This window comes from Miscanthus floridulus, chromosome 10 (genome assembly GCF_019320115.1).
Source record: "Miscanthus floridulus cultivar M001 chromosome 10, ASM1932011v1, whole genome shotgun sequence".
Taxonomy (NCBI): domain Eukaryota; kingdom Viridiplantae; phylum Streptophyta; class Magnoliopsida; order Poales; family Poaceae; genus Miscanthus; species Miscanthus floridulus.
Window position 1 is genome coordinate 23018184 of NC_089589.1, and position 142483 is coordinate 23160666.

The following is a 142483-nucleotide window of genomic DNA, read 5'->3' on the forward strand; positions in this document are numbered from 1 at the left end:
TTTCAACGATTTCAAAGACCAAGGTGAGCATCACCGTCCAGTTTCACTGCAAAATCGCAAAACTGACGGTGATGGCGGTTTCTAAACTGATGGGGATAATGTTTCTGTAGTAGTGTCTTCAAAGTAGTTTGTAGCCTAGATTCATAATATTAGTGCTAAAATAAATAACCATCTAGGTTAATTTGCATATCCGTGTGCATAAGAAACCTAATAAAAACTACTGAAAATGCATAGATGTTATAAATTATAAATATTACATAGGGGCACTTTGTTCTTGAGCCAATTTAAGCTCAGTCAGTAATAACAAATGGTGATGATAACGATTATAATTGTTAGAACATTCTGGATGGCCAAAGAATTCCTTGCATGAATATATTTGTTTCCATAAATAAACTACCCTCAACTAACGTTTACAATTAAATGGAAGTTACAACAAATCTTAAAGATTTTGTAGATAACTTACTAGCCCAAATGTGCATCGGGCAGTAGTGTCATGCTAAACAAATTTGTTTCTGAAGAAAAGCTACCACAATAGAAGGTGAAGCTTAGGGGCACGGCATGTAGAGACTGACTAGCTAGATAGACTATGAAGCAAATGTACAAGACTACCAACTATCTAGATAGATTGTGAAGCAAATGTGCACACATGAATACATAACATATTAAATCCTTAAATTAACTTATACGAACCTGCTTTTTGAGCAAAGACCAGGCATCTTCTTGCTCTAGTTTGTCGACATGGTGGTAGGGAACCTCTGCCATCATGCCTCGAGCAACTTCATCTTGTCTCGTTGTAACGAGAACACGGCTTCCTCGAGCAAGTGATTTTATCAATGGAGGCTTGAGCACCTTCTCCCATGCACGGTGGTCCCAAACATCATCCATCACCAATAAGGTCTTGCACCCCTCCAGGGCTTCCTTAAGGGTGCGCTCTAGTGCAGCCTTTGTGTTTCTAGCTGCTTGATGATCTCCTTGTGCTTCAGTGATAGCTCTCTCTAGTAGACCACTGTCGCTAAATTCTTGATTGACGCTCAACCATAGTCTCTTTTCGAACTCTAATTTGATGATGTCATGGTTGAAGATCTTCTTGGCAAGGGTGGTTTTGCCAATCCCTCCAACTCCCACAATAGCATAAACCATAACTTTTTTGTGTTCATGTATGTTTTTCTCCTTCTTTGTGAGTAAATTCACTAGATTTCTTGTGTCCTCCTCAATCTTGTCACCAACCACACCTAGCTCATCCTCCCCCGTCGTCTCACGCCTAGCGCGAAGGGAGGATTCTACCTTTTTCTCGTCGTCCTCATAAGAAGCAAGGTTGATGAAGTTGAAGGTTTTGCTACGCTTCTCAATGTCATCTAGCCTCTCATTGAGATTCTTTATGCGATTACCAATGTCATGAGCATGGAGAGGATTTCTCAAACAAAAGAGCAAGGGATTGAAGCAGCCCATATCCTTGGATGGACCCTGTTCCATGGCCTTGAGCTGGCACAAATCAAGAATGTTGGTTGCATCATACATGGCATTCCTAAGCTCTCTAACCCATGATTGCACACTCTCGTCGCTGATGTTCCTCTTGTCAGCATCGGCAATGAACCTCTTAAGGTCCCCGAGCTTGATGCCCATCTTTTTTATCTCATCAGGAACACCTAAGAGTAGATGCACCTCTTCTTTAGCCATCTCCGACAGCATGTGTTGTAGGTAGGATGCTAAAGCGTCCAATACCACCGCCATTGCTGCTTCGGTGTCTACAGAGTCAAAATTAGATAAAAATATCACGTGATTTGTTTCAAGCAAAGGTAATATTTATGGTAAAGGAACCGAGGTCCCTGTAACCATAACACTAATTATTGAAAAGTAGGCCCCTGCAACAATAGATATATAGGTAGATCTACAATGAGAAACACAGCTATAGAAAAAGATTACAGGGGCGCCCGGCAGACGGATGAAACCCTAGCAGCGCACCTGGCGGACGCCCTCAACCCGCCGCCGCCGACCGCCCCACACCGGTGGCCCCGGCCTTCACCCCCCTCCTCCTCCCCGCTCCCCTCCCCTCCCTACAGCCTCCCATCCCGCACATCCAACCCCTCCCACAGCCTTCGGCGTCGTGGGATGCGCCTCCACCAGGGAGCCGCTGCTAGAGCTCGCCCAGCCGTGCGCCGTGGCTGAGCCCGCCCCCGCCAGATCCGGCGCTGGGGCGCCGTCACTGACGCCGGGAGCCGCAGTCATGGCCGCCTTCGACACCACCCACGCCGGATCTGGAGTTGGGGCGCCATCGCTAGCTCAATCAGCACCCGCGCCGCCGCCAACGCCGGGTGCCACCACCGTGGCTGCCACCGAGTTCGCCACTGCTGGATCTGGCACGGGGGTGCTGCTGCGACCTCCCTCAATGCCCATGATGCCATCGACGGCGGACGCCACTGTGCACACCCCCACAGGGCCCAAATCCATCGTCGACCTGTCGGTGCCGGCCACGGACGCAAGGATGGAGGACGAGTCGTTGGTCATCGTCGAGGACATCCTGGAAGTCGAGGATGAGGAGGAGGATGCCACATGCTCGGGCAGGTCATCGTCGTCCTCCCTCTCCGTGCATGTCGCCCCCTTTTTCCCCAACCGTCGGTCGGCTAGCAGCTCCGACGACGAACTTGCTTCTTCTGCCATGCGCTTGTCATACCTGGATGCCGCTCGCAAGGCTCTTCGGGCCACGTCTCCAGCTGGGGCTCCGGGCGCAGCACATAGCACAGCCGCCGTGGAGGAAACCCGTCCAGCGCCTACAAGGGGGAAGCGGCTTCATCGGCGCAGGACTAGTGCGTCCGACGGACTCCGCCGCGGGACTTCACCATTGCACGCTGCGCGGGTACTCATGCAGCGTGGCCTAGGTCTACTGCCGGTGGCAAGAGTGCCGGTGCACCAGCGCCTCGGACCGCGACGTAGGGCGTCAGTGCCTGCGACATCCCGGCAGCCCCATCGAGGGCCCAACATCGACGCTGATGGATTCCAGATTGTCAAGAGTCGTTGTCACCGGGGATGTCCGGGGAGAATGACACCCAAACGACGCCACCGTCACGTCCCACTGGAGCTTGTAGGTCTCTGCTTCAATTGCCTCGTGCACGACCACATCGCCGCTCAGTGTCGCTCCCCGTCCCGTTGCCTCCACTGCTGGGGTACCGGGCATCGGGCCAGTGCGTGGGGGCGTGGTCGTTGGCTAGAGTGCAAGCAAGGCCCTTTGCCGGCTCGCAAGCCTTCGCCCTCGGAGGTTGGAATCAGCAGGGCAAAGGCGCATCACTTTGCTGGTCCTAGGTGGCCCAGCTTGTCGCCGGGATGTCGCGCCGCGACAAACCTGGCGCCAGCACCGTCATCGCACGGTTGTGTGCAGCAGTGACCGCCATCGTCGCCGCAACAGCTCCACAACAGCAGGTTGCCACTATCACCACCCCTAGGCGACACTGATAGCCATCCCAAGGTCCAGGTCTTCGTCGTCCCAAGGAACGTGGAGCTCGCCGTGTCTGGTGCGGACCTCTCCCTTGTTCTCGTTGCACTAGCCAGTGGAAATCAGCCAGCTGTCACGCCCGCAGAGTTCTTGGCGCACCTTTCCTCGAAGTTCCATGTGTCTGAGGGGGCGGCTAAGGCCTGTGCTTGGCTCGGGAGCCCTTCTGCATGCGAGCATCTGCAGGACGGCCACTCTAGCTCGTCGTGCGATAGAGCTAGACTTGAGGACGGGGCAGACTTGATGTTATGGAGTCGGCCGAGGCAGCTGCCAACGGCAGTAGACACAATGTTGGTTCCAATGCTGGTTTAAGCGGCAATCCAAGGTCCGCCCCCAACCGTCGCTCCGCTTCGGAACCAGGCCATGTTGCGGTGACGACCACGGACTTGGTCGACAACCCTCCTGGCGACGTCCAGCCGACATTCGACAACGAGGACAGCAGCGTGCAGAACGTGCTTTCCACCCCTCCCCGACCGGCGCAGTCGAGGTCGATTGAAGAAGCGATCGAGTCGCGGATCTGCATCCCTCTACAGTCCCCCATCATCCGAGCCGGCCCCAAGCTCAGGAGGCCCAAGACGCCGAAGTCGGGGTTCACGATGAGGCGTAGCGAACGCATCGCTAGGAACCTGCGCGCAGCAAACTCCACGCTACAGGCGCAGAATGTTCTGAAGCAGAAGCTCGGTATCGCCGTCGGCTACAACGAGGTGGACGATGGGATCGTCGAAAAGTTTCGGGCGACCTTTGCGGTCCCTTTGTCGGCCAACTAGTAGGAGGCATTGGAGGCGCTGTTTGGGGATGGATTCGATCTGGTGGCCATGAACCTGGATATGGTCGGGTTTGATGCCGAGGATATTTAGGCCTTTGTGCTTAGCTTATTTGTCGCAAAATGCAACTGTGTAAATCACAACCACGTGTGTTCGGTCGCTGGTCTCTGTAATCAGTGGATTACCATGGCCAGCTTAGATTTGTAACGAACTCTACTTCTGCTTAATGAGAAACATGCCACGGCATGATCTCGAAAAAAAAAAGATATATAGGTATTAGAATAATCACATTTAACGATAACTGAAGGGCCAGGCTGGGTACTTTTGGTACCAGACCTGGCACCTTGATTTGCATTAAGGTACCAATCTCAACCCGCCACCCGTGTGTGAGTATATTTGTGAGTGCAAGACGAATAACACCTCCAATAAAAATAAGAAAGAAAGAGGATGGAAAGAAAAAAACAGAAAGAGCTGGGAGAGACTAGGCATATGCACCTTGATTTGCAGCGGCGAGAGAGAATGCTGTGTCCTTCAGTTCCTTGATCTGTTGTGGAGTGGAGCAAGAGGACTGGCCGGGCCAGGCTGGGGGTACATTTGTCACAGAGATGCCAAATTGTTAGATTTGTGGTTGATGTATAATAGTGTATATAAGCGAGTACACAAGTTTGAAGTAGATCTTGGACGCAGAGCTAGCTACGCATGAAAAATTGAATGCAGAGAAATAAGGCGTCGAGGAAACGGACCTGTTGAGCGATGGCTGGAACTGGAAGTACGTTGGACCAAGTGCAGGCGTGGTTTGTGGAACGGCACCTGCTGCCTAGCAGTTGCAAAGGTTGGAGATTGGCCGGATCCGCGACCAGGCGTGGAACGCCACCTGCTGCCTAGGCGTGGTTTGCAGCCGGTAGAGAGAGGATAATCTGTGTGCTTCAGTTCCTTGGTCTGTTGTAGAGTAACGCAAGAGGACTGGCCAGGCCGCGCTGGGGTTTACAGTCATCGATCACCATAGAGATGCCGAATTGTAAGATTTGTGGTTGGTGTATATATATAGTAGTATATATAAACGAGTACACAAGTTTGTAGTAGATCTCGGACGCAGAGCTAGTTACGCATAAAAAAAATAATTGCAGAGAAATACAACGTCAAGGAAACGAACCTGTTGAGCGATGCCTGGAAGCCTGGAACAGGAACGAATCCCGGCGTGGTTTGTGGCAACTGCTCTGCTTGACGGACGCTGGCGGAGGTGGTGGTGAATGGGCTGATGGCCAGGGTTGCTGCTAGCCGGCGCCGGAGGGGGCGGACAAGCTGAAATGGACTTAAGCGAAGAACAGAGGAGATGTGAGGTGGTTAGCGACGACTAGAACTGCCGTTGCTTCTCTAGGCAGCTTGAGATGAGGAACGAAGGCAACTTTATAGTTGGCCATGGTCGCCCAGTTAACTGAGCTGGTAGTGGCAGGCAGAGTCTGAACATCTTCAAATACTTCAAATAAGTTATAGTCTTACAGATGGTATCAGGGTCAATAATTTTGGTATAAATTTATCTTCATGCAAATTCGTATTAAAAAAATTATGAATTAGTTTTTTGACCACACTTCTTTTCAGAAACGGGCTTGCCACCTCTGTTAATTGTTATGTCTAGGTCCTAGTTTTCTCTTTAACCATTCGTATGAACGCCTTCTTTTATTTGTTCATGTCACTAAAAAAGAGCTTAGGTCCTAGTAGTATTGCTTTCCACAAGTTGATTAAGTTGAAACACAGCTTGCACGCCAGCGCTCAATACGTTGAATTTATTATAACACAGGATTATATTTGTAGTATTGTTTTATATAACGTAGAATGGTAAAAAATAAGTTACTAATATTGATATTACATAATTTTTTATTCAAAATGTATAAGCTTATTCGGAATACCAAATTATGAAATCTATTATCATGGAGTGTTAATATAAATTAAAATTAATAATTGGTGATATTGCTATTGATTTGGTAGGTGAACATTTTTCCATGTTTCATAATCTATTAAAATAAATATTTATCCTATGTATACATGTGAAAGATAATATTATGCTTAATTTTAACTTCATGGTTGTTGAATGTTAAATTATTTTTTTTGTAATAGCATATATTAGTATTTAATGTAGATTTGAGAATTTTTATTTGTTTCTTTATAATAGCCGTGGTAGAAAAAATATAGAGCTGTTACATTATATGCAATTTCATAATAGCGTATATGGGTATTGTAACAACCCAAAAATCCATACACTAAAAAATACCAACTATAAAATTTTTCTTAGAACTCCCATGTGTTGATGAGTGTCATGTATAGAAACCCAACCTAAGAGATGCATTAGGTCTAACCGCAACCCAAGTCAACACATAAGCATGGCATGTCATTAGTTAATTGTGTCTATTTAAATTCTAACAAATAAAGTATTGCATACATTGTTAATTCAAATTGTGATTTGGATTTCCATTTGCTTTATGATATGCTTAACAACTCCATTAATGTAATAAACCATAAAGTAATTATTAATCAAATCAAAAGAATAAATGCTTAAAGAGAAAACTATTTCTATTTTTGTATAACCAAAACTACACCTATTTTGTTATACAAAATAGCTAAATAAATTCCTAATATATATATAAAAGAATGTTGTGGGCCTCATATCTACAACTCCAATAAGGTACACCAATTTTTGAATTCAAATTCCAAATCAAATTGGAATTCAAATAAAGAAGAAGGGAAACAAAATAGAAAAAAAAAAGCTAAACCAGCCCAGTCGGCCCAGCCTGCCTTCTACCACCAGCCGGCCCAGCTCGCCGTCACCGGCTTCGCTGGCCCACGCAGCCACCAGCAGGCCTGGCCCGACCGCGCGCGGCCCACGCAGCCAACCGCACGCCACCACGCTGTCGCCTTCTCCCCACACTGGCTGACGAGTGGACCCCCGGCGTCATCCCCTTCCTTGGTCCCCTCCTCTGTTTCTGGCAAAAACAGAACGCAGATGTCGTGGGAGGGAATCCGACGCCACCTCAGCCCTTCTCCGCCGTCCGTGCCTCACAACCGACTGCGAAGCCATTGGATAGGTGCCACGTAGGCACCGGCTGCCCGACAGGGTCACGCACAATGCATGACCACTGCCGCCCGCCTGCCATGGCCATGGCCGAGCCATGCTCTTGCCCCCTCCCTGTCCCCCACCTTCTCGACCACAGAGCGCGGATTCGATTTCGCCATTGCACCCACGATCACGTCGCGACCCCGTAGCCCTAGCCTCGATGCGATCACAGCCCTCCGCGCGCACCTGGCCATCTCCAACCGCTCGTCCATGCCGTGGCCGAAGCTCCGGCTACAAAAGCCTCGGCTCGGGAGCCCCTAGCGCCCTTCCATCGCCCCGCCGCCACTTGTGGCCATCCACCAGACCACCCAGCATGAGGGCCGAGGGGAGGAGAAGAACAAAGAGGGCGGAGCCGCTGCCGGAAGGAGGACCGGGAGATCACCGAAGCCAGAGCGGGCGACACTGCACTGCACTGCCTCTGGAGCTACATGGCCGTGACCCGCCACCGCACCGCCATCCTATCGTCTACGACACCTACGATGAGCCTCTCGCTGCTGAGACCCCTCCTAGCCCCATGGACGCCGTAGCCGAGCACACGCACGCCGCGCTCACGACGCCGCCGCCACGGCGCAGCCACCACCGGCGCACCCGACCACCTCGCTAGACTAGAACGTAGTCGTAGAGCATCACCGTGATGACTGGAAGATAGCCGCGTAGACCAAGTCGATGATAGTCAGCCACAGCCCCTTGTCCAGAGCACCAGACCACCGGCCAGAGCACTGCCACCACCGGCCAGAGCACCAGACCACCGTGGCCAGTACCGCTGGGAGCGCTTGGCGCCTCCTTGACTCGCCCGCCCTGTTCGCTGGAGCCACGGGAAACTCACGCGCCCCGCCAAACACGCTCTTGGCCACCACCATAGCCTAACCATGCCACACCGACGAGCGCCGCCACGCCAAGCCGCCGACCACCGTGGCCGATGCTCTCGAAAGCCCTGGCCACCACCTAGATCCCACCACCATGTACGCCGAGCCTCGACGGAGCTTTCACCCACGTCAATCACGCACCAGCGCCTTCGGCGAGGCTCGCTGGCGAGACACGCCACCGGCGGGAGCACACCGCTGGAGAGGAAGGGAAATTTCTTCCCTGGACCGCCCACTCGTACACCCGGTGCACATGAACCACAGAGAGAGAAGGGTGGACGCGGTCCACCGGAAGGAGAAGCAGTCCGCCGTGGATCAGTGCTTGTGTTCACTGTGGACCGCGAGCCGTGGACCATGGCCCAGTAGAGGCCCAAGGCCGTGACATGGCAGCGCCACAGCATGCCACGTGGCGGGCCAAGCCCGGCCCAGATCCAGCCCTGACCAGGCCCAGTTTGAACCCGGCCCGTATTGACCGTTCACCTGGCCCCACATGTCAGTGGCACAGACACTCTGGACCCACATGTCAGATGCTGGCGTCACACGGGACCCACACGTCAGAAGCCAACGCAGCCAAGGTGACGTCATGCTGACGTCACGATGACATCAGCTGCTGACGTCAGCAGCCCTGGCCCCACAGGTCAGTGACCCTGCCCGTTGACCATTGACTCACCGTTGACTGACGTTGACTTTGACCGGACCCACATGTTAGTGACCCAAGAGCCCCTAGACCCACCTGTCGGAACTGATGATGTTGATGACATCATGCTGACCTCATGCTGACGTCAGCATGCCACGTGGACCAGTCACAGCGTGACACGTGTTAGCCCAGAATTTATTTCGGCCTTTTCCAATTTCAGAAATCATTTAAACTTCAGAAATTCATAACTAATTCATATGACCTCAGAAAAATATGAAACCAGGACCAAAATTTATCTAAAATCAAGCTCTACGCAATGAACCCATGTTTGAGTGCATTTGGCTCTTTTGAATTTTCATTGCTTCTTTGTGCTATTCTATAGACATCGCTAACGAGACTATAATGCGATCGATGCAGACTCGGAGGAGAACCAGACGGACGAGGATCGTGAGTACCGTGAGGAGTACAGAGACGACTACACTGAAGGTGCCACATCCCACCCAATCTCGTAGCACCTATTACGCATGACTAATATAGAACTGATATTGCTTTACTTTATAGTTGTAATCACCCTGTGATAGGACTTGTATGGTAGTATGCTTTCTTGATGGCCTTTACCTTGACGCAACCTTACCCCTGCTCACCCTGCTATTAGGCTAGACACACGCTTGCTACTATATTACTTCTACTACGCTTGTACTACATTGATGCGTGGTGGAAACTAGTGTTAACTGGACTATGGGGAGAGTGTTGCGTGTGTGACTTGGGTGCGTGGAGGGTAAGGGTTATGTCAACCAAGTTGGAGTATACGACGAGCCTAGGGCAAGTCTTGCCATGGGGTGCTACCTGGGCACCCCTAGAATGGATACCTGTGGTGGGTAAATGGTATATGAGGTGGTCCTAGGTGTGAACCTATGATGGGAGGAGCCCGGGGTGGAGGTGCTATGGTGGCACGGTAATTGGAAACCCTGACAAAGACATTCTGGCTTGGTCATCCCTAAGGACTTACTAGTACTCAGATTCATCGGAAAGCCTTACGTACCACTCGCCCTATATGGTGTGGGACGGTCAGACTACTTGGTAGGATATTGCCCCTAATGCTAGGTTGATAGCGGACAGTGTAAGGAGGTATGGGGCGCGGAGGATTTCCCCCACACCCTTCTGAGACTTCATGGAGACCTTGTGGACCCGGCTCATGACTCACAGTTTTAGCCATCCCAGACTGGACTTGGGGTGTACCAGGGCTGAATGGTAGAGTGGCATTATCCTAGGCTAGCAAGCGACCGGAATCAGCCCAGTTGACGACGGTCAGCGAAGAAGGCAGATCTTGTGGTTATGTAAAACCTCTACAGAGTGTATGGTTGATCGATCGATACATGTGCCAACTTGTCGGCTATGGACCTTTCCTAGGTTTCGCTTAAACTAGATAGTGAGATGAGTCCATCTCTTCTTCCCCCGTGAGAGAGAGTGTCGGTCGTAGCCAGGGGCTACGGGCCTTGAGACAGTGCCGAGAGGGAGTTGGCTTGTCGACTGAGCGATGGTATGGTTAAGGTGTGGTGATGGTGTGTAGATGGTGGTATATCGATCCCAAGATCAAAACCTGGCTCTAGGAAGGGAATGGGGTGGAATGTGTGTGGGAATGGTGTTAAAACTTGACTATACTTTTATATATACTTGATATGCTAAATGCATAGGAAACCCCAGCCTTATAGGTCCCTTTTGACTATATCCAACTTGCATCCAATTTCCACAAAGCAATGCTCATAGGGTTGGGAGTGGCCAGTACAAATCGTACTGATAAATTTTTGGCACACAGGTTCTGCTGAGGAGTATAGCTCCGAGGAGTTTGACAGTTGAGGGATTCATTCCTACGCTCAAGTTTGGCGATCTTATCTTCAAGCTGTTCTGAATGAATGCAACTTTTGAGTCCGCCAATGCGGTGATGTAATAATTTATGTAATTCCACACTATTTGTACTCTGATATTATCGTTGTATGGATGTGATATTCGACTGGAATTTGGGTAATATGATCTACAACGGTCTTATTACACTTCGACGCTGTGGATTTCCCTTCACGGAAATCGGGGTCGTTTCAGTTGGTATCAGAGCCATACTTGACCATAGGACGAAACCCTTAGAAATGGACGATAGAATAGGATGTGAACAGCCCTTCTTTCGGTTATATACCGACCCTGCATTTACTTTTATGCAAGGCTTATCTATTATTGACCTGCTAACACCTGTTCCTTAAAAGCATGCAGATGGCAACGAACGTCGACTGGCTGCCTCTAGGATCGCTACCCCTGGACCACGCCAAGCTTACCTTCGACCTGCGTGAGCTCAGGGGTTTTGCACAGACCCTCTGCCGAGTTCTCATCACGTTAGGTGTCCCTGATGAGCTTGTCAAGGTCACCTACACCGGGAAGCCAGCTCAGGAAGGAGGAATCGAAGGACCAGTTGTCACCTCAGTCGAGTTCCCAGCTAGCACTACCCTACCTTCTGTCCTAGCTTTCACCGAGTTGACTATAGAGGACACCGTCGAGGAGGGACTGCAAGCTATCTCACACAAGGCACTTCGCAGAGTGATGAGGGATCACTACGAGCACCTAAAGACGACAGAGTTCTGTCTACTTCCCCTGGCCCTCGACCTCAGCCTTACCCCTAGTGAGCAAAGCTTCGCAGCCGGTAGAGTTATCTTTGCCGAGGAGGACAGATGTCTTCGTGTCTCAGCTATCCACCTACTGGAGCAGGACAGGTACGTGACCCAGCTGGAGCAGAGGAGACGTCAGGACCAGGCCCTTCAGTGGGAGTACTAGGAGCGAGACTCACAGGGAGCACAGGAGCGAGCTAGTCTACTGGAAATAGTTGCCAAGCAACAGGACGAACTCAACCATCGTGAAGAAGTCCACAGAACTGATGTTGCAGACTTACAGGACAAAGCCGCTGACCTAGGCAACAGGAACTGCTACCTCGACAGCAAGATCTTGGAGTTATAGAGAGAGTTGGACGACAAGAAGGCCGAGTTCAACCATAGAGGAGACAGAGAGAGATCCAAGGGGATTGATATGCTGAAGATCCAATCTCGGAACAAGACCATGACTCAAGAGCTAGAGGAGTTCAGGAAGAAGGCCGTTCGCAACCAGGGTCACCTAATCGAGGCACTCAGGCAGACCGAGTACCTACAGGACAAGTGTGAGAGGACATGGCAGGCTTGGCAGAAGTCTGACAGAAAGCGCCTCAGGGAGATGACGGGTATGTGGGATCAGCTACCCAAGGAAATTCACAGCAAGACGAAGCCTAGGATAGACGAGTTTGAGTTAGCCCTGACTCGCCTTAACCTAGATGCCTGCCCTACCCTACCTGGAGCCAAGCCTACTGAGGAGCTCGCCGAGGCCCTGAAGTACGTGTCCCGACTTCACAAGTCTGATGAGGAGATTGAGATCGAGAACAGTCGTATCCTAGCTGCGGTGTACGAGTTAGAGTAGAATGACCCTCGTGGTCATAAGTCATGTCAGTAGCTTCTGTAAGTTGTACCCCATGATGTACCCCTTATGAGATGTATTATGAGACATTATGCGTAGTACGATTCTCGCACATCTTCAAGTGTAGTTACTGGAGATGATGCTATGTAATAAAACCCATGTAATGAATGTTTCGGATCATATTGCATCTTATGAATCTTATTGCTTCTTTGTAATGAGTGTTGGATAGTATAAATGTTTTTCCTTTAAATTGTCAAAATCATGTAATCATATTGAATTATAAGCACTTATGGCACAAGCACTAAATTCTCTATGATCTGTATTGCAGATGCCGAACCGCCGATCTAATCGCCTAATGAACCATGGACGTGCGCCCACCCCCGAACCAGTCGAACCAAATGGGGGGCGTGGTGGCAACAACCGTGGCCGTGGCCATGGACGTGGAGGGATACCCTTCCACCTAGAGAATACCCCACCACCTGAGGAGAACATTCCACCACCACCACCACCAAACCTGGCAGAAGTGATGGCACAACAGACCTAGCTTCTTGCAGCTCTTGTTGAAGGAGCAAACCGTCACCAGGGAGGTTAGCAAAATGACTTCCAAAGGAAGCTAGAGGGATTTCTGAAGCTAAGGCCACCTACCTACGATGGCACCGACCCTGACCCACTTGTAGCCGATGACTGGCTCAAGGAAATGGAGAAGAAGCTTGACCTCACTACTTTCATCGACGATGAGTGTGTTGGAGCAGCCGCACACCAGCTCACAGGTGCAGCACGCGCCTGTTGGGATAGTTTCAGTGATTCCCATGAGGACTCTACCAACATCTCGTGGGATGAGTTCGCCGAAGCATTCACTGAGTATCACATTCCCAAGGGTGTCATGGAGGCCAAAGCTGAGGAGTTCCGTAACATCAAGATGGGAAAGGATAGGGTGACTGAGTACACTACTCGTTTCACCAATCTTCTTCGCTATGCACCTTCCTATGTTGTGAACTCTGAGAAGGAGAAGCTGTACTACTACCGCAAGGGACTTAACCCGCACATCAAGCTAAAGTTTGGCGGTATTGAGAGTAACACGTTGCGTGCTCTGGTGGATCGCTGCATCTAGATCGAGAAAGATCGTGCTGAAGCTATAGAGGAGTATAGGGAGAGAAAGCATAAGCCTGAGGAGTCCTTCCATGGCCGTGATCGCAAGAGGTTCCGCAGAGATACACCATCTAGGGAACGCTCTCGCCACAATAGGGATGACAACCCTGGATCGAGTAGGGGAAGTGGAGGCTACACCACCAAATACTCCCGCCCTACTCAGGATCAATAGACTCGGGACCGTTATGCTCAGGACCGCAACACTTAGGACCGTTTCAACCGTTCCCGCTTCGTGAATGAATGCCCAGCACAGAACCGCTCCACCCCAAGCACTGGAAACTGGAAGGCACCCGCGCCAACCCCTACAGGAGGTACACCTTTCACCTGCTTTACTTGTGGCCAACCAGGTCACAAAGCCACTGAATGCCCACAGAACTCAGCTGCTTAGAAGTCTCAGTTCAAGGGATCTGCTACTCATGGACGTCTCAACCATCTGGATGCCGAGGAAGCACAGGATGCCCCTGACATTGTGTACGGTATGTTTTTAGTTAATGGCAATACTGCATCAGTTCTATTTGACTCTGGAGCAACTTGTTCTTACATATCATCCAAGTTTGCATGAGAACATGACCTGCCGGTAACCCCACGTGGAAAGCCTATCATCACCAGCTCACCTTTAGGAGACCTAAAGTGCACCCACATCTGTAAGGGAGTGAGTCTTACCATTGAGGGTCTTATCTTTATAGCCGACCTAACCCTGCTACCTTCCACTAACCTAGATGTCATCTTAGGCATGGATTGGCTAACCATTCACCGAGGTATCATATCATGTTCACCTAGATATGTCCAAGTGACCCACCCATCAGGCCAAGTCATTAGATGTGAACCCTAATCCGGAAAGTCCACTTCTATCTTGTGTGCCCTTAAAGCGAGTTTAGAATCACAGAAAGAGGAGAAGACAGTTCATGATGTGCCCGTGGTCAGAGACTATCCCGATGTATTCCCTGAAGAATTACCGGGTATGCCACCAGACCGTGATATAGAGTTCATCATTGATCTTTTGCCAGGAATAGGACCCATTGCCAAGAGACCCTATCGCATGTCAGTTGATGAACTGGCTGAGCTCAAGAAACAGCTTGATGAGCTCATCTCGAAGGGATATATCAGACCCAGTGCTTCACCCTGGGGATCCCCTGTTCTGTTTGTGAAGAAGAAGGATGGCTCGATGAGAATGTGCATTGATTACCGGAACTTGAACGCAGTCACCATCAAGAACAAGTACCCTCTGCCGAGAATCGATGATCTGCTTGATCAGCTTCGAGGTGCCAAGTATTTCTCCAAGATTGATCTCAGATCCGGCTATCATCAGATGAAGATTCAAGAGAGTGACATTCCGAAGACAGCTTTCGTGACTAGGTATGGGAAGTTGGAGTTCACCGTGGTGTCCTTTGGACTCACGAATGCTCCCGCATACTTCATGAACATGATGAATAAGGTTTTCATGGATGAACTGGATAAGTTCGTGGTAGTATTCATTGATGACATCCTTGTCTATTCACCCACCGCTAAAGAACATGAACATCATCTGAGAACCGTGCTTGAGAAACTAGCCCAACATCAGCTCTACGCAAAGTTCAGTAAATGCGAATTTTGGCTACAAGAAGTTGCCTTCTTAGGCCATGTACTATCAGCTGAAGGTGTCGCAGTTGACCCAGCCAAGATTGAAGCTATGAAAGAGTGGGATCAACCACGTAATGTGACAGAAGTCAGAAGTTTCTTGGGATTGGCTGGATATTATCGCCGATTCATTGAGAACTTCTCCAACATAGCCCGTCCAATGACCAACCTTCTGAAGAAGACTAAGGAGTTTGAATGGACGCCCGAGTGCGAACAAAGCTTCCAGGAATTGAAATAGAAGCTTACCACAACTCCTGTGCTAGCATTGCCTGATATCAGCAAAGATTTCGTGGTCTATTGTGATGCATCCCGTCAAGGACTTGGTTGTGTACTGATGCAAGATGGAAGAGTGATAGCATATGCGTCTCGATAGTTGAAAGAACATGAGAACCGTTATCCTACTCATGATCTTGAGTTAGCAGCAGTTGTGCATGCGTTGAAGATCTGGAGGCACTACTTGATAGGCAACAAGTGTGATATCTATACGGATAACAAGAGCTTGAAGTACCTTTTCACTCAAGAAGATCTAAATATGAGGCAACGCCAATGGCTAGAGTTGATCAAGGATTATGACCTAGAAATTCACTATCATTCGGGAAAGCTAATGTAGTCGCAGATGCTCTCAGTCGCAAGAGTTACTGTCACACCTTGATCACTGAATCCGTCACACCTGAGCTCAAGGAAGAGATTGATGATTTCCAACTAGAGATACTACCGCATGGCTTGTTAAATGAGCTCCGCATATAGTATGATCTCACAGATCGTATCCGTCAAGCTTAGAAAAGTTGTGAAGAGATCGAATACCTCCGTGGTCTGATGAAACTAGGCTACAAGACCAACCACCAGGAAGATAAACAAGGAACCATCTAGTTCAAGAACAGAATTTGTGTTTCATCTGACCCAGTACTACGAGAGGAAATTCTGTCAAAAGCTCATGATTCTAAGTACTGTATTCAACCTAGAGGTTCAAAGATGTACCAAGACTTGAAGAAACACTTCTGGTGGAAGGGCATGAAGACAGACATTGCAGGACATGTGGCACGTTGTGACACCTATAATAGAGTCAAGGCTGAACACCAAAGGCCTGCAGGTTTGCTAAAGCCTCTTAACGTTCCCGAGTGGAAGTGGGAGAGCATATCCATGGATTTCATAGTTGGATTGCCCCGTTCGTAGAAAGGCAATGATTCCATCTGGGTGATTGTTGATCGATTGACCAAGATTGCTCACTTTGTACCAGTTAAGACCAAGACCAAGGCCGAAAAATTAGCAGATCTATATGTTAAGTAGATTCTCAGACTGCATGGAGCTCCTTCTAGTATTATATCTGATCGTGGCCCTTAGTTCGTGTCCTAATTCTGGGAAGCTCTGCACAAGTCCATTGGAACCCAACTTGATTTCAGTACCGCTTATCACCCATAGACAGATGGACAGACATAGCGAGTAAATTAGATCTTAGAAGACATGCTTCGCGCTAGTGTACTGAGTTATGGCTCAGATTGGGAGAAATGCCTACCCTATGCAGAGTTCTCGTACAACAACAGCTACCAAGCCAGTATCAAGATGTCACCATTTGAAGCTCTGTATGGCAGACCTTGTAAGACACCTTTGATGTGGTCCAACCGGGAGAAAGATCACTCTTTGACTCCGCTAAGATCCAAGATGCAGAAGAAGGAGTTGCACAAGTGAAGGAGAATTTGAGAATTGCCCAAAGCCGATACAAGAGTTATGCTGACAAAAGGAGAAGAGAACTTGAGTTCAATGTGGGAGATTTCGTCTATCTCAAGGTATCCCCACTACGTGGAACTGTCAGATTCCATGTGAAAGGAAAGCTTGCCCCTAGATTTGTTGGCCCATACAAGATTTGCAAGAGGATTGGACAGCTCGCCTACAAACTTGAGCTACCCGAGGAATTGGCGGGTGTACATCCCGTATTCCATGTCTCACAGCTACGCAAGTGTTTGAGAGTGCCCGATGAAGTAGTTCCAACTGATACACTTGACATTCAAGATACACTCGAGTATAAAAGAACATCCTATCAAAATTCTGGGCAGAGATACCAAAGAGACCCGAAGCAAGACTATTCCTATGTGCAAGATCCAATGGATCAATCACACGGAGAGAGAGGCAACATGGGAGAAAGAGTCTGACCTCCTGCTATGATATCCTTACCTCTTCAAAGAGTACGTTACGCTTTAATCTCGGGGACGAGATTCTGTTAAGGGGGTAGTACTGTAACAACCCAAAAATCCATACACTAAAAAATACCAACTACAAAATTTTTCTTAGAACTCCCATGTGTTGATGAGTGTCATGTATAGAAACCCAACCTAAGAGATGCATTAGGTCTAACCGCAACCTAAGTCAACACATAAGCATGGCATGTCATTAGTTAATTGTGTCTATTTAAATTCTAACAAATAAGGTATTGCATACATTGTTAATTCAAATTGTGATTTGGATTTCCATTTGCTTTACGATATGCTTAACAACTCCATTAAAGTAATAAACCATAAAGTAATTATTAATCAAATCAAAAGAATAAATGCTTAAAGAGAAAACTATTTCTATTTTTGTATAACCAAAACTACACCTATTTTGTTATACAAAATAGCTAAATAAATTCCTAATATATATATAAAAGAATGTTGTGGGCCTCATATCTAAAACTCCAATAAGGTACACCAATTTTTGAATTCAAATTCCAAATCAAATTGGAATTCAAATAAAGAAGAAGGGAAACAAAATAGAAAAAAAAGCTAAACCAGCCCAGTCGGCCCAGCCTGCCTTCTACCACCAGCTGGCCTAGCTCGCCGTCACCGGCTTCACTGGCCCACGCAGCCACCAGCAGGCCTGGCCCAACCGTGCGTGGCCCACGCAGCCAGCCACACGCCACCACGCCGTCGCCTTCTCCCCACGCTGGCTGACGAGTGGACCCCCGACGTCATCGCCTTCCTTGGCCCCCTCCACTGTTTCTGGCAAAAATAGAACGCAGATGTCGTGGGAGGGAATCTGACGCCACCTCAGCCCTTCTCCGCCGTCCGTGCCTCACAACCGACTGCGAAGCCATTGGATGGCTGCCACGTAGGCACCGGCTGCCCGACAGGGTCACGCACAATGCATGACCACTGCCGCGCGCCTGCCATGGCCATGGCCAAGCCATGCTCTTGCCCCCTCCCTGTCCCCCACCTTCTCGACCACAGAACATGGATTCGATTTCGCCATCGCACCCACGATCGCGTCGCGACCCCGTAGCCCTAGCCTCGATGTGATCACAGCCCTCCGCGCGCACCTGGCCATCTCCAGCCACTCGTCCATGCCGTGGCCGAAGCTCCGGCTACAAAAGCCTCAGCCCGGGAGCCCCTAGCGCCCTTCCATCGCCTCGCCGCCACTTGTGGCCATCCACCAGACCACCCAGCATGAGGGCCGAGGGGAGGAGAAGAACAAAGAGGGCGGACCCACTGCCGGAAGGAGGACCAGGAGATCACTGAAGCCGGAGCAGGCGACACTGCACTGCACTACCTCCGGAGCTACACGACCGCGACCTGCCACTGCACCGCCATCCTATCGTTTACGACACCTACGGTGAGCCTCTCGCTGCTGAGACCCCTCCTAGCCCCATGGACGCCATAGCCGAGCACACGCACGCCGCGCTCACGACGCCACCACCATGGCGCAGCCACCACCGGCGCACCAACCACCTCGCTAGACTAGAACGTAGCCGTAGAGCATCACTGTGATGACCGGAAGATAGCCACGTAGACCAAGTCGATGATAGTCAGCCGCAGCCCCTTGGCCAGAGCACCAGACCACCGGCCAGAGCACCGCCACCACCGGCCAGAGCACCAGACCACCGTGGCCAGTACCGCTGGAGCGCCTGGTGCCTCCTTGACTCGCCCGCCCTGTTCGCTGGAGCCACGAGAAACTCACGCGCCCTGCCAAGCACGCTCTTGGCCACCACCACAGCCTGACCATGCCACACCGACGACCGCCGCCACGCCAAGCCGCCAACCACCGTGGCCGACGCTTTGGAAAGCCCTAGCCACCACCTAGATCCCACCACCGTGTACGCCGAGGCTCAATGGAGCTTTCACCCACGTCAATTGTGCACCAGCGCCTTCGACGAGGCTCGCCGGCGAGACACGCCACCGGCGGGAGCACACCGCTAGAGAGGAAGGGAAATTTCTTCCCTAGACCGCCCACTCGTACACCCGGTGCACATGAACCACAGAGAGAGAGGAGAAGGGTGGACGCGGTCCACCGGAAGGAGAAGCAGTCCGTCGTGGATCAGCACTTGCATTCACCATGGACCATGGCCCAGTAGAGGCCCAAGGCTATGACGTGGCAGCGCCACAGCATGCCACGTGGTGGGCCAAGCCTGGCCCAGATCCAGCCCTGTCCAGGCCTAGTTTGAACCTGGCCCGTATTGACCGTTGACCGGTCAACATTGACTGTTGACCTGGCCCAACATGTCAGTAGCACAGACACTCTGGACCCACATGTCAGATGCTGACGTCACACGGGTCCCACACGTTAGAAGCCAACGCAGCCAAGGTGACGTCATGCTGACATCACGATGACATCAGTTGCTGACGTCAGCAGCCCTGGCCCCACATGTCAGTGACCCTGACCATTGACCTTTGACCGTTGACTCGCCGTTGACTGACATTGACTTTGACCGGACCCACATGTTAGTGACCCAAGAGCCCCTGGACCCACCTGTCGGAACTGATGACGTTGATAGCGTCATGCTGACGTCAGCTGGACCCCACCTATCAGCTCAGAACCGAGACGCTGATGTCAGCATGCCACGTGGACCAGTCACAGCGTGACACGTGTCAGCCCAGAATTTATTTTGGCCTTTTCCAATTTCAGAAATCATTTAAACTTCGGAAATTCATAACTAATTCATATGACCTCAGAAAAATATGAAACCAGGACCAAAATTCATCTAAAATTGAGCTCTACGCAATGAACCCATGTTTGAGTGCATTTGGCTCTTTTGAATTTTCATTGCTTCTTTGTGCTATTCTATAGACGTCGCTAACGCGACTATAATGCGATCGATGCAGACTCGGAGGAGAACCAGATGGACGAGGATCGTGAGTACTGTGAGGAGTACGGAGACGACTACACTGAAGGTGCCACATCCCACCCAATCTCGTAGCACCTATTACGCATGGCTAATATAGAACTGCTATTGCTTTACTTTATAGTTGTAATCACCCTGTGATAGGACTTGCATGGTAGTATGTTTTCTTGATGGCCTTTACCTTGACGCAACCTTACCCCTGCTCACCCTGCTATTAGGCTAGACACACGCTTGCTACTATATTACTTCTACTACGCTTGTACTACATTGATGCGTGGTGGAAACTAGTGTTAACTGGACTATGGGGAGAGTGCTGCGTGTGTGACTTGGGTGCTTGGAGGGTAAGGGTTGTGTCGACCAAGTTGGAGTATACGACGAGCCTAGGGCAAGTCTTGCCATGGGGTGCTACCTGGGCACCCCTGGAATGGATACATGTGGTGGGTAAATGGTATATGAGGTGGTCCTAGGTGTGAACCTGTGATTGGAGGAGCCCGGGGTGGAGGTGCTATGGTGGCACGGTAATTGGAAACCCTGACGAAGACATCCTAGCTTGGTCATCCCTAAGGACTTACTAGTACTCAGATTCACCGGGAAGCCTTACGTACCACTCGCCCTATATGGTGCGGGACGGCCGGACTACTTGGTAGGATATTGCCACTACTGCTAGGTTGATAGCGGACAGTGTAAGGAGGTACGGGGCGTGGAGGATTTCCCCCACACCCTTCTGAGACTTCATGGAGACCTTGTGGACCCGGCTCATGACTCACGGTTTCAGCCATCCTAGACTGGACTTGGGGTGTACCAGGGCTGAATGGTAGAGTGGCATTATCCTAGGCTAGCAAGCGGCCGGAATCAGCCCAGTTGACGACGGTCAGCGAAGAAGGCAGATCTTGTGGTTATGTAAAACCTCTGCAGAGTGTATGGTTGATCGATCGATACATGTGCCGACTTGTCGGCTATGGACCTTTCCTGGGTTTCGCTTAAACTAGATAGTGAGATGAGTCCTTCTCTTCTTCTCCCGTGAGAGAGAGTGTCGGTCGTAGCCAGGGGCTACGGGCCTTGAGACAGTGCCGAGAGGGAGTTGGCCTGTCGACTGAGCGATGGTATGGTTAAGGTGTGGTGATGGTGTGGAGATGGTGGTATATCGATCTCAGGATCGAAACCTGGCTCTGGGAAATGAATGGGGTGAATGTGTGTGGGAATGGTGTTAAAACTTGACTATACTTTTATATATACTTGATATGCTAAATGCATAGGAAACCCTAGCCTTATAGGTCCCTTTTGACTATATCCAACTTGCATCCAATTTCCACAAAGCAATGCTCATAGGGTTGGGAGTGGCCAGTACAAATCGTACTGATAAATTTTTGGCACACAGGTTCTGCTGAGGAGTATAGCTCCGAGGAGTTTGACGGTTGAGGATTCGTTCCTACGCTCAAGTTTGGCGATCTTATCTTCAAACTGTTCTGAATGAATGCAACTTTTGAGTCCGCCAATGCGGTGATGTAATAATTTATGTAATTCCGCACTATTTGTACTCTGATATTATCGTTGTATGGATGTGATATTCGACTGGAATTTGGGTAATATGATCTACAACGGTCTTATTACACTTCGACGCTGTGGATTTCCCTTCGCGGAAATCGGGGTCGTTTCAGGTACGTTGAATGCAAACTTAGAGGTTACTTTGAATTATCCTTTATATTGATAGAGGTGGTTAATTTATAAAATTATCAGGGAGTATTTTAAATTATCTTTCATAATGGTAGGTGTAGGTAATTTAGATACAATGTTAGAGAATTATTTCGAATTGTCTTGATAATGACAAAGGTGGATAATTCAGATGTAATGTTAGGGGGTTATTTTGAATTATCTTTAACAATGACAAATGTGGTTTATTTAGATGCAAATTTAGGGGTTAGCTTGAATTATTTTTCAAAATAACAGAGGTGGGTAATTTATATACAAGTTTAGGGGGTTATTTTGAATTATCTTTCATAATGGTATATGTGGGTAATTTAGGTGCAAGATTCAAAGCTTACTTTATGTATTTTTCATAATAGCAAAGGTAGGTATGTTTATAAATGATAACATATCCAATGGGTATTATCAACGATGACGATTAAAGTTTATCAAATTAATGGTTAGATGTTTCTTATTATTGTGAGAGTTATAGGATCTATTTTTTGACTAGCACGTCAAGTGAGAATTAACGTGGTGCCTTTAATTACTTAATAGTAGAATTAGGTCTTGAGTTGGTTTTTGATAATTTTTTTTTTACCAAGAGACGTTTGAGGTCATAATAATAATAAATAAATTGGTCTGTTACTCCTCAAAACTCTTCTTTCCATTGTCTTAAAAAAACAGATGAGAGACCCACACACACACGGGAGACTCGCTCTGGTCATGCCCCTGTCGCGCGCCATGCGCTGAGAATGCAATGCCGATGGGGTTGTTGGAGGGAGAAAGAAGGGACGCAACTTTAGCTTTTGTAGAGAAAGCGCCACATGCAGATGGGATTAGTCGATTACCCTTTTCCTTCATAATCAGTGGCGGATCCAAAGGGGGGCTGGGGGGGGGGGCTCCAGCCCCCCCTAATTTCTTGATTTCAATGCTAATTACTGTAGCAAAAACTTGATTTCACCGTTAAATCTTCGTGCAAATCAACATCTCTGTTGTTTTAGCCCCCCTTATCCCGCATCCCACATCCGCCACTGTTCATAATTCTGGTAGTTTGATCATGCGCGTCCATGGCTACACTACTACAGAATGGACCTGTTGTCCCGGGCGGTAACAGCCTTTAGTCCCGGTTACCGCGCCGGGACAACGATCCCGGGACTAAAGGTGGAACCTTCAGTCCCGGGTCATCGAGCCGGGATTAAAGAGGGACCTTTAGTCCCGGTTGGTAACACCAACCGGGACTAAAGGCCCTCCAGCCGAGCGAACCTGGCGCACCCTTTAGTCCCGGTTGGGGTTACCAACCGGGACTAATGGTTCACCCTTTAGTCCCGGTTGGTAACCCCAACCGGGACTAACGGTTCCTTTTCTTTTTCTTTTTTTTTTGTTTAATTTGTTTTCAGTTCAGTTACACGTATTTGTTTAATATATAATATGTTTTTATGTACGTATTCTACGTTGCTAATATAAATACACGCATGCATATAATTACATCTAATTCTCATCTTGAGCATTATTATATTCGAATAAAGTATGAAACTATATATATTATAGATATATATATATATATATGTGTATATACAACACTTTCATAATCTTGTTCTCGAAAATAACGATATCAATAAACATTTAATTTACATCATTTATTCCTTAAGATCAAAGTAGAACTCGCCGTTGGGATTTAGCACTTTTTCTAGAAGATATCCTGCTATTGACTCTTGAACTGCTTTCAGATGGTCTTTTTGCATGACCCTTCGTTTCAACCATTCAGTCTTGCATTTGAAATAAAAGGAAAAGTATTAATACACATATATGTATATATATTCTTTTAAAAATAAATAAATATTGATATATACGTACTCTGAGGACATCTTCAGGAGTTCTTCTTATGTGCGCAGTGATAAATTCACAAACGTAGTATCCACACAAGTTATTACCTGGTTCCTGCCGCAAACACCACTGTACGAGAAGAAGATTATTCTCATCATCTCACACGTAAATTGAAGTACGATATAGTAATTAAACACGTGGGGAAGTGTATATAGTACAACTTACTGGTATTTCAACTACATTAAGTGGTGCCTTGCAATCCTTGCGATGTTGCCGAATAAACTCTTTCCAAACCCTGTGCGACCAATAATGTACGATCGTTAATAAATTATGGCAAAGTCTATTCAATAATAGTTGTGCGCGAGAGATCGAAATTACCCCTGGATAATATCTATCATATCTTGGTATAGTGCCCGTTCTTTTCTCAACGAGTCAAAGATTAGTAACCGACTTGAGTTTAACTCAATGACAATGAGTATCCAGTGAAAACTGCATTGGTTTATACACACACGTACATGCATATAAGTTGTATTGATATTACATAAAATGTGTAGACTACATTATTATTAACACTTACTCAAAGTTGTACGGGAAAAGTATTGTTGTCTTGTCGTGCTGCTTCACGAAGAACTTCATGATATTCCTCTGTGCTTCAGATACCCAGTGGTCCTTGACAATAATATCGGTTTTGAATACGATATAAGGATCAATGAAGCCAACACTGGTGTCTTGTATTCTTTGGAGCTCTGACATCTGGAATCTATATATAAATATAAGTTACATGTGAGGATAATTATATACACGTACGCATGGAAGTGAGTTTATTAAATAAAAGTAAGAATCACTTACAAACAAAAGGAGCTCATGATTGATTTGTCCAGAGCGTCCAAGTGGAATAGTTGATGCAATTCTTCGAAACTAATATGTAAGATGTCATCGCCACGGAAGTAATGATGGTCTCTAAATCTGACAAAGATCCACTGCTCACCCCTGCCACACGCCTGCATGTACCACTTGTTGAGCAAGTACATTTGCGTACCCAATTCATTCAGAGCCGCAGGGTTGTACAGACTTTTGCCATATTTATAAGTCTTCCAGGTATCAACTTCCAGGTTCTGGATTGGAGCTTTGCCCGTCAATTGATCCAAGGTTAAACCAGTATCTTTAAAAAAAGCATTAAGGGCTTGAACCGACACTTCTCCAGAGTTGTCTGGTCGATAGACTTCTATGTTGGAACCATATTCATTAGCAACAACAAGATTTTGCATTGGTTGCTTCTGTTGTCCGAGCTGTGGGACATCCTTCCCTGATGCTCTTTTCCTTTTCTTATCTGCATCATGTGACTTCACGAGGGAGCGGTCATAGTCTGATAGTGGCGAAGGCTTACGAAGTTCAATCATCTTTTTCTTGTGAGCATCGACCTTCTGCCTCAGCACATCTCGTGGTATGTAAAAGTACGGCTTCTCCTTAAGCTTTGCTTGACTCTTGTTTTTGATATCTATAAAAAAATCTTTTACTTTTTTGTCTTCTTCAGCTGCTATTTGCTCATCAGTCTTTTCAGGAAGTATTTCTTGAGAAATAACTCTTTTTCTTGGGGTCTTCTTTGCCGCCGGGACCTTAGACGTCTTTGTAGTGCGTCGCTGTGGAGGGGGTGGGGGCGGTGTTGGAGATCGGCGTGGAGGCGATGAGGCCAGTGTTGGTGGAGACCGGCGTGGAGACGTTGGAGATCGTTGTGGAGGCGGTGGGGCCGGTGTAGGAGTTGGAGATCGTTGTGGAGGCGATGGGGCCGGTGTAGGAGTTGGAGATCGTTGTGGAGGCGATGGGGCCGGTGTAGGAGTTGGCGATCGCCGTGGGGATGAAGTCGTCTCGCCCCCCGCGACGCTGTGATGAGATGGGGAATGAATGATTAGGCTAGGCTGGGGAGAGACCCTGCTATAAAAACAATTTGTGTGTCAATTATTTTTGAAGCCAATAGAAAATTAATGGAAAATAATATTTCATTCACTTTCATTCGTACCTAGGGTGAGGTAGGGGAAGCGGTGGCGCCCCAGGAATGATGATGAAGCGTTTGCGCCATTGAATAAATGTCTTCTCTGTTTCTCCTAGTGTCTTCTCCCCATCACCACCTTCAATGTCAAGAGGAACATTGCTGTAACCTTTGAGCACTCTATCGACCGAGACGCTAGCATATCCAGGTTGAATAACTGATCCATGGATTCTTGGTGTCTTCGTTCGGTCTATTGGAGATACAACCCCGACAGCCACCATGATTGATGCATTACCATCTGGAATGTGCAGCTCACATTTTGTTAGAGGCTCGGTAATGTCATCAACAGGGAAGCGCAACCCAGCGTCGTCTTGAATAACTGGCAGCTCCGTAGAAGCACAACTGCTTTTCATCTGACCAACGGGGCTAATGGTGACTCCCGGCGTTGATTGCGATTGCATTTGACTCATTGCTAGCTGCACTTGCCTCTTGATCTCCTCCTGCATTCTTGCCTCAAGAGATTTTTCTCGTTCACGTGATTCAAGCAATGCTTGTCGTGACTCATCAACAAATTGCTCCAATGCACGAATTCGTTCTGCCTCCTCATCCTTCTTTCTCTGGCGGCTTCTGTAGGTATCCTTGTCTGCTGGGAATGCGTGTAGCCACGGAACCGCCCCATAGCCTCTTGTTCGACCACCGTGTTCGGGATTCTCTAGGGCATATGTCAATTCATCCTTCTCTCTGTTGGGCTTGAAAACACCACTATCAGCTTCTTCCCTAGCACGAGCTAGTCTCTGTGTTGCTCTCTCAATTTTTTGGCCGAAAATTAGCTTGCCAGTGTCTGGGTCTAGGCTTCCCCCATGAGCGTAGAACCAATTCTTCGCGCGTTGAGGCCAGTTCTTTTCTATTGTTTCAGGTATGATTCCCTTGGCAGTAATCTCTGCTTCTAGGTTCTGCCACTTGGGAATAGCACTCCTATAACCACCTGATCCCATGCGATGATGGTATTGCTTCTGTCGGGCATTCTGCCGATTCCTCATCACACGTTCCTCACTGTCTTGAGATGTCTTGTATTCTACGAAGGCATCCCAATGGGACTCCAACTTGACAAACGCCTTAGCATTGAAATTCGGCGTAGCATTCTTCAAGATAAACTTTTTATACAATGTCTTCTTCCAACTCTGGAACAATGTTGCCATCTTCTTCATTGTCCAATCCCTCACTAGCTCCTTCAAAGCATCATCTGCTTGTAATGTGAAATGCTGAGTGATATCTCTCCAAGCTAGGTTCTTATCACGATCAGATACAAAACTAACATTAGGAGCGGATATCTTCTGCTTCCATTCACGAGCACTAACTGGGATCCTATCCCTTACAATGAACCCACATTGATTGACATATGTCTGAGCATGTGGTCCCAATGGTTTGCCGGTGTCGGTGTCGAATTCTGATATTATGAAACGGCCCTCTAATGGCTTTTTTGGCCCTCGGACTTTCCTACTTTTGTCGGTGGTTGATGTAGATCCAGAGACCGGCTACATGAGTAGAAACACAACGATTAACAACAAATATACGTACGCATGCATCTATAAGAGATGATAGATAATCGAATATACCTCGCCAGTATTTTCTTGCGCGACAATTTGTTGATCTTCAACCACCGGCATATTCAGGATATCCTCATAATCAGCAAAGTACTGACTCGTGTCATCTACATCCACATTGGTGCCGGCGTTGATAATATCCGCCATTATGTCATCACTCAAGTTATCATCCGGAGCAGCCATTTGTATCTTCAAGATAACACATAGATAGAATTATTATGGTACATAACATAAGTACATGTGATAACACATATAGAATTACTAAATCCAATTAAATATAATAACACATAATATTTCATAAGGATAAACAATAATAAGGTATAGGCTTTGGAATCGAATCAAAAACACTTTCGATCCAAAAACATGGAAATAAGTACATGTATATATATACACATAGAATGATACAATATATTTTCTCTCTCTCTCAACACATAGAAATAAGTGCATATGTCTATATCTCTAGATATGCATGTGATAACACATTGAATGTCTCTCTAGATACAATTTTCTCTCTCTCTCAACACATGAAAATAAGTACATGTATATATACATATAGAAATAATTAAGTACATATGTATACCATATAGAATCTCTCTCTAGATATATATAAGAGATAGAATATATAATTACTAAATCCAATTAAATAAATCCAACATGAAATTAGATAAACTAGTAATAGATAATACATTTTAAAAAATCTAACTAACTAAAAAATTACCTAAAAAACTAACATATATCACCTAACAATCTAACTAACATATATCAATTATCTAATAAATCTAACTAACTAAAAATCTAACTAACATATATCAATTATCTAATAAATCTAACTAACTAAAAAATCTAACTAACATATATCAAAAACTATCTAAAAAACTAACTAAAAAACTAAATAACTACTAAATATTGTTTATTAGTATTATCTAAAAAAACAATGAAAAATCCAACATTATAATCGATCGACGACGGCAGTGAGGCCGGGCGGGCGGGCGAGTTCGACGACGAGGCCGGGCGGGCGGGGCTCGACGACGGTAGACGAGGCCGGGCGGGCGAGGCTCGACGACGGCAGCCGATCGAGAGCGCAGTAGAGATCGAGTTCGACGGCGGTGGGCGCGCGGGAAGCCTCGGCGACGGAGGGTGGGATCGGGTGCAGCGGCGGAGACGGGATGCGGCGCGATGCGGGCCGGGAGAATGGCGCGGCCGGGTGGGGGTAGACGACGACGGCGGCGCGGCAGGACGAGCTCGACGACGGCGGATGGCGCGGCCGAGACGAGATCGAAGATGAACAGAACAGACGTTCGATATATATAGGCCGGGACCCTTTAGTCCCGGCTAGTAACACCAACCGGGACTAAAAACCCTTTAGTCCCGGCTGGTATTACCAGCCGGGACTAAAGGCCCAACCCTTTAGTCCCGGCTCGCCTTACAAGCCGGGACTAAAGGCTTTTAGTCCCGGTTGGTTTGACCAGCCGGGACTAAAGGTATTTTTGGGCGCGCAACGAAATTGCCGCCCACCCTTTAGTCCCGGTTCTTAGTCTGGGCCGGGACTGAAGGCCTAAAAGTTTTGGCAACCCGCCAGCGTAATTGGCCTGGGGTTTTGATTTTGTTTAATACTAGGTTAAACAATTAATTCCATATCAACTTCAATACTTTGCAATATTTATTTTAAAAAATACTATTGATTAACTAATTATTTATTGTAAATAGGAAAATTTTGTAACCTAAAGTTTTTAATTTCTTTTATGAATATAGAATATAAATGTTACTAATACTAAGTATTTTGTTAATGCAAAAATATATTTGTAACTTAAAATTAATAAAACTAATATTATTCGATAGGAAATTTATTATCACATTATTGTAACGTCAATGTTTCAATTTTTTTTCGGTTTTTGACCAAAATTGACAGGAAATTTTTGTTAAACCTATAAAAATAAAGAAAATATAGTATTTTTTGTTGTACAACTTTTTCAAATGAAAAAATGGCCTATATAAGGATTGTTGTTTTTTCAATTCGACCAAAATTAACAAACTTGGTATTCAAAACTTTTCAATTCGAAGTCATTTAGAGTCCATAATACTAGGGACAAAGTGTTGTTTTTTCATTTGACCAAATTTGACTTGGTCAAACTTGCTCAAATGAGACACTAAATGACCTCAGATGAAAAAACTCTGAATACCAAGTTTGATCATCTCAGCAAGATCTACAATTGTTACATAGATCATTTTCCCATTTGAGAAATTTTTATCAAACACTAGTCACAATTTTCCTTATCTCTTATAGACTTCTAAAACTATGTCACACACTTGTGAAAATTGAACTACATTTTGTTCAAGCTTTCTCAAATGAAAAAATGGTCTATATAAGGATTGTAGATATTGATGATATGAACAAACTTGGTATTCAAAACTTTTCAATTTTAGACAATCTAGGGTTCCGAAAACTAGTTTGTAGGCGTCAAAATTTAAAAATCATAAATTTGAACCGTCCAAACTTTCTCAAATGGAAAGTTGACCAAAACAACAATTGTAGATCTTTTTGAGTTTAACAAACTTGGTATTCAAAACTTTTCAATTCGAAGTCATTTAGAGTCCATAATACTAGGGTCAAAGTGTTGTTTTTTCATTTGACCAAATTTGACTTGGTCAAACTTGCTCAAATGAGACACTAAATGACCTCAGATGAAAAAACTCTGAATACCAAGTTTGATCATCTCAGCAAGATCTACAATTGTTACATAGATCATTTTCCCATTTGAGAAATTTTTATCAAACACTAGTCACAATTTTCCTTATCTCTTATAGACTTCTAAAACTATGTCACACACTTGTGAAAATTGAACTACATTTTGTTCAAGCTTTCTCAAATGAAAAAATGGTCTATATAAGGATTGTAGATATTGATGATATGAACAAACTTGGTATTCAAAACTTTTCAATTTTAGACAATCTAGGGTTCCGAAAACTAGTTTGTAGGCGTCAAAATTTAAAAATCATAAATTTGAACCGTCCAAACTTTCTCAAATGGAAAGTTGACCAAAACAACAATTGTAGATCTTTTTGAGTTTAACAAACTTGGTATTCAAAACTTTTCAATTCGAAGTCATTTAGAGTCCATAATACTAGGGTCAAAGTGTTGTTTTTTCATTTGACCAAATTTGACTTGGTCAAACTTGCTCAAATGAGACACTAAATGACCTCAGATGAAAAAACTCTGAATACCAAGTTTGATCATCTCAGCAAGATCTACAATTGTTACATAGATCATTTTCCCATTTGAGAAATTTTTATCAAACACTAGTCACAATTTTCCTTATCTCTTATAGACTTCTAAAACTATGTCACACACTTGTGAAAATTGAACTACATTTTGTTCAAGCTTTCTCAAATGAAAAAATGGTCTATATAAGGATTGTAGATATTGATGATATGAACAAACTTGGTATTCAAAACTTTTCAATTTTAGACAATCTAGGGTTCCGAAAACTAGTTTGTAGGCGTCAAAATTTAAAAATCATAAATTTGAACCGTCCAAACTTTCTCAAATGGAAAGTTGACCAAAACAACAATTGTAGATCTTTTTGAGTTTAACAAACTTGGTATTCAAAACTTTTCAATTCGAAGTCATTTAGAGTCCATAATACTAGGGTCAAAGTGTTGTTTTTTCATTTGACCAAATTTGACTTGGTCAAACTTGCTCAAATGAGACACTAAATGACCTCAGATGAAAAAACTCTGAATACCAAGTTTGATCATCTCAGCAAGATCTACAATTGTTACATAGATCATTTTCCCATTTGAGAAATTTTTATCAAACACTAGTCACAATTTTCCTTATCTCTTATAGACTTCTAAAACTATGTCACACACTTGTGAAAATTGAACTACATTTTGTTCAAGCTTTCTCAAATGAAAAAATGGTCTATATAAGGATTGTAGATATTGATGATATGAACAAACTTGGTATTCAAAACTTTTCAATTTTAGACAATCTAGGGTTCCGAAAACTAGTTTGTAGGCGTCAAAATTTAAAAATCATAAATTTGAACCGTCCAAACTTTCTCAAATGGAAAGTTGACCAAAACAACAATTGTAGATCTTTTTGAGTTTAACAAACTTGGTATTCAAAACTTTTCAATTCGAAGTCATTTAGAGTCCATAATACTAGGGTCAAAGTGTTGTTTTTTCATTTGACCAAATTTGACTTGGTCAAACTTGCTCAAATGAGACACTAAATGACCTCAGACGAAAAAACTCTGAATACCAAGTTTGATCATCTCAGCAAGATCTACAATTGTTACATAGATCATTTTCCCATTTGAGAAATTTTTATCAAACACTAGTCACAATTTTCCTTATCTCTTATAGACTTTCTAAAACTATGTCACACACTTGTGAAAATTGAACTACATTTTATTCAAGCTTTCTCAAATGAAAAAATGGTCTATATAAGGATTGTAGATATTGATGATATGAACAAACTTGGTATTCAAAACTTTTCAATTTTAGACAATCTAGGGTTCCGAAAACATATTACATAATATCCGTCTCTAAAACATAATATATTAAACATGCATCGTTGTATCATGCGGGCACAACAGTGAATTTCTTCTTGACGTATGACCCTTGGTTATGATCTTGTCGTAACCATGGAGTGTCTTCATCATTTAACATGATGCTTGGATCTTTCTTCACTATGAAGGGTGGAATTCGGACATTTCTTTCGTAATCTTCGGACATGTCTGACTTGTCTTCAATTCCTACTATATTTATTTTCCCAGAAAGAATTATGTGGCGCTTTGGCTCATTGATCATTGAGTTGATGTCTTCGTTTTTTCCTCTCTTTGATTTTGTAGACATGTCTTTCACATAGAACACCTGACTCACATCGGCAGCAAGGACGAATGGTTCCTCTTTGTATCCAATATTGTTGAGGTCCACTGTTGTCATTCCATACTCTTTGTCGACTGTTACCCCTCCTCCGGTCAGCTTCACCCATTGGCACCGGAACAAAGGGACTTTAAAATTAGGTGCGTAGTCTAGTTCCCATATCTCTTCTATGCGGCCATAATATGTTTGTATATTCCCATTTGGATCTGTGCCATCTATGCGAACACCACTATTTTGATTGGTGCTCCTTTTATCTTGGGCAACTGTGTAAAATGTATTCCCATTTATCTCGTACCCTTGGTACGTGAGGATATGCCACGATGGCTGCCTAGCCAACAAATACAGTTGCTCATCAATATTGTCATCGCCTTGACATTCTTTTCGCAACCAACCACTGAAACTTTTCATGTGCTGACGCCTAATCCAAGCTTCAGTCTTCCCTGGAAACTTGGATCGTAAGAACTCCTTATGTATCTCGATGTACGGATGCACCAATGACGAGTTCTGAAGAACTGTGTAGTGTGCTTTATTGAAATAATCGTCTTCCATGCCAATATATGTTTTCTTCCCTAAAGTTCCTTTACCACTGAGTCTCCCCTCATGTCGTGATTCGGGAACGCCAATCGGAGCAATGTCAGGAATAAAGTCAACACAGAACTCAATGACCTCCTCTGTTCCATAGCCCTGGGCGATGCTTCCTTCAGGCTTAGAACGGACTTTCACATATTTCTTCAAGACTCCCATAAACCTCTCGAAGGGGAACATGTTATGTAAGAACACAGGTCCAAGAATACTAATCTCCTTCACCAAATGAACTAGGATGTGTGTCATGATATTAAAGAAGGATGGAGGGAACACCAACTCAAAGCTGACAAGACATTGAACCACATCGTTCTGTAGAGTAGCTAGTTCCACTGGATTGATTGCCTTCTGAGAAATTGCATTGAGAAATGCACATAGCTTCACGGTGGCTAGACGTACATGTGGAGGTAGAATTCCTCTTAAAGCAACTGGAAGCAATTGCGTCATAAGCACGTGGCAGTCGTGGGACTTTAAGTTTAGGAATTTTTTATCTGGCACATTTATTATACCCTTTATATTGGAGGAGAATCCCGATGGGACCTTGATGCTGCTTAGACATTCGAACATGCTGTCCCTCTCTTCTTTGCTAAGCGTGTAGCTAGCAGGACTTAAGTAATGACGTCCATCACCTGTCTTCTCTGGATGAAGGTTGTCTCGTTCTTTCATGCACTGCAAGTCCTGGCGTGCTTCAAGTGAATCCTTTGGCTTCCCGTACACACCCATGAATCCTAACAGGTTCACACAAAGATTCTTTGTCAGGTGCATCACGTCGATTGCGTTGCGGACCTCTAGGACTTGCCAATAGGGTAGCTCCCAAAAGATGGACTTCTTCTTCCACATGGGTGCATGTCCATTAGCATCTTTGGGAACAGATTCACTGCCTTGTCCCTTTCCAAATACTACTTTCACATCCTTGACCATTGCGAGTACATCTTCCCCGGTTCGGTTATGAGGCTTCTTCCGGTGGTCTGGCTTACCTTTAAAATGCTTCCCTTTCTTTCTTACTTGGTGGTTCAAAGGAAGGAATCGACGATGGCCAAGGTACACGACCTTTCGACATCTTTTCAAATATATACTGTCAAGGTCATCAAAACAATGTGTGCATGCATTATATCCTTTGTTTGTCTGACCTGAAAGATTACTTAAAGCAGGCCAATCATTGATGGTTACGAACAACATTGCTCGTAGGTCAAAGTGTTCTTGTTTGTACTCATCCCAGACACGTACACCTGGTTTGTTCCATAAAACTAGAAGTTCTTCAACTAATGGCTTCAGATATACATCAATATCGTTGCCAGGTTGCCTCGGACCTTGGATGAGGATCGGCATCATAATGAACTTCCGCTTCATGCATAACCATGGAGGAAGGTTGTAGATACATAGAGTAACTGGCCAAGTGCTATGACTAGTGCTCTGCTGTCCAAAAGGATTCATACCATCTGTACTTAAGGCGAACCTTAAGTTTCTAACCTCATTTGCAAACTCTGAAAATTCTCTATCTATCGCTCTCCACTGGGACCCATCAGCTGGGTGTCTCAGCATATTGTCTACCTTACGGTCTTCTTTATACCACCGCAACAACTTTGCGTGGTCTTTATTTCTGAACAAACGTTTTAAGCGTGGTATTATAGGAGCATACCACATAACCTTGGCAGGGATTTTCTTTCTAGGACGTTGTTCACCCTCGACGTCACCAGGATCATCGCGCCTGATCTTATACCGCGATGCTTTACATACCGGGCATTCATCCAAATTCTCGTATTCATTGCCATGGTAGAGGATACAGTCATTAGGACATGCATGTATCTTCTGGATTTTTAATCCCAAAGGGCAGACAACCTTTTTTGCTTCGTACGTAGTGGTGGGCAATTCATTTGGCTTCGGAAGCATCTTCTTTATGAGGTTTAATAAATTCCCAAATGCCTTATCGGATACACCATTCTTTGCCTTCCACTGTAGCAATTCCAGTGTTGTACCCAGCTTTTTTTGCCCCTCTTCGGCCATCGGGTATAGCAACTTCCTATGATCCTCAAGCATGCGCTCCAACTTAACTTTCTCTTTTTCACTTTCCCATTCTTGTTGTGCATCACGAATGGCATCGCCAAGAGCATCACCGAGATCATCTTCTACCGCTACCTCTTCTTCATCTCCCCCCATTGTAGTATCATCAAAGGCACCATACTGAGCAATAATGTCATCAATGTCTAAATCTTCTCCTTCACCTTCTTCCATCATGACCCCGCTTTCTCCATGCTTAGTCCAACATATATAGTTTGACATGAAACCTGACTTAAGCAAATGTGAATGAAGACTCATTGAGCTTGAATATTCCTTTAAATTCTTACATAGGGCACATGGACAGCATATGAAACCATCCCGCTTATTTGCCTCGGCCACACCTAAGAAATAGTGCAAGCCCTCTATAAAGTCTTGGGAGCGACGATCGGCATTGTACATCCAATGGCGTGACATAATCTGTATTACACGACAAATTATGAAAACCTTGAACATAATTAAGTATTTTATTACACAACATAAATGACACACACACGGTTGATTAATTAACTAAGCCTGGCTACAACGTAAGCAATCCCAACTATCACTAAACAAACTAAAACTACAATGCACTTCAGTAACATAATTATTTTGTGATCGTACGCAACTAAAACAGACAAATCATTCTTCTGTTGAATATCAATAAGCTTCTCCTGCTGGCTCACTGCCTCATCAGCAGCATCCGCTACCTCAAGCGCACCCAAATTCTGCACGTATGTAGCATAATCTTCCTCCCAGTACCAACCATCGCATCCATTGCCCTCCCACTGAAATTAAAGCCAAAAAATATTTAGTCAAAAATATTCAAGAAAAGCAGGTCAATTAGCCATAATTATAAAATGCGTAAGAAACTCACATCGCGATCCGGGCACTTGTAGAAAACACGACCCTTGTTGGGTCCCTGTCTCTTGACTCGGTACTCCATCACAATCTTCTGCTTACACTTGCCGCAGATAATGAGAGGGAGTTCTGGCCTCAGTCGTTTCGCAACCGAACGAGAGGCCGAGGATCCAGTAACAGTTGTCATCTACTTTCTATACTTATTTTTGCAAACTAGTGTAAATTTCATATTTTCAAATATCCATCAAATTATAGCTCAAAAACATGTTTCAATAAATAACCATCCGTACTAGTTGACCTTGCTTACGTGATCATCTCGGCGAGCATTTCTCCACCGGACGGCACCGTACTTGGCCAAGGAAGAGCTCCGATTCTACGAGAAAGGGAACACGGTCTTCCACGACCGTTGCCGCTCTCCCTCGTAGAATCAAAGCTCCTCCTTGACGTCCGTTACCGCTCGGCAGAGAACATGCTCGCCGAGATGAACACGGTCCGCAAGTTCAACTAGTGCGGATTTTCTACAATTTTCTAACAATTTTCTAAGTTTTTCATTTCATGGAAAAATTAATTCTAAGATCACGTAAGCCACCGGGGACGAGAATGGCGCGTGCTCCAGCGAGGACGAGCGAGGCGTGATTTTGATGAACTAATTTAACTTTTGTTTATCCAAACATATATGCAAATCATCATGTGATTTTGAGCTAAAAATGACATATAAAATCATAATAAAGTCCAACATATAAAGTTACACATGCATCTACATCGCAAAATGAGATAAGCTACTGATAAAACATAAGAGGATTAAGTTTGTTACCTCCAAAATCGAAGAGCAACACCAATGGAGGGGGAGAGTGCAAGAACAACAGCAAGCTGAAGAACAGAGGCAGTGAGTTTGAATAATGGAATGGCTCGGGCTCGGGGAGGAAGAATTGAGCAGAATTATAGGCCGGGATAATTAGTCCCGGTTAGGGGTCCAAACCGGGACTAAATATTAATCTTTATTCCCGGGGCATAACCCAAACCGGGACTAAAAGCTTTAGTCCCGGCTGGTATTACCAACCGGGACTAAAGGTAAACCTTTAGTCCCGGTTGGTAATACCAGCCGGGACTAAAGATCCCTGCCCCGCGGACGACCGTTGGGCAGGGACCTTTAGTCCCGGTTGGTATTACCAACCGGGACTAAAGGGTCCTTTAGTCCCGGGGGCAAAAAATGCCGAGGCTAATGCTAAATTGGGACATCGTTCTAAAGTCTGTTCTCTAGTAGCGCTAGGTGCCTAGGTGTGAAAGAGAATGATGACGCCCATGCTGGCTTTAACTTTTCAGTACATTCACTTCCTTATATAACCAACTTTCTGAAAAGCAACTTTCTGAAAAGAGAATGATGCAGCCAGAGTCTTTTGTTCCCACTTTCTGAAAAGCAACTTTCTCAATTGACAATAAAATGGCGACGACACGACGAAACGCTTTCCATCCACACACCGGACACCGGGTTGTTCCGTGTCCACCTCGTAGCTGCCACTGCCAGTCGATATCATCAAAATGTCATTCCAAGAAATGTACCAAGTAATTGCCTTCACTTTCACAAGAAAATGCGACTCCTTCTCATTGTCTTCTAAGACATTGATGCCATATTGCCATCAACAAATTAAAGCTTTGTTTCGCACAGCTCTTGATGGCTCTGTCTCCATTTTATAAATCAACTCTTTCTTGCTAAAATAATCTGGAAGCCTGGAAAGCAATTTTTTTGTAACTTCAGAAGCTCCTATGACTCTATGAGTCAGTAAAACTGTAGCAGGAGACGTACCAAACTGGTGAATTTATCAATCAATAATAGAACCAAAAATGAAAAAGAAAGGGGGCACTGGAACTAATCGTTGTGCTAGATATAATTAACGTACCTGGTCTACTACTCCCTCTGAACGATTCAAAAAAAGGCAAACGCAAAAGAAGTTGAGGTGATTAAAAATGTGCCTCGCCTAATTAATCATCAGTAATCCACGAGACGAATTTATTAAGCCTACATGTTTACTATAGCATAACATTGTCAAATCATGGACTAATTAGGCTTAATAAATTTGTCTCGTAAATTAGTCTCAATTTATAAAATTAATTATTTTTAGTCTATATTTAATAGACTATGCATGTGTCTATACGTACCCAACTTTAGCCGGTGAAAATGAAAGTCTGCATGAATTTGAACTGTGTGCCGCTGCCGACCGCACCACGTCACGGGGACGCGTTGATACTAAGGCTGGATAACGAGCCGGCTCAGCTCGTTTCGGCTCAGCTCATTCTGGCTCGTTAAGATAACGAGCTAGCTCGGCTCGGCTCGTTATCCTAACGAGCCAGAAAGCCAGCTTGGCTCGGCTCGTTAAAAGCTCGAGCTGGCTCGTTAAGCTCGCGAGCCAGGTATAAAAAATACACAAAATATAATATTTGTATTTATCTAAAGTTTGAGAATAATAATAATACAAAAGAAATGAATCTAACAACCTTAAATCGAATAAAAAAATTAATACGCACTAATATATATACAAGTATAATAAAATATTATAGTATTTATGTATCTAACTACCTTAAATGATACTTTTTTTCTAGAAGCTTGGCTCGTTTAGCTCGCGAGCGGCTCGCGAGCTGGCTCGAGTTGGCTCGTTATAGCTAACGAGCTAAAATCTTGGCTCGGCTCGGCTCGTTATCTTAACGAGCCGAGCCGAGTCGAGCCAGCCACGAGCCGAGCGAGCTAACGAGCTTCGAGTTTTTCGTCTAGCCTTAGTTGATACTAGCACACATCACAAACGACAAGGCCCGCACCGCGTCCACGTCCACCGCACATCATCATTGCTGCAAATGTCCTTTCCAGCGTCTCAGTCGTCACAGAAAAACAGCTGCGAATGATTGTTACTGCCAACCAATAACGGGCCCACTCGGTTTCAATCTGCTCGAGGGAAACTTTGGCGTCCGACGAGGCGACGACTCCGAAGCCGAAGCCGGATTCTGGCCGAGCCTGGGCCCCCGGTAGGGACACCGAGGACAAGGAGGCGAGGCTTGACATGCACACCGTCAAGCAGTACTCCGATCCGTAGCAGCCTGGGCCATGCGATGTTCTCACTCCTGTCACCATCGGCACGTCAGCTTATCACTTTCATCTCGTCTCAGAGTGGTCGAGAGACTCCAATGCCCGTGCAATGCAGAGCAAAATGATGTAGGAGTACAACTAACTAGCGATGCCCTATTGCCATCTGAAGGATCCGATTCCCTTCAGGTTGATAGGGCCGTTGCACAAATTAAACTAAGAAGGTAATTAGGGCCAGTTTTGCCAGCTGGGAGGAACTGGAAGGCGTGCATCTCTACCTTTTGATGCGTGATGCCTCACATGTGAACGTGGAGCACCGTTTCTGTTCAGGCCTTTGATTCAGAAGGTAACACTTTTTATGTTTTCGTCCATTTGTTCTAAGAAACCGTACGGCCAAACTAGGAAACTCATATGCGCGTCTGGGCAAAGCCGGATGAGCCAGATGACGCGTAGTTCCTCGGCACGCCGCATGGGACGGCTGGGAGCCATCGGAGCGGAGCACACGGTTATATGGGTCGAAGTCGACGGCACGGTAATTGGCAAAGACAAAGACAGTGCCGTCAGGGAGGAGGTGGAGGAACGGCCGAAAGGGTACAGGTTGTTCTCGGCGTCGGGCTCCGTTGTCTCGTCCATAAACGGAAAGAACGTCAGCGCCGGCGCGGCGTCGGCGTGCGGGAAGTACTCGAGGTTGAACTGCCTCCGCCCGCCGAGGATGAGCACGCGGCCGTCGGGGAGGATCATGTCGGTGGCGTACCACCGCCGCGCGGCGAGGAACGAGGGGAGCTCGACCCAGCCCGTGGCCGGCGAGAAGAGCCGCGCGACGCGGTCGCCGCCGGTCTGGAGGAGCGTGCCGTTGGGGAGCAGCGCCCCGGACGAGCACCACGGGTTGGTGGCGAGCGGGTACGAGTGCAGCACGTTGGAGCGGAGGTCCAGGAGCACCGAGTGCGCCGTGCAGTCGGCGCCGTCGACGGTGGCCGCGCACGGCGCCAGCGCGGCCAGCGAGATGTTGGAGGGCCCGTGTCGGTGCGGTCGAACATGAGGACGAAGTCCCCCGGGAGCAGCTGCATGTGCATCGCCGACACGCCGATGCTCGCGTGGAGGAGCTGCCATTCTCCTTGGGACGGGGCATCATCGGCGGCGGCGGCATTGGCAATGCAGCTGGCGATCAGGAGAAGGTGGAGAAGGAAGGATCTTGGCTTGGGCATGGCTGCTGAGCATGCACGCATGCGATCTTTAAGCCTTTTCATGCATCCTTGCATTGTGATAAGCTAAGGTAGGGTGTACAGAGTGTGTTGCATACTTGCATCGCGCATTGTGAAGTTGTGTTGGTGGAGGGTTGGTACAGGGAAGGTTGTGGGGAAATGGGGAATACGCATTTCATGCTTGGAACCGGGTATCCGATTTAAATGATACAAACTTTTTGGACTCAACGGAATTAGGTGAATCTTGAAATTTTTGGACCGGCATTCATTCTGTTCACCAGTGAAAATATTCAGGTTTAGCTAATAATTAGCTGATTTTTGGCCAAAATCTGATCAAGAGGCCGGCATAAAGAGGAAACTAATGATTAGGAGAAATATGCACTTTTACACTGAAGGAAGAACTTGCGAGTTTGTTTGAACTCTAGACTAGACTAAAAGTTCAAATCTTGTCCAACTTTTTGACTGGTGCAATGTTGTTTTAGCCCTCACTGAAATAGGTGAATTTTGCAGAAATTCAGATGTTTCGGACCAAATCCCGGAAACCTCTTGAGGTAGAATCACCCAATTTATAAGAGCTCAATTATGATGGCCGGCATTTCGAGGATTAATAGCAGCTACGCACTTGAACTCTATAATCCGGTAGTCTGTTGAGGGTCGAAGGACTAGGATGACACCATCTATCGCAATCTGGGATAGAGTACAACACATTGATACATAGGGTTACAATAGAAGTGGTTTACAAATTAGAGTGCGGAAGTATAATTTATTACACTAACTTGATTCAAATATAAGTAGTTCAAACCTACCTTGAAACACTCAAAATCAAGTGAGCCGGTAAAAGGATGTTCATTACGTATAAGATCAACATGAGAACCGAGGGATGTTAGAGCATATCTTCACGGGTTTAAGAATAAAATGATCCCCTTTTTCATTAACTAGTGATAATAAAGATTGAAGGCAAAAAGTAAACTCCACTAGACCCCTTTCTAATCTCCTTACACTATTGTTTTATTAATTGAGAAAACCACCCCCTGAATCCCTCAAAAGAAAGGGGAGATCAAATCAATCCCCCTTCCCTTACCCTCCCCGCATGCAGTGGTGTGTAGTGGCTAGAGACATGGCGGAGAAGAGAGGGCCTTTGTTATTACTAATAACAAAGGCCTGAATAATTGTAACGTTGTGGCAAGCACCGAGTATACATTGTTATCTGAAAATAACTCTCAAGAAGTTCCATGTTCTCCTAACATGGTCTCGTGCAAGCTACAATTCACGAAGAAAAAACAAATATTGGCAATATGATTGATTCTAGAGTAAATTTGCGCAAAGGATCTGGTCTTTACATTGTCGGTTTTCCATGACCTGACTTGAGATAGATAGAAGCAGCCCACACCATTTCCAGTATTAACAAACCAGAAACTGAAGTGAGGCTTGCTATGTACATCCACTTGGCAAGCTGCATTTCCAGACACACCATAAACCATCCAAGCTGAAAGAAGCTGTATCATAACGTTTGTTCTGTAACGACTCAAACTTATATATACACATGCCTCTCAATTCTCGAGTGGCAAACTGCATGGAAATTCAACTGTAAGCGAGCAGCGGGACGTCGATATGGCTGAACTTGTCCCACTCAGGGCCAGATTCCCCTTCAGCTATGGAAGCGAGCAGCGGGACGTCGCAATCTACATGCAAATCCCTTGGGTTTACGTCCTGCAAGTATCCAGCGAGTGTTTTCATGCCGTAGTCCTCCAGTGTGAGTCTATGAAGTGCAGGCAAACCCTCCAATACCTTCAACTCTGGGCATCTTATGATCATGAGGTCCTGCAAATTTGGCAGATTGCTGATCCTCTCCAGGCTAGGACATCCAGCCACCTGAATTTTCAAATCAGAACCAAAGTTCTCCAAAGCGCTTGGGTGCTCATGATGGTGTGGTAGTAAGAACTCTGGCCCAACAGCCGGTGCTCGCCCAGAGAGGCCGAAGGCCTGCGCCAAGCAGCAGGAGCCGCGTGCTCCCAGAGCCCGAGTGCCGCTCGCCCAGGTGGCCATCCTCTCGTCGGTCTCCTCCCTGTCTCTACTTCCTTGGGTGCTTGCTCTCTGTCTCACCGCTGGTGCTTGCGAGCAGACCCACCGCTGGTTGTTCCTCTCTCCATCTCCGCTCGGTACGTGCAACTCAGTGCCGTGCGGTAGCTGTTTCCCTCCGTTCGTGCGGTTTTTCTCTCAGTTCTGTTCGGCTGTCGGTGTACACCGCCTCCTGATCGTGCGGTGCATTCTCATGGCACTGGCAGCATATATATGAACATTTAGTTGGCAACCTACGTACATTTTCAGGCTCACAATGAATCCGCAAGCCGGAATAAGCTGTATCATAACATTTGTTTTGTAACATGACGACTCACAACTTAATTATATGTACAAGGCTCTGTATTCTCAGGTGGGAACCTGCATCCACAGTAACACAGATTCGAATAAAAAAACTAATTCACATCACATCGCATTCTAGTCACCATGAATTTATTTGCAGTGTCCAACATCTGACTGCCTCACGACGACCCGCAGCGTAGTAATCGGCTCCATTGCTTCTTCTTCGGCCGAAGCGATGATAGCCCCAGCCTCCAAGGCTGCTTTTTGCCCATGCGGCACTCCAGCTGCAGGCGAGGTCTTTTATGCATTCTATAATCGATAGTGCTAGAGACGTATGTAGTAATAATAATAGTCTTGGAGTAGCATGCATACTTTATTGTTACTCCCTCTGTTGTTCCACGATGAATTCCCTTCAAACTTGCTCCACTTTGTCCAATAACACCTCCTCTGTTTCATCCCCTGAAACGGACCGTCTAGTCAAGTAACCAGATATTCCAATAGCAAGAAAGGTGCTCAGTATATGCAACGTATAAAGCAGCAGTGTTGTGTTAATTTACCTGAAGCGTCGGCAGAGGGGCTGATGTTTGTCTTGAAGCTGAAAGGATCTCTCGTGTACTTCACGTACCACTTCCTTCGAATGTTGTTGTCATCATCATCTGCATATGCATTGACCTGCTTGATATGGCAGAACTTGTCCCACTCAGGGCCAGATTCCCCTTCAGCTATGGAAGCGAGCAGGGAGATGTCACAGTGTAGACGCAAATCCCTTGGGTTTACGTCCTTCAAGTATCCAGGGAGTGTTTCCATGTCGTAGTCCACCAGTGTGAGTCTATGAAGTGCAGGCAAACCCTCTAGTACCTTCAACTCTGGGCATCTTATGATCCCGAGGTCCTGCAAATTTGGCAGATTGCTGATCCTCTCTAGTCCATGACATCCACTCACATTAATTTTCAAATCAGAACCAAAGTTTTCCAAAGCGCTTGGGTGCTCATGATGGTGTGGTAGTAAGAACTCTGGCCCAACATGCTCGATGGCTGGGGCACTTATAATCTGTAGGAACTCCAAGCTGGGGAGGTGGAACAAGCCATCAGGTAGCTCTGTGCAATAAGGCAAGTCTTCCATGAATAGAATCCTCAAGCATCCAAGGGACACAATTGCTGTCGACGTCATCCACCGTGGAAGTCGTTGACTAAAGTACCCTTTGATTGTAAGATTTTCTAAGCAAGGCGGAGGGCAGAGCTCATCAAACACCTTCTCCATGTGTTGCTGCTCTTCCAGTTTCACCAACCGGTGAGCACCTCCACTACTACTAGTGCACTCTAACCACAGATAGCTGAGGCGCACCTTTTCACCAAGTCTGGCTTTTATTGCAAATGAGGAAGAAGATACATTCTCCAGGCCATTTATACGAAGACGCATGAGCTGGTTAAGAGGTCCTAATTCTTCCAAACTACACCAATCACCCTCCACATGGGCTGGAAACCCCTTTAATATCCTCAAATTAGTTAGGCTGACCAAACCCCTGGGTATATTGTTTATACCTGAGCCAAGAAGGTTTAGATACCTCAGCTGACGTAACTTTCCAATGCCCACAGGAAGCTTCGTCAGACTTCCACAGTAAGAAAGGTCAATGCACTGCAAGAATTTCATCTTGGCTATTTTTTTTGGCAGCCTAGATGTGTCAGTGCCATCTAGACACAAATACCTCAAGTGTTTGAGTTGGACCAAGGATTCAGACAATGCATCAAAATTTCCATCTTCTATATGTAGGGTCCGCAAACAAGGAAAAGATGACAGTGAATCACCTGGGTTGATCTTTGTTTCCCCAACTAAAATAAGTGTTCGCAGTGATATATGTGCTTGTAGAGAACTCCACTCTAGCTCATTTGACTCTGATTCTTTGGATTTTAGTGATAACCGAATAACATTTTGTGGGTTAATGTTATTGGTATGGCCAGGCTCAGTTTTGTGAGCTATCAATGCTTCATCTCTTGTCAAATACTGAGCGAACGAGCGAACAACATCATGCATATTGCAAACTGTCTGGTCTATGTACCCTTGAGCCGGCTCTAGAAGGTTCCTAGCTATTAGTTGGTCATAGTACTCTTTTCCTAATACTTCTAAATCACGTGAGTTTCCATGAAGAAATCCTTCCCCAATCCACATGGCAACAATAAGGTCATATACGAACACCATGCTCTTGGGGAGGAGGGCGTAGTGCAGAAAGCAAGACTGCAACTCTGGGTGCAAATCTTGATAGCTAAGGTATACTGCATAGTTTAGCTCTTCAGGCATTTGAGATACTGACCATGTAGAATCATTTAGGACATTTTTCCAGTCGCTTCGCCTTATGTTTTTCTGGCGGAGAAGGCCTCCTATTACTTTGACTGCGAGAGGCAAACCATCACATTTTGCTATAATCGACATTCCAATGTCCTTCAATGCATCAACCTTTGGTTCATCATTGTTTTCATTTCCAACCACCTGCAAAGCAACTTAAGCTTGTTAATTGAATGGAATATGTAGATATAAATACACTTGGTCATAATCGGAAGCAAAATCAAGTGCTAAAAACGATACTGTGTGCAGAGGCAAAATTCACATGCGACGTTCCAAGCGTATGACTGATGTACCAGTCCACTAAAATAGATGGAAAAATCATCGTATATGTATATCACTATGGTGCAATTAGGTGACGTCTGTGACTGTGTACAAGAATAGTGTTCTCATCAGTCACTATCATTACCAACTCTCGTCTACCTGATGTTTATAGTCACTCCAGTATTTATCGTATCTTTTATTTAATTTTTTCTTACCTGATGTTTATAGTCACTCCAGTATTTATCGTATCTTTTATTTAATTTTTTCTTATTTTATTAAAAAAGGTTGTACGCCAGACTACTTCTCACTGCCAAGTACTGCCAGTGATAAGTGATAAAAAAGCACAAAATGTACGCCAGATTACTGCATCTTCACTGCCAGTAACCGACAATGACAGTATTTAAACTAAAGATCTCAACATTCTCCTGAGCATCTATACCAGCAGAGCTATACAACACTTGTGACTATACAACTGATGCTACTCTTTTAACTACACAATTTTAAATCTTATATTGCATATTTTATACTCTAAATGATCTCAAATGAAAAGGTTGTTAACTGCAAAGTTGTAGATCGATCTCATCGACTACTAACTCTACTATTGACTTTGTCTCCATTCGACATCATTAACCATCTCAAATCCCATTGGTGAACTTACATAGAATATTTTGATATGTAAACCATCTTAAATTAAAAAGTTGTTAACTACAAAGTTTTAAATCTTTTTGAACATATAAAGCTTATCTTATCAAACATCATATGAAAAAGTTATTACTTTTTCGTAAAATAGCCTATCACTGTTGGTTGTAGCCACAAACCGGCCACGACGGGTGGTCCTTCACTACATGTTCGTGGCTATAACCAGCAGTGATAGTACACTACCTGTCACTATCACTTGTAGCCATGATTCGTTCGTGAAAGTTCGATTCGTTCGTGAAAGTTCATCTATCACTGTCAGTTGTACTATCACTACCGGTTCCAAAGCAACCAGCAATGATGGTCCGACAATGATGGCCTGTGTTTGCGGTAGTGCTAGGTCCTATGCTACCCACTTGCCTATTAATAATGGTATGAACTATCATGTCAGCCTGCACTATGGCACTTAAGGCCATGTTTGGATGTAGTAGTATTAAGAGACGTAGTATTAAGAAACAACGATTTTAGAACCTATAGATGTGGTAAACCATGATTTAGCAACAAAGAGGTCTAGATATGAATTTATAAAACTCTAAAGAGACTACAAATTTAGCAAAACTCTGGTTTTCAAAACCATAAAATTTGTTGCATCAAAACACTTCATACAACTCTAATAAAATCAAAGTATTTCATAAAAGCATGGTATTTTTCTAAAACTCCAAAAATACATCTGCATCCAAACAGGGCCTAAGATTTTGAACCTGCTACATTCAAAAATTGTATATGTAGTAGAAGTATTATTTTTATAAAAATATAGAATAATCAAAATTAAATTACCAGTGTCGATATGACATAGTATTTGAGTCAAAATTTATAAAATTATTTGAAATAAAAACTTATAAACTTTTTTGTCATGCCATAGTAATGTAATTTAAAATAAATTATCAGTGTCATTTATATGTGGTTTGTTAAGTAACAGTTTAGCACTTGATGATCTATTAACTAAAAATATCCTAATGTATGTATGTTTGATTGGTCGATATATTAACCCAACTTTATGTTAATAACCGAAATGTATAGCATGGATCATGGAGGATGCAAACTATACAGCCACGATGTTGTCAGAAATTGGTCCTGCTATCGGCCAGGTTGAAGGTGAAAGAAGGAACCCGAGAAACCAGAGGATTTATTTTAACGAACATCTGTCCCTGCTGATGGTTCAGTAATTAACTAATCGGTCCCAATACAAGCCTACATGAAGCTAGTCCTCGTTTGAAACCCAAAGATTGGGTATATGATCCTAGAAAATAAATTCGTCCCTTTGTGACATTTGGTTTATTTTTTTATTCCAATTTGACACTATATGTTCAATTTCGTTGCAACTTATCATGAGATTATTCATAAAAGGACCAAACACCCCTGGTAGAAAAAGGAATGGACGGAAGTCAATTATTAGGATCCAACTGGAAAGGTTATTAAAGTCTGCACATCTTGACCTGAAGAAGCTACGTTTTTCTCCCTTATTCATACTCTCTTGGATGCAGGTAAGCCTAATGTGATATCCCTTGTGTCCTTAGCTTTTTAACCATTCTAGAGATGAGACAAGTGAGGCAAGTTACATGGACAATTACTCAAGTGTCTATGGTAAAACCTGTCAATCAGGATATATGCCAAAGGCCCCGTGAGTACTTTTCCTAACTTTTTACGCCATGTTCAGAATAGAACTTTAAATCATTGATTTTATTTTAACATGTTTACAGGATCTAGTAAAATTATAATAGTTTGAAAAGGTTGTTAGAGAAAAGGATAAAAGTTACATATGTTATATGTTATTTTAATGTCTAACTCGATGAGATATTTAAAAAGTTACACTCCTATCACCTAATAATAGGACTTCTGAAAATTTAGAACAAAATAAATTAGGCAACAAGAGAAAGCCTAACATTCCCATCATTAAACAGTAATGTCCAGTCCTGATTGGCTTTAATAGTACAGGCTATAAATTGCTGATTCTTTATCAGACCGTGGAGGATGGGACTTGGTCTTGGAGATATTAAACCTAAGCACCAGACGCCCTTTGCAACGAAAGGATACAGTAGAGTAAAAGTTTAGAAATCTTAATCTCATGACCATCTAAAGAGTTGAGGCTCTCAAAAAAAATCTATAGAGTTGCGACCACAAGTATTAGTAACAATGTAATAATGCTTGTACATGAGCTCTTACGAAACTTCACAAGCACCTATAGGAATAAAAAAATCTATAGGGGCAGCTAGCGTAGACCATCATGGATGACTGTAGGCACACATGACATGTGTATTTTTTAATTATTTTTATTCAACTTTCAATATCGGTTTCAATGTGGCGGTGATGAAGGTGAGCATCACCGCCGAATCGCAAAACCGATGGTGATGGTGGTTTTCAAGCAAGCGGTGATAATGTTTGTGTAGTAGTGTTTTGAAAGTGGTTTACAGACCCTAGATTTCTAATATTAATGCTAAAACAAATAACTATTTTGTACAACCATGCGCATAAGGGCATCTTCAGTGTAGATTTTCTTTATGTGGTTTCTAAGAGTGCCACATCATTTTATAGGTTTAGGTTGATGAATGAAATGATTCCTCTCAAGACACAATTTTATAAATAGATAGTAAAGCAAATGTGAAGAAAATGCGCAAGATTACCGACATCTGAATAGATAGTGTAGCAAATGTGCATGCATGAATGTGTAACAAAATAAAGCTAGATAGATTGTGAAGCAAATGTGCACACATGAATACATAACATATTAAATCCTTAAATTAACTTATACAAACCTGCTTCTTGAGCAAAGACCAGGCATCTTCTTCTTCTAGTTTGTCGACATGGTGGTAGGGCACCTCCGCTATCATGCCTCGAGCGACCGTGTCATGTCTCGTTGTTACGAGAACACGACTTCCACGAGCAAGTGAGTTTATTAATGGAGGCTCGAGCACCTTCTCCCATGCATGGTGGTCCCAAACATCATCCATCACCAATAAGGTCTTGCACCCCTCCACGGCTTCCTTAAGGGTTTGCTCTAGTGTGTCCTTTGTGTTTCTTGGTGCTTGATGGTTTCCTTCTGCTCCAGTGATTGCTCTCTCTAATAGATCAACATCGCTAAATTCTTGATTGACACTCAACCATATTCTCTTTTGAAACTCTTGTTTGATGGAGTCATGATTAAAGATCTTCTTGGCAAGGGTGGTTTTGCCAATCCCTCCTACTCCCACAATAGCATAAACCATAACATTTTTGTGTTCATGTACATTTTTGTCCTTCTTCGTGAGCAAATCCACAAGATTTCTTGTGTCCTCCTCAATCTTCTCACCAACCACACCTAACTCATCCCCCCCTGTTGTCTCACGCCTAGCGCGAAGGGAGGATTCTACCTTTTTTGTGTTGTCCTCATAAGATGCAAGGTTAATGAAGTTGAAGGTTTTGCTACGCTTCTCAATGTCATCTAGCCTCTCATTAAGACTTTTTATGCGATTACCGATGTCATGAGCATGGAGAGGATTCCTCATACAAAAGAGCAAGGGATTGAAGCAGCCCATATCACAGCTTCGACCCCGTTCCATCGCCTTGAGCTGGCACAAATCAAGGATGTTGGTAGCATCATACATGGCATTCCTAAGCTCTCTCACCCATGATTTCACACTCTCGTCGCTGATGTTCCTCTTGTCAGCATCGGCGAGGAACCTCTTAAGGTCCCCAAGCTTCATCCCCATCTTTTTTATCTCATCGGGAACACCTAAGAGCAGATGCACCTCTTCTTTAGCCATCTCCAACAACATGTCTTGGAGGTAGGATGCTAAAGCATCCAGTACCACCGCCATTTTTGCTGCTTCGGTATCTACAAAATCGAAATTAAATAAAAAATTACGTGTTTCGTTTTAAAGGAAAGGTAATCTTGATGGTAAAAGTACCGAGGCCCCTATAACCTTGGCACTATTATTCAAAAGGGAACACTGCAACAGTAGATAGGTACTAGAATAATCACATTTAAATGATAACTGAGTACTTTTGGTACCAGATCTGGCGCATAGTAGCAAGCTAAAACGATAACGGAGTTAACAAATTAATGAGTAGCTAGCAGACGAGAATATGATGAAGTTTGATCTATGGATGATGTTGAAATATTATATACTTGGGCACCTAAAAATCGAAAGCAGCTACACCAATCTCAAGCCATCACCCTTGTGTGAGTATATTTGTGAGTGGAAGAAGAGTATAATATCTCCAACAAAAACTAGAAAGAAAGAAAGAAAGAAAGGAGCGCGGCGAGCGGGGCGGCGGCGGCTTGTGGGGATCTTCGGTGGCTGTGCTCCTAGGCGGATCTAGGGCGTGGATCTCCGGCGGCCGCGCCTCCTCCAAGCACGGCACGGTGCCCCCTCCCTCTCCCTCTCCCTCTCCGGCATGCGGCGAGCAGCGCCTCCTCTCCTCCACAACCAGGCGGCGGGGAGCAACCCTCCGGCGGCGGATCCGGCCGCGCTTCCGACCTCCTCCCCCCTCCCACCTCTCCCTACGGCGCTAGATCCGGCGGAGAGATGGCCTATGGCGGCGGATCCGGCGGGTTGGTGCCCTGCGGCTGCGGATCCGGCCTCCTCCCCTGCCTCCATGGCTCCACGGCAGTGTATCCGGCGGCGGAGGTGGCCTCCAGCGGCAGAGAGGCACCACAGCAAGCAGGCGGCCGTGGCGGCCCGTGGATGGGCTCGGCGGGCCTGTCCACGGGGTTTTTCTTTTTCTTTTGTTTTTTATTCGATTTACTGGAGGCGGGCATCAAACCGTCTCGGTAAAGGTACCATTTACCGTGACCTATTTGTTCGAGGCGGTTGTGATTCCCGCATCGGTAAATCCATTTTGCCCGCCTTGGAAAATATTTTGTGTAGTAGTGAGGGCCAGGTTGGGTACTTTTGGTACCAGACCTGGCACCTTGATTTGCATTAAGGTACGAATCTCAACCCGTCACCCGTGTGAGTATATTTGTGAGTGGAAGATGAATAACATCTCCAATAAAAATAGGAAAGAAAGAGGATGGAAAGAAAAAACAGAGAGAGCTGGGAGAGACTAGGCATATGCACCTTGATTTGCAGCGGCGAGAGAGAATGCTGTGTCCTTCAGTTCCTTGATCTGTTGTGGAGTGGAGCAAGAGGACTGGCCGGGCCAGGATGGGGGTACATTTGTCACAGAGATGCCAAATTGTTAGATTTGTGGTTGATGTATAATAGTGTATATAAGCGAGTACACAAGTTTGAAAGTAGATCTTGGACGCAGAGCTGGCTACGCATGAAAAATTGAATGCAGAGAAATAAGGCGTCGAGGAAACGGACCAGTTGAGCGATGGCTGGAACTGGAAGTACGTTGGACCAAGTGCAGGCGTGGTTTGTGGAACGGCACCTGCTGCCTAGCAGTTGCAAAGGTTGGAGATTGGCCGGATCCGCGACTAGGCGTGGAACGGCACCTGCTGCCTAGGCGTGGTTTGCAGCCGGTAGAGAGAGGATAATATGTGTGCTTCAGTTCCTTTGGTCTGTTGTAGAGTCATCGATCACCATAGAGATGCCGAATTGTTAGATTTGTGGTTGGTGTATATAATAGTATATATAAACGAGTACACAAGTTTGTAGTAGATCTCGGACGCAGAGCTAGCTACGCATAAAAAAAATTGCAGAGAAATACAACGTCAAGGAAACGAACCTGTTGAGCGATGCCTGCAAGCCTGGAACAGGAACGAATCCCGGCGTGCTTTGTGGCAACTGCTCTGCTTGACGGACGCTGGCGGAGGTGGTGGTGAATGGGCTGATGGCCAGGGTTGCTGCTAGCCGGCGCCGGAGGGGGCGGACAAGCTGAAATGGACTTAAGCGAAGAACAGAGGAGATGTGAGGTGGTTAGCGACGACTAGAACTGCGGTTGCTTCTCTCGGCAGCTTGAGATGAGGAACGAAGGCAACTTTATAGTTGGCCATGGTCGCCCAGTTAACTGAGCTGGTAATGGTCGCCCAGTTAACTGAGCTGGTAGTGGCAGGCAGAGTCTGAACATCTTCAAATACTTCAAATAAGTTATAGTCTTACAGATGGTATCAGGGTCAATAATTTTGATATAAATTTATCTTCATGCAAATTCATATAAAAAAAATTATGAATTATTTTTTTGACCACGCTTCTTTTCAGAAACGGGCTTGCCACCTCTGTTAATTGTTATGTCTAGGTCCTAGTTTTCTCTTTAACCATTCGTATGAATACCTTCTTTTATTTGTTCATGTTACTAAAAAGAGTTTAGGTTCTAGTAGTATTGCTTTCCACATGTTGATTAAGTTGAAACACATGGGCCGCACCGCGTCCACGTCCACCGCACATCGCCATTGCTGCAAATGTCCTATCCAGCGTCTCAGTCGTCACAGAAAAACAGTAGAGCTGCGAATGATTGCTACTGCCAACCAATAACGGGCCCACTCGGTTTCAATCTGCTTGAGGAAAACTTTGGCGTCCGACGAGGCGACGACTCCGAAGGTGACCCCGAAACCGAAACCGAAGCCGAAGCCGGATTCTGGTCGAGCCTGGGCCCCCGGTAGGGACACCGAGGACAAGGAGGCGAGGCTTGACATGCGCACCGTCAAGTACTCCGATCCGTAGCAGCCTTGGCCATGTGAGTCACCATCGGCACGTCAGCTTATCACTTTCATCTCGTCTCAGAGTGGTCGAGAGACTCCAATGCCCGTGCAATGCAGAGCAAAATGCTGTAGGAGTACAACTAACTAGAGATGCCCTATTGCCATCTGAAGGATCCGATTCCCTTCAGGTTGATAGGGCCGTTGCACAAATTAAACTAAGAAGGTAATTAGAGCCAGCTTTGCCAGCTGGGAGGAACTGGAAGGCGTGCATCTCTACCTTTTGATGCGTGATGCCTCACATGTGAACGTGGAGCACCGTTTCTGTTCAGGCCTTTGATTCAGAAGGTAACACTTTTTAGGTTTTCGTCCATTTGTTCTAAGAAATCGTACGGCCAAACTAGGAAACTCATATGCGCGTCTGGGCAAAGCCGGATATGAGCCACATGACGGGTAGTTCCTCGGCACGCCGCATGGGACGGCTGGGAGCCATCGGAGCGGAGCACACGGTTATATGGGTCGAAGTCGACGGCACGGTCATTGGCAAAGACAGACAGTGCCGTCAGGTAGGAGGTGGAGGAACGGCCGAAAGGGTACAGGATGTTCTCGGCGTCGGGCTCCGTCGTCTCGTCCATAAACGGAAAGAACGTCAGCGCCTGCGCCGGCGCCACGTCATCGGCGTGCGGGAAGTACTCGAGGTTGGACTGCCGCCGCCCGCCGAGGATGAGCACGTGGCCGTCGGGGAGGATCATGTCGGTGGCGTACCACCGCCGCGCGGCGAGGAACGACGGGAGCTCGACCCATCCCGTGGCCGGGGAGATGAGCCGCGCGATGCGGTCGCCGTTGGAGAAGCCGCCGGTCTGGAGGAGCGTGCCGTTGGGGAGCAGCGCCCCCGAGGAGCACTACGGGTTGGTGGCCAGCGGGTACGGGTGCAGCACGTTGGAGCGGAGGTCCAGGAGCACCGACTGGGCCGTGCGGTCGGCGCCGTCGGCGGTGGCCGCGCACGGCGCCAGCGCGGCCAGCGAGATGTTGGAGGGCCCCGTGTCGGTGCGGTCGAACATCAGGATGAAGTCCCCCGGCAGCAGCTGCATGTGCATCGCCGAGACGCCGATGCTCGCATGGAGGAGCTGCCATTCTCCCTGGAACGACGAGGACGGTGTGGTGGGCTCCTGCGACGGGGCATCATCGGCGCCGGCGGCATTGGCAATGCAGCTGGCGATTAGGAGGAGGTGGAGAAGCAAGGATCTTGGCTTGGGCATGGCTGCAGAGCATGCATCCATGCATGCGAACTTTAAGCCTTTTCATGCATCCTTGCGATGTTGATAAGCTAGGTGTAGGTGTAGGTTTGTAGCTAGCTTGTGTACAGAGTGTGTTGCGTTGCATTGTGATGGTACACGGAAGGTTGCATTGCATTGTGTTGGGTGGAGGGTTGGTTCAGGGAAAGGTTGGAGGGACGAGGGAAATGGGGAATACGCATTTGATGCTTCGAACAGGGTTACACGATTCAAAGAGTCAGAAATTTCGGACCAGACTTCATTTAACCCGTCAAAATATTCATGTTTAGCTAGTATTTAGCTGAATTTTTGCCACAATTTGATCAAGAGGCACAGAGACGAAACAGATGATTATAGTTTGATAAGTTTGAACTTTTATAGTGAAGGAAGAAATTGTGAGTTTGTTTGAACTATATACTGGGCAAAATATAGCAATTTCTGAGCATTAACAATTGACGTAGGTGAACTTCGTAAAGATTGGGTTCAGTGCCTCAGTGACCGGTTTAGATTGGGACCTCAATTTGCACCGCCCCATCACAGCTCTAAACCAATCCACCATCACTGAGGCGGTGCGACCCTCAGTTGAGTGACCAGTTAGATTGGGACCTCAACTTGCACTGCCTCATCATAACTCTAGACTGATGCGCTACTCTGCAACTAGGCTCTAAACTCACAATGTACAACCACGTACTGTCGCTCCACAAGTGCCACTCATGTTCTATATACTTAGGGCCCGTTTGGTAGGGCTTCAAATTCTTCTAGAAACATTTCGGATCCAGATTCTCTTAGAAAACGTTTTGGACGATGAATCAAAGTCACCTTATCCATTTGGATGGAAGAATCAAAATCATTGCAGAAACCACATTTTCACGGTTTCTTGCTCCTAGGCACCCTTATATATCTACCTATGATGTGTGCCCATTGCTGTCACGCCCTTAAGATGACACGTATTTGGAGCTTCATGAGTAGATATATATAGGTAGGTCACTTGGATAGTTGGAAACTGATAGCAAGAAAGAATATGATTTACAAATATAAATGGTTTAGGGCATGTTTATAGTTTATACAAGTTATTTATAGCGCAATAGCTTCAACTAGCATTTTGTATTAGATAATGATAGGACTAACGTCGCGTGCCCGCACTCCGCCTCGCTCCTTCGGTCCATTTCTCCACAAAAAAAGACAGTGCCACTCGCCTTCTCCAGCACGGGGCCGCTCGCCGCAGGCAGAGCATCCCGCCCTTCGCGGCCGTATCTCTAGCGCGACGACACCGACCCACGCGCCCGTCCCGCGTTGCTCCGCGCCCATCCACCTCACCCACTGTAAAAGGGGAGGTAGCGGAGGCATGCGCCTACGCCTGGGGAGGCCTTGGGAGGCCTGCGCCTACGCCCCCATCCACCTCGCCCATCGGCAGGAAGGGGAGGCTTGTGCCTGCGCCTAGGTGTATGCTGGGCCGTTGACGTCCCCCTGACCAACGCATGTTGCAAGCATATGTTTTAAGTGTTTCTGATGTTTCAGAGGTATGTTTCAAGTATTTCATATGGTTGTTGCAAAAGTAGATCGGAATGTTGCAAATGTTGCAAAGGCTATACACATATATTGCAACCGTTTGTTCCAAATGTTTCATCTGTTTTTCAGACGTATGTTGCAAATGTGTCTATTTAGATGTTGGATATGTTTTACACATATGTTGCAAGTGTTTTATCTGGATGTTGCATATATTTTGCAATGGCTTTTCAAGTGTTTTTCAGGTGTTTTTGCAAGTGTTTCAGATGCATGGTTCAAGTGTTTCATCTGTCTTCAGATGTATGTTGCAAATGTTTCATCTGGATGTTTCAGAAGTAGATCGGGTGTTGCACATGTTGCAGTGGCGCCGGTGGCTAGCGGACAGCGGCCTAGCCGCAGGGCTACGTCTCCTACCTCGCGCAGCGCACCTCTCCCTCTCCTCTCCCTCCCCTCCCCCCTCCCTTCCCTTCCCTTCCCACCATCTCACCACGACAGTTCATGCTCGGCGGGAAACCCTACCCGACTGAGCGCATGAACACCCGCTGAGGTGGTGGCCGTGGGTCGGCTGATGATAGAACGATGCCGCGCTGGTGGCCCGCAAGCAAGCTGAGGTTCGTGTCGTCCGCTCGCTACGCGCGGGAAACAGAGCAGCCACGGGCGTCCATCCGGACGTCCAGGTGCTAGTCATGCCGTTTTGTATTTAGATTTAACCCCTGTACAAGATTCCTTTCACCAAGTCTATGAATATTTGTATTAATATGTTTGCCATTATTTAATTGGCTAGGTGCATTTGGTTTGTGTCCACATCTTCCTGCACCACAAGTATATACAAGTGTTATAGTTTCTTACCAAGATCACACAATAGACCTTGTCTATAGAGATCGAAGCGCATATATTTTTGGTCATTGAGTCAACCCAAATGAATTACGATGTGCTACATAACTCATCCAATCTAGGGGAAGAAATAAACTAAGCTATTTGACCCATAAATATGGGTCTTTTACATTTTTGCTATTAAGGGCACGTTCAACCCACACACAGGGGTCGTCTCCATGGACCTCGAATCCAACATAAAGATAGCTAAAAAGACAGGTCGTACAATGGGCTGTCTGTTTTACTACACACTATTTAATGCTACGCATGTGGCCTAGATGAATTGTGAACACTATTTTGTACACTATTGTGTTGCTAATTGATAAAAAATGGATTAAGCTTAAATAAGATGAACATGCTTATAATTTTTTTAAATCATCAATATATCATATTATATATAATTGAAACATCTTTGTCTAATTTTTTTCTTTCCATAGCGCAGGCAACTGCTACAGATTTGACTTCAATAAAAATTTCACTAGAAATATCTACACAGCATCCTCATAGCCCCGGGTCAGCCAAAAACAGCTAGCATTTCACATTATGAAAACAGCATGGTGACAATGTTTTCCATGTATTAGCCAAAAACAGCTACCATTCCACACAGCTATCATTAGCAACATGCCCTGCACCTCTCTCCCTCTGCGACAGCCGGATCCCGCAGCTCCACTCATTGCCAGGTGTCCCTCTCATCAGCTTTTGCATATAATTCAGGACCAGTACGTCCTGTGTGCTGGTTGTGGTTTGATGTGTAGAAGCTTTGGAATCAACAATGCGATTAATTAATTTTTGTTATACAGCCACTGTGGCACGTCCGAACGTATAACTTTTCTATGAACTTATGAAGCATATATGCTTCATATATACGTGGTATTGATGAGTCTGCTATTATCTTGTTTGATGACAGGTTCTGGCCCTTTTCTTAGTCATGTTTCCGCAGATATTACCGTAAACAATGAGATGTCTTCATAATCTTCTTCTGTATATGTCAGTTATGTCTGGATGATCCAGTTTTATATCACTACAACAGTGTTACTTCTTGGACTGAAACCTGTGTTGTGTATGGCAGTTGTAGGTGTTAGACTGTAAGAATTCATTTCATAGAAGTCAACTCACACTGTAACACAACATACCTTTGCTAACACTTTCTATAGTGGGCAAAGGGCACCTTTGCCAACATATAACCTCCCGCGAAAAGTTTTGCCGACAGTTTGGAAACAGTCGTGCTAGAAGCCATCGGCTAATAGCTAGGTCCTAGCTAATCCAAACAAACTGCGTTAATGTGGGTCAGTTTGAGTTTCTATCACAAATGAAATGAGAGAGCTACTATTTAATTAGCAGGTGCAAGATCATGAATAGATAGTGTAGCAAATGTGCATGCATGAATGTTTAAACAAAATAAAGCTAGATAGATTGTGAAGCAAATGTGCACACATGAATACATAACATATTAAATCCTTAATTAACTTATACAAACCTGCTTCTTGAGCAAAGACCAGGCATCTTCTTCTTCTAGTTTGTCGACATGGTGGTAGGGGCACCTCCGCTATCATGCCTCGAAGCGACCGTGTCATGTCTCGTTGTTACGAGAACACGACTTCCACGAGCAAGTGAGTTTATTAATGGAGGCTCGAGCACCTTCTCCCATGCATGGTGGTCCCAAACATCATCCATCACCAATAAGGTCTTGCACCCCTCCATGGCTTCCTTAAGGGTTTGTTCTAGTGTGTCCTTTGTGTTTCTTGGTGCTTGATGGTTTCCTTCTGCTCCAGTGATTGCTCTCTCCAATAGATCAACATCGCTAAATTCTTGATTGACACTCAACCATATTCTCTTTTGAAACTCTTGTTTGATGGAGTCATGATTAAAGATCTTCTTGGCAAGGGTGGTTTTGCCAATCCCTCCTACTCCCACAATAGCATAAACCATAACATTTTTGTGTTCATGTACATTTTTGTCCTTCTTCGTGAGCAAATCCACAAGATTTTTGTGTCCTCCTCAATCTTCTCACCAACCACACCTAACTCATCCCCCCCTGTTGTCTCACGCCTAGCGCGAAGGGCGGATTCTACCTTTTTTGTGTTGTCCTCATAAGATGCAAGGTTAATGAAGTTGAAGGTTTTGCTACGCTTCTCAATGTCATCTAGCCTCTCATTAAGACTTTTTATGCGATTACCGATGTCATGAGCATGGAGAGGATTCCTCATACAAAAGAGCAAGGGATTGAAGCAGCCCATATCACAGCTTCGACCCCGTTCCATCGCCTTGAGCTGGCACAAATCAAGGATGTTGGTAGCATCATACATGGCATTCCTAAGCTCTCTCACCCATGATTTCACACTCTTGTCGCTGATGTTCCTCTTGTCAGCATCGGCGAGGAACCTCTTAAGGTCCCCAAGCTTCATCCCCATCTTTTTTATCTCATCGGGAACACCTAAGAGCAGATGCACCTCTTCTTTAGCCATCTCCAACAACATGTCTTGGAGGTAGGATGCTAAAGCATCCAGTACCACCGCCATTTTTGCTGCTTCGGTATCTACAAAATCGAAATTAAATAAAAAATTAAGTGTTTCGTTTTAAAGGAAAGGTAATCTTGATGGTAAAAGTACCGAGGCCCCTATAACCTTGGCACTATTATTCAAAAGGGAACACTGCAACATTAGATAGGTACTAGAATAATCACATTTATATGATAACTGAGTACTTTTGGTACCAGATCTGGCGCATAGTAGCAAGCTAAAACGATAACGGAGTTAACAAATTAATGAGTAGCTAGCAGACGAGAATATGATGAAGTTTGATCTATGGATGATGTTGAAATATTATATACTTGGGCACCTAAAAATCGAAAGCAGCTACACCAATCTCAAGCCATCACCCTTGTGTGAGTATATTTGTGAGTGGAAGAAGAGTATAATATCTCCAACAAAAACTAGAAAGAAAGAAAGAAAGAAAGGAGCGCGGCGAGCGGGGCGGCGGTGGCTTGTGGGGATCTTCGGTGGCTGTGCTCCTAGGCGGATCTAGGGCGTGGATCTCCGGCGGCCGTGCCTCCTCCAAGCACGGCACGGTGCCCCCTCCCTCTCCCTCTCCGGCATGTGGCGAGCAGCGCCTCCTCTCCTCCACAACCAGGTGGCGGGGAGCAACCCTCCGGCGGTGGATCCGGCCGCGCTCCGACCTCCTCCCCCCTCCCACCTCTCCCTACAGCGCAGATCCGGCGGAGAGGTGGCCTATGGCGGCGGATCCGGCAGGTTGGTGCCCGGCGGCTGCGGATCCGGCCTCCTCCCCTCCCTCCATGGCTCCACGGCATGTATCTGGCGGCGGAGAGGCACCACAGCAAGCAGCAGCGGCCCGTGGATGGGCTCGGCGGGCCTGTCCACGGGGTTTTTCTTTTTTTTTCTTTTTTATTCGATTTACGGAGGCGGGCATCAAACCGTCTCGGTAAAGGTACCATTTACCGTGACTATTTGTTCGAGGCGGTTGTGATGCCCGCATCGGTAAATCCATTTTGCCCGCCTTGAAAAATATTTTGTGTAGTAGTGAGGGCCAGGTTGGGTACTTTTGGTACCAGACCTGGCACCTTGATTTGCATTAAGGTACGAATCTCAACCCGTCACCCGTGTGTGAGTATATTTGTGAGTGGAAGACTGAATAACATCCTCCAATAAAAATAGGAAAGAAAGAGGATGGAAAGAAAAAACAGAGAGAGCTGGGAGAGACTAGGCATATGCACCTTGATTTGCAGCGGCGAGAGAGAATGCTGTGTCCTTCAGTTCCTTGATCTGTTGTGGAGTGGAGCAAGAGGACTGGCCGGGCCAGGATGGGGGTACATTTGTCACAGAGATGCCAAATTGTTAGATTTGTGGTTGATGTATAATAGTGTATATAAGCGAGTACACAAGTTTGAAAGTAGATCTTGGACGCAGAGCTGGCTACGCATGAAAAATTGAATGCAGAGAAATAAGGCGTCGAGGAAACGGACCAGTTGAGCGATGGCTGGAACTGGAAGTACGTTGGACCAAGTGCAGGCGTGGTTTGTGGAACGGCACCTGCTGCCTAGCAGTTGCAAAGGTTGGAGATTGGCCGGATCCGCGACTAGGCGTGGAACGGCACCTGCTGCCTAGGCGTGGTTTGCAGCCGGTAGAGAGAGGATAATATGTGTGCTTCAGTTCCTTTGGTCTGTTGTAGAGTCATCGATCACCATAGAGATGCCGAATTGTTAGATTTGTGGTTGGTGTATATAATAGTATATATAAACGAGTACACAAGTTTGTAGTAGATCTCGGACGCAGAGCTAGCTACGCATAAAAAAAATTGCAGAGAAATACAACGTCAAGGAAACGAACCTGTTGAGCGATGCCTGCAAGCCTGGAACAGGAACGAATCCCGGCGTGCTTTGTGGCAACTGCTCTGCTTGACGGACGCTGGCGGAGGTGGTGGTGAATGGGCTGATGGCCAGGGTTGCTGCTAGCCGGCGCCGGAGGGGGCGGACAAGCTGAAATGGACTTAAGCGAAGAACAGAGGAGATGTGAGGTGGTTAGCGACGACTAGAACTGCGGTTGCTTCTCTCGGCAGCTTGAGATGAGGAACGAAGGCAACTTTATAGTTGGCCATGGTCGCCCAGTTAACTGAGCTGGTAATGGTCGCCCAGTTAACTGAGCTGGTAGTGGCAGGCAGAGTCTGAACATCTTCAAATACTTCAAATAAGTTATAGTCTTACAGATGGTATCAGGGTCAATAATTTTGATATAAATTTATCTTCATGCAAATTCATATAAAAAAAATTATGAATTATTTTTTTGACCACGCTTCTTTTCAGAAACGGGCTTGCCACCTCTGTTAATTGTTATGTCTAGGTCCTAGTTTTCTCTTTAACCATTCGTATGAATACCTTCTTTTATTTGTTCATGTTACTAAAAAAGAGTTTAGGTTCTAGTAGTATTGCTTTCCACATGTTGATTAAGTTGAAACACATGGGCCGCACCGCGTCCACGTCCACCGCACATCGCCATTGCTGCAAATGTCCTATCCAGCGTCTCAGTCGTCACAGAAAAACAGTAGAGCTGCGAATGATTGCTACTGCCAACCAATAACGGGCCCACTCGGTTTCAATCTGCTTGAGGAAAACTTTGGCGTCCGACGAGGCGACGACTCCGAAGGTGACCCCGAAACCGAAACCGAAGCCGAAGCCGGATTCTGGTCGAGCCTGGGCCCCCGGTAGGGACACCGAGGACAAGGAGGCGAGGCTTGACATGCGCACCGTCAAGTACTCCGATCCGTAGCAGCCTTGGCCATGTGAGTCACCATCGGCACGTCAGCTTATCACTTTCATCTCGTCTCAGAGTGGTCGAGAGACTCCAATGCCCGTGCAATGCAGAGCAAAATGCTGTAGGAGTACAACTAACTAGAGATGCCCTATTGCCATCTGAAGGATCCGATTCCCTTCAGGTTGATAGGGCCGTTGCACAAATTAAACTAAGAAGGTAATTAGAGCCAGCTTTGCCAGCTGGGAGGAACTGGAAGGCGTGCATCTCTACCTTTTGATGCGTGATGCCTCACATGTGAACGTGGAGCACCGTTTCTGTTCAGGCCTTTGATTCAGAAGGTAACACTTTTTAGGTTTTCGTCCATTTGTTCTAAGAAATCGTACGGCCAAACTAGGAAACTCATATGCGCGTCTGGGCAAAGCCGGATATGAGCCACATGACGGGTAGTTCCTCGGCACGCCGCATGGGACGGCTGGGAGCCATCGGAGCGGAGCACACGGTTATATGGGTCGAAGTCGACGGCACGGTCATTGGCAAAGACAGACAGTGCCGTCAGGTAGGAGGTGGAGGAACGGCCGAAAGGGTACAGGATGTTCTCGGCGTCGGGCTCCGTCGTCTCGTCCATAAACGGAAAGAACGTCAGCGCCTGCGCCGGCGCCACGTCATCGGCGTGCGGGAAGTACTCGAGGTTGGACTGCCGCCGCCCGCCGAGGATGAGCACGTGGCCGTCGGGGAGGATCATGTCGGTGGCGTACCACCGCCGCGCGGCGAGGAACGACGGGAGCTCGACCCATCCCGTGGCCGGGGAGATGAGCCGCGCGATGCGGTCGCCGTTGGAGAAGCCGCCGGTCTGGAGGAGCGTGCCGTTGGGGAGCAGCGCCCCCGAGGAGCACTACGGGTTGGTGGCCAGCGGGTACGGGTGCAGCACGTTGGAGCGGAGGTCCAGGAGCACCGACGTGAGCCGTGCGGTCGGCGCCGTCGGCGGTGGCCGCGCACGGCGCCAGCGCGGCCAGCGAGATGTTGGAGGGCCCCGTGTCGGTGCGGTCGAACATCAGGACTGAAGTCCCCCGGCAGCAGCTGCATGTGCATCGCCGAGACGCCGATGCTCGCATGGAGGAGCTGCCATTCTCCCTGGAACGACGAGGACGGTGTGGTGGGCTCCTGCGACGGGGCATCATCGGCGCCGGCGGCATTGGCAATGCAGCTGGCGATTAGGAGGAGGTGGAGAAGCAAGGATCTTGGCTTGGGCATGGCTGCTGAGCATGCATCCATGCATGCGATCTTTAAGCCTTTTCATGCATCCTTGCGATGTTGATAAGCTAGGTGTAGGTGTAGGTTTGTAGCTAGCTTGTGTACAGAGTGTGTTGCGTTGCATTGTGATGGTACACGGAAGGTTGCATTGCATTGTGTTGGGTGGAGGGTTGGTTCAGGGAAAGGTTGGAGGGACGAGGGAAATGGGGAATACGCATTTGATGCTTCGAACAGGGTTACACGATTCAAAGAGTCAGAAATTTCGGACCAGACTTCATTTAACCCGTCAAAATATTCATGTTTAGCTAGTATTTAGCTGAATTTTTGCCACAATTTGATCAAGAGGCACAGAGACGAAACAGATGATTATAGTTTGATAAGTTTGAACTTTTATAGTGAAGGAAGAAATTGTGAGTTTGTTTGAACTATATACTGGGCAAAATATAGCAATTTCTGAGCATTAACAATTGACGTAGGTGAACTTCGTAAAGATTGGGTTCAGTGCCTCAGTGACCGGTTTAGATTGGGACCTCAATTTGCACCGCCCCATCACAGCTCTAAACCAATCCACCATCACTGAGGCGGTGCGACCCTCATTGAGTGACCAGTTAGATTGGGACCTCAACTTGCACTGCCTCATCATAACTCTAGACTGATGCGCTACTCTGCAACTAGGCTCTAAACTCACAATGTACAACCACGTACTGTCGCTCCACAAGTGCCACTCATGTTCTATATACTTAGGGCCCGTTTGGTAGGGCTTCAAATTCTTCTAGAAACATTTCGGATCCAGATTCTCTTAGAAAACGTTTTGGACCATGAATCAAAGTCACCTTATCATTTGGATGGAAGAATCAAAATCATTGCAAAACCACATTTTCACGGTTTCTTGCTCCTAGGCACCCTTATATATCTACCTATGATGTGTGCCCATTGCTGTCACGCCCTTAAGATGACACGTATTTGGAGCTTCATGAGTAGATATATATAGGTAGGTCACTTGGATAGTTGGAAACTGATAGCAAGAAAGAATATGATTTACAAATATAAATGGTTTAGGGCATGTTTATAGTTTATACAAGTTATTTATAGCGCAATAGTTCAACTAGCATTTTGTATTAGATAATGATAGGACTAACGTCGCGTGCTCAGCACTCCGCCTCGCTCTTTGGTCCATTTCTCCACAAAAAAAGACAGTGCCACTCGCCTTCTCTAGCACGGGGCCGCTCGCCGCAGGCAGAGCTCCCGCCCTTCGCGGCCGTATCTCTAGCGCGACGACACCGACCCACGCGCCCGTCCCGCGTTGCTCCGCGCCCATCCACCTCACCCACTGCAAAAGGGGTGGTAGCGGAGGCATGCGCCTACGCCTGGGGAGGCCTTGGGAGGCCTGCGCCTACGCCCCCATCCACCTCGCCCATCGGCAGGAAGGGGAGGCTTGTGCCTGCGCCTAGGTGTATGCTGGGCCGTTGACGTCCCCCTGACCAACGCATGTTGCAAGCATATGTTTTAAGTGTTTCTGATGTTTCAGAGGTATGTTTCAAGTATTTCATATGGTTGTTGCAAAAGTAGATCGGAATGTTGCAAATGTTGCAAAGGCTATACACATATTTTGCAACCGTTTGTTCCAAATGTTTCATCTGTTTTTCAGACGTATGTTGCAAATGTGTCTATTTAGATGTTGGATATGTTTTACACATATGTTGCAAGTGTTTTATCTGGATGTTGCATATATTTTGCAATGGCTTTTCAAGTGTTTTTCAGGTGTTTTTGCAAGTGTTTCAGATGCGTGGTTCAAGTGTTTCATCTGTCTTCAGATGTATGTTGCAAATGTTTCATCTGGATGTTTTAGAAGTAGATCAGGTGTTGCACATGTTGCAGTGGCGCCGGTGGCTAGAGGACAGCGGCCTACCACAGAGCTACGTCTCCTACCTCGCGCAGCGCACCTCTCCCTCTCCTCTCCTCTCCCTCCCCTCCCTTCCCTTCCCTTCCCAACATCTCACCACGACAGTTCATGCTCGGCAGGGAAACCCTACCCGATGAGCGCATGAACACCCGCTGAGGTGGTGGCCGCGGGTCGACTGATGACAGAACGATGCCCGCGCGGTGGCCCGCAACAAGCTGAGGTTCGTGTCGTCCGCTCGCTACGCGCGGGAAACAGAGCAGCCACGGGCGTCCATCCGGACGTCCAGGTGCTAGTCATGCCGTTTTGTATTTAGATTTAACCCCTGTACAAGATTCCTTTCACCAAGTCTATGAATATTTGTATTAATATGTTTGCCATTATTTAATTGGCTAGGTGCATTTGGTTTGTGTCCACATCTTCCTGCACCACAAGTATATACAAGTGTTATAGTTTCTTACCAAGATCACACAATAGACCTTGTCTATAGAGATCGAAGCGCATATATTTTTGGTCATTGAGTCAACCCAAATGAATTACGATGTGCTACATAACTCATCCAATCTAGGGGAAGAAATAAACTAAGCTATTTGACCCATAAATATGGGTCTTTTACATTTTTGCTATTAAGGGCACGTTCAACCCACACACAGGGGTCGTCTCCATGGACCTCGAATCCAACATAAAGACAGCTAAAAAGACAGGTCGTACAATGGGCTGTCTGTTTTACTACACACTATTTAATGCTACGCATGTGGCCTAGATGAATTGTGAACACTATTTTGTACACCATTGTGTTGCTAATTGATAAAAAATGGATTAAGCTTAAATAAGATGAACATGCTTATAATTTTTTTAAATCATCAATATATCATATTATATATAATTGAAACATCTTTGTCTAATTTTTTTCTTTCCATAGCGCAGGCAACTGCTACAGATTTGACTTCAATAAAAATTTCACTAGAAATATCTACACAGCATCCTCATAGCCCCGGGTCAGCCAAAAACAGCTAGCATTTCACATTATGAAAACAGCATGGTGACAATGTTTTCCATGTATTAGCCAAAAACAGCTACCATTCCACACAGCTATCATTAGCAACATGCCCTGCACCTCTCTCCCTCTGCGACAGCCGGATCCCGCAGCTCCACTCATTGCCAGGTGTCCCTCTCATCAGCTTTTGCATATAATTCAGGACCAGTACGTCCTGTGTGCTGGTTGTGGTTTGATGTGTAGAAGCTTTGGAATCAACAATGCGATTAATTAATTTTTGTTATACAGCCACTGTGGCACGTCCGAACGTATAACTTTTCTATGAACTTATGAAGCATATATGCTTCATATATACGTGGTATTGATGAGTCTGCTATTATCTTGTTTGATGACAGGTTCTGGCCCTTTTCTTAGTCATGTTTCCGCAGATATTACCGTAAACAATGAGATGTCTTCATAATCTTCTTCTGTATATGTCAGTTATGTCTGGATGATCCAGTTTTATATCACTACAACAGTGTTACTTCTTGGACTGAAACCTGTGTTGTGTATGGCAGTTGTAGGTGTTAGACTGTAAGAATTCATTTCATAGAAGTCAACTCACACTGTAACACAACATACCTTTGCTAACACTTTCTATAGTGGGCAAAGGGCACCTTTGCCAACATATAACCTCCCGCGAAAAGTTTTGCCGACAGTTTGGAAACAGTCGTGCTAGAAGCCATCGGCTAATAGCTAGGTCCTAGCTAATCCAAACAAACTGCGTTAATGTGGGTCAGTTTGAGTTTCTATCACAAATGAAATGAGAGAGCTACTATTTAATTAGCAGGTGCAAGATCATGTTCAAATCATCGTTTCTTCGCTCGTGATGCCAATGCACACCTTACCGCTGGCCTTTTCAATGCCACCAGTCCGCCCAGTCCATTTCATATGTCCGTCCCTACGCTAGCGTGATAGGCGATGCTCCACGTCGTGTGCCACTGTTCTATGAAGTTCGCAGTCGCCCAACGCCTTGTCACCAACATGACATGCTTAGATCTATTTAGCACTAAAAATTAGCTAGCTAAAGCTCAAGACTACTATTTTTAGCTAACTATGTTTTAGTACGTGACGTTTGAATCCACCTGCTAATAGCTGCTAATAGTGTAAAGTAATCTGCTGCTCTCTCTCTGTACACGCGGCAGGGGCAGGCGCCGAAAGGACTCCCCTGCTGCTGCACTAGCAGGGGCAGGCGCTGAAAGACTCCCCTGCCGCACTGTAGCCATAGTAGGGGCAGACGCCAAAGTCAGCCCTGCTGTCACATCTAGTCACTGTAGTAGCATGGCAGCCTGGCATGTCTGTGTACTAGGATTAGATGGATAGAGTTGTATATATAGTTTCCCACTATAACTCAGTGAAGAGAGTTCAGTTTTACCATCTCTTCTTTAGAGCTCCGGCAACGCTGGTGCTTGTGCTGTGTGTGTGCGCTCTGTTCTCCCTCCCTCTTCTACCTCCGGCCGTAGTGTGTGTGCGAGAACGTCGGTGAGTGGTTGGCTCACCCGTGCGGGAGATCTCGGCACCAACAAGTGGTATCAAAGCCGTACAAGCATAGTCGTTGGACTAACCGCTGGCGATGACAGGACGGTTTAGAGATGGGCGACAGCAGTGGCGCTGCTATGGCTGCCCAGCCACGACAGGAGGTCGTCGTGCGCACGGTGCGGGAGGTCAGCGGCACTAGTTCGCCGACGCTGACTCGCACCAACTATGGCGAGTGGGCGGTGATCATGAAGGTCAAGCTCAGAGCCCGACGGCTCTGGAATGCAATTGATAAGGGCACCGACAACGAAGAAGACGATATGTCAGCGTTGGAGGCTATCCTCGCTGCTGTGCCAGTGGAGTACAGGGAGCCGTTGGGGGCGAAGAACTCTGCTAAGGAGGCATGGGAGGCCATTGCAGCGATGCACGTCGGCTCCGACCGCGCAAAGAAGGCGACGGCCCAGCTGCTGAAGCAGGAGTACACCAACATCAAGTTCAAGGATGGTGAGTCGGTGGAGGACTTCTCCCTCCGCCTGTAGTCGCTCATCAGCAAGCTGAGGAGCCACGACGTCACCATCGACGAAGAAGAGTCGGTCTCCAAGTACCTCCACTCCGTGCCGATGAAGTACATCCTGATCGCTCTCTCCATAGAGACGATGCTGGACTTGTCCACCCTCACCATTGAGGATGTGACAGGCCATATGCGGGCGGTGGACGAGCGCATGGAGCAGGCCATAGCAACGACGGATAGCGGCAAGCTGCTGCTGACAGAGGACGAGTGGGCAGCCCGGATGAAGGAGAAGAAGTCCGAGGAAGCCTTCTCCAGCCGCGGTGGCGATGACAAGCGCCGCGGCAAGGCTTCTTCGGAGAAGAAGAAGAAGGTCGACCCCAATGTCTGCCGGCGTTTCGGGAAGACGGGCCATTGGGCAAAGGAGTTCCCAAATTGCAAGCAGGAGAAGAAGGCTGAGGCTTATTTAGCGCAGGCTGATGAGGATGATGAGGCCACTCTCCTTATGGCAATGTTCTATGCACTACACAATGTTGAGGCCAAGGAGAAGGGAGAGGTGATGGCGGTGGAAGGACACTGGCAAGGCTCTGAAGGTTGTCAACCTCGACGAACCGTGCGCCCAAGTCCACCTCGAACGTGTGGGTGGCAAGCAGGAGCAGCTGGTGGTACCTGGACTTCGGCGCCAGCAACCACATGATGGGCTCAAAGGAAGCCTTCTCTGAGCTCGACAGCAACGTGACTGGCATGCTGATGTTAGGTGACAGCTCAAGGGTGGTCATCCGAGGGCGCGGCACCATCATCTTTAGGTGCCAAAACGATGAACACCGCGCGCTGACAGATGTATATTACATCACGCAACTACATTCAAGCATCATCAGCATTGGCCAGCTGGATGAGCGCGGCAACGAGGTACTGATCAAGGACGGTGTCCTCAGGAATCAGGGATCGAGAGCAGCGGCTTCTTGCCAAGGTGAAGAGGCCCTAAAACCAACTGTACCTGCTCGACTTGAAGGTGGAGCAGCCCATCTGCTTGGCTACACGGCACATGGAGGAACCGTGCCTGTGGCATGCCCGGTATGGCCATATCAGCTTCGACGCTCTTGGTCGGCTGGAGAAGATGGTGACTAGGCTGCCTCATATCGAGCACGCAGACGAGCTGTGTGACAGCTGCCTAATCGGAAAGCAAAGAAGGCTGACATTCCCGAAGACGGTGAAGTACCGCACGGCAGAGACCCTCGAGCTGGTCCATGGTGACCTCTACGGACCGATCATGTCGGTGACGCATGGCGGGCGCAAGTACTTCATCTTGCTGGTGGATGACTACAGCCGGTTCATGTGGCTACAGCTTCTAACCAGCAAGACCAAGGCAGCGGAAGCGGTCAAGAAGTTCAAGGCACGCGCGGAGGCGGAGAGTGGCAAGAAGCTGTGCGTGCTGCGGACTGATCGCGGCGGTGAATTCACTTCAGTGGAGTTCACTGCGTACTACGCGGATCAGGGTGTGGTGCGACACCACACCACGCCATACTCGCCATAATAGAATGGCGTGGTGGAGCAGTGGAACCTAGATGGTGGTCGGCATGGCTCGATCCATGATGAAGGCCAAAAGCATGCCAACAAAGTTCTAGGGAGAGGCGGTGACCACGACGGTGTTCATCGTCAACCGCGCGCCCACCAAAGCCCTAAAGGGCAAGATGTCGTTCGAGGCTTGGTATGGACGCAAGCCGAATGTGTCCTTCCTCAGGACATTTGGCTACATCGGCCATGTGAAGAACACCAAGCCTCACCTCGGCAATCTAGAAGATAGGAGCACGCCGATGGTGCTCCTAGGCTACGAGGATGGCACCAAGGCATACCGGCTCTACGATCCACGTGGAGGCAAGGTGGTTGTCTCACGCGACGTCGTGTTCGACGAGAAGGCAGCCTGGGACTGGGACAGTCCAGGCATGGGGGAAGCTGGCGGCTTCACCAGCACCTTTGTCGTCGAGCACTTGGTCATCCACAGTGGTGGAGACGCTGGAGCAGAGGTGCCGACCACTCCAGCAACAGAGCCGAGCACTCCTAGGGTGGTGCTGAGCACTCCGGGAGGGGTGCCGAGCACTCCAGGAGTGCTGCCCAGCTGGTCTTGTAGTGGTGCTGACCACTCTAGGACGGGTGCCGAACGCTCTTGTAGCAGAGCCGAGAGGTCTTGCAGTGTTGCCGACCACTCCAGGACGGGTGCCTGAACGCTCCCATAGCAGAGCTGAGGGATCTTGCAGTGGTGCCGACCACTCCAAGACTGGTGCCGAGTACTCCTGCAGTGGTGCCAACCACTCTAGGAGTGGTGACGAGCGGTCCAGGAGTAGTGCCAAACACTGCAGCCGGGGTGCCGAGCAGTCTAGGTGCTGTGCTGACCACTCCGACGGAATAGGGGACTCCATCGATGTCTATCGAGTTTGCCTCACCTCCAAGCGACATCACCGAGTTCATGGATGCCTACCACGATGGTGAGTAGGTGTGGTTCCAGTAGGCTGGACGACATCGTCAGTGGCACGGGGTCCTCAGGCCTGGCGAGTCGGCTACTCAATGACCCGGAGCTGCTTCTCGTCAGTGCAGAGGAACCACCCACGTTCGCGCTGGCCGAGCGTGATGCAAATTAGCGATGGGCGATGCTGGAGGAGATGAAGGCGATCGAGGAAAATGAGACTTAGGAGCTCGTCGATCCACCTCTAGGATGCCGTTCGATCGGCCTGAAGTGGGTGTACAAGGTCAAGCAGGACAAGCGCGGTGCCATTGTCAAGCACAAGGTGCGCGTTCGTCGCCCGAGGCTTTGTCCAGCGCGAGGGCATTGACTTCGAGGAAGTCTTTACGCCGGTAGCGCGCATGGAGTCTATCCGACTGCTGCTGGCTTTGGTAGCAGTGAAGTACTAGCACGTCCATCACCTAGACATAAAATCGGCCTTCCTCAACGGCGAGCTGGCGGAGACTGGTCTTCGTCAGGTAACCTTCGGGTTTCGCTGTCAAGGGAGCGGAGCACAGGGTGCTCTGACTGTGCAAGTCGCTCTACTGGGCTACGGCAGGCCCCGCTGAGCGTGGAACTCCAAGCTTGACAGCCACGCTGGGCAAGCTTGGCTTCACGCGATGCACAACCGAGCACGAGCTCTACACATGGCAACGGGGAAGGAGGAGCTCATCATCAGCGTGTATGTGGGTGACTTGATCGTCACCGGAGCGCGTGCGGAGGACATCGACAGCTTCAAGCATGAGATGGCAGCTCGTTTTCGAATGAGCGATCTCGGTGCACTCTCCTACTACCTCGGCATCGAGGTGAGACAAGGGAAGGAGGCGCTCACGCACAGGTCAGAACGCGTATGCCTTAGAGCTGTTGGAGCGGAGCGGCATGGCTGAGTACAAGCCGTGCGTGACGCCAATGGAGGAGCGGCTGAAGCTAACGAAGGCCAGTACCATGGCGAAGGTAGATGCAACACTCTATCGGAGCATCAGTCGGTGGTCTACGCTACCTAGTCCACACGAGGCCGGACATTCCGTTCGCCGTGGGCTACGTCAACCGCTTAATGGAGGATCCCTGAGAGGATCACTGGGCTGCGGTGAAGCGGCTGCTGCGCTACGTCAAGGGGATGGTGGATCAGGTGATCGTCTTCCCCAAGACCGGCAGAAGTGGGCTGCAGCTCACTGTGTTCAGCGATGCAAACATGGCGGGGGACATCGACGGACGGCGGAGCACCTCTAGCATGCTCGTCTTCCTCGGGTCGACTATAATCTCATGGCTGTCGCTAAAACAGAAGGTGGCGGCGCTGTCCACGTGCGAGGCAGAGTACGTGGCGGCGGCCACAACGGTGTGCCAAGCTGTGTGGCTGCGCCGGCTACTGGGGCGAGCTGACTGGTGAGGAAAGCTCACCCACCAGCACTGATGGTGGACAACCAGCCCGCCCTCGCCCTCGCAAAGAATCCAGTTCTCCATGACCGGAGCAAGCACATCGACGTCAAGTTCCACTTCCTCAGAGACTGTGTCGATGGAGGGCAGATCATCATCGAGTTCGTTGAAACTAGTCGGCAACTCACGGACATCGTCACCAAGCCGCTCGGCCATCTTCGGTTCACGGAGCTGAAGATGATGATCAATTTGGTGGAGGTTCTAGGGTTAGCAGCAGGATTAGAGGAAGAATTGTAAAGTAATCTGTTGTTCTCCCTCTGTACAAGCGGCAGGGGCAGGCGCCGAAGGGCTCCCCTGCTGCTGCACTGTAGCCGCGGCAGGGGCAGGCGCCGAAGGGCTCCCCTGCTGCTGCACTGTAGCCGCGGCAGGGGCAGGCGCCGAAAGGCTCCCCTGCCGCACCGTAGCCATAGCAGGGGCAGGCGCCAAAGTCAGCCCTGCTGTCACATCTAGTCACTGTAGCACCCTGGCATGTCTGTGTACTAGGATTAGATGGGTAGAGTTGTATATATAGCTTCCCACTGCAACTCAGTGAAGAGAGTTCAAGTTTGCCACCTCCTCTGCAAAGCTCCAGCCAATGCTGGTGCATGTGCTGTGTGTGTGCGCTCTGTTCTCCCTTCTTCTTCTACCTCCGGTCGTAGTGTGTGTGCGAGAACGCCGGTGAGCGGTCGGCTCACCCGTGCGGGAGATCTCGGAACCAACAAATAGGTGTTTGGATAATGATTTGAAGGTGCATATAAACTATTATCAAGTATAAACCTGCTAATAGGACTAATAGTTAACAGTCCTCCAATTAATAATTAATATGTTCACTAGGAAGTCTGTTTAGATCCACCTGGTACTCATTTTAGCCACTAATTTTAGTGTCAAGCACCGGAGAGCTGGAGAAAGAAAAATGGTCAAGGGAAGTTACATTGTAATTATATGATCAGAATAAATTGATATAGCCTTTGGCCATTTGAGGGATCCACTCCACTGTGACTGTAAAATTTGGAATTTCTTCCATTGCGAACCTTGGTTGAACTTCAATCTGTCAGTGAAATTTTTGTATTTTGGTCCCTTTTGAAAATATTTTTTACAAAAAGACCTATGCCAAAACGTTTGCTGAAAATAGTCCATTTTTAGGTGTCTTAGCACATGACGCCAAGGTATGAGGGTCGACGTCGACTGACACGACGCCGAGGTCTTGCCACGTCACGGACGACCCCGGTCGACGGCGACACGGTGGCGCATGGGGCCCACTACGTCGGCGTCAGTGTCAGCCAACGCCACAGGCCTAAATTCGGCGCTGTGGGGAGTCACGCCGAGCTATTGGCACCATCCGGCGCGAAGCCCAGGCGGCCCAACAACGCTTCGTGGGCCAAGAGGTCGGCGTGCGATCAGATGACGCCGAGACGCTAACCTCAGCGATAGCCTGACTCAACGCCGAGGTTCGGTCAGAACCCCGCCCCACGCATCACGATTCATGAGATCAGAGAAGCATGCATGCAGCTCGATCGGTTTCATTCCACTAGTGATGGAGACATGGCATGTTCGTCTGCGGGTGCCGGGAGAGCATTCAGAGCGGCAGAGACGATGCTACCGGAGGTAGTGCATGCCCGCTGCCTAGCCTGTTGCGGGATTGCGGCAAGCCGAGGTAACGTCTCGGCGCCATAGGTCATGGCGCCGAGCCTATGGCTAAGTTTTACCGTGAGATGGATATATAAAATTTTGGCAAGTCTTTTACCATGACTTGGACATTGTCAAATTTAAATTTTTACCATGACTTGGATATTGAGAAATAGTGGCTAACTCTAGAGTTTTACACTGACTTGATATTTGAGCACTTAAAACAACATAGAAATACTTAGGATAAAAAATGATCTAGGGTTCATGTTGATGAACGAGCCTAAAAATGTTTCTAAGTGTTGGATCAATAGTTAACACCCTTTTTCATGATGCAGTTTTGACCACAGTAAAACTATAGTTTCTTTTCTAGATATAAAGTTTGACCTTTAATAGAAGTTGTAGTTTGAGTTGAGTACAACAAACTTTGTTTTTGGACCTAAACCTAAATCAGTTTTTAACATGGCCAAATAGTGACCACAAGTTTGAATACAGTGCTATTTTGTAGCAGTGAATTGACATGTTTGCGATATTTTATCTTTCAAATTTGTATAGTAACTCAATTTAATACCTTACTACGAGTTTGAGTACTCTATGAGGATATGACAACAAAACAAGTTCGCCGTGGTAAAAATTCAATATGGCATTGCCATGGTAAAAATTCAAATTACATATCCATCTCATAGTAAAAATGCAACCAAATTTGACATTATCATCTCATGGTAAAATTTTAGGGTGTCCAAGTCATGATAGTTTGTAGTTAGGATTGAAAAAAATCAGCCCGTACTACTACGGAATCTATCTCTACGATGCACTTATAGAAGAAAGAAGGGGAATAAGGCTCGGACAGGAATGTTGGGCGCGGGTTAAAGCAGCCAGCTTGGCGCCGTTGTTAGTGGCGCCAAGCTTGGCGCCACCAATGACGACGCCGAGCTAAAGGTCAAGATTTTGAAATCATACCTCCAGAGGCATTTTTGTGAAAAACTTTCGAAAAAAGAACTAAATAATAAAAAAATCGAGTCGTCTCGGCATGGGCGGGCGCAAGGCTGACGCCGGCGCCAGAGCTGCACAGCGACGGAGCAGGGTTACACGGCTGTATGAGTTGTTCTTTTCAATCTCCTAAGACATGCTAGGTTTAGTTTGCAACAGTACCATTGTACGTATAGACAGACTCTGCAACTTCGTAGCATAGGTCGTACATATATAGGCTCCTCCTCCTCTTCGTTTTCCTCTTCCTCTGCTCTGAGGCGCCATGGCGCCGAGCTGCTACGACGTACGTACGCGCGTGGCCGCGTCGTCCTCCTGGCCGGAGACGACGACGAGACGGTAGATCGGATCGTCCATGCATGTATTGAGCTGCTGCTCATCATTATTCTGCGCGCCTCTCCCGGCCACCAGGGGCGCGGCGGATGACCCGGTAAGGAAGGGCGCTCGCCATACCTTAACTCCGCCGCGGATCCCTACCTAGAATCGCTCCCTGATGCAAACCAGTAGCCATAGGACTAGGAGCAGGCAGGTGGCGCAAGTTCGCTGCTTGGTAGCCATGGCGGCGCTGGACGCAAGAAAGAAGACGAGCACCTCAAAGAATCATCTATCGTCACTTTGGTCCCTGTCCTCGTGGGCTGCGAGTCTATGACTTTGGGCTAGCTGGCAGCCTAGCACAGCATATGAGCTTTCGTTAGGTGCCGCCATTCATGACCCTGCACTGCAGCCCACCCGTTCCGTTTCCCTGACGCAGCGAGAGAGCGACATCACAGCCACCAAACGAACTGATGTTAGGCGCAGACGCACGCCTGCAGGCTGCAGCTTGCTCGGCTGCCGTTGGCCTCCTGGCTCCTGCAATCCTCCGCCCGTCAAACTGCAGTTTGCCAGTTCCTGCAACCCAAGCCATCAGCCTGCAGTTCGCCTGTTCGGCAGTTTTTGGCTTCCTCCGGCGTCGAGCAGTACCACATGTAGTATCCGGGCGGCGCCACCCCGGGTGTCGGCGGCGCGGCGACCACGGCTTCGTAAACCCCGACGTCCAGCTCCGCCACCCTCCCCACGGCCAGCTCCACCACGCGCTGGTTCATCCCGAACGAGTGCGTCGCGAACGCCGGAGCCACCGCGGCCACCCGCACCACCTCCCCGCCCGCACCCGCACCCGCACCTTCCGCCATCATCCCGGCGGGTATCACGAACTTCACGGCCGTCGCCTCGCCGTACCCGACCTCCGCGGGCGCCAGCAGCACCCGCGGGCGCGCGCTGTCGTACCGCGGGTCCAAGTACGGCGGCAGGAACGTCTCCAGGCTCAGCTCCGTCGGGTACGTCACGTTGGCGAACACGTACCCGACGTGCGGGTTGCTGCCGCCCACCAGCACGCGGCCGTACGTGTCCAGCGCCGCCGACGAGTGGTACATCCGCGGCACCGCCGACGCCGCCAGCGGCGACGACTGATCGAACCGCGACCCCAGCAGCGCGTCGGGCCTGTACAGCACGGGCCGCGTGACCGGGTCCCGCCCCAGCTCCCACCCGGCAGTGCCCGCCGCTGCCCCGTTCACGATCAGCACGTCGCCCGTGGGCAGCAGCACCATGTCGCCCATCACCCGGGCCATCGGCATCTCCTCGATCGCCCACACCACCGGGTCCGGGTCCGTCGGCGCGACGCGCGCGCAGGTCCGGTCGGCGGCCACGAACGTGCCGTTCCGCAGCGGCAGGTGGTACGCGCCCCGCGGTGCGCCGCCGCAGACCAGCACCTCGGCGTGCGCGGGCGCGTCGGGGCGGAGCGGGGCGCGGTTGTAGGGGTCGAAGACGACGGCGCGGTCGTTGGCGAAGACGAAGACTGTGCCGTCGGGGAGCATGTGGACGAACGGGTACATGTTGTTCTCGGTGTCCGGCTCCGTCGTCTCGTCCAGGAACGGGAAGAACGTCAGCGCCGGCGCGGCGTCGGCTTGCGGGAAGTACTCGAGGTTGAACTGCCGCCGCCCGCCGAGGATGAGCACGCGGCCGTCGGGGAGGATCATGTCGGTGGCGTACCACCGCCGCGCGGCGAGGAACGAGGGTAGCTCGACCCAGCCCGTGGCCGGCGAGAAGAGCCGCGCGACGCGGTCGCCGCTGGAGAAGCCGCCGGTCTGGAGGAGCGTGCCGTTGGGAAGCAGCGCCCCGGACGAGCACAACGGGTTGGTGGCGAGCGGGTACGGGTGCAGCACGTTGGAGCGGAGGTCCAGGAGCACCGAGTGCGCCGTGCAGTCGGCGCCGTCGACGGTGGCCGCGCACGGCGCCAGCGCGGCCAGCGAGATGTTGGAGGGGCCCGTGTCGGTGCGATCGAACATGAGGACGAAGTCCCCCGGGAGCAGCTGCATGTGCATCGCCGACACGCCGATGCTCGCGTGGAGGAGCTGCCATTCTCCCTGGGACGGGGCATCATCGGCGGCGGCGGCATTGGCAATGCAGCTGGCGATCAGGAGAAGGTGGAGAAGGGAGGATCTTGGCTTGGGCATGGCTGCTGAGCATGCACGCATGCGATCTTTAAGCCTTTTCATGCATCCTTGCAATGTGATAAGCTAAGGTAGGGTGTACAGAGTGTGTTGCATACTTGCATCGCATTGTGACGTTGTGTTGGTGGAGGGTTGGTACAGGCAAGGTTGTGGGGAAATGGGGAATACGCATTTCATGCTTGGAACCGGGTATGCGATTTGAATGATACAAACTTTTTGGACTCAACGGAATTAGGTGAATCTTGCAATTTTTGGACCTGCATTCATTCTGCTGACCAGTGAAAATATTCAGGTTTTGCTAATAATTAGCTGAATTTTTGCCAAAATTTGATCAAGAGGCCGGCATAAAGAGGAAACTAATGATTAGGAGAAGTATGCACTTTTACACGGAAGGAAGAACTTGCAAGTTTGTTTGAACTCTAGACTAGACTAAAAGTTCAAATTGAAAGGATCAAGATGCTCAAGAGGCTGTGAATTAGGCTAATTGAAAATTCTTTCAATAATTAAATCCTACACTTAGCCCACTTCACCCCTTGCGCCTAGAATGTGATTCTATTGATCTACCGCACAAAAGTTTTGCACCCTAAGTTTCAATCCTACTCTAGCATGGCAATTCTATGATTGTAAAGACATGAAATGAATTGCTCAAATGTAAATGCTTAAAGTAAAGAGAGGGAAAGGAACGCGGCGATGTTTTGCCGAGTTATCGGAGAGTCGCCACTCCCCACAAGTCCTCGTTGGAGCACCCGCGCAAGGGTGTAGCTGTCCCTTGATCATCGCAAGGATCAAGTGCTCTCTATGGGCTGATTCTTCGACACTCCGTCACGGTGAATCGCCCACAACCGCTCATAACTTAAGTTGGGTCATCCACAAGCTTTGCCGGATGATCACCAAACTCCCAATCACCACCGAGCCGTCTAGGTGATGGCGATCACCAAGAGTAACCAGCACAAACTCTCACTTGACCACGACAAGCCTAATGAGAAGGGTGGATGCACACTTTGCTACTCTCGTTGCACTAATGAGGCCTTAATCTTGGATTCTCAAATCTCAATCACCTCACTAGGCTCTTGCTCCCCTTAGCACTCTCAAGGTGTTTCACAGCTGATCAAATGGGCAAGAGACCTCCCTTGGACGAGTGGAGTAAGTATTTATACCCCTCATTCAAAACATAACGTTTGGAGGCTGAGTCATCACTCTGTGGGGTGACCGGACGCTCCGGTCAGTTATCCCCGCCACTAGCCGTTAAGTTCTGACCGGACTCTAACCTGCGTCCGGTCAGCACTGACCTGACGCGTCCAGTCAAGAAAACGGCTCTCTGAAAACTTACTGATGTTGACCGGACGGTGGAACCCAGAGTCTGGTCACTTAGCTGTTCAGCGTCCGATCAGTTACTGGATCCTGACCAGCGTCTGGTCAGCACTGACCGAACGCGTCTGATCAGGAAAATCCCTCTCTGGAACCTCTCTGGAGTTGACCGGACTCTTGCACCCAGCGTCCGATCACTTTTCACTCAGCATCCGGTCGTAACCAGACGACTTCAGTTGATCAAATGAACTGACCGGACTCACCCTTCAGCGTCCGGTCGCAACCAGACCAGCGTTCGGTCAGTCATGTGAACCTCCATTCACTTCCAACTCGAAATCCTATGTGAATAAAGTTTACTCCAATTGATCTTAGGGCTACTCCTGAGCTACCTAGTGCTAGATTTGACAAGTGTGCACCACACCTAACCCACTAGACTCACCTAGGTTAAGCTACTAGTTCATACCCACCTTAATAGTACGACCAAAGAAAAAACAAAGTCATAAACTACTCTAAGTGTCTCTTCAACACCAAACGACACTTAGAACTAGTCCATCCTTAACCTTATCGTCCATCCTTTGAAAACCGAAATGATTTCCATCGTAGGGGCATGACAACCATGATCGCCCAATCAATTGCCATTACCATGACCTAACTTAAATTGCCTCTGCAAAACACACGTTAGTCATAGTAACCTTGTGTCGTCATTAATCACCAAAACCCAAATAGGGGCCTAGATGCTTTCACAAATCTTGTCCAACTTTTTGACTAGTGCAATGTTGTTTTAGCCCTCACCAAAATAGGTGAATTTTGCAGAAATTCTAATGTTTCGGACCAAATTCCATAAACCTCCTGAGGTAGAATCACCCAATTTATAAGAGCTCAATTATGATGACCGACATCTCAAGGATTAATAGCAGCTACGCACTTAAACTATATAATCCAGTAGTCTGTTGAGGGTCGAAGGACCAGGATGACACCATCTATCGTAGTCTGGGATAGAGTACAACACATTGATACATAGGGTTACAATAGAAGTGGTTTACAAATTAGAGCGCGGAAGTATAATTTATTACACTAACTTGATTCAAATATAAGTAGCTCAAACCTACCTTGAAACACTCAAAATCAAGTGAGCCGGTAAAAGGATGTTCATTATATATAAGATCAACATGAGAACCGAGGGATGTTAGAGCATATCTTCACCGGATTAAGAATAAAATGATCCCCTTTTTCTATAACTAGTGATAATAAAGGTTGAAGGCAAAAAGTAAACTCCACTAGACCCCTTTCTAATCTCCTTACACTACTGTTTTATTAATTCAGAAAACCACCCCCTCAATCCCTCAAAAGAAAGGAGAGATCAAATCAATCCCCCTTCCCTTACCCTCCCCGCAGGCTCTCTCTTCTCCACCAAAAAAAAGAGATGCTAAATTTTGCTACAATCGTGACACAGGATTTCTTGGCTGCAATTTTTGTGAATGCTGTAGTTTATTTAATCTTAATTTTCTTTGAACTTTGTGGCAAAGCTAAGCATCAACCAAATAGGCCATCTGTTTGTTTTGTGGCCAAAGGTTTAGCGTGCCATGCATATGCTTTATGCACGGGCGTGCCTAGTGCCCGGACGTTCGGATGCCCGTGCCCGCGTCGTCTGCTGCGTCCGTCCCGCCTGCCACGCTTGTGGCTAAGCCTACCCTGCATGCAATTGCTGCGTCAGCACGTCCACCCCGCATGCCGCATGCAACTGCTAAGCCTGCACACCTGCCCAGCAAGTTGGTGCGTCTTCGCATGCAGTTGTGAGCATAATGCGCATGCAGGTGGGGACCACCCACGCCCGCTTCGCTTGCCACGCACGTGGGGACCACTGTGCCCGCATGGGCTGCCTCCGCATGTGTCCGCTTACTGCGCCTGTTAATGTTGCAACATGAAGCAGTTCTGCAACATACGTCTGAAATAGGTGAAACATTTGCAACATACTCTTGCATCATATGTGTATGACAACCGCAACATATGCAACATCTAGATAAAAACACTTGCAACATACGTCTGAAACAGATGGAATATTTTGAATGGACGCTTACAACATGTGTATATAGCCATTGAAACATATGCAACATCCAAATAAAACACTTGCAATATATGTCCAAAACAGATGAAACATTTGAAATATACACTTGCAACATACTTGTATAACCATTGCGACATATGCAACGTCCAGATGAAACACATACAACATCCGGATAAAACACATGCAACATCCACATAAAACATATGAAATATACATCTAAATGCATGAAACATACGGAGCTGGTGCCATAGAGTATGCGGGCCCCGCGCTCCTTCTCTCTGCCGGTCCTTCTTTCTTTGGTCACAGCGCATGCATAGGCCCTCACGCATTGCATGCACCCCACGCCGAGCGAGGCCAAATGCGCTCCCATGCGCTGCCCTGCGCCCCACGCAGAACGAGTGGCCGCACGAGCTCCCATGCGCTGCCTAGCGCCGTATGCACCCCACGCCAAACAAGAAGCCGCCCATGCTCCCATGCACTGCCCGGTAGAAAAGGACCGGTGCAGGCCCCGCCTGACTGCAACTACACGCCCCGCTTTTTTTTTCTTGGTCGTCACGTGAATGCGGGGGTTGGTCCGTCCGGACGGACGGACACCCTCAACCAAGCATTACCGTTTACGCATCCTCCGTGTGGATATGAATTTTGATCATGGGCCAGCTAACTCGACCTTCCAAATTTTTTTGACCTGACTTAACTGGCTGGTATGTCGGGTCAGATTCGAGTTATGATTTTAGACCCATGACCCGATCCAACTTGAGAAAGCTGACCCAAAGTAGTAAAACCTGATCTAATCCCATCTGCCAGTGCGTCGATGGACCAAAAATTTTGACATGACAATTTTTATTGGCCCAAGTCGAGTCCGACCCGATCCCAATGTTTAGCATCATCTAGCGGTTCCTTTTACTCCATTTCTTTCAAGACAACTTAAGACTTTCAATTCTTTTGGACACTTCTACCGGACCAACAACAAAGACGGGTCGGTCCTTACCAAGATCAAACAATAGACCTTATCTATACAGATTCAAGTTCTATATATTTTCGGTCATTGTGTGTGACCTGAAACTTGATAAAAATTAATTACAATGCTGCCACGTTCAACTAATCTAGTCTAGGGGAAGAAACAAACTAAACTACTTCGACCTATAAAATACCAAAACGGCTGCCACTTGCATCCTTTCTTTATGTCAGCCTAGTTGGTCCACTATGAAAATGGATCGAGAATGTTATCAGCGGCCCACTCACCTGCCTTCTCCGTGCTTTACTTGTCTCTGGAGACTACCAAATCATCCATTCCACACGGCTCAGAGCCTCACACAGATCACACATGGCCTTCCTCCCTATCCTCCGGCGGTGCGGGCGCCACCTCGCCATATAGCTCCGCCACCACCTCGGCCTCTGCTTAGCCCTGTCCTGGTGGAGTCATCTTAGTCGCAGTACCGCATCTTCGGCTCTCCTACATCGTGTCACCTGCAGCCAATGTTCAAAAAGGCGCTAGGCGATTTCTAAGCGATGACCCATAGCCTAGAGCCTAGATAGGCCTAAGCAAGCCTAGGTGTTTTAAGGCGTTTTTCTAGGCGTTTTAATGTTTTAACTTTAATTAATACACATTCATATATTACCTTAGATTATCTTAAGTAAAAGAAGAAATATGAGACATGTGGATCTAAAGTTGGAAGAAAGGCCCATCAATAGAGCCCAACCCATCTTATCCATACTCCTCCCAACCCCTTCCATCCGCATGAACCAGCTTATCCTTATCCATCCGTGTCTCCCTCTAGCCGCACACACCCTCTACAGCCGCAAACACCCGACTCTGCCCTTCTCCGTCGCCGCCCAGCTCTGCTTCTTTCTCCACCATGGCCAGCCTCCTCCCTTCCGCAGCACGTGCCCGCACGTGCCTGTCGTCGCCACCCGCACGCGTCCGAAGCTCCTCCTCTGTCACCGGCGACCTCCGCCAGGTGCTCCTCCTCCCCCACCGACGCCGCTGACGAGCTGGCGCCGCCTAGGGGTCCGCCTACCCCCTACGCTAGGCGGGACCACCTCGCCTAGTGCCTAGTCGCGCCTAGGCGGACGCCTAATGTCGCCTTTTTGAACATTGCCTGCAGCGACACTGGCCGACTCCAAGTCTCCGACCGCCCTGCGCGAGCGCTCCTTCCCTCACACACGTCCTGTGCGGCGCTCCCCGATGCACTCCGGTCGGGCGGAGTCGCCGACGACTGCGTCTCCTCCGCTCATACCGACCACAGCATCGCCACGCTTGTGCGCAAATGAGGTAATGAGTTAATTTCTAGTGAGTGTGTAACGCTGAAGATATTGGTAGAAAGTTCAGTAGACCGTGGAATGAGTATGAACATGTTTGAGACTTCATGTTATATGTTGTCGGTGTTTTGGGCCGGCGAGTCCTCAACCAACTAGTAAATTTATACTGCGTGTTCCCAATCCCGGATGGTGATGCAAAGAGACACAAGGTTTATACTGGTTCAGGCAATAGGTGCCCTACGTCCAGTCTAAGAGATCGATCTTGTATTCCTTGCACCGAAATGCTCGTAGTAGGGGGTTACAAGCTGGGTGAGAGAGGGAGCTAGTCCCAGGTCTCTGCGTGGAGCGGCGTGGATTGCTTGAGATGTTGATCTCAGGCGGCGGGGAAGCGTGCGCGTTACTGAGTGTCGAGCGTGTGTTCGTCTACCTCGTGAGAGCGTGAGCCTGAACTCGTCGTCCGTGCGTGTGCCCGTGTCTAGAAATGGCCCCGGTCACTCCCTTTTATAGTCGAAGGGGGACTGGGGCGATACATGTGTTCACTACGCAGCGTCCTGTAAGCGAAGATGACGTGTCTGAGCCCTGTAGCTTGCTACTGTGGTGGCATGGTCGACGGAGCGATCCTGTCCTTGACGCACTAGAGCGACGCGCCGGTCACGCCCGATCCTGTGCGACGTGGGAGCTCCTGGGACGGTTTGACGCAGGGCATGGTGGGCGACATGCCGGTCGCTGGGTGTTGGTAGCGTAGAGAATGAGGCTCAGTCGGTGTTGAGGCCGAGCCATCGTGGGGGGCTCGGCGGGCGCGAATCCCGAGGTTGCCAAGACCCTAAAGTAGATTGCCGAGGCTTGGAGGGAGTAGTTGGCCCTGTACAATGATTCTGAGGCTATAGTGACTAGGATTTGACTACCCACGCCGCGTTGTTCCTAGAGTAGGGTTAGGTAGCACAGTGTAGTGCGGGCGCCGGTCATGGGCACAGCGCCGAGCACAGTGGCTGGTAACCCCTGCCCCGTCCTATCCTGGACGGTATGGCGTTGATGTGACTTCTCATCTCGTCGGCCGCTCTGCTGTGTCGAGCCATCGTCCGGCTAATGTCGCGGGAGTGGTTAGTCGCATTAATTGGACGTGACACTCTGTCGGGGAGATCGGTCGAGGCAAAGGCGACGGGGTTATTGCCGAGCCGGCCTCGAGCGAGGCAGAGAATCAGCATCTCGTCCGAGGCTGTACGCGCGGGGCCTCGAGCGAGACGGAGAATCAGTTCCCCGTCCGAGGCCTTTCGCGCGAGGCCTCGAGCGAGGCGGAAAATCGATAGGCCGTCCGAGGCCTTTCGTGTGAGGCCTTGCTTAGGGGACCCCTGTTTATGGTACTCGACAGTAGCCCCCGAGCCTCAGGGGGAGTGTGAGCGCTCTCCTTGAGGTTTTGAGGAGACTCGGCTCGCGGCAGCTTCTGGCGGGGTGGTGCTTTGTACTCGAGGCCTCGGTGGGTGCGCGCGAGCGCACCCGCCGGGTGTAGCCCCTGAGGCCATGGAGGAGTGGGTTTATTCCTCTGGGGTTTTTTCTTATGTCGTGCGAGGGGTTTTATTGCGTTTGCCAAGCCCATGAGTGCGAGTTCGGGTCGCTGAGCCTCGGTTTGGTTGCAGGAAGAGCCCCTGAGCCTCTGCTCGGAGCAAGAGGTGATCATAGGTTTCCCTATTTTTTTTGTGCGGCCCTCACGCATCCTTTTCGTTCGGAAGGAGGGGTGGAGGGTGCCACGCTACCCTTGGTGGGCGCGAGCAGTGACACCTCCGGTGAGCTGTTATCGGGTAAGTCCGAGTGGAGGCCCGCACCCCATTCGATAGGGGTCGGCTAGCGGTCTAGAGACGCACTCTAAAAGTACCAGAGGGCTTCTCTAGTGGGTCCCAAGGCCATTCGCTTGGCCCCGGGGGCTCGATGCCTCCCTACGGTGGGATCCCATTCGGAGACCTCCCTGTCGGTCTCAGACACGACTTAGGGTGTCCCAAGCAATTGCTCGCTCGGGCCTTGGCCATGTACGGGCTCGCCCATAGTTGTCCCTGACTCTGTTGCCCTGGGGCGGCTGTCAAAACCCCTGGGGGGGCCCAGCCTTCGAACCCCTGGACCGTAACGGGCTCGATGTCCTTTATCGCGTTTTTCCAAACCTCCAAGTGCGAGCTTGGGTCGCTTGTCTTCGTCCTAGGTGCAGGAAGAGCCCCCGAGGCTCCGCACGGAGTGAGAGGGCAGTCAGGGGTTCCCCTGGCTTTTTATGCGACCCTCGCACATCCTTTTCGTTCGGACGGAGGGGTTGTTTACCGAGCCCCCTCGAGTGCGAGCCTAGGTCGCTGGGTCTCGGCAAGGTTGCAGGAAGAGCCCCCTAGCCTTTGTACGGAGCGAGAGGGCAGTCAGGAGTTTCCCTGGCTTTTTGTGCGACCCTCGCGCATCCTTTTTGTTCGGAAGGAGGGGTTGTTTGCCGAGGCCCCTCGAGTGCAAGCCTGGGTCGCTGGGTCTCGGCAAGGTTGCAGGAAGAGCCCCCTAGCCTCTGCATAGAGCGAGAGGGCGGTCAGGAGTTCCCCTGGCTTTTTGTGCGACCCTCATGCATCCTTTTCGTTCGGAAGGAGGGGTTGTTTGCCGAGCCCCCTCGGGTGCGAGCCTGGGTCGCTTGGTCTCGGCAAGCTTGCAGGAAGAGCCCCCGAGCCTTTGCACGGAGAGAGAGCGATCAGGAGTTCCCCTAACTTTTTATGCGACCCTCACGCATCCTTTTCGTTCGGAAGGAGGGGTGGAATATGCCAGGCTACCCTCGGTGGGCGCGAGCGCTGACACTTCCGGTGAGCTGTTATCGGGTGAGTCCGAGTGGAGGCCCGTGCCCCATTCGATAGGGGTCGGCTAGCGGTCCAGAGACATGCTCTAAAGGTACCAGAGGGCTTCTCTAGTGGGTCCCAGGGCCGTTCGATAGGCCTTGGGGGCTCGACGCCTCCCTATGGTGGGATCCCATTTGGAGACCTCCCTGCCGGTCTCGGACACGACTTAGGGCATCCCAAGCGTTTCGCTTGCTTGGGCCTCGGCCCCGTACGGGCTCGCCCATAGTCGTCCCTGACTCTGTTGCCCTGGGGTGGCTGTCGAAACCCTTGGGGGCCCAACCTTTGAACCCCTGGACCGTAACGGGCTCGGTGCCCAGTTCCTTCGTCTGAAAGGAATTGGGTGGAGGATATTCCCCCCATCGGTTTGACAACGGCAGGCGCACCTTTTGAGGCGGTTTTCTCGGGGAGGTGGAACGGCGCCTGCTGCTGTAGCGGTCGAACGTGATGCTGTGTCAGCGGATGGGGCATAACTGTTCATGCGATTAATAAGGAAAAGGTGGGTACGTGGGCGGTTAAATCAGATCTGGATTAACTGTGTCAGATTTGAGGGAAACTTCCCCGATTTCATCGCCCGTCCGTTTCGCCCCTTTCCTGCATAAATATGTGATGAGCCTTGCCCCTCCCCTCCTTACCTTGCCTACCTTTGCTTTCACTGCCCTCGAGCCGTTGCTAGGAACAGAGAGCACCGGGGAGAAGAAGAGAGAAGGGCGAGGGAGAGAGAGAGAGAGGCTTACTATCGTAGTCGCATTCTCCACCGCACTCATGGCCGGCACTGTTGTTGTCATCGAGGCGGATCCTTGGGGTCGGTCCGACGTATCCGTGGAGACGCTGCAGTCGCTCGTCGATGACGGCCTTCTCTGTTCGGTCACCGACCCCAACAGGCCAGAGTGGATTGCTCCGTCGGGCGAGCCAGAGCCGAGGCCATGCGATGGCTACGTTGTGAGCTTCGTGTCCTTCCACGAGCGTGGTCTCGGCCTGCCGGTGGACCGGTTCATGTGGGCGCTCCCATACTTCTAAGGCATGGAGCTCCACAACCTCAACCCCAACTCCATCGCACAGGCGGCCATCTTCGTCGCCGTCTGCGAGGGGTACCTGGGGATTGCCCCCCATTGGGAGCCGTGGCTCCACCTCTTCCGAGCGGGGCACACCACCAAGCCGATGGGCACGATGGGAATGAGGAAGGCAGTGAGGGCCGGAGCCTGCACTCTCCAAGTGCACCAAGATCGGCAGCACCTCTACATCCCGGCGTAGCTCGCGTCGTCCAACCGCCGCTGGTATAACAACTGGTTTTACCTCCGCAACGACAACGGTGGACTTCCCCCCTATACCGGGCGGGTCATGGAGAGCCAGCCGGAGAAGTGGAGGTATGGCATCCTAAAGGAGGATCAGCCCAAGCTGCAGCCGCTCCTAGAGGGGCTAGAGAGGCTGCGGAGCCGCGGCTTTACGGCAGCTGTGGTCGTGGCGGCCTTCCACCGCCGGAGGGTGCTGCCGCTGATGGCTCGGCAGCGGTGGCTGTTTGACATGAGACCGGATGAGCCGATCGAGGGCATCCGGATGTCCGCCGACGCCCTCTCCGATGAGGAGATTCTATGTCGGGTGAGGGAGACGGTGGATGGGAAGCTAAAGAGCGGTGGTCTGACCCCTATCGCGATGTGCCCATCGTGGGGGTACGTCTCTCTGGTAAGTGGAGGTATGGCATCCTAAAGGAGGATCAGCCCAAGCTGCAGCCGCTCCTGGAGGGGCTAGAGAGGCTGCGGAGCCGTGGCTTTACGGCAGCTGTGGTCGTGGCGGCCTTCCACCGCCGGAGGGTGCTGCCGCTGATGGCTCGGCAGCGGTGGCTGTTTGACATGAGACCGGATGAGCCGATCGAGGGCATCCGGATGTCCGCCGACGCCCTCTCCGATGAGGAGATTCTATGTCGGGTGAGGGAGACGGTGGATGGGAAGCTAAAGAGCGGTGGTCTGACCCCTATCGCGATGCTATAGCCCCCGAGGCCTCCTCATTCCTCATTGTTTTCTAGTTCCTTATTTGTGTTTGCCATTCCTACAGGGGATGAGAGACGTGCGAGCCTCCCCGCCGCCTGTTCTCGAGGACGCAGAGCGGCGGGCGGTGAACCGGGCGCACGCCGAGACGCAGAAGAAGTGGAAGGATGCCGAGGAGGCAAAGCGCAAGAGGAAGATCCTCGAGCGCGAGGAGCTAGAGAAGCACCGGCAGCGGCAGAGGTAGGACGGTCTCCCGGTGGAGGCGTCTTCGTCGCCGTCGTTGTCAGAGGATTCTTCGGACGGAGATGACGAGAGCGAGATGGGGCGGGGTCCCCTGGACCATCTCCCCGATGTTAGGGGGACAGCGCTCGGGGCGTCGGTGAGCAGCCCGGTGCTTCCAGGGGGAGGAGGAGAGGATGCCTCAGGGCTGGTGATCGCCCGCCCCGAGGTCGAGGCCGATATGCCCACGGCACGGGCGTTAGGGAAGCGAGCCGTGAGCCCGGTGGGCTCGACGACAGAGGTGGAGCAGGTGGCGGCGGTAGTGACGCAACTGCCTCCGCAGAGGACCGAGGGGGCGTTGGAGTCTGGCGAGGGCCAGCCGGCACCAGTGGATACAGAGGCCATGCCATCGTCGCCGCCACCGCCGTTGTAGAGGAGGGTCACCATGCCGAAGCGGTTGCATCCCCGCTCGAGGTAAGTGTTTTGTTAGTGGAGTCGCAGTACCTCCCGCTCACCCCTTGGCCGCATGCTAACCTTGTGAATCTATACCTCTAGCCAGAAGCGTCACGGGGAAGTGCCCGCCCTGGCGCCATGTAAGGCGCTCAAGGTGAGCCCCAGCTCCACCGCCCACTGGGTGGTGGAGGCGCAATCCGCCATACAACGTGGCACGGCATTGGCGAGGGCCGACCCGAAGGAGCCGGTTGCCCAAGGAGAGGCTGCCAAGGTGGCCCCAACACAGGTGGGGGAGGGTGCACCCATGCCCCACGAGGCCGAGGCCCATGAGTCATATGGGGCCGAGGCGCCCTCAGTCACCGAGGCCACCGAGGGTGAGACCGAGGCCCCCCGGGTTCCCGAGGCCGAGGTGAAGGAGGCCGGGGCCCCCAGGTCCACTGAGGCCAAGGCGGCGGAGACCGGAGCCCCTGGGACCACCGAGGCCGGGGTGGAGGAGGCCGGTGTGAGCGCGGCGAAGCCGACAGCCCAGGAAGCGGAGATGAAGGCGGCGGAAGCCTCAGTACCGCCCCCGATGCAAGGCCCGCCGCCATTGTGGGAGAGCGCCCAGGAAGTGGAGGTCCATTCGATCTCCTCCGACGATACTTCTTGGGGGAAGGAGGGGGTGGATGCCGAGGCAGCCAGCACCGTGGAGCTGCCAGCTCCGACCTCTGGCGAGGGCGGCTCGGCCCTCGTGCGGGTACAACCTAAGCCCCGCGGGTGGGATCACCCGCGTGTCCTGTGGCGTAGCTGGGACGACCCTGAGGGGGAGCCTCTGTTCGTCCTTGAGGACGCGGCCGAGGGGGGCGCTGGGACACCTTCGAGCAATACCGCCAGCTGGTAGCGCGGTCGCTACGGACAACGCTGTCCGTCGTGGCTGACGATTTGCCCGGTGTCGCCTAGGTACGTGCCTTCTTTTCTCGTGCGGTGTCGTCTTTTTCCAAGTTTTCTTGCAGTGCATGACCCCTATTCTGCTTATCCAGGAGCTGGAGACCCGGTCCCTCCGGAAGTCGGTCTTCCTCCGGTAGGAGAGGGACGTCTGGGACCAGCTCCAGCGGCAGAAGAACCTGCTTGCCGGCGCCAACGAGCTTCTGTCGATGCGGAGTGCGGAGGTGGAGGACCTCCGCCTTCGCTGTGCCAATGCAAAGGCCGAGGCGGCCACGGTTCGGGAGCAGGACGCCCCTTTGGCGGCACGGGTCAAGGAGCTGGAGGAGGAGTTGACCCGGGTGCCTGGCGATCAGGACGCCTTCAGGTCAAGGGCTAAAGAAGCGACGGCCTCTGTCAAGGCCCTCGCTGGGCAGCTGGGAGCGGAGCAGGGTGTGCACCTACTGATGAAAGGTGCCCTGATAGAGGCCCTCAAGGTGGCCGAGGCATCCCGGACCGAGGCTCTGGTCTAGAAGGGAAAGGTTGAGGGTGAGTCCTATTCCCCTTGTTTTATTTGTTTTTCTTGTGTTCGACCCCTAACTCCCTGGTGTGATGCAGAGCTGGAGAAAGAGTCTTCTAGGGCGGCTGAGGCTTCTCGGGTCGAGGTCCAGGGCTGGAAGGAGAAAGCCGAGGCCTCTCAGGCCGAGGCCCAGCGCTGGGAAGAGAAAGCCGAGGGTGAGTCCCGTAGGCCTCTGCCCCTGTTTGGCTTATTTTCTTTTGCGCTTGACCCCATCCTGCTTGTCTTGGCATAGGTTTGGAGAAGGAGGTCTCCTGGGTCACTGAGGCTTCCGTCGCGGTGCAGGCGGTGCTCGATGCCGAGATCGGGGAGCACAACGCGCTCCAGAGTGCCGCACGTACCGCCTGCGAGGCGCTCGAGGTCGAGGGGGTCCAGTCGGGCAGCTCCCTTGGGAGCCACTTGATTGCGTTGAGTGGCCAAGTGCGCGAGCGCCTCCGAGGGGCGCTGCACACGGGCGTCAAGCGCGCCCTGGCCATCGTCGCCTCACACTACATCGGCGTCGACCTCGAGGCCATCAGCGACAGCTACGTCTTGCCAGAGGACGATGAGGAGGCCGACGAGGAGGTCACGAAGCTGATGGAGTCAGCTGAGGGCCCCGGCACGGCGTTGGCCAAGCTATTTGAAGAGGAGGTGGTCCCTCCCCCGCCGTCCGCTGATGCTGGAGACCCTGAGCCCTGACCTGGGCCCAAGAGGCCATGTAAATAAATTAGGGATTACGTTACAGTATCATAACGCTGGTGGCCTGTCGAGGCCTTTTTGAAATACTTATGCGTCTATGCTTCTTAACCGTTTTTCTTTATTGTATTTTCAAGCCTCTGCCCTCTGTCTTGCATCTGAACATATCATTCGCAAAAAACTTGCTCGGAGCCTAAGTTGTCCCTAGGGCAAAAAGGTGGTGAGGGAGTGCCGTAGCCCGGAGGCGTAGGCCGTCTCGCGACTCGTCCGGCCTTTTGGCCCTGAGACAGACTTTCGGTCCATAGGTTCTTTACAATTGATTTGTCAGAGCGTGCTAGAGGGTTTGGCGTGGAAATTTTTTTGGAAAACGACTAAAAATGGTGCGTGGGACTTAGGGGGGAGTCCCCCCTTCTAGCCTCGAGGGAGGCTCGGTTCTGCAGAGGCAGAGTCGTGTCTCGTTCGAGCCCTGTAGTGGGCCCCTTTGCAAAGGCGGAGCCGAGTCTCCCTAATAAAGTTATCGTATTGCTAAGGCCCTTGATGGGTCCGAGGGGTTTCTCAAAAAATTAGGACAACTAAAGAACGCTTCTTAATTGTATTTTGAGAAACAATGTATACAATGCTTGGAAATTTAAGGGTAAAAGCGACGTAGTTGTTCTATGTTCCAAGCGTTGGTGAGGATTTCACCCTTCTCGTTGGCTAGCTTGTAGGTTCCGGGCTTCAGCACTTGGGCGACGATGTATGGTCCTTCCCATGGCGGGGTCAGCTTGTGGTGGCCCTTGTTGCTCTGCCTCAGCCTCAGTACCAGGTCACCCACCTTCAGGTCTCGGCTTCGAATGTGCCGGGCTTGATAGCATCGTAGGGCTTGCTAATACCTGGCTGAATGTAGAAGCACAATGTCTCGGGCTTCCTCTAGTTGATCGAGGGCGTCTTCGCGGGTGGTGCGGTTGCTTTGCTCGTTGTAGGCCTATAGCCTCGGGGAACCATATTCCAAGTCAGTGGGGAGGACGGCCTTGGCTCCATAGACCAGGAAGAATGGTGTGAACCCCGTGGCTCGGCTCGAGGTGTTCCTCAGGCTCTAGATGACCGACGGGAGTTCGGCAAGCCATTTCTTGCCAAACTTCTTTAGCTGGTTGTATATTCTCGACTTGAGGCCTTGTAGGATCATGCCGTTGGCACGTTCTACTTGGCCGTTTGTCCTAGGGTGTCCTATGGCCGACCAGGCCACATGGATGTGGTGGTCATCGCAGAACGTCAGGAATTTTTGGCCGGTGAATTGTGTCCCATTATCGGTGATGATGGTGTTCAGAACCCCGAACCTTTGGATGATGTCAGTGAAGAATAGCACCACTTGCTCGGACTTGATTCGATTGATCGGACGATCCTCGATCCACTTGGAGAATTTATCGATTGCTACCAGCAAATGGGTGTAGCCCCCGAGGGCCTTCTGCAGGGGCCCAACCATGTCGAGCCCCCATACGGCGAATGGCCATGTAATGGGGATGGTTTGGAATGCTTGGGCCGGGAGGTGCGTCTGCCGCGCATAGTACTGGCATCCCTCGCAGGAGCGTACGAGCTTGGTGGCGTCAGCAACCGCCGTTGGCCAATAGAACCCTTGGCGGAAGGCGTTTCCGACGAGCGTCCAAGGCACCGCATGGTGCCCGCAGGCTCCTGCGTGCAAGTCCCAAAGTAGGGCTTGACCTGCCTTGGTAGTGATGCATCGTTGGAGGACGCTAGATGGGCTTCGCCTGTACAACTCGCCGTTGCTGAGGATGTAGGCTTTGGCTCGCCGCGCGAGCCGTCTGGCTTCGGTCCTGTCTGCAGGGAGCTCTCCTCAAATGAGGCAATCAAGGAACGAAACCCGCCAGTCCGTGCCCTGGTTGGCCTTGGGAGGCTCCACATTGATTTCCTTGACCTCGGTCTCGGCCATGGGGGTCTCGGTGACCGAGGGGGCCTCGAGCCCTGTGGTGGGCTCGACCGGTGGGCCCTCTTCCGCTGCCGAGGTGTAGTCGATGGAAGGCTTGTGGAGGTCTCTGGTGAAGACATTCGGGGGGACCGGGGCCTATGCCGATGCCATCTTTGCTAGTTCGTCTGTGGCCTCGTTGAATTTCTGCGCGATGTGGTTGAGTTCGAGACCGTCAAACTTGTCTTCTAAGCAACGTACCAACTTGAAGTATGGCTCCATTTTGGGGTCATGGCAGTTTGACTCCTTCATTACTTGATCGACGACGAGCTGCGAATCGCCCCGTACGTCGAGATGCCACACTCCAAGTTCGATGGCGATCTGCAAACCGTTGACGAGGGCTTCGTACTCGGCTGTGTTGTTGGAGGCGGCGAAATGGAGCCGAATTATGTAACGCATGTGCACTCCGAGGGGCGAGATGAAGAGCAGACCCGCGCCTGCCCTGGTCTTCATCAGGGACCCATCGAAGTACATGGTCCAGCACTCCGACTGGACTTGAGCAGGTGGCAGTTGGGTGTCGGTCCACTCAGCCACAAAATCGGCCAAGACCTAAGACTTGATTGCTTTCCGAGGCGCAAAAGACAGGGCTTCCCCCATGAGTTCGACGGCCCACTTGGCTATCCTATCTGAGGCCTCCCGGTTATGGATTATCTCTCCTAGGGGGAAAGACGACACCACGGTCACCGGGTGGGACTCGAAGTAGTGACGCAGCTTGCGTCGAGTCAAGACTATGGCGTAGATCAGCTTCTGGATGTGGGGTAGCGTGTTTTGGTCTTAGAGAGCACTTCGCTGATGAAGTAAACATGTCGTTGGATGGGTAGAGCATGCCCCTCTTCCTGCCTTTCTACTACCATGGCTGTGCTGACCACTTGGGTCGTTGCGGCGACGTAGAGTAAGAAGACCTCGTCCTCGGCCGGCGGCACCAGGACAGGAGGATTTGTGAGTAGTGCCTTGAGCTTGGCGAGGGCTTCTTCGGCCTCGGGGGTCCAAGAAAAGCGTTCGGATTTCCTCAAGAGGCGGTATAGAGACAAGCCTTTTTTGCCAAGGCGCGAGATGAAGCGGCTCAGGGCCGCGAGGCATCCCATGACCCTCTGTACTCCCTTGAGGTCTTGAATTGGTTCCATGTTGGTTACGGCCGAGACCTTCTCCGGGTTGGCCTCGATGCTACGTTCCGAGACTGTGAACCCCAAGAGCATGCCTCGGGGGACCCCGAAGACACTTCTCGGGGTTGAGCTTGATGCCCTTCTACCTAAGGCATTTGAAGGCTATCTCCAGGTCATCGACGAGATCCCCGGCCTTTCTGGACTTGACCACGATGTCGTCCACATAGGCCTCGATGGTTCGCCTGATGTGCTTGCCAAAGACCTGGGTCATGCACCGTTGGTATGTGGCCCCTGCGTTTCTGAGGCCGAAAGGCATAGTTACATAGTAGTACATGCCGAATGGTGTGATAAAAGAAGTCGCGAGCTGGTCGGACTCTTCCATCTTGATTTGATGGTAACCGGAATACGCATCGAGGAAAGATAGGGTTTCGCATCCTGTCGTGGAGTCAACAATTTGATTGATTCGAGGTAACGGGAAAGGGACTTTCGGACATGCTTTATTCAAACTGGTGTAGTCTACACACATCCTCCACTTCCCATTTTTCTTTTTGACTAACATAGGGTTAGCTAACCACTCCGGATGGGACACTTCCTTGATGAATCCGGCCGCCAAGAGCTTCTGCACCTATTCGCCGATAATCCTGTGCTTTTCCTCGTCGAATCAGCGCAGGCGCTGCTTCACCGGTCTGGAGCTGGCCCGGATGTCCAAGGCGTGCTCGACGACCTCCCTTGGTATGCCCGGCATGTCCGAGGGACTCCATGCGAATACGTCGGCATTCGCGTGAAGAAAGTCGACGGGCACGGCTTCCTATTTGATGTCGAGGGTGGCGCTGATCCTCAGTGCCTGGTCATCGAGGCAGGTGGGGTCGACCGGGACGAGCTTGACGGCCTCCGTGGGCTCGAAAGTCCCGGCACGACGCTTGGGCTCGGGCAGCTCGCTACCAAGTCGGTCGAGGTTGACGATGAGAGTCTCGGCCTCTACGATAGCATCGGCGTACTCGATGCACTCGACGTCGCAGTCATATGCATGCTCGTACGTGGACTCGACAGTGATGATGCCGTTGGGGCCCGGCATCTTGAGCTTGAGGTAGGTGTAGTTGGGGACCGCCATGAACTTGGCATAGCATGGCCGCCCCAGGATGGTGTGGTACGTCCCCTTGAACCCAACCACCTCGAAGGTGAGGACCTCCTTGCGGTAGTTGGAGGGAGTACCGAAGCAGACGGGCAGGTCGATGCGCCCGAGGGGCCGCGTGCGTTTCCCTGGCACGATGCCGTGGAAGGGCGCGGCATCGCCTCGGAGCTGTGATTGGTCGAGCTCAAGGAGCTCTAGGGTGTTGGCGTAGAGGATGTTGAGGCCGCTGCCTCCGTCCATCAAAACCTTGGTGAGCCGGGTGTTGCCAATGATGGGGTCGACGACAAGTGGGTACTGCCCGGGGTTCGGGACATAATCGGGGTGGTCATCCCGGTCAAAGGTGATCACCTCCCGAGACCAGTTGAGGTACCGAGGAGCAGTCACCTTCACCGAGAAGACCTCTCGGCATTCCCTCTTTCACTGGCGTGCCGTGAGGTACGCTGAGGGCCCGCCGAAGATCATGAAGGCATTGTACACCTCGGGGAACCCGTCGTCCCTGTCTCCGGTGCCCGTCCTCTTGGCGTCGTCGTCGGGGAGCCCAAGCTTGGCGTAGTAACGCCGGAGCATGGTGCACTCCTCGAGGGCATGCTTCACCGGGCCCTGGTGGTAAGGGCCGGGTTTTTTAAGCATATCGTCGAAGAGCCCGGGGCCTCTAGGGCCTTGGGGATTCTTGCGCTCTGCGGCCACGACTAGGCCGGCCTCGAGGACTTCTTGCTTCCCCTGGCGACCTTTCTTCTTTTTCTTGGGGAGGTGGGGAGCCGAGGTCCCGGGGGCCTCGTCCCTCTGCTTCCCCTTGGCGTCGTTGTCGGGGAAGATGGCCCCAACGGCCTCTTCACCCGAGGCGAAGGTTGTGGCGATGTCGAGGAGTGCGGCCGCCGAGGTTGGCACGTTCCGGCCCAACTCTCGGACCAGGTCTCGGCAGGTGGTGCCAGAGAGGAAAGCCTGGACAATTTTCGAGTTGCCGACGCTTGGCAACTCGGTGCATTTCTTAGAGAAGCGCTGGATGAAGCCTCGGAGAGACTCGTCTGGGCCCTGGCGACAACTCTTGAGGTCCTAGGAGTTCCTAGGGCGCACGTACGTGCCCTGAAAGTTCCCGACGAAGACCCTTACCAAGTCACGCCAGTCGTGGATCTGTGAGGGAGGGAGGTGTTCAAGCCAGGCTCACGTCGAGTCTGACAGGAACAACGGGAGGTTGCGGATGATGAGCAGGTCATCGTCCGCGCCACCTAGCTGACAAGCCAGGCGGTAATCGGCCAGCCAAAGTTCAGGATTGGTCTTGCCACTATACTTCGTGAGGTTGGCCGGTTGCTGAAACCGGGCCAGGAAATGAGCAGCGTGGATGGCTCTGCTAAAAACTCGAGGGCCAGGCGGCTTAGGAGAAGGACTGTGGTCCTCCCAACTATCGTAGCGGCCGCCTCAGTACGGATGGTAGCCTCGGGCGGACCCCTTGTTGCCGTGGCGCCGTCGCCTGCTGACCACCTTGTGGTTGCCTTGTGCCTCACGTTGGTTGCTGAGGCGGTCGTAAATCAAGGGGACCCTATTGGGTGTCGGTGCCCGAGCAGGCTCGGAACAAACCGAGGCCTCCCTATCTTGCTGAGGCGGTGCCATGGGAAGTTTCGAGGCGCCTCCGCGCCGTCGAGAGGTGGAACTTTCGGCCTGCTGCACCGCGGCAGTCTCAAGGAGGTCCCGGAGCTCGCCGTGGACCATCGCCCCTCCGTGGTAGAGGGCTCGGGCATCGTTCGGACTAGCATCGCTGCAACCGCGATGTTCTGGCTAGCGCGATTGAAGATTGGGGGTTGCTCACCCCCTTCGTCGTCGTTGATGCAGTGGTGGACGTCGCGGGCCCTCCATCGGGCTCCTCCGCCATCTCCGCGACCTTGCTGCTCCTGCTCGAGAGTGTCTCGGAGCTGCTGTAGAAGGAGTCAGTCTTGTTCAACCTTGGCCTGAAGCTCTCGGAGCTGTTCCAGGTCCAGGCGTTGAGGTTGCGTGGGGGCAAGGTTCCCGTTTCGCGCTGCCGGTGGGACAACGCGTGGAGGTGTGGCGTCGCCTGCTCCCTGGCGAAGCGGGGAACGGTTGCCTGCCCCCTCGTCCTCATCGCCCGCTCTCGGCATCCCGAGCCCGATGTGGAAACACTAGCGAGTGGGGTCGTAAGTGCCTTCGTCGTCGGAGTCGGAGTAGCCGAAGCAGTAGTCGCTTGCGGCCAAGAAGCGACGCATGGCTTCAGGGGCGTGGAGTCCAGAAAAGTCCGCTCTGGCCCACGCCTCCTCCTCCTCCGAGGAGTCAGCGTGGGTGTGGGTCGAAGTCGTGGTGTCGAAGTCGAGGGCGAAGCGCTGGCGGCGTCCTGAGGGCTCCGCGTGAGCAGAAGCGTAGGCGCTAGCATAGGTGGCGGCAGCGTTTCTCAACCCGAAGGGGTACGGGGATAGTGCCATCGCCAGGCTTTGCTCCGCCGAAGTCGACTCCTCAGGAGGTGGCAGGGCAGAGCTTGATGACGGGGCGTCGCCGCACGCCACCGGCGTCTTTCCCTTGTCCAGGCTCAGGCTAGACAGGTCCCCAACCAGGGACCTTGTGCCAATAGCTGGGCGTGGGATACTGGTGGAGCGCGGCGCGTCGCCAGAGCTTGCGCAGTGCCGAGGTGGTCCCGCCCATGCCGTGCCTGGCGAACATGATGAGAGCGGCGGCCTGGGCGCCGCCTACGCCTAGGCTGCTGCGGCGTGACGTCGTCGACGGTCAGCGGGACTCTGGGTGAGAGGAGTACCATATCGTACTCATGTCCTAGAGACATGAACTCTAGGCTCCCGAACCAGATTATCGTGCCAAGACGCAGTGGTCGCACGGGGTCTGCCATTCGGAACTTGTCGGGATGATGAAGATGACACGCAGTAGCACCCCCTACCTGGCGCACCAACTGTTGGTGTTTTGGGCCGGTGAGTCCTCAACCAACTAGTAAATTTGTACTGCGTGTTCCCAATCCCGGATGGTGATGCAAAGAGACACAAGGTTTATACTGGTTCAGGCAATAGGTGCCCTACGTCCAGTCTAAAAGATTGATCTTGTATTCCTTGCACCAAAATGCTCGTAGTAGGGGGTTACAAGCTGGGTGAGAGAGGGAGCTAGTCCCAGATCTCTACGTGGAGCGGAGTGGATTGCTTGAGATGTTGATCTCAGGCGGCAGGGAAGCGTGCGCGTTACTGAGTGTTGAGCATGTGTTTGTCTATCTCGTGAGAGCGTGAGCCCAAACTCGTCGTCCGTGCGTGTGCCCGTGTCTAGAAATGGCCCCGGTCACTCCCTTTTATAGTCGAAGGGGGACTAGGGCGATACATGTGTTCACTACGTAGCGTCCTGTAAGCGGAGATGACGTGTCTGAGCCCTGTAGCTTGCTACTGTGGCGGCATGGTCGACGGAGCGATCCTGCCCTTGACGCACTGGAGCGACGCGCCGGTCACGCCCGATCCTGTGCGACGTGGGAGCTCCTGGGATGGCTTGACGCAGGGCATGGTGGGCGACGTGCCGGTCGCTGGGTGTTGGTAGCATAGAGAACCGAGGCTCAGTCGGAGCCAAGGCCGAGCCATCGTGGGGGCTCGGCGGGCGCGAATGCCGAGGTTGCCGTGACCCTAAAGTAGATTGCCGAGGCTTGGAGGGAGCAGTTGGCCCTGTACACTGATTCCGAGGCTACAGTGACCCGGATTTGACTCCCCACGCCGCGTTGTTCCTGGAGCAGGGGTTAGGTAGCACAGTGTAGTGCGGGCGCCGGTCGTGGGCACAGCGCCGAGCACAGTGGCCGGTAACCCCTGCCCCGTCCTGTCCTGGACGGTATGGCGTTGATGCGACTTCTCATCTCATCGGCCGCTCTACTGTGTCGAGCCGTCGTCCGGCTGATGTCGCGGGAGTGGTTAGTCGCATTAATTGAACGTGACGCTCTGTTGGGGAGATCGGTCGAGGCAGAGGCGACGGGGTTATTGCCGAGCCGGCCTCGAGCGAGGCGGAGAATCGGCATCTCGTCTGAGGCTGTACGCGCGGGGCCTCGAGCGAGACGGAGAATCGGTTCCCCGTCCGAGGCCTTTCGCGCGAGGCCTCGAGCGAGGCGGAAAATCGGTAGGCCGTCCGAGGCCTTTCGTGCGAGGCCTTGCTTAGGGGGGCCCTTTTTATGGTACCCGACATATGTCATCAACACAATAACACCTAACACGATTCATGTTCCTGGTTACATATAGTTCACGAATCAAAATATTTCATTATTAGGGTATAATTGTTTGGTGAGGAGAAGGCGTTGAAATAAATGCTGTAGTAGATTCTTTTTTTTTTGCTGTAGTTGTTGTTTGGTCATGTATTCGTTCCACCTGTTAGAAATTTAGGCATTTTCATTATCAGTTTAATCCAGAAATATAACATTAGCAGGTTGGTGACGACATATATGTGCATGTGTATATTCCTAACGAACGCTACAGCATGCAAAGATGACATACAGATGAATACAGTAAAGATGCAGATTATAGTAATCAGATAGATTAGACTGTACCCAGTGGAGGGTCCCATGCCGAGGGCATCAGAGGCTCCATTCGCACTAGTCCACCTAGTGCGTTGCTCGAAGTCGCGGACCACAGTCGATGCAGGACGATGTTCGCAGTGCAGTCCCACGAACGGATCACCATCGGTCCCACGAACGGATCACCAGGAGGAAGATGCCTTTATGTTCCGTAGGCAATCACTGGGAAGAAGACGAGATCAAAGGGCGATCACCACCAGGAAGAAGACGTACATAGATGAGCAGTCGTGGATCGCTCCCCAAAAACCTAATCGCCGCACACCCCGTGCAAGGTTCTCAAGCAGGTGAGGATTCTGGAGCCACCTGCGGCGTACGTAGATGAGCAGTCGCGGATCGCTCCCCAAAAACCTAATTGCCGCACACCCCGTGCAAGGTTCTCAAGCGGGCGAGGGTTCCGGAGGCACCTGCTCTCCCGCTGCTCCGTGCGCGCAGATGTACTGGATGGGGAAGTCAGAAGGCTGCTGAGATGTGTTTTTTCTCGGGAGCGGTTGTGGAAGACGGGATCTGGACTGACGGAGGACTCGAATATATGAGACTCGGATATATGGGTGCGACGGGAAGGGAGAGAGGCAGCGGAGAATCCCAAGAGACGGAGAATCGGAAGCGGAAAGGACGGTAACTGACGCAATCAGTTCGCCTCCAACATCAAAGGGAGTAACTCCCGTGATTATGTGGATTAAGTGGCAAAAGACTGGCCACGCCCGCTCGCCGCCCGCCCTGGCCGGCGGCGGCGGCGGCGAGCGTGCGTGTGGCACGCCTTTGTCCTTTCCTCAGCTTCTCAATATAGATGAATAATTTTCAACCATATAAGCTGAGTCAACGTTCAGTCAAAATCCTGTATGGTATTAAACCATGCCACGCTTAATGTTACGTACCATAGAGTTTTATTTGATTTATTAAATATTATATGGGCCAAGCCCATATTATATCCAACACCACCACTATGTGCTTATAATTATTTAACAATGGTTATTTATCGTGCATAAATCGAAAGCTGCCTGTGTTCTGTACCCTTTATATTGCTACTAATTTAAATATCTGAAAAATAAAAGGAGCCTCGTTAGGAAGCTGCATTCTCATGGCACTGGCAGCATATATATGAACATTTAGTTGGCAACCTACGTACATTTTCAGGCTCACAATGAATCCGCAAGCCGGAATAAGCTGTATCATAACATTTGTTTTGTAACATGACGACTCACAACTTAATTATATGTACAAGGCTCTGTATTCTCAGGTGGTATCCTGCATCCACAGTAACACAGATTCGAATAAAAAAACTAATTCACATCACATCGCATTCTAGTCACCATGAATTTATTTGCAGTGTCCAACATCTGACTGCCTCACGACGACCCGCAGCGTAGTAATCGGCTCCATTGCTTCTTCTTCGGCCGAAGCGATGATAGCTCCAGCCTCCAAGGCTGCTTTTTGTCCATGCGGCACTCCACGTCTCCACCTGCAGGCGAGGTCTTTTATGCATTCTATAATCGATAGTGCTAGAGACGTATGTAGTAATAATAATAGTCTTGGAGTAGCATGCATACTTTATTGTCACTCCCTCTGTTGTTCCACGATGAATTCCCTTCAAACTTGCTCCACTTTGTCCAATAACACCTCCTCTGTTTCATCCCCTGAAACGGACCGTCTAGTCAAGTAACCAGATATTCCAATAGCAAGAAAGGTGCTCAGTATATGCAACATATAAAGCAGCAGTGTTGTGTTAATTTACCTGAAGCGTCGGCAGAGGGGCTGACGTTTGTCTTGAAGCTGAAAGGATCTATCGTGTACTTCACGTACCACTTCCTTTCAATGTGGTTGTCGTCATCACCTGCATATGCCTTGACCTGCTTGATATGGCTGAACTTGTCCCACTCAGGGCCAGATTCCCCTTCAGCTATGGAAGCGATCAGGGAGATGTCGCACTCTACATGCAAATCCCTTGGGTTTACGTCCTGCAAATATCCAGGGAGTGTTTTCATGTCGTAGTCCTCCAGTGTGAGTCTATGAAGTGCAGGCAAACCCTCCAATACCTTCAACTCTGGGCATCTTATGATCATGAGGTCCTGCAAATTTGGCAGATTGCTGATCCTCTCTAGTCCATCACATCCTCTCACCACAATTTTCAAACCAGAACCAAAGTTCTCCACAGCGCTTGGGTGCTCATGATGGTGTGGTAGTAAGAACTCTGGCCCAACACGCTTGATGCCTGGGGCGCTTTTAATCTGTAGGTACTCCAAGCTGGGGTGCTGCCAGAAGCCATCAGGTAGCTCTGTGCAATAAGGCAAGTCTTCCATGAATAGAATCCTCAAGCTTCCAAGGCACACAATTGCTGTCGACGTCATCCACCGTGGAAGTCGTTGACCAAAGTACCCTTCGATTGTAAGATTTTCTAAGCAAGGCGGAGGGCAGAGCCCATCAAACACCTTCTCGATGTGTTGCTGCTCTTCCTGTTTCACCAACCGGTGAGCACCTCCACTACTACTAGTGCACTGTAAGTACAGATAGCTGAGGCACACCTTTTCACCAAGCCAGGCTTTTATAGCAAATGAGGAAGAAGATACATTCTCCAGGCCACGAATATCAAGACTCGTGAGCCAGTTAAGAGGTCCTAATTCTTCCAAACTACACCAATCACCCTCCACATGGGCTGGAAACCCCTTTAATATCCTCAAATTAGTTAGGCTGCCGAAACCCCTGGGTATATTGTTTATACCTGAGTATACAAGGCTTAGATACCTCAGCTGCCGTAACATTCCAATGCCACAAGGAAGCTTCGTCAGACTTCCACAGTTAGAAAGGTCAATGAACTGCAAGAATTGCATCATGTCTATATTTTCTGGCAGCCTTGATGTGTCAGTGCCATCTAGGCACAAATACCTCAAGTGTTTGAGTTGGACCAAGGATTCAGACAATGCATCAAAATTTCCATCTTCTATATGTAGGGTCCGCAAACAAGGAAAAGATGACAGTGAATCACCTGGGTTGATCTTTGTTTCCCCAACTAAAATAAGTGTTCGCAGTGATATATGTGCTTGTAGAGAACTCCACTCTAGCTCATTTGACTCTGATTCTTTGGATTTTAGTGATAACCGAATAACATTTTGTGGGTTAATGTTATTGGTATGGCCAGGCTCAGTTTTGTGAGCTATCAATGCTTCATCTCTAGTCAAATACTGAGCGAACGAGCGAACAACATCATGCATATTGCAAACTACCTGGTCTATGTACCCTTGATCAGGCTCTAGAAGGTTCCTAGCTATTAACTGGTCATAGTACTCTTTTCCTAACACTTCCAAATCCTGTGAGTTTCCATGAACAAATCCTTCACTAATCCACATGGCAACAACTTGCTTATACCAGAACACCATGTTCTTTGGGAGGAGGGCGTAGTGCAGAAAGCAAGACTTCAACTCAGGGTTCAGATCTTGATAGCTCAGGTATACTGCATAGTTTAGCTCTTCGGGCATTTGAGATACTGACCATGTAGAATCATTAAGGACCTTTGTCCAATCGCTTCGCCTTGTCCTTTTCTGGAGGAGGAGGCCTCCTATTACTTTGACTGCGAGAGGCAAACCATCACATTCTGCTATAATCGACATTCCAATGTCCTTCAGTGTATCAACCTTTTGTTCATCATTATTTTCATTTCCGACCACCTGCAAGCAGCTAATTAAGCCAGTTAATTATGTGGAATATGGAGATATATATACATTTCGTCCTAATCGGAGGCAAAATCGAGTGCTAATTACCAGCTCTTGTATTTTATAGTCACTGTATTATGTACCATAGTCACTCCAGTATTTATTGTAGCTTTTAATAATTATAATTTTATTTTACTAAAATGGAATGAACTGTCCTCTAAGCCCTGCACTGTGGCACTAAAGATATTGAATTTTCTATATCAAATTTTTTTGCAGTAATATTATTTTGTATAAATATAGAATAATTAAAATTAAATTACTAGCATTGATATGACATAATATTTTTTGTCAAAATTTATAAACTTATTTAAATTAAAGGGCGTACCCAGTGCAGATATAAATGTAATTAACAAAAAAATGTTAGTATAATTATTTATTTGTGGTTTGTTAAGGAAGATTTTTAGCTCTTGATTAATTATTAAATAAAGAGTAAATTTCACTAGTGGTCCTCGAGCTTGTCCTAAGTTCTCGTTCAGGTTCTAGTACTTTCAAATTACACACTCAACTCCCTAAATTTGTCATGAGTTCTAATCCCGGTCCTAGTATATGCAAATTGCACATTTAGCTCTCTAAACTTGTTCCGAATTCTCATCTCGGTCTTGGTACTTGCAAATTCCACACTCAAGGTTCCTAAAATTGTATTATTATACCATTATGGTCCATTCACCCTATAACATTGTCCCCACCTCCGTCACACCACACATGCTTGCCTTACTACCCTCCACCTGCCTATGTTGCATCAACGGGGGTGTGTGGGCCAACACAGATGGCAGTATGTAAAAACGTCACTTGTATCTATTTTAAAATGTTTTTATTATATTTCTTTCAACGATTTCAAAGACCAAGGTGAGCATCACCGTCCAGTTTCACTGCGAAATCGCAAAACTGACGGTGATGGCGGTTTCTAAACCGTTGGGGATAATGTTTCTATAGTAGTGTCTTCAAAGTAGTTTGTAGCCTAGATTCATAATATTAGTGCTAAAATAAATAACCATCTAGGTTAATTTGCATATCCGTGTGCATAAGAAACCTAATAAAAACTACTGAAAATGCATAGATGTTATAAATTATAAATATTACATAGGGGCACTTTGTTCTTGAGCCAATTTAAGCTCAGTCAGTAATAACAAATGGTAATGATAAAGATTATAATTGTTAGAACATTCTGGATGGCCAAAGAATTCCTTGCATGCATATATTTGTTTCCATAAATAAACTACCCTCAACTAACGTTTACAATTAAATGGAAGTTACAACAAATCTTAAAGGTTTTGTAGATAACTTACTAGCCCAAATGTGCATCGGGCAGTAGTGTCGTGCTAAACAAATTTGTTTCTGAAGAAAAGCTACCACAATAGAAGGTGAAGCTTAGGGGCATGGCATGTGCAGACCGACTAGCTAGATAGACTATGAAGCAAATGTACAAGACTACCAACTATCTAGATAGATTGTGAAGCAAATGTGCACACATGAATACATAACATATTAAATCCTTAAATTAACTTATACGAACCTGCTTCTTGAGCAAAGACCAGGCATCTTCTTGCTCTAGTTTGTCGACATGGTGGTAGGGAACCTCTGCCATCATGCCTCGAGCAACTGCATCTTGTCTCGTTGTAACGAGAACACGGCTTCCTCGAGAAAGTGATTTTATCAATGGAGGCTTGAGCACCTTCTCCCATGCATGGTGGTCCCAAACATCATCCATCACCAATAAGGTCTTGCACCCCTCCAGGGCTTCCTTAAGGGTTCGCTCTAGTGCAGCCTTTGTGTTTCTAGCTGCTTGATGATCTCCTCGTGCTTCAGTGATAGCTCTCTCTAGTAGACCACTGTCGCTAAATTCTTGATTGACGCTCAACCATAGTCTCTTTTCGAACTCTAATTTGATGAAGTCATGGTTGAAGATCTTCTTGGCAAGGGTGGTTTTGCCAATCCCTCCAACTCCCACAATAGCATAAACCATAACTTTTTTGTGTTCATGTATGTTTTTCTCCTTCTTTGTGAGTAAATTCACTAGATTTCTTGTGTCCTCCTCAATCTTGTCACCAACCACACCTAACTCATCCTCCCCCGTCGTCTCACGCCTAGCGCGAAGGGAGGATTCTACCTTTTTCTTGTCGTCCTCATAAGAAGCAAGGTTGATGAAGTTGAAGGTTTTGCTACGCTTCTCAATGTCATCTAGCCTCTCATTGAGATTCTTTATGCGATGACCAATGTCATGAGCATGGAGAGGATTTCTCAAACAAAAGAGCAAGGGATTGAAGCAGCCCATATCCTTGGATGGACCCCGTTCCATGGCCTTGAGCTGGCACAAATCAAGAATATTGGTTGCATCATACATGGCATTCCTAAGCTCTCTCACCCATGATTGCACACTCTCGTCGCTGATGTTCCTCTTGTCAGCATCGGCGATGAACCTCTTAAGGTCCCCGAGCTTGATGCCCATCTTTTTTATCTCATCAGGAACACCTAAGAGCAGATGCACCTCTTCTTTAGCCATCTCCAACAGCATGTGTTGTAGGTAGGATGCTAAACCGTCCAATACCACCGCCATTGTTGCTTCTGTGTCTACAAAGTCAAAATTAGATAAAAATATCACGTGATTTGTTTCAAGCAAAGGTAATATTTATGGTAAAGGAACCGAGGTCCCTGTAACCATAACACTAATTATTGAAAAGTAGGCCCCTGAAGCAATAGATATATAGGTACTAGAATAATTACATCTAACGATAACTGAAGGCACTACTGCACAAAATATTTTGAGCAGCGTTTGCAAATAGGCCTCAGAGGCGGGCAGATTTTTAGACCGCCTCGGTTAATGCCTCGATTAACTGAGGCGGTCATTTTTTATTAACCGCCTCCTAAAATCTATTAACCAAGGTGGGCAATCTAACAGAACCGCCTCGATTAATGCCTATTAACCGAGGTGGTTGCCCTAACGCAACCGCCTCGGTTAATCTATTAACCGAGGCGGTCATCTATAAGGCTTACCTCGGAAATTCTGGCCTAGCCCGCTACTGTTTCCTTGCCCAATATCTAGCTCCTACTATATATACCGGGATGAAAACCCTAACCTTCACCACTCCCTCCCAGGCACTACTCGCTCATCTCCCAGGCGCCGTGCGCTCTCGCTCATCTCCCGACCCTTCCCTCCCACTCTCTCATCTCCCTCACTCGGCGCCACTCTCCTCTCTCTCCCCCACCGCCGCACATCACCTCGATCTCATCTTCCTCTCGCGGGCTAACTGGTGGCGGGCACCCCTTTCTCCCTCTCCGACGGGCGGCAGGGCAGGCTCGCGCGGCCCAGCAAGCGCGCGGCGCGGGACGCGGCGGCGAGCGTGGCACGCGGCCCTAGGAGCGCGGCGAGCGGGGCGGCCCAGGAGCACGGCAAGCGGGGCGGCGGCGGCTTGTGGGGATCTTCGGTGACTGTGCTCCTAGGCAGATCTAGGGCATGGATCTCCAGCGGCCGCGCCTCCTTCAAGCGAGTACACAAGTTTGAAGTAGATCTTGGACGCAGAGCTAGCTACGCATGAAAAAAATTGAATGCAGAGAAATAAGGCGTCGAGGAAACGGACCTGTTGAGCGATGGCTGGAACTGGAAGTACGTTGGACCAAGTGCAGGCGTGGTTTGTGGAACGGCACCTGCTGCCTAGCAGTTGCAAAGGTTGGAGATTGGCCGGATCCGCGACTAGGCGTGGAACGGCACCTGCTGCCTAGGCGTGGTTTGCAGCCGGTAGAGAGAGGATAATCTGTGTGCTTCAGTTCCTTGGTCTGTTGTAGAGTAACGCAAGAGGACTGGCCAGGCCGCGCTGGGGTTTACAGTCATCGATCACCATAGAGATGCCGAATTGTTAGATTTGTGGTTGGTGTATATATATAATAGTATATATAAACGAGTACACAAGTTTGTAGTAGATCTCGGACGCAGAGCTAGCTACGCATAAAAAAAATAATTGCAAAGAAATACGTCATCAAGGAAACGAACCTGTTGAGCGATGCCTGGAAGCCTGGAACAGAAACGAATCCCGGCGTGGTTTGTGGCAACTGCTCTGCTTGACGGACGCTGGCGGAGGTGGTGGTGAATGGGCTGATGGCCAGGGTTGCTGCTAGCCGGCGCCGGAGGGGGCGGACAAGCTGAAATGGACTTAAGCGAAGAACAGAGGAGATGTGAGGTGGTTAGCGACGACTAGAACTGCGGTTGCTTCTCTCGGCAGCTTGAGATGAGGAACGAAGGCAACTTTATAGTTGGCCATGGTCGCCCAGTTAACTGAGCTGAGCTGGTAGTGGCAGGCAGAGTCTGAACATCTTCAAATACTTCAAATAAGTTATAGTCTTACAGATGGTATCATGGTCAATAATTTTGATATAAATTTATCTTCATGCAAATTCGTATAAAAAAAATTATGAATTATTTTTTTGACCACACTTCTTTTCAGAAACGGGCTTGCCACCTCTGTTAATTGTTATGTCTAGATCCTAGTTTTCTCTTTAACCATTCGTATGAACGCCTTCTTTTATTTGTTCATGTTACTAAAAAAGAGTTTAGGTCCTAGTAGTATTGCTTTCCACATGTTGATTAAGTTGAAACACAGCTTGCACGCCAACGCTCAATACGTTGAATTTATTATAACACAGGATTATATTTGTAGTAGTATTGTTTTATATAACGTAGAATGGTAAAAAATAAGTTACTAATATTGATATTACATAATTTTTTATTCAAAATGTATAAACTTATTCAGAATACCAAATTATGAAATCTATTATCATGGAGTGTTAATATAAATTAAAATTAATAATTGGTGATATTGCTATTGATTTGGTAGGTGAACATTTTTCCATGTTTCATAATCTATTAAAATAAATATTTATCGTATGTATACATGTGAAAGATAATATTATGCTAAATTTTAACTTCATGGTTGTTGAATGTTAAATTCTTTTTTTGTAATAGCATATATTAGTATTTAATGTAGATTTGAGAATTTTTATTTGTTTCTTTATAATAGCCATGGTAGAAAAAATATAGAGGTGTTACATTATATCCTATTTCATAATAGCGTATATGGGTATGTTAAATGCAAACTTAGAGGTTACTTTGCATTATCCTTCATTTTGATAGAGGTGGTTAATTTATAAAATTATCAGGGAGTATTTTAAATTATCTTTCATAATGGCAGGTGTAGGTAATTTAGATACAATGTTAGAGAATTATTTCGAATTGTCTTGATAATGACAAAGGTGGATAATTCAGATGTAATGTTAGGGGGTTATTTTGAATTATCTTTAACAATGACAAATGCGGTTTATTTAGATGCAAATTTAGGGGTTAGCTTGAATTATTTTTCAAAATAACAGAGGTGGGTAATTTATATACAAGTTTAGGGGGTTATTTTGAATTATCTTTCATAATGGTATATGTGGATAATTTAGGTGCAAGATTCAAAGGTTACTTTATGTATTTTTCATAATAGCAAAGGTAGGTATTTTTATAAATGATAACATATCCAATGGCTATTATCAACGATGACAATTAAAGTTTATCAAATTAATGGTTAGATGTTTCTTATTATTGTGAGAGTTTCTAGGATCTATTTTTTGACTAGCACGTCAAGTGAGAATTAACGTGGTGCCTTTAATTACTTAATAGTAGAATTAGGTCTTGAGTTGGTTTTTGATAAATATTTTTTTTACCAAGAGACGTTTGAGGTCATAATAATAATAAATAAATTGGTCTGTTACTCCTCAAAACTCTTCTTTCCATTGTCTTAAAAACAGATGAGAGACCCACACACACACGGGTGATATCCTGAAAAACAATCTAGGAGGGAGAAGCGCTTGCATCCTGTCGCCTTATCGACGGAGACATCTATCCTTGGCTGCGGAAACGGGTCTTTCCTGCATGCTTTGTTAAGATCTATGAAATCTATGCACATTTTTTCTTCGTTGCTAATACCACATTTGCCAGCCATTCTAAGTACTTGACTTCTCTGATGACGTTTGCATCTAACAGTCTCTGTACTTTAGCCTTCGCTGCTAAGATTCTGTCCTTCGACATTTTCCTTTGTCGCTGCTTTCTTGGCTTTATTTTGGGTTTGATGTCAAGAGTGTTGTATAATATACCTGTTGACTCCTTTCAGGTCAGAGGCTGACCAGGCGAAGACATCTTTCTTCTTGGCTAAAGTTTCTATGAGGTCTGCTTCTTCTTCCTTCTACAGATTGCCTCTGATGGTGACTTTCCTGTCTGGGACTGCCTTCTCCAATGGGACTGACTTTGTTTCTTCTTGATCTTTGAGATATGTTTTGCCCTTTGGCATGTCCGGAGGCTCCGGTGAATTGCTTCTAGCCGCCTCGACAGAATTGATGTTGCGCTATGATTTGTAGATGGCTCTTTCTATGTTTCTTGCCTCCTTCTGACTACCATGCACTATGATGGTGCCATGCAAAGCTGGCATTTTCATACACAAGTAGCCCATATGGATGGCTATATTGAACTTGTTTGCAAACCCTCTGCTGAAGATGGCATTTTATGGGTAGTAGAGGTCTACTACGTCAAAGTCACGTATCTGTCCTAGCATTTTCCTGGCCTCCGAAAGAGACTGGCAGGGATATTTTTTCCCAATGCATTCATCCTCTTTCCTCCGAAGCCTATCAGTGGTGAATCCATAGGCTGCAGCTGGCTTCTGCTTAATTTCATCTGATCGAAGGCATTAACAAAGATGATGTCTGCGGAGCTTCTGGGGCCTGAGAACCTTGTTGATTTCTCAGCCTGCTATATTGGCTTTGATCACCATGGCGTCAGCATGGGTGTAGCTCTCCAATTAGATGTCCTGTTCTGAGAATGTGATGGGTGTCTTTGACCAATCTATGTAGTGTACTGGACCCTGCACTGCTATGTTGTTAACGAGCCTGAGGTGATGTTTCTTCTGCTTCTTTGTTTGGAATTCCATTGAAGAGCCACCGGCTATCGGCAGTATCATGCCGTTGATGGGTAATGGTGTATGTGGATTGATCTGGTTTTCTGGGTTGGGCTCGTTTTTTGGGGTGTGTAGCTGTGATGGAGGTGGTGGCGGAGGTAGTGCTTCGAGTTGTCTATTGTGCGCTTGAGCTAGCTGGCTTGTCTTTATGAATGTTATGTGCGGAGGCCTTGGATTTATATAGGTAAGGTTGGCTTCTGCTCGCTGATTGTATTTCTTGCCTTAGTACTGCTTTTGTGGTGCTTTGTTTGGGGCTACCTCCGGCGTCTGTTGCCCTTGCTGGCTATTCCCTTGCTGCTCTATGTTGAAAACTTGTTGATCTGACGGTTGGTGGGGCTTTGACTTGCCTTGGCTTCTGTTGCCCCTTTGTCCATTCCTGTTGTTCCCTTGGTACTGTTTGTTCATATTTTGCTCCTCTAGCCTTCTACAAAGGTCGTTGTCTGACTTTAAATACTTCTCAAACTCACTGTATAGTTCTTCTATGGTACACTAGTAGAGAAACGACCTTTGATCCAGCTCGAAATTTGGCTTTAGTCCCGGTATATTTTGCGCCCGGGACTAGAGAGACCTTTAGTCCCGGTTTGTAGGTCCAACCAGGACTAAAGGTCCCTACCCAACGGCTACTGCGGCAGACTTTTGCTGCAGGGGACCTTTAGTCCCGGTTGGAGCTACCAACCGGGACTAAAGGTTAACTTTTACTCCCGGTTGGTCCCTCCAACCGGGAGTAAAAGTCTACTCCTGGCTGGAGGCTCCGTCCGGGACTAGAAAGGACCTTTAGTCCCGGTTGCTGTCTCCAACCGGGACTAAAGCTTGAAACTGTAACAGGCAGCTTTTGAGCTGACACTGACAGGGTATCAATTAGTCCCGGTTGCCGTGCTTTACAATTAGTCCCGGTTGACACTGACAGGGTAACAGGCAGCCCTGCATGATTCATTATAATGAATGCATCAATTAGTCCCGGTTGCCGTGCTTTAAGTCCCGGTTGCCGTGCTTTACTTGTACTAGGAAGTAGCAATATGTATCAATTAGTCCCGGCTCTACTTGTTGCCGTGCTTTACTTGCCGTGCTTTACTTGCCGTGCTTTACTTGTACTAGGAAGTAGCAATATGTATCAATTAGTCCCGGCTCTACTTGTTGCCGTGCTTTACTTGTCGTGCTTTACTTGTTGCTGTGCTTTACTTGCTGTGCTTTACTTGTTGCCGTGCTTTACTTGCCGTGCATTTGTTGCAATTAGTTCCGGCTGGTATTACGAGCCGAGACTAAAGGTTTACCTTTAGTCCCGGCTGGTATTATCAGCCGGGACTAAAGGTCTTTTAGTCCCGGGCGTTTACAGGAGCCTCGATGGGCCAGCTCAACCTGAAGCCCATACATAGGAGAGATCATATACCAGAATGGAGCGGCCCAGTACGCAATATGCTGGAATTGCTGACCAGTCCCACCTATTAGCACCACCTCGCTTGCTCAGAAGAGTGAAAGCTAACTCAAAAGCTCAGCTCTGGAGCCATGCACCACGAGGATCTGTTCTATAAGATCGTACCGCTGCATCCTTGACTAAACATTATAAACATGTAGAATACGTATATTCTAGCAGCGTAGAATGCGTATTCGAAAGCCAAAACGAATCATCAATTGAAAATAGAAACAAAAAAAAAGAAAAAATATTGAAAGTCCCGGTAGCAGCGTAGAATGCGAACGAAAATTGAAAGTCCCGCTAGCAGTGTAGAATGCGAACGAATCATCAATTGAAAATAGAAAAAAAAAGAAAAAGAAAATAGAAACAAAAGAAAAGAAAAAAAAGAAAACATTTAGTCCCGGTTGGTAATACGACTAAAGGGCCGACCCACATGGCCAGGCCGGGAGACCTCTTTAGCACCGGTTGGTATTACCAACCGGGACTAAAGGTGGATCTTTAGTCCCGGGCGAGAAACCGGGACTAAAGTAGGGGCCCTTTAGTCCCGGATTCGTGCTCCCGGTTGGAAAACCGGGACTGAAGGGGGTTAAGAACCGAGAGTACAGCTCGTTTCTCTACTAGTGGTATTTGGCTTCTCCCGGGCTAGATGAGCAGCGAAGGCTCCAATACGGAGACCTTTAATTGCTGCTTCGATTGCCACATCTTCTGGGACGTTTGATGCCTTCGCTTTGAGCTACACGAATGTTTGAAAATAATCCCTCAGGGCCTCACCTTGATTTTGCTTGCACTGGAAGAGGTCCATTGAGGTTAAGGATTCCGTGCTGAACCCTTTGAAGTTGGCTATGATCTTGTTGCGGAGATCCTCCCATGAGTATACCGAACTTGGTCTCAGCATAGAGTACCATGCCAATGCATCACCTTCGGCTGCAATAACGAATGACTTGGCTAGGACAGTGTCATTCCCCCCTACGGAGGCTATGGCTGCCTCAAAACTCATGATGAATTGGCGCGAGTCTGACCTTCCGTTAAACTTGGGCAGGGTGATGGGTTTGTAAGATGGGGGCCAAGGTGAGCTTTGTATTCCTTCGGATAGTGAAGATTTTGAATCTATGGTTCTGTGGACTGTAGGTGAGGTGAAAGGCGCGTTGAAGGTTGGTTGGGCGGCCATTCGTGGTGAAGGGTTTGGTCTGTTGTGGCATCTGCACCTTGATTTGCAGCGGGGGCAGATAATGCTCTGTGTCCTGCAGTTCCTTGGTCTGTTGTGGTCTTGTGGGAGTAGAGCAAAATGCCTGGCCGGGACGGGCTAGTTGTTGCATTTATGATAGAGATGCCGAATTGTTAGATTTGCGATTCATGTATGTATAATAGTATATATAAACGAGTACACAAGTTTGGACGCAGAGCTAGCTAGGCATGTAAAATTAAATGTAGAGAAATACTGCGTCATGGGAACAACGTACCTGTTGAGAGATGGCTGGATGGAACTGGAAGTACGTTGGACCAAGTGCCGGCGTGGTTTGTGGAACGGCGCCTGCTGGCTATCAGTTGCAAGGTTGGAGATGAGCTTTACATTGAACACTGTGCTCTGTATCGTGAACATGTTGCTATGTGCCGTGAATCCAGCCAGCCAGCCAGTCACAGATTCACAGTGTGAGGACAGCTTACCCCGCAAACCCAGCCACGCGTCCCGAGGTAGGGGGGCGCATGCAGCAGCCGCACGCCGCAGTCCGTAGTCCGCCTCGCGGCCGTGTCTGCCGCACCCATCACGTCGCATTGATCCCAGCGGCCGCTCTCTGTTCTTCTCTACCGCGCCGTGATGGATCGGTGACGTGGCAGACCCTGCCACGTCACCGGTTAGCGTCCCGGTCGTCGCCACGTCAGCCCTCTCACCGCGCCACTATGCATGGCGCGACACAGGCATTTCGCCGCGCCATGGCAATAGGCGCGGCCAAAAGTGTTAGATTTGGAAATAAAAAACAAACAGTGTTAGATTTAAAATTAGTTAAAAAAAGTGTTAAAATTAAAAAAACAATCTCCCCCGACAAGGCTATGTATGGGTAGTGGATCATGTATGTCTACAGAAATGCAGCCCATTCGGTTGACCGGTTCGTATCGTTGCTGATTCGTGAAGAAGTACTGTTGGCTGATTTGTGTGAGAGAAAAATACTGTTCCAGCTGGAAATTTACGATCGTTTACGACAAGCCACAGCCAAACGAACGGGCTGATGGAGTTGAGGGCTTCTATTGGATTATATGTAAAAAAACCAGACCATCAAAAGTAAGGGGACCCCACGAATCTAAAGTAGGGGCCTTGGTTTGTGGGCTTCTGTTGAAGTTGGTCACCTATCTTAATTGATTCACAAAGGCGCGGCTACTGCCTCTATAAATTGATGATTTGTAGAGACAATGGCCGTAGGTGCTTGCTAGTATAAATGATTAATAGCGGCTGACATTTATCTGGTTCTTGTCTCACTATTTTCTCCCAAAACCTTTTTTTTATACTGTGGCCTGCGGTGGCCCTCACTACTGGATTCAGGTTCTTTGTCGAGTGCCTGAGGCACTCGGCAAAGAACACACAGCAAAAAATTGATCGGCAAAGTCCTCTTTGCCGAGAGCCCCAGGGGCACTCGGCAAAGAAAAGCGACCGTCACGGCGCCGGCCCCGTTGACGGTCGCTTTGCCGAGTGCTAACCCTGCAGGCACTCGGCAAAGATTTTTAATTTTTTTTTAAAAAAAAATCTTTGCCGAGTGTCCTCTATCCGGCCCTCGGCAAAGATGTTTTATTTTTTTTTTCTAAAAATTCTTTGCCGAGTGCTCCTTGGCCGGCGCTCGGAAAAGTTTGAATTTTTTTTTAAAAAAAATTCTTTGCTGAGTGCCCTCTGGCCGGCACTCGGCAAAGTTTGAATTTTTTTTTAAAAAAATTCTTTGCCGAGTACCATGGTCATGGCACTCGGCAAAGCTGGAAAAATGGTTTTCCACCCATGCTTCTTGCCTTGCCCCGCCCTCATGACGGCCTCTCCATCGAAGTCCTGGGTGCTCGGATCGTGGTTTGGCCCATGGAGCGACCTCGCCACCTCAGTGTACTCACTGATGCGGGAGTGGATGCTCGGGTTCGTGTATGCCTCGGGCGGGTCCTCCAGGTTGAAGGAGACGTCGACGTCGCCTTGCCCTTGTGGGCCATACACCATGCCTGGAAGTCCGAGCAAGCCTGGCCACTATGTGACGCCAACTGCGAGAAAGACAGCACGATGATTAGAAATCAGGCAGAACTGAGCGTCACAATAGATAAATGAATTCGCGTACCCATGCTTGTTTGTATCTGGCGAGGCTGTGGCTGCCTTGATGGTGTGCTGGACCTTGCATCTGCAAACGACGGTCCCGGGCATTCCTGTGCATCTTGAGGTACTCCTCCGTGAACCACCTCTCCGCCATCATCGCCCAGCACTCGGGTACGCTTGGCACCACCAGGGAATCATCTATACGTCATCAAGTATTGGACATATAAGAAGATCAAATTAAACCAACTTAATGTCAAAACGAATCAATATTGATGTTCTTCATTTACCTCAAGGTACTGCTCCCGGGTCAGCTGCATCTCTCTTGCGTCTTTCTTAGTTTTCCTCTCCCCAAGCTTCGACCCGTAGTAGGTTACGATGGCCTGGATGCGCATCTCGTGATGCATGTCGGTGACGAGTTTTTTACAGGCTTTGGTAGTCACTTGCTCCGCCCTGGCCTCAAATCCCTCCTCGCATCTGTAATAAGTCTGCATACAAAAGCGATTTATCCATTCATTATTTCAAGAAAAGTTCAATGAATGCGACGTATTGAGCAATGTTGTGCGAGGGAGACTTACCCAAAACTCTGCCTTCACCCGCACCGCCTTGTTGGGGTACTCTGCATCGAGGGCGATGGCGTAGTGGTCAAACGAGTAGGCCAGCTCCGTCTTCGATGCGTACGTGACAATGCCGGGGAAGTGTTGCCTGCATAGAAGACCCAGGATGCCGTTGACTAGCCGTGCGCTACCACCCGACACAACCACCCAGTTCCTGCACAAGTGATTAAGAAAAATTATTAGTTTTTTTTCATCATATCATATGAAGTAGTGGTGATAACATATAAAGTTACTTACTTTTGCCCTTCGGGGCGAATCACTGGGCGTTGGTGAGGAAGCGGAACCTGTGGGAGGCTCACGGGACCTCGCAAGTAGAAACTCGAAGAGGAGTCGGAGGAAGCGGAACCCGTGCCTGCCGCCTCTAACTCGTCGTCCTCGTGCGGCCCCTCCTCCTCGTTCGTCTGCCGAACTAGCTCCTCGTCCAACTCGTCCACGGGCGCCACCTCCTCCTCCAGCTCCTCCTCACGCGGTGTGGGAGGAGACGGCCCCCTCCTGCGGCTGGCGGTCCTCCTCCTCCTCCTGTCCGATCCCTCCGCCGCCCCCTTCGCCTCCTCCTGCAGCCGGCGTGGTCTTTGGTAAATCGAGTTCACAGACCTATGACGGTCACCCCGCCATCTTTGTTCAATCACCTGCAATAAAAAAGAAAAACAAGACGTAATTAGAAATAGGTGCAAAAATGAACAAAACATAATTACAAAAAACATAGTAATACATGTATTAGAAATATATGCAAAAATGTACAAAACATAATTACAAAAAACATAGTATTACATGTATTAGAAATAATCTTTATGATTGAGATTAGCTGGATCATATGTCTCGTCATCACTATCAACATTGTCCAACTCATCAACACTATCTGAAGGAGGAATGTTGTCTTCATTGTCATTGCCTAAACGTAATCGCTCAAGCATTTGTATGTCCTTCAGATTTCTCACCTCGTCTCCAGCGTCCTCGTCATCATCCCTTTCATTGTCTACTTCCATTCCTATCTCTTCGGTTAAGTCTATGTCAAACCTCCCTTGAAGCCTCTCTTCTTGACAGAACTCTCCATCATATGTGTTTGGGTTGAAGTTGTAATCTTCATCGTTTGGGACAGGTAGTTTATCGTGTGGCGATACCTTGTGCACAATAGACCAACCCTTAAGATGCTCGGTGTCTTTGCACGCGTATGACGTATAATAAACCTGGACGGCCTGTTGAGCCACAATGTAGACATCTTTTCCTAGATAGACGGAATCCTGTCGAATCTCGACTAGCCCAAGCTTAGGGGTCCGTCTCGTTACTCCAGGATAAAACCAGTGGCATTTGAATATGACAGGAGTAAGAGGTTTGGAACCATAGAATGATAGTTCGTAGATTTCTTCAATTCTTCCATAATAGTCGAGTACATCAGTATCGGGCGTAACAACTCCGCTGTTTGTGGTTTGTAAGCATCGTATGTGACAACGTGCACGAAATCTTCTGAAATTTTTATCATAGCCTCCACATACGATATCACGACATCTCAACAAGTTTCATGATTTTCGGACTTCGTTTGCTTTTTATAGAATTTAAAAACACTTCGCACGCAAGTTCGCGGTCATGTTTCGTGAACGAGATGTCCGAAATTTTGGGTCCGTTCCTGGATACGGCCTCACACTACACTCAGTAACATGACTATCATTTTTCGAATCATTAAATTCCATTATTCGTACCACGTGCAGTTCAAATTTATATTTTTCGAAAAAATTCAAGTAAACGAAATAAAGTAACTAAATATATCAAAAAGCCACAAAAAATTCCCAAATTCTAACGAGGAGTTCCTAGTACTTAAAAAGGGCTGCACAAAAAAATTGGAGGCCAAAAACAAAAAAAACTTTTCCGAGCGCCGGGGCATGGCACTTGGCAAAGGCGGTCTTTGCCGAGTGCCAAGAATAAGGCGCTCGGCAAAGAGGGTTTTTGAATTTTTTTTTAGAAATTTTCTCTTTGCCGAGTGCCTTCACAGGGGCACTCGGCAAAGGTATTTCAGAAAAAAAAGTAATTTTTTAATTCCTCTCTTTGCCGAGTGCCGAATCAGTGGGCACTCGGCAAAGACATTTCAAAAAAAAATATTGAATCTTTGCCGAGCGCCGTGTCAGGGACACTCGGCAAAGTATTTTCCAAAAAAAAAATCTTTGACGAGTGCCTAACAGCAGGCACTCGGCAAAGAAGGACGTGGCCAAACACCGTTACGCGGGGCAGCCTATGCCAAGTGCCGCGCTTTTGCCGAGAGCCTGGCACTCGGCAAAGAAGTCCTTTGCCGAGTGCCCTTTTTTGCCGAGTGCAATTCTTTGCCGAGTGCCCGATTTTTGACACTCGGCAAAGGCCCTGTTTCCAGTAGTGCCTACCCATAAATATATCTATACGAGAAACTAAGTTTGAAAGAGATATAAGATGTGGACAATAGGAGAGAGAAGATAAATGATTAGACCAAAATCTATCTTGAAGAAACCTTGAATATAATTACTTTGTGTAGTGTGTATATAACTTATCAAATACTAGTTAAAAACCATCTTATATTTTTAGGTTGAGTTTGCCAAAATAATGTCAGTTCAGAAACAAAACCTACCAAAAAGGCTAGGTACCAGTTATTTGTACTCGGTTATCAGAGAGGATCATCCAGACACAGAGATCGTTGGGTTCTGCAAGTCTGTCATGCCTGGATGCCTTTACCGATTGGATCATCTGGCAGTGCGAATTGAAAAGACGGTGTCGGAGCTTCAACTACTGTGCCCTCCCTAGTTTAATCTACCTGTGCCCTGCGTGCCTCCGAGGGCGATAATAAACAAAAAAAGATTCCTCCATGGAAGTTCAACTCTCTTCATGCCATGCCGAATATAACGAAGGACAAGAAGCTAAGGTCGTCGATGGTAAACTAAATACATAATCAACTCATCGATCGGCTGGCGCGCTGTCATCGCGCTGGCGACGTATGGCATATGCGAGTGTCATGCTTGTTGGCGGGCGAAATTTAATGAGACGCCGGACGACCTGCTTGGAGTCATGGAGTGTCACGTGGCCGTTTATTGTACACCGATGATCGCATGTTCATTGGCGGACTCCGGAGATGGAAGAAGAAGATGACGCCGTTGCTTGGCTGGGAATGATCTGTGAAAGGGCGTTGGAACTTAGAAGTCAACTGATGATATATGTATGTGGTATATACCATTCCTTAGATGCCCTTACACAGACTGGATCACCATCATGATTGGGTAGTGCTATTTTAAAATAGGCAATTTTTGCTAAATAATCAGGGTGGCCAGACGCGTGTTGACGCGTCGAACCCTTGTATGCGAAGTGAATGAAGACACGCGTCTGTGATTAGCTTTTCTTACGTAGTGTCTGTCTGTCGCGAGAGAAGCTGATGATGCAGAAGAAAAAGACGCAGTCATGGACTCATGGTAAATTTAGCTAGTGTGTTTGTTTCACTGCTAATCAGGTTTCAAGAACATCAAAGAATGAGATGTATTTTTGTCCTCATCCGATGCACAGTGCGACTCGCAGGTCTCAATCAAGAACACATACTGTAGACACAACCAGCAAAATTAGTTGTAGTACAACCCCAGATCGACCACCCAAACGCCCAAATCCATATTCAGCTACACACTCGTGATGACGTTTCCTTTGGCTGTTGCAGCCGCCCATATGTCGTCTGATAACCAATATACGCTGCATACCCGACTGCTTCCATCCACTGCTCTGACAAGGAGGCGACGCCCATGGCTTCACTGCAGTGCAGACATGCCCCACGCAACCAGGCGACCACATGACGATAAGAATTGCACCTGCACGCGTTGATCAATTCTGGTTTACTGCATGAAACAAAGAGCAATGTACGAGTAGCTGTTTCAAGTGATCCTTGAGGATCACTTGAAACGGCACATGGAGTGAAGAAATTTAGCGGAAAGCACTAACTAGCGAGGGCAAAGTTACCTGAATCGTGAACAGAGGGGAAGGCGTTTGTCAGCATGCGCACGTCGTCCTACCAGCATTTCGTCTTCAATCGGACATGTTTGACAGTAAGCAAACAATGCACGTGCCAAGCAGCCTGAGGATGAGAGATTTAATTTTTTTTTCAACAGGAGGAAGCTAAAAGAACAGAGTCTCTGATAATAAAAGTTATTTTAGACGGAGCTGCTGAGTTAATTTTTACCTTGACCAATTGTAGCTCGACTGATATTTGTCTCAAAGTGGAAAGGATCTCTTGTGTACATCACGTACCATTTCCTGCCATTACCGTCTGCATAGACCTTGACATGCTGGATATGTTTCAGCTTGTCCCACTCAGGGCTTGATTTCCTTGCCGCAATCGATGTGAGCAACGATAAGGTGCAGTGTAGCTCCAAATGCCTGGGGTTTACATCCTTCAGATATCTTGGTAGAGTTTCCATGCCATAATCCTCCAGCAGGAGTGTCTGGAGGGCTGGTACACCCATCAATACCTTCATTCTGGGGCAGTTGCAGATGACAAGATTCTTCAGGCTTGGTAGAAAACTAATCCTCTCCAGGTCAGTGTTTCTGAACGCTTCAAGCAGAACAACATGAGAAAAGTGGTCCAAAGATTTTAGGCAGTTGACGTCATTTACATGGAGTTCCCTCAGATTCTTTGTGTGGAAGGCAAGGCCACGTGGAACGTGACTCAAGTTGCATCTCTTGAGTTGAAGATACTCCAAGACAGGCATGGCATGCACTTGTTCCTCCCACTCCCACTCCTCCCATTCCACCATTCCTATAAAATTTAGCTTGAGCAATCTAGAGAACCCAGCAGCTACCCGAGAACGCTTGCAACACACGAATTTTTGCCCAAGACGCCTTATGGCTGGGGCCCTGTCGATCTGTAGGAGCTCCAACCATGGGAGCTGACAAAGGCCATCAGGAAGTTCGGTGCAGCAGGCCAGGTCATCCATTGTCAGAATTCTCAAGCTCTCAAGGGGCATAGATTCTGTCGACATCATCCATCTTGGGAGTCGCTGACCAAAATACCCATGGATGTGAAGGTTTTCTAAGGAAGATGGAGGGCAAAGCTCATTAAAAACCTCCTCAATTTGTAACTTCTTCTCAGAGTCGCCTTCTTTATCTTTTTCCAGCCGACCATCAGCTCCAAGTCTACTGGTGCAACTTAGTGCCAGTTCTCTTAGGCATGCCTTTACACTAAGCCTGACTTCTGTAGCAAATGATGAAGAAGATACATTCTCCATGAGCCTTATACCAAGCTCAGTTAGCTGGCAAAGAGGACCCAGATCTTGCAAACTACACCGGTCACCATCCATGTGGGTTGGAAACCCATGTAATTTCCTCAAAGAGGTTATACCACGAAAACCCTCTGGTATACTTTTTATAGATGTCCTGCTAAGTTTAAGAAACCTCAAGTGTTGTAGCCTTCCAATGCTACTAGGAAGCTTAACCAAACTCTGACAACGAAAAAGGCTAATATACTGCAAGAACTTCAACTTGCCAATATTCTCAGGTAAGCTAGATGCGTTACTGTTTTCTATTGATAAATACCTCAAATGTTTGAGTTGATACAAAGATTCAACTAATAAATCAAAATTATTTATGGATTCCAAATGTAATGTCCGAAGACTTGAAAAGGGACCCAATGAATCACCAGGCTTTATCTTTACATGCCCAACCAATATCAGTGTTCTTAGTGATGTATGTGCTTGTAGAGAACACCACTCTAAATCATTTGATTCTGATCCTTTGTTTTGCAGGGATAAACGAATCAACTTTTGTGAATTGAGTTTATTCAACATAATACCAATTTCACTATTGTGACCCACTAGTGCCTCATTTCCTGCCACATACTGAGCAAAAGAGCGAACAACATCATGCATGTTGCAAACAGCATGATCAATGTACCTTTTATTTGGCTCAATAAGGTTTCTCTGAATTAATTCGTCATAGTACTCTTTTGCTATTTCCTCTAAGTCACGTGAGGTTCCATGAAGAAATCCTTCACTGATCCACATGCCAACAATGTCGTCAACCAAAAAAATTGTGTCCTTAGGAAGGAGGGAGTAGTGCAAAAAACAATGTTTCAAGCCTGGACCCAAGTCATCATAGCTAAGATATATTGAATTGCTTAACTCTTTAGGCATTTGAGAAACTGACCATAGAGAGTCCTTTAAGACATTTTCCCAGTCGACTGGCCTTATGTTTTTCTGGCGTAGCAGACCTCCAATAACTTTGACCGCGAGTGGTAAACCATCACATTTTTCAATAATTCCCATTCCAATATCCTTTAGCATTTCAAGATGGGGCTCATCATTTACACTTCTAACTACCTGCAAGCATATCGACTAATTAGATAAGCATTCATTTTTTCACCAGTACGGCAAATGTGGAGATCAGGTTAATACAAAGCGCATGATAAATAAATTGCACTGTCCCTTTGTCACTAACAAGATAGAACTTCAAGCTCAATTTTTTAATGCTCTGGTGGCACACAATTTTTGGTCCTCTTCATTTATATATGCATGTGCACATAACAAAATAGAAAAGGCATCTAACAATCTACATGCTACTCATTTTTAGCTACATCGATCTGGAGGAAAGACAAAACAAGATCAAATACACAACCGATATTTAGTGGCAGGGCATTCCTTTCAGCTAAGTACAATCTAACATGAACCCTTGAACTGTCCACTGAATATTTAGATCATGGTTATACACATTTTTTTATTTTTCATGTCTGCCGTGCACTTTCACATTAGATCGTCCTAGTGAAGTTAGATCTTGTACATTGATTTTCCCCAATTTTCAATGTTCTAAATTAAAGGAAATGTAAATAAGTCACTTTTTGAGCATATTAATTCAAATATAATTAAATCAGTGGTCCACAGTTATTTTAGAGTAACATAGCTATAAACTTTGGGAACTAATTTGGTAAAAGAATCATTTTTCTCAATTCCACGGTAATTTTTACCCATGCATGCACATACTCTTTACTAGTACACAAAGGGCCTATAGTTCCAATTAGGACACCCTTTAGTCCCGGTTTCCCACCCTTTACTCCTGGCATAGGCAGCCCGGACTGAAGGGACCGTTAGCTCCGGTTGACAACACCAACCGGGACACCAAGACTAAAAGGGCCTCCAGGCCACTCCCGGGGGCGGGCACCTTTAGTCCCGGTTAAGGTCTCATTTTATTTTTCTTTTCTTTTCTAGTTTTCTTTTCCTTTATGGATTCTTTTCAAGCCCCTATACTGGCATACCCAAGTCCCTATTTGAACTTGGTTTGTGGAATCTTATCATCACACATCCATCCACAATGCATTATCGATATCACTCATACTACCAAAATCCATGTATGATAAAAAAAAGTGTATCCTATCATAACACAAACACCCCTCGCAACAGTTTTTCCGATCAGTTAGCTAGGATGTGGCTCAAGGGTACTACTCTGTTTTATAGTATATTTGTAGTACGTGCGATTAGCAGGCATGGCACCAAAAAAATGTCATATAATTTTTGAAGTTTCTATTATGCTGCTATGCTACTTTTTACTTGAACACAACGAAGGTTTGTAAGCTCTCCACTGATCTTTTTGAGCGCAAGATGTCCATACTAAGAAAAAGGTAAGGTTTTCTTAATTATACCTCATAAAAAACCATAAAATGAACTTAGTATTGTTTCCTAAGTCTGTAAACTGAATTTTCTAGGGAATTTACCATTTCTTATTGCCTTCATTGTCAGTGTTACGCAATGGCACTCAAATTTCCATTACAAAACCATGAAAATTCCGTGCACTTTTCCCACAAAAAAAAATGATGTAGACTTGTTGTACAGGTTCTTGTTTGAATGTCTTGATGAAACTGTGAATAACTGGTGGGGTCCCTAAAATATGAAACTATCAGGCCACTGATGCCTTATATTTGTAATATCACAATATATACTAAATATATATACTAAATTTTTGCCACATAAAAAGAATACTGCAAGTGGTAGCAGATCGTGCCCTTACTTTTAAGAGTGCACCAAATATAATGTGATGCAGCTAACAAGCACGACGTCTGAATGAAAACCAAAGGAAATTTTCAAAGAATGGGTGAGCTTGTATGGACCTGTTTCTTGAGAAGCAACCATGCATCCCCAGGGTCAAGTATATTGATATGGTGGTAGGGTTCCTCTGCCATCATTCCTCGTGCGACATTGTCATGCCTAGTGGTGATGAGGACACGGCTACCATGAGCTAGGGCAGCATTGAGGAAGGGCGTTCTAAGCACACCCTCCCATGCACGATAGTCCCAGACATCATCCATTATCAATAAGGTCCTATGTCCCTTTAAGGCTTCTATTAGAGCTCGCTCTTGTAGTGTCTTTGCATTTCCGGCAACATGGTGGTATCCACCAGCTTCAGAGATTGCTCTCCTCAACAGCTCAATCTCATCAAAGTCTTGGTTGACACTCAACCATATTTTCTTTGTGAAATCTTGTTGTATTATGTCATTATTAAAGATCTTTTGGGCAAGGGTGGTCTTGCCAATCCCTCCAACTCCCACAATGGCGAAAACCATAATTCTGTTATATTCTTGTTGTGTTTGATACTCTTTTGTGAGCATCGCCACTAGATTTTTTGTGTCCTCCTCAATCTTCTCACCAACCAAACCTGATCCATCGAGGGCCCCCGATGTCTCACGTGTACTTGAACCAAATGATGCCTTCTTACTTCCATCGTCCTCACAGGAACCAAGGTTGATGAAGTTGAATGACGCGCTGCGTGCCTTGATGTCATCTAGCCTCTTGTTAAGGTTCTTGATGCGGTTTCCAATATCATGGGCATGGAGGGGAGTCCGCATGCAGAATAGCAATGGGTTGAAGCATCCCATGTCCCGGCTTGGGCCTTGCTCCATGGCCTTGAGCTGGCACAGATCCAGGATGCTTGTGGCATCATACATGGCATCCCGAAGCTCTCCCACCCATGCCTTCACACTTAGATCAGTGATGTTCCTCCGATCAGCATCTGTGAGGAAGTTCTTGAGATCTCCAAGCTTGACTCCCATCTTGTCAATCTCCCGGGTGACCCCTAGTAGTATATGCACCTCTTCTTTAGCCATGTTCACCAACATGTGTTGGATGTAGGATGCCAAAACAGCAAGGACGGCCACCATGGCAGTGAGTTTGTACGGCTATTTTTCTGCAACAATAGCAAACCATCATTTATAGGATCAATAGCCTATAAACTCGGTCCATCCAAAAAGAAATCAATTCCTAGAATGACCCTAAGACAGTATAAGTTTGACCAAGTTTATAGAAGAGGGTGAAAATATCTATAGCACGAAATACGTACATTATGAATATATATATATATATATATATATATATATATATATATATATATATATATATATATATATATATATATATATATTCCATGAGGTATGTAGTTAGTGATACTAATTTGGTGACATAAGTTTTGGTGCTCTTTTCAATAAATCTAGTTAAATTTAAATAGTTCGACTTAATACAACTCTAGAAGTTGAACTAATTTGGGACGAAGGGAGCACTAGAGTGGTTGCACCTCACATTCGGTAACGATGCATATGGAACAATTCATATGTTCTAGCCTCTTAAAATGTGTATTATTGTTTCCTACCCAAAGTCAGGGACGGTAGTGTTAAAGTATTGATTCTCTGCATTGCATGTTTTTTTTCCGGTGATGCAGATGCTAATTATTCATAAATTTAATGCGACTTATGCAGTACAACACTTCTAATAATTGAAGTAAAATGGGAGGCCCTAATACAAATATAGCATTATTCCTTTTTTTTGACAGAGGCATACGAATCCAATAATAACGCACTCGTTGCCATAATGAACATATCGTAATCTGATACAATGGCTACTTTGCAGTTTCATATCTCTCAACTAATCACAAATCAGATGTTATCTCTGGTGTGGTTTGATTGATCCTACTCGTCACGAACAAGCAGAGAACCTGTTGTTGACAAATGGGAGGCAGAGCTATGCATGCATGCAAGAAAATACAAACGGCCATGCTAGAAACGAACCTGAGGTTGGCCTGGCCAGAACAGTTGGCGCCGTGGTTTATTCCGAGATCTGATTTTACAGCTGGACTGAGGTCGTGGAGGCAGCGGAGAAGGCCAATGGTGAGGTTTCCGGTAGGCGGTAGCCCAGTGTGTAAGGGGCGAGATCAAATCAAATTAAGTGAAAACAGCAAGGCTTTTGGTTCCAATGTGGAGTGGTTGGCCATGGATGAGTAAGGGAAGAAGATGATGGCTGGGATGGGGCGGTGACTGAGAGAGGAGGCAGTAATATATATAGTAGGCTGCCAAGCAAGCTCGAGAAATTGCGTGGAAATATCCGTGCGTATGACATTGTGAAAATATTGTAAAGTAACCCCCTAAATTTGTATTTGTATATAGATTATCCACCTCCATCGTTACTAAAATTAACATAAAAACCCCTGAATCTGTATGTAAATCACCTACTTATTATTTACTATAAAAAATTTGACAGTCTAATGATCCACATATTCTTCTTCTTAATTACTCACTTAAGTAAATAAATGTATTATATTTGTCATAATAAAAAAAGAACATGTGTATAATAAGAATGCTTGAAGCAATGAGCATACATGATGTATTTTTCCGTCAGACATACCTAGCTCAAGCAAAAATTTCTTTTTCGAAAGATCCGTTACCGGCTTTCATTGATAAGATTAGAGAATAATTACAGTAAAAGTTCTGGCACAAGCTACGCCAACACCCATTTATGCTCGGAGCTCAGCTAAGTGAGGTCCAAGCCACCCCTGGTTTGCCTGAGGACTAATTTATATACGTTGGAGGAACAACTAGGCCATTTGCCATTTCTGGCTGATCAACTACATGAGACTGGACGTCGTTCTGCCCGGCAGTATAAGTTGCAGCCCTTTGTTTCCTGCATGTTCCCACGTATTGGCTTCATCATAGATGGATTCCATAATCTTCTGCACTTGCCTGCATTCCTTCATGAAAACTTTGCTGTTTCTTTCACGCCACACTTCCCAGATGGTCAACACGATCAGTGATCTCAGCCCTTCCATCATTGGTGACGGTAGTCTGTTCGTCATATGAAGAAACCACTCCTTGACATTATCTGCATCTTCCCAATTTGCCGGCTGCAGGCACGGTGCTCTCACCCATAGCCCCATCCTTTCCCATATCGTTTTGACCACCGGACACTCAAGCAAAAATCTCAACTAAAGATATCTCAAACATACATGCATTTTTAAAACGTGTCTTGAAAGCCCATGCAGGATGGGTTGGTTAAATCAACACAGTACTACCAATGGGTGAAAGCCGGAGAAAGAAGGGATCAGAGTAACAAGAGGATACTCTGTTAGAGCTGCTGCAGTACGTAAAAGCCCTCCCAAGTTAGGGCTCATATTTTTATTTGTGGGCTACTATACTTTTGCTGGCTAAATTTTTGGGACTCAAGTCCTTCAAGAGCCCTTAAATAAGGGCTCCTGCTACTGGCACATAGATGATTCTTCAGACAGACAAAATCGACTTTTAGGAACAATTTTTGAAACAGCAGCTATGCTATGATTGTAGAAACAAGAATTTTTCATAGGTTGTTTGAAAACAACCCTGTTTTTTTAAAAAAAAAATAAAAAAATATTTTAATGTGCCAAGGGCTACAGTCACCTCTTGCGCATGCATCTCTCCTGCACACCGCACCCTGAAGTCACTTGTAACAAAGATGCTACCTCTTTGTATTAACATTTATGAATCTTGTATTGATAATTTTAGCTACTAAAGAGTATCAAATGCAAAATCGTTCAACTATAATGTTTTAGAACAAATGACACACTCCAATTTTGGTATACGCTATGTCTCCACCGAAGGTAGTTTGAGAACTTCAAAAACTTTAAATTCAAAATTTTGATATTTTCAAATTTTCAACTGATATCATTTAAGATAATTAAGAATTTATCAACTACAATGTTTGAGATCTTGTCCAACTCTACTATTATAATATAGATTTTGTTTTTCATCTGATATCATTTAAGATAATTATGAATTTATTTGGTTGGCAGCTATTTTCAAGGTTAGTTGACTTAGTCAGCCGTCCCTGAAAATTGATTTCTAAAAATGGTAGTAAATAAATGCATAGATTTTTAGAGACGGTTTTTATTAAGCTAACTTCCATAGGAAATCCGGTTTGTAAGCTACAGGGCATTAAACATTTATAGAGGCAGGACTCTTAAAAATAGGAGGCGGTTATTGTAAAAATGATTTTTGTGGTAGTATACCACTTTTACACATGGGACCGATCCATGAGCTTATTAGAGCAAGGCCAATAATATGCATTGGCCCTCTGTTTGTTGTATGTACATTTATTTACTGTCCACTTATATAGTAGTTGGCTAATCTATGATTCACTTTTTTTTCTCTTGAAGTTTCTTCGTTCCTATGCATAAGCTGGCTCAGCCCACTCCTCTTCTCTCTACTCTCCTCTTTACCCGGCCACAATATAAAACCCACTTATAGACACTTCACTGTATTTACTCGTACTCAGTTCATCACCTAGGGTTCCATGAACCATCCCGTGAACTCGGCAACTGCATTGAGTGTGCAGCGTGGAGTCAAACAAGAAGCAAAGGTAAGGCTCAACCAACAAAGTCAAACCAAAAGAGACATTATGCTACTTTGCTACTTCATCTCTAATAATGTACTCTCAACTTTTTTAGAGAGTCGAAGTATGTCAAGTTTGATTAAAACTATAAAGAGGATTATAAAGATTTATGACACCAAATAGGTATACTTGATGAAGGATCTAGTGATACTTATTTGGTATCATAAATATTATTATTTTATCATATGAATTTGGACAAACTTAAGATACTTTAATTCTACAAGAAAATTAGAATGACATAATTTAAATTTAGAAGGGAGGGGTATCAACTTGCATGTTTGTATCACCGCGCTTGCACGCACGAGTGTGACAGTCGAGAACGTCCTGTAAAGGAAGTGGAACGTCAAGTCTCCCATGGCTGCTTAATCTACAGCTTACTCGGGTGGTGGCTGCCAATTAATGGCAGAGTGGACCTAGTGGTGATAGCATAGACACGTGGACCAAGATGAACAGTAACTATATCCTTATTTACTCAGTCCAAGGAAATTGACTTTTGGATCGATCTCAGAGTTGGGTAGCAGCGATGCCAAAGTTGCTGTGCGTACTGTTGCAAGATGGAACGAAATTAACAATTTGATCGCCCATCTCTAGATGCACCGTGTAGATGCCATGCATGGTGCTCAACGCTCTAAACCTCGGTCCACGGGTGCCTGCCTCGAGTGGCTGGAAGCTTCACGTGTGACTGCATCGGGTGCAGGTACCATGCCAGTGAACTAATTGAGGACATCGGGTCGCTTTAACAAATGAACATTAGGGTGCCAAGTGTATTAGAGCGACTCCAGCATGGGCACCCAAATTAGGGCCTCTACTTTCGATTTGGGTGCTACCCCTACTTTTGTTAGCCTAATTTTTTGCTTGAACTCCAACAGTAGCACCCAAATTTGAGCCCTCAAACCTCTTCTAGTAGATAATGATAAACAGGGCCCGCTTGCCATTATATTCTTTCTTTCTTCTTCCTCCTATTGGGCAACTCCGGGCAGATCCCGTTGACACCGGGCAGATGCAGCCAACTCCCATGGGCGAGGTCGGCTCTGGCCGCTGTGGCCCCGTACGTGGGCACTCCGTCAGGTGAGCTCCCGGTGGTCCTCGGCCTGGCCGCGCGAGTAGCGCGCGGACACCGCATGCAGGCACTGTGAGCAGAGTAGGGTCTGGCCACGTGAGCAAGGTGGCGGACCGCCGTGGGTCTAGCCACATGAGCAACGAGGCGGACTGCCGTGGCTGGGCAGCAGAGCAGTGCGGTCTGAAGAAGACGGAGCTCTCGAGGCAACTAGCGCCTCCATGGTGTGCCCAGCGCGTCATCATGGGTCCGCCATGGGGAGCCCGGGTCTACCGCGCCAGGTGTCACATTCGGCCGATAAATCTCCATGCAGACGCGCGGTACTGGAGTAGTGTCTCGTGGCGGAAAACGACAAGCGCGGAGGAAAAAAAACTAGGGCGCGAGCAGGGAAGGATCGAGCGGACGGGGAAAATGAATGAAACGGTCTTTTGCACGCATGGCCTAGATCCCCACGAAAGGGTGCCGGAGAGAGAATTTGGGTGACCATCTAAATTTGGGTGCTCTAGTTGGGACCCTCCTGGAGCTATGATTTTGGGCTAGGCACCCGTATTTAGCTATGGGGGCTCAAATAGAGACCACGCTGAAGTTGCTCTCATATTGTCACTGCTTTGACACGATGAAATGGTACCTAGCTAGGTCGCTCGGTCCAGCTGAATTATTCATCTACGCACACGGTAGGTGCAAGCCAGATCAATCAGAATCATATTCATGCAGACAGCGACAGAAAATTCAGTCGAGAACGACCAATACTCGCTACTTAGCAAATGCCACGTGAAAATGAAGATGATGCTTCGACTACCTCTACCAAAGAGTGCCACGCCGGCGGCTCCACGCTTCTGAAGATGGCCTCGACCACGCTGCTGCCACACTAGTCGGCTACGCAGCCATGGCCTGGCCTGGCCGGGCGGAGCCATCGGCTTCGTCTACCTCCAGCGAAGCACACCACACCAGCGGCTCCACGCTTCTGAAGACAGCCTCGACCACGCCGACATCACACCAGTCGGCAGCAATTTGAATGTACCAGAATCTAGACGAGAACTAGGGACAAGTTTAGTTAGATGCATTTGCAATTTGAAAATATAGGGACCTGGTCGAGAACTTAGAACAAATTCAGGGACCTGCAGTGAAATTTACTCATTAATAAATATATCCTAATGTATGTAGGTTGATTCTACTTTATGTTAATAACCGAAATATATAGCACGAATCATGTCGCAACTATACCAGCCATGAAGTTACCAGACATCGGACATGCTGTCGGGCTTAGCTGTGCCGAACTGGTTCTGAGACAAAATACAAAATAGAGGATTTGCTGGGACGTGGGCTCAAGCTACTGCACTAGCACTACTATAGAATTGATAATCACTTCTGCCACTTTCACTACCAGTTTGCTGAAAACTGACGTTGATATTCATCACCGTCGGTTCATATTACGAACCGTTACTGGTAACACGAACCGGCGGTGATAACCTATCATTATAGCCAGTTTGTGTTACCAACCGATAGTGATGGTCGACCCATTTTTACCACCTCTTTGTGGTACCAACCGGTGGTGAAAATCATTTCACTGACGGTTCATAATACGAACAGGCAGTGATGAATTATGCTATAGCACAATAAAATTCATAACATTTTCGAACAAAGTTGGATGGATATAAACTTTATATCAAAGTTATGACTTTTTTATTTGAAATTGTTTACGGTCCCAGAATTATGTTTGAAGCTCTTATATTTTGAAATTCAATTTTTTTAATTGTACAAACAACCTCGGATGAAAAAAATGATCCAAAGCAAAGTTATAGATCACGCTATGTTCTACAACTTTATAATTGATAATTTTTCATTACAAATCATTTATGGTCTCAAATTTGTATATGAAGTTCTAAAATTTTGAAATTCAAATTTTTCAAATGACCTCGGATGGAAAATTGATCAAAATCAAAGTTTTAGATCTCGAGAACTACAACTTTATAGTTGATGACTTTTTCGTTTAAAACTATTTAGGGTCACAAAAGTGTGGCTGAAGTTCCCACACATTAAAATTTAAATTATTCAAACGACATCGGATGAAGAAACGACCAACATCAAAGTTATAGATCTCGATTAGAACAACAACTTCATAGTTGATGAATTTTTCATCTAAAATCGTTTAAGGTCCTAAATATTCATTTTAAAATCCTGAGAAGTGTATACTAGGAAAGTGAATATGCCATATAGACACAAGTGGCCTAGGGTTGAGGTAGTTAGAGCAGCTATGGGTTGGGGCAGAGGTCTTAGGTTTGAATCCCAGACCGTGCAATGCGTGGATTTTTGTGTGAAAAGCCACGGATCTCCAGCCTTGCTACATCAAGCAGATCCTTCCGGCTTGCTGTGTGCCAGGCGTAGTGACACGTTTTTGCGCCGACACACGTTCTGGCACGCGCGGTGGGACACCACAATCGTCATGGCGGCTTACAACAACAGTGACATCCTTATGGTGCCTTATGAATACTTACCTGATGAGGATAAGGATGTCATCAGTAAAGCTATAGAAGAATTGTAGAACAAGTGTTTGTTGTCCTACACCAAGACACGTGACAATAAAGTTGTTCAGAAATATCCACTACCATGAGTTCTGTTGCATGGGCAGTCAGATACAAATGAAGCTGAAGATAGGCGTTTCTTCGTAGAGGCTATAAACAAATATGTTCATGATGCCATATTGAACCATAATACAGTTTTCTTGAACATATTCCACAACACCATGAAAGAGGTGTTTCATGGATATCCAATTGATCAGATTGGACCGGTTTACTACAATATTCCACATTCGTCGACTCAGGGGACTAATCAAGCCGGTACTAGCCATCAAGAAGCGGTACCAGCTGGTAACGATGATGTCCAGGCAGTTTAGAGCTCATCTGAGCAAGTTCAGGGTGCTACTACTAATCAGATGAAGTATAATCCTGGACTGTCAGCGTAGCATGTGCAATAGCCGACGGGACAAGTTTAGAATCAAATGGTTAATTTTGACACAACAGGCCAAATACCGTCGTCGGCTCAAAAAATAGTTCCATCAGTCCAAAGGATTCGTAGAGATACAGATCCTAACATCTACAACCAGAGACTTCAAGCAGCAAACCAGCAAAGGACCCAGCAGATAGAGATTCCACAAGGATATCATTATGACACAAATTATAATACCCTTCATATGATTCTAAATCCGAGGTATCAAGGTACCAAAAATTTTAATCCGCAGATGGGTCAACAATTGCAGAGAAATCCAGATTCAAGTGCTGATGAGTTGTTGCTCAGAGTGACCGAGATGATGAAGAATCAGTTCGGTTTGAAGCCCAAAGGGCAGACCTTCTCATACAAATGCCCATATTCAGAGTGGTATGATTTGGTCACTGTTCCTACAAATTACAGGCTCCTAGAGTTTGCTAAGTTCACTGGCCAGGATAGCACAAGCACAATAGAACATCTCAGTTGGTACCTTACACAGTTGGGCAAAGCAATCGTTGAAGAGGCCCATCGAGTTTGTTTCTTTTCCTTGTCCCTATCAGGACCAGCCTTCATTTGGTTCTCATCGCTGCTAGTTAACTCCATTGCCAATTGGGCTGACCTAGAGAAGAAGTTTCATACATATTTTTACACTGGGATAAGAGAAAAGAAAATTACCAATTTAACAACTATAAGGCAGAGAACTAATGAATCGGGCACCGAGTTTCTTCATAGCTTCTGAGAGACCAGGAATTTGTGCTTCTCATTGAACTTGACCGATGATCAGCTAGCTGCTTTTGGCCGTTCAAGGAATGTTGCCAATGTGGAGAGAGAAACTACTCGGGCAAGAATTGGACAATTTAGGTCAGTTGGCTCAATGAGTGGTAGCGCTCAATAGCCAATTCCAGAATATGCGCAGAGATACCCGATTCCAGAAGAATGCCGCAATTGCCGAAGCCTATAATCCATATTCAATTGATGACAGCTATGAGGGCAACGAAGAAGAAGAGATTGCTGCAGCCGAACGGAATTGGGGTAAGAAGACAGTGATGGTGCCAAGTCCTTGGGGAAAAGGAGTTGAAGAGAGCTATGATTTCGATGTCACAAAATCGGACAAGTTCTTCGATTTCTTGCTTGAGAAGGGATAGATCAAGTTGCCCGACAATCATGTTATGTTGCCTCCCGATCAGTTGAAGAATAAGAAGTTCTGCAAATTTCATAATGCTACTTCTCATTCTACTAATGAGTGCAGAGTTTTCCAGCAACATATACAGAGGGCTATTCAGCAAGGGAGGCTCAAATTTGATACACCTCGAAAGCTGAAAGTTAACGATAATCCTTTCCCAAGAGATCAGAACATGGTTGATGCTAGGTTGCTCAAAAGGAAGACTAAAGTCCTAACATCAACTAGGGCCAAAGAAGCCGGAACCATCAACCCGAAGATGCAAATATCGGCTGATGGATATAGAGAGATTGAAAGGCATCGTGACCAATAGAAGAGCCGATATGAGCAGGGAGAGACGTCAAGGGATGGGGCGACAAGGCCACATGTTACATCTCGTATTTTGTTGAATAAATGGCAGCGGTAGACAGAAAAGGATTATCAGTGTTGGTTAGAAGAGAAAGAATGCCAGCGTCAACAAGGGAAAGAGAGGTATGAAAGAAACCAAGCTGAATCACATTGGAATTATCCTTTCTTCAGACATTGTTGGAATAAAGGTTTGAAATTGCCTACTAAAAATAATTGCCCAGAGTGCAGTGAGCAATATTAGGAGCTTGGAAGCGAGTTGTTGATCAAAATTGGGCTGATCATGGAGAAGAAGATAATGAGGAAGAATATGTTTGGCAGGAAGGGCAATGGTGTCCAGGAGGTTTGACAAGAAGCTAGAAAAGAAGGGTGCAACGCCTGAGGAACAGAGAGTTTGAATAGGCTCAGGCATCTGGTAGACCTCAAGTGTGGCGTGCTAAACAAACAGCCGATAGAGGTCAACTTTTGGCTAATATTGAAATGGCTTTTCTATTGCCATCGGAATTTAGAGCTCCAGCAGACCAAGAAGTTTATTCAGATTTTGATGAATCGGAGTATGAGAAGATAGTTGCCAAGCTGGCAGTTGTACATCAAGCTATATTCGATAAGCCAGCCAAGCATCGGCACTTGAAGGCTTTATATGTGAAAGGTTTCATTGATGGGAAGCCATTGAGCAAAATGTTGGTGGATGGAAGTGCTTCTGTCAATCTTATGCCTTATACCACTTTCTGTAAACTTGGCAAAGGACCAGGAGATTTGATTGAGACCGACATGATGCTTAAGGATTTTGGGGGTAATGCATCTAAGACCAGGGGGCAATGAACATCGAATTGACAATCAGAAGTAAAACTTTGCTCACCACATTCTTCGTCATTAGTGGGAAAGGGTCATACAGTTTACTCCTTGGTTGTGATTGGATTCATGCAAATTGTTGTGTACCGTTGACTATGCATCAGTGCTTGATTCAGTGGCATGGAGATGATGTTGAGCTGGTTCATGTTGATGATTCTATAAGTATCGCAACAGCCGATCTAGTATATTGGGAACTGGAAGACTTCGAGTGTTTTTCTGGCAAGCTATGGGAATGAGGCTTCATTAAGATCAATGATGAAAGTCAATAGCCGATCCAAGCAATCGGCTCTGAGAGTTTGTTTTAATGGATAACCCGATAGATGGTACAGATGGTAAGCTAGGGCATGTCTTCACGTCGGCCTATAAATTAAAGGAAATAGACATTGGTCCTGGAGATAGTCCTAGGCCGACGTATGTGAGCGCTAAGACGAATCTTGAGTACAAGCCAGAGTTGATAGATTTATTAAAGGAAATTTAAAGATTGTTTTGCTTAATGAGATGTCTGGCCTAGATCGATAAATTGTTTAATCTTTGGTCTAAAGATTCTAGTGCAACCTATCAAGAAGTGATCGATGGAAAATGTTTGAAGGAATATTATCCTAGCGTTTGGATCAACACTTGATAGCCAATTTGTTCAGTTGTCGGCTCTAACAGCCGGTACCAGAAGGTTATCACCTTTTGCTCAAAATTACCGCAGAAAGGGGGAAAAGCCGATACGAGATGTATGTCCTATAGAGCAAAAACAAATGCAGGAACAATCATAACACTACAGAAAGTACACAGATACAATCATAGAAAAATGGAAGATTTTATTCGTTGATCAGTTTGCCCTAAATACAAACTAATCGAAGACATTGTTTATCACATCGTGAGCGGATGTGATGTCCACGATAGCCTCCGCTGCATCGATGAACTCCTCGATCAAGTCCTTGTGCTACTCAGGGTTGTGGCCCATCGGGAAATCGGTCTCCATGGTATGGAGCTCGTACCCATTCTGGACCTGCGTTGCGGCCAGCGCCACCGATGCGCCACGATGAACGCCATGAAGGGCGATCTCCTAGATGCGGGCCGGGACGTCGTGGAGGCGGGCGTTGATGAGGGGGCCCTAGGCGTTGACAGCCGCCGTAGCCATGTTCGCCACCAGTTGGAGGGACTCCAACTGCACCGTTAGGGCTGGTGATCACAGAAACAAAAGAGCTATCAAGATAAAGATAGTGGAAGTCAAAATAAAGGTGTTCTTGGAGTCCATCTTTCCCTCCACCATGGCGTCAGACTTGGCCAGCCGTGCCCAAGCAGCGCTGGCCTCTTCCTCGGTGGCGTGAAGGGCGGCTTGAGAGACCCCGAGGCAGATCTCAAGCTGGTTGTTTTCCCGAGTTGCCTCGGAATAATGGTTCTGGGCAGCCCTCCACTCCTAGAGGAAACGCCGGGCGTCATCGCCATTGTAAGAATTGGAGGAGTCCGACAACGAGTCTAGAGTGGAGGCAGCATCAGATGCGGCACTGGAGGGCTCACCGGCCCTACGAGGAAGCGGACAAAGGCTCTCATTCAAGATGAACCTCTAAACAAGTTAGAGAAGTCCATTGCCACGAGCAGAAGATATCAACCCTTACCTCATACAGCAGAGACGTTGTCTCATCGGTAGATCCTCCTCTGAAACCTCCTCTGCCACGCGTTTACCCCGGTTGTCCTTGTCGGCCATAAGGTGGATTGGATCTACAAGAAGAGGGAAGAAAACAGCTACAGGGTTTGTGAAGGCGGAGAAGTGCAAAGGAATAGGAGCAGTTGTGAGTATAGATGTGTTCGAGGTCGGAACACTTGGTCGGTATTTGTAGCCACGAGGCAAGGTGGTGGACGTCTTGGGACATGCAAAAGGCAACCGCAATTAATAGGAGGTGAAGCGCCACCTCACTAATGCCGAAGAGAATGCGGCGTTGATAACTGAGGACAGAAGATTGGGCAATTTTCTTAATAAAGGCCGTGTTTTCAGATTTAATTGGATTAAGGTCAGAGGTCTGGGACCGGCTATTTTCAAATCGGCTCTTTAGCCAAGACAAGAAATACAATGGATCGACAGAAAATATGGTTATCATTGATTCTACACAAGGTACATGTTGATACACAGATTACAATTCTAGAACATCCTAGATTGCTTTCAATGCTTCTAGCCGGATAGCATTGACTTCCATGATTTGTTGTTTGTCCTCTTCGGCTGATCCAAGAATATCCTCAAGGCTACTATAGATGGCCCTGCCTTCTCTGAACTTGGTCAGCAGTTCCTGTTTCTTCTGCTTGATGGCATCGGGTATTTGAGCCAGGTTGGACTTATCGCGATCGATGACAGCTTTCATGTTCTCTAGTTCCTTCTCAAGTTTTGCACGCTTGGTTTCCAGTTGGGTCAGCTCTGGATCGATCCTGAGGGAGGAGTTCTTCAAATCATCGATCAGCTATGTTAGCTCTTTGGCCTCTTGCCTATTGGAGTTCTTCTTGGCCAATAAAGCTTCATGGTTAGACAGGTTCCTCTGAGCCTTTTCACCTTTGGGGCTTGATCTTCGATGATAGACAAAGATGACAAGACCTTGGTAAGAACCGGGGATGAATTATCCTTAAAGGCCAAGGAGACTCTCTGCATTGAATCCACATCTTGGACCAAATTGGCTATATTCTTCTCAAGCATTGGCAATATATCCCTTAGCCGATTTCTGGTCTCTTCTGATAAAGCTTCTTTAGAAGAGGTGGCTGAGAAGCTAATTTCATCTTCATCTAGATACTCTTCAAGGTTGAAAGAGTAGCTCGGAGCTAGAAGATTAAGTACCTATATATAAGGAAATCTTGTTAGGAGGATTGAATTAGTTGATAATAAGATAAATGATGAAGTAAATACGGTACCTTCTCTGAGATAGCTTCCATCTGAGAAGAAGGAACGACTGATGATGCACCAATGGTATCTGGTTGAATCAGCTCTAAACTCTCAATATTGGTATCTGCAAACATCAAGGAGGATTTTTAGTTCATGATTGTTGCAGAAGGATAAAATGGATATATGATTTTCTTACCATTAGTTGTGTGCTGAACTGGTAAATCGATAGTCTGGGCGTCGACAACAATAGGATCATTTTCAATGCTGACAGGATCATTTCCAATAGGGAGATTGTCAGACTCCAGCTCTTGCATGAATGTATCCTCAGGGACTGTCTGGCATGGTAAATGGTCAGAGAAAGGTGAAAATTGAATAAAATTAAGAATTTTGAGGAGATACCTTGGCAACATCAGGGATTGAAGTGGAAAGGTTCTCATCTTCTACAGTCTTAGAAGCATCGGTTGGATCAACCGAAAATGGCTCCTCTTAAGGATCGGCCGATGAAGGTTTAGTTGATGCTAAATTAAACGCCTGGGACAATAGTTTTGCACCCAGAACCGATTGGGATGCATTGATTGATAACTGTGAAGAAAGGAAATTAGAAGTTGAATATCATTTTGAGGAAAAGATGAATTATTTACCTAGGGAGTTGATGGTCTCGTTCTACGAAGTCTTTTCCCAGTAACAGTTTTCTGGGTTGTCCCTTGGGCTGCCTTGCGTTTTGAGGATTGATACGTTACAATGGTAGAGGCAGCTTGAATTTTCATCATTTTCTTAGTGTGGGTGCAGTTGATCCCATTCTTGAGGCTGGACATGGTGGATGATACTCTATAAGATGCCCCTTCCTGTCCAAGCTTGGGGGATCAAATTCGGTGTCCTGAAAAGTTATGTCATAACAGTTGGTAGGGGAATTTATCAAATAATTTTTCTAAAAAAGAGAATAGTAAGTTACCTCACTGTCAGAAGCAAAATCTCCATCTAGAGCTATGGATCTAGGATGGACTGACCCACAGAAGAGATGGGAGTGTCATTCTTGCCAACAGGAGTCAAAAAGGTTGGAAGAGAAGTTGACTCTTGTCCAGTCATGCAAGCAAAAGGAAGGAAGATCTGATCCTAGTTCAAAAACTCTGGAGGCTTCCATTACTTCACTGATACCTTCTCTTGGCTTCAGCATATCCTTGAAGAACAATTGAGGAGGCAATTGACCAAGACCAAATCGACGAGCTACAAAAGAAGGGTTTTAAAACTTATAGGTTGGAAGGTTGCCCAGAAGGAAGAAGCCTGTAGACATTTTGCCGTGGCCATGACGAAATTTGGCTGGAAGAACACAAGGTTTCATGAAGGAATTGAAGATTGCAGCCGCCGTTTCGTCTAAGCAGCCTGATTCAAATCAAAATTTGAATGGAAAGACCAACTCATTGTTCTCATCCTCATCATAGGATAGCCAAGTCAGGATATCTGCATCAAACCCTCTATAAAACTTCTTGAAGAGATGGCCAATATTGACAGCAATTGTTATGGCCGATGCGGGATTATTTGAAGGGGACAAATCCACTGCAGATTATTTGAAGGGGATTCGGTTGGTTTCTTGACGGATATAGTCAGATGGATCAGGATCACCCATAGGCCCAAGAAAATAGACATTGGGAGCAACAGCCGATGCAATCAAAATTTCGTTCTTCATTTCCAAGGAACCAGATAAAATAAATTTGAGAAGAAAGGAAATGCAGGGTAACGGCTGATACTTGGAAAACGGGAGCTTGAAATCATACCTCAGGGACATGGTCGCTGGTTGCCATTGCAGCCAAAATAGGTCCGAATCTAAACAAGGTTGCTTGAATAACAGCTTGATAGAACAAAGGATTTGCTAGGGTTGAGGCCTTGGCGATGGCAGCGTCGGCTGTTACGATTTGCTCGTAGAAGAAGGGGAAAGTAGATGGGCCGAATGAATCAGAGACGATACTATTGGGGTATTATATAAAATTCAGACCGAGAATATCAAGAGTCACGCGTATATCTCGGAATGAACGGTTGCGACATGGTGAACAGGTAAAAAGGAATTTTGGAATAAAATCATTTTTATCCCAAAATTGGGGGGGCATATGTTTACACCAAAATTTGGGAAGAAGAACGCGGGAACTCGAAGCTTCCAAGATTGTGTCATCAAGGAATCGATTGCATATGGATCGATATCAGCTGATTCAGATGCAGCACTAGAATCGGCTCTCTTTAGATGACGTCAGCAGATAACAACAATAAGCTACGGTTGGCGTCGGAAAAGACATGTCGGACTCTACCAAAAGGGAAAGATTAGGGTCCAAGTTATCTTAAATTAGGAATGTTTTTCTCTTGTGCCAAAGATTATAATGAGTCGTGCTTGAGTAGGATTCATGCTTAGGTTTCGGTTATAATTTTTGAACCCCGGCTATTGTAAAGGACATCCAATCAATCAATACAAATTACTTTTTTGGCTTTACGCCAACCCTTAGGAGTAGGAGTAGTGTAGATCTCGGTGAGTTCTTCAACAAGCAGGGCTGCATCGGTCCGGCTGACCTCCGGCTTGTCTGTGAGCACCGTCATGGCTTATGCTTTGGTTTGAAATGCTGCATCGGTTAAGCTTGACCTCCACTGCGAGCTCTAGCATAAGCTAGTTATCAATCTTTATCAAGTTCAAGTACGGCTTCATCGGTTAAGTTCGACCTCCACTGCTCGATTTAGATTAAGGTCAAGTTATCGGCTCTACCTAAGGGTGGCGTCCTTCACGTAGATTCATTAAATTATCGATCTTGCTGATGTTCTTATTGTAATTAGTTTCAGCAACATCAACCTGCCCGATCAAGATCGAACTAGATCGGCCTCACATCCTTTTAGTCCCTCATTTATTTTGCCACATTGCGATGATTCTTACTTTAAATGACAGATTATGTTTCATCGGCTGTCCTACTTCGATCTTGATCATGCATAGTACGCGTTTAAGGCATGTCAGATCTTGAGGAGGTTTACTGGCTAGTTAAATCTGGCCTATAGATTGCTATTATGGCTGTAACGATCCGGTCGATCCCCACTGATAGCACTCTAGATCGAAGGATGCTAGTTGGTAGACTTGCTTTCGACCAAGTGTGACCTTGGCTGTTGGCTATGCCTGCATCAGCTAAATAGCCGATCGCCTGCACTTTAACGCTCATAGTATGTTTTTATGATCCTGTTAAGTATGAATAGATCTGTTTTCTTTAAAGGTTTAATCTGTTATCTTTATTATGGCTGCCATCGATTGGATCGAACCCCACTATTAAAGATGATAGGTTAGATTTGAGGAGTTTTTAGGTCTGCTCGTATCGAATAGTCGATTGTTCACATGCTATGATCCTTTTTCTACCTGAATTGGCTCTTTTGGCCGATTCGCTCTTTTGGCCGATTCGTTTGTGCTTTCACACATATAGCATGTCTTTCAGAAAACCTGTCAATGTATAAACAGTTTTATGAATTCTTCTGTTTTAGTATGTTATTATCATCATAGCTGCCATCGATCCGGTCGAACCTCACTATTGGTGGTAACAGATTAGATTCAGAGCGTTTGTAGACCCATTGCACTAGACAGTCTATTTGTTTGTATATTATATACTTTCTCGTTGGATTCATCGGCTCAATGCTTTACATTGGTAATAGCCACCTAGCTGATGATTTTACTTATATCTGCGTGCATTGTACTCGCCAACATAAAATCAATCACGACCCACGAGCTTTACAGTCCGTAACAGCCGATTTCTTTGCGTATCGGCTATTTAGTCGATTCTACCGTCTGGCTGCTCCCGTAGCGGCACCCTTGGAACTGTCTGGGCAAAACCGGCATGTTCCACCTTAAATTACTGATAAACTTTCTCTCCTTGTCAATTGCAGGTCAAATTGACTAGCACGCCCTCGGGAGGAATTCGCAGGATCGGCTACCCCTGCGTTGAAGCCAAGCAGATCTCTAGCCTTGCTCTACCAAGCATATCCTTCCGGCTTGCTGTGTGTCAGGCGCAGTGACATGTTTTTGCGCCGACAATATTATAATATAGATTTTTGTTTTTCATCTGATATCATTTAAGATAATTATGAATTTATTTGGTTGGCAGCAATTTTCAAGGTTAGTTGACTTAGTCAGCCGTCCCTGAAAATTGATTTCTAAAAATGGTAGTAAATAAATGCATAGATTTTTAGAGACGGTTTTTATTAAGCTAACTTCCATAGGAAATCGATTTCAAGAGCCGGTTTGTAAGCTACAGGGCATTAAACATTTATAGAGGCAGGACTCTTAAAAATAGGAGGCGGTTATTGTAAAAATGATTTTTGTGGTAGTATACCACTTTTACACATGGGACCGATCCATGAGCTTATTAGAGCAAGGCCAATAATATGCATTGGCCCTCTGTTTGTTGTATGTACATTTATTTACTGTCCACTTATATAGTAGTTGGCTAATCTATGATTCACTTTTTTTTCTCTTGAAGTTTCTTCGTTCCTATGCATAAGCTGGCTCAGCCCACTCCTCTTCTCTCTACTCTCCTCTTTACCCGGCCTCGATATAAAGCCCACTTATAGACACTTCACTGTATTTACTCCTACTCAGTTCATCACCTAGGGTTCCATGAACCATCCCGTGCAACTCGGCAACTGCATTGAGTGTGCAGCGTGGAGTCAAACAAGAAGCAAAGGTAAGGTTCAACCAAGGAAGTCAAAACAAAAGAGACATTATGCTACTTTGCTTCTTCGTCTCTAATAATGTACTCCCAACTTTTTTAGAGAGTCGAAGTATGTCAAGTTTGATTAAAACTATAAAGAGGATTATAAAGATTTATGACACTAAATAGGTATACTTGATGAAGGATCTAGTGATACTTATTTGATATCATAAATATTATTATTTTATCATATGAGTTTGGACAAACTTAATATACTTTAATTCTACAAGAAAATTAGAATGACAGAATTTAAATTTAGAAGGGAGGGGTATCAACTTGCATGTTTGTATCACCGCGCTTGCACGCACGAGTGTGACAGTCGAGAACGTCCTGTAAAGGAAGGTGGAACGTCAAGTCTCCCATGGCTGCTTAATCTACAGCTTACTCGGGTGGTGGCAGCCAATTAATTAATGGCAGAGTGGACCTAGTGGTGATAGAATAGACACGTGGAGCAAGGAGGCGGACTGCCGTGGCTGCGCAGCAGAGCAGTGCGCTCCACAAAAGACGGAGCTCTTGAGGCAACTGGCGCCTCCATGGTGTGCCCAGCGCGTCATCATGGGTCCGCCATGGGGAGCCCGGGTCTACCGCGCCGGGTGTCACATTCCGCCGATAAATCTCCGTGCAGACGCGCGGTACTGGAGTAGTGTCGCGTGCGGGAAAACGACAAGAGCGTAGGGAAAAAACAAGGGCGCGAGCAGGGAAGGATCGAGCGGACCGTGAAAATGAATGAAACGGCCTTTTGCACGCATGGCCTAGATCCCCACGAAAGGGTGCCAGAGAGAGAATTTGGGTGGCCATCTAAATTTTGGTGCTCTAGTTGGGACCCTCCTGGAGCTATGATTTTGGGCTAGGCACCCGTATTTAGCTATGGGGCCGAAAGAGAGACCACGCTGAAGTTGCTCTCATATTGTCACTGCTTTGACACGATGAAATGGTACCTAGGTCGCTCGGTCCAGCTGAATTATTCATCTACGCACACGGTAGGTGCAAGCCAGATCGATCAGAATCATATTCATGCAGACAGCGACAGAAAATTCAGTCGAGAACGACCAATACTCGCTACTTAGCAAATGCCACGTGAAAATGAAGATGATGCTTCGACTACCTCTACCAAAGCGCGCCACGCCGGCGGCTCCATGCTTCTGAAGATGGCCTCGACCACGCTGCTGCCACACTAGTTGGCTACGCAGCCATAGCCTGGCCTGGCCGGGCGGAGCCATCAGCTTCGTCTACCTCCAGCGAAGCACACCACACCAGCGGCTCAACGCTTCTGAAGACAGCCTCGACCACGCCGACATCACACCAGTCGGCAGCAATTTGAAAGTACCAGAATCTAGACGAGAACTAGGACAAGTTTAGTTAGATGCATTTGCAATTTGAAAGTATAGGGACCTGGTCGAGAACTTAGAACAAATACCAGGACCTACAGTGAAATTTACTCATTAATAAATAAATCCTAATGTATGTAGGTTGATTCTACTTTATGTTAATAACTGAAATATATAGCCCGAATCATGTCGCAACTATACCAGCCATGAAGTTACCAGACATCGGACATGATGTCGGGCTT

General features: G+C 47.6%; 8 protein-coding genes and 1 pseudogene across 10 annotated transcripts in view; 1 reads left to right on the forward strand and 8 right to left on the reverse strand.

The window, feature by feature from the left end:
• The window catches only part of LOC136487839 (putative disease resistance RPP13-like protein 1), an 8944-nt gene extending 3433 nt beyond the window's left edge, over positions 1-5511 (reverse strand). Inside the window, exons 1-5 of the mRNA XM_066484949.1 lie at positions 5402-5511; positions 5123-5225; positions 4992-5058; positions 4744-4830; positions 691-1745 (exon numbers count right to left, since the gene is read on the reverse strand). Coding sequence (XP_066341046.1) covers positions 691-1731 — 1041 coding nt within the window. The 5' untranslated portion in view covers positions 1732-1745; positions 4744-4830; positions 4992-5058; positions 5123-5225; positions 5402-5511. The remainder of the gene's footprint in view (positions 1-690; positions 1746-4743; positions 4831-4991; positions 5059-5122; positions 5226-5401) is intronic.
• Positions 5512-31877: 26366 nt separating this feature from the next.
• On the reverse strand, positions 31878-36009 carry LOC136485705 (uncharacterized). The gene is made up of 6 exons (XM_066482540.1): positions 35677-36009; positions 35486-35587; positions 34172-35240; positions 33552-34075; positions 32632-33398; positions 31878-32511 (listed from the first exon to the last, which is right to left on the reverse strand). The coding sequence occupies exons 1-6, from the start codon at positions 35845-35847 to the stop codon at positions 31878-31880; spliced, it is 3267 nt and encodes a 1088-aa protein (XP_066338637.1). The 5' UTR covers positions 35848-36009.
• Positions 36010-42273: 6264 nt separating this feature from the next.
• LOC136486363 (disease resistance protein RGA2-like) lies at positions 42274-51563 on the reverse strand. 3 transcript variants are annotated; one of them, XM_066483232.1, is made up of 7 exons: positions 51246-51563; positions 50882-51078; positions 50633-50705; positions 48347-49404; positions 42854-44780; positions 42669-42755; positions 42274-42580 (listed from the first exon to the last, which is right to left on the reverse strand). In XM_066483232.1, the coding sequence occupies exons 4-6, from the start codon at positions 49385-49387 to the stop codon at positions 42709-42711; spliced, it is 3015 nt and encodes a 1004-aa protein (XP_066339329.1). In that variant the 5' UTR covers positions 49388-49404; positions 50633-50705; positions 50882-51078; positions 51246-51563; the 3' UTR covers positions 42274-42580; positions 42669-42708. The 3 variants fall into 3 exon arrangements, with proteins under 3 accessions (XP_066339329.1, XP_066339330.1, XP_066339327.1); XM_066483233.1 differs by having other exon boundaries at positions 42274-42593; XM_066483230.1 differs by having other exon boundaries at positions 42274-42755.
• Positions 51564-52496: 933 nt separating this feature from the next.
• On the reverse strand, positions 52497-53414 carry LOC136488206 (putative aldehyde oxidase Art an 7). Its single transcript, XM_066485215.1, has 2 exons — positions 53118-53414; positions 52497-53057 (listed from the first exon to the last, which is right to left on the reverse strand). Exons 1-2 carry the CDS (start codon positions 53412-53414, stop codon positions 52497-52499), a joined length of 858 nt encoding a protein of 285 aa, XP_066341312.1.
• Positions 53415-57320: 3906 nt separating this feature from the next.
• LOC136488207 (putative disease resistance protein RGA4) lies at positions 57321-60469 on the reverse strand (annotated as a pseudogene).
• A 13840-nt stretch (positions 60470-74309) lies between these two features.
• Positions 74310-76452, reverse strand: LOC136487841 (aldehyde oxidase GLOX1-like). Its single transcript, XM_066484952.1, has one exon. It carries the CDS (start codon positions 76292-76294, stop codon positions 74630-74632), a length of 1665 nt encoding a protein of 554 aa, XP_066341049.1. The 5' UTR covers positions 76295-76452; the 3' UTR covers positions 74310-74629.
• Positions 76453-87373: 10921 nt separating this feature from the next.
• LOC136488208 (uncharacterized) lies at positions 87374-89536 on the forward strand. Its single transcript, XM_066485217.1, has 4 exons — positions 87374-87402; positions 87484-88117; positions 88446-88734; positions 89094-89536. Exons 1-4 carry the CDS (start codon positions 87374-87376, stop codon positions 89534-89536), a joined length of 1395 nt encoding a protein of 464 aa, XP_066341314.1.
• Positions 89537-99858: 10322 nt separating this feature from the next.
• LOC136487842 (disease resistance protein RGA2-like) lies at positions 99859-104529 on the reverse strand. The gene is made up of 3 exons (XM_066484953.1): positions 103489-104529; positions 100004-101930; positions 99859-99905 (listed from the first exon to the last, which is right to left on the reverse strand). The coding sequence occupies exons 1-3, from the start codon at positions 104527-104529 to the stop codon at positions 99859-99861; spliced, it is 3015 nt and encodes a 1004-aa protein (XP_066341050.1).
• Positions 104530-117775: 13246 nt separating this feature from the next.
• Positions 117776-123387, reverse strand: LOC136490037 (putative disease resistance protein RGA4). Its single transcript, XM_066486536.1, has 4 exons — positions 122341-123387; positions 118429-120562; positions 118209-118323; positions 117776-118060 (listed from the first exon to the last, which is right to left on the reverse strand). The coding sequence occupies exons 1-4, from the start codon at positions 123385-123387 to the stop codon at positions 117871-117873; spliced, it is 3486 nt and encodes a 1161-aa protein (XP_066342633.1). The 3' UTR covers positions 117776-117870.
• Between the last annotated feature and the right edge of the window lie 19096 nt (positions 123388-142483).

What these genes read in the sequence shown, in the direction of transcription:
- LOC136490037 (XM_066486536.1), bottom strand. Translation starts at nt 123,387, where the DNA reads ATGGTGGCCGTCCTTGCTGTTTTGGCATCCTACATCCAACACATGTTG. An exon ending in TCGAGCTACAATTGGTCAAG is followed by an intron (nt 118,324 to 118,428) that starts GTAAAAATTAAC and finishes TCTCATCCTCAG; the next exon opens with GCTGCTTGGCACGTGCATTG. An exon ending in CCCCTCTGTTCACGATTCAG is followed by an intron (nt 118,061 to 118,208) that starts GTAACTTTGCCC and finishes CAACGCGTGCAG; the next exon opens with GTGCAATTCTTATCGTCATG.
- LOC136488206 (XM_066485215.1), bottom strand. Translation starts at nt 53,414, where the DNA reads ATGCCCAAGCCAAGATCCTTGCTTCTCCACCTCCTCCTAATCGCCAGC. An exon ending in CCGACCGCACGGCCCAGTCG is followed by an intron (nt 53,058 to 53,117) that starts GTGCTCCTGGAC and finishes ACCAACCCGTAG; the next exon opens with TGCTCCTCGGGGGCGCTGCT.
- LOC136488208 (XM_066485217.1), top strand. Translation starts at nt 87,374, where the DNA reads ATGCCGAAGCGGTTGCATCCCCGCTCGAG. An exon ending in CGGTTGCATCCCCGCTCGAG is followed by an intron (nt 87,403 to 87,483) that starts GTAAGTGTTTTG and finishes CTATACCTCTAG; the next exon opens with CCAGAAGCGTCACGGGGAAG. An exon ending in GCGGCTCGGCCCTCGTGCGG is followed by an intron (nt 88,118 to 88,445) that starts GTACAACCTAAG and finishes TTCCTCCGGTAG; the next exon opens with GAGAGGGACGTCTGGGACCA.
- LOC136486363 (XM_066483232.1), bottom strand. Translation starts at nt 49,387, where the DNA reads ATGGCGGTGGTACTGGATGCTTTAGCATCCTACCTCCAAGACATGTTG. An exon ending in GGTCTTTGCTCAAGAAGCAG is followed by an intron (nt 44,781 to 48,346) that starts GTTTGTATAAGT and finishes GTTGCTTTGCAG; the next exon opens with GTGGTTGGAAATGAAAACAA. An exon ending in CCCCTCTGCCGACGCTTCAG is followed by an intron (nt 42,756 to 42,853) that starts GTAAATTAACAC and finishes GGTCCGTTTCAG; the next exon opens with GGGATGAAACAGAGGAGGTG.
- LOC136485705 (XM_066482540.1), bottom strand. Translation starts at nt 35,847, where the DNA reads ATGACAACTGTTACTGGATCCTCGGCCTCTCGTTCGGTTGCGAAACGA. An exon ending in TTTTGGACAGCAGAGCACTA is followed by an intron (nt 34,076 to 34,171) that starts GTCATAGCACTT and finishes TCCTCATCCAAG; the next exon opens with GTCCGAGGCAACCTGGCAAC. An exon ending in CCTATTGGCAAGTCCTAGAG is followed by an intron (nt 33,399 to 33,551) that starts GTCCGCAACGCA and finishes CATCCAGAGAAG; the next exon opens with ACAGGTGATGGACGTCATTA.
- LOC136487842 (XM_066484953.1), bottom strand. Translation starts at nt 104,529, where the DNA reads ATGGCGGTGGTATTGGACGGTTTAGCATCCTACCTACAACACATGCTG. An exon ending in GGTCTTTGCTCAAGAAGCAG is followed by an intron (nt 101,931 to 103,488) that starts GTTCGTATAAGT and finishes AGCTGCTTGCAG; the next exon opens with GTGGTCGGAAATGAAAATAA. An exon ending in CCCCTCTGCCGACGCTTCAG is followed by an intron (nt 99,906 to 100,003) that starts GTAAATTAACAC and finishes GGTCCGTTTCAG; the next exon opens with GGGATGAAACAGAGGAGGTG.
- LOC136487841 (XM_066484952.1), bottom strand. Translation starts at nt 76,294, where the DNA reads ATGAAAAGGCTTAAAGATCGCATGCGTGCATGCTCAGCAGCCATGCCC.